This window comes from Eschscholzia californica, unplaced genomic scaffold (assembly GCF_041429995.1).
Source record: "Eschscholzia californica isolate CP2 unplaced genomic scaffold, dmEscCali1.0.p SCAF_1, whole genome shotgun sequence".
Lineage (NCBI taxonomy): Eukaryota > Viridiplantae > Streptophyta > Magnoliopsida > Ranunculales > Papaveraceae > Eschscholzia > Eschscholzia californica.
Window position 1 is genome coordinate 49,346,047 of NW_028238198.1, and position 105,364 is coordinate 49,451,410.

Sequence of the window (105,364 nt, forward strand, 5' to 3'; positions counted from 1 at the left end):
GTATTTAATTTGAAGGGTATTTATTTGCTGAATTAACAATCTTTTTTGTTATCCACCTATATTTCATGTGAAGAATGTTAAAGTTTTCATGTATCACTTCTTATTTTTTATTTTTCAAACCGCTATTCATATCCGAATTTCAATGCGAAGGAAGCACAACTTATATACCTATAATGCATACACGTAAAAATAGGCACGGGTTATGCCTAGTATTATATATAATGTGTATATATTATTTATCATATGTGCATCCATATGAAAAAGTGAAGTTTAAAGAAAGAGTTAGTTCTTGTTTGACTCCTTACTTTGTGATCAGCTTCCTTTATGACCCCTATCTTTTGTAAATTCAAATATAGCCCCCATTTTTTATGTAAATGTCTTAACTACCCTTCTTATAAATATTTTTTCAAAAAAATTAAAAAGAAAACATAAATTCCACCTCACTTCTCTCTCCACCACACATCTCTCCATGTCACCTCTCTTTCTCCAACTCGCCCCTCTCTCTCTCTCCCCAACTCACCTCTCTCTTCTCCGACGAAGGTCGCCGGCCGGAAAATTTTCCGGCCGGCGACCTTCAAACATTAGAAAAAAATATCTCATCTCTCTCTTGAATTTAACAAGACTCCCTTCTACATATATACACATCCATACAAGAAATCTCCCTCTAATTTATCATATAACTTAAACTTTTCTGCCACCACGTTCCCACCTTCCAATTATATCACTTCTTTTAGACAAACAGTATATATACATACTAGGGTATAGCCCGTGCCCTACGTGCACGGATTTTCTAATAATTATATTATAGAAGAGTAATAAATATATAGTAAAAATGATAAAGATGTTTAAAATGGAAATATGATATAGAGAGAGATAGGTTTAAATATATATACATATACAATAGGTAGTTATGGGAGATTGTTCTGGTCGTGGGTAGTAGTTTTGGATGAGGTAGTTTCAACCGAATTTGATAGAGAGTGATTTTAGGGAGAAAGTTAAGGGATTGTTGATTGTGGGTGATCGAATTGGTAGAGAGATTGGGCAGTTAGAATCGAATTGGTAGAGACATTTTAGGGAGAAGAAGATGTGGGCAGTTTTTTTTGTTAGTATTTAAGACATAAATAGCCTTTAGCATATATTTAATTACGAAATTTGTTATAAAAATATGACGGACACGAATATCTCATAAATAAATCGTACGGTCCATCTCAAAAAGAGCCATTGCGCTATATATAATATCCTTCTCCCACGTTCCTCTTTAAACTCCTCTCTCTAAAACAAACGGATTCAAAACTTCCTCTAACGTTACCTGCCAAATTCATCAATATTTGAACCAAACTTCTTTAGACTGATTTTTCTTCTCCTTCTTCTCCACTTGGGTTTCCTAATTATTTAATTGTTAAGATCTACAGTTGCTTATGAGGTTAAAGTAACAAGTTCAATCTTTCTTTCTAATGTTTTTCATCATTGTGGACGGTAGAAAATCACACAATTAATAGAAGGTCGATTGGTGGGCCACCGACAACTTGGGCTGTAGACCTCGAGACGGATGAAGTTCTGCTTGGACCTGTAGACAGAAAAAAACAAGCAGAGACCTTGAAGTCTTGGGGACATCGGGATGGTGTCTTGCCAAGGGCGCTTCGACGGTCAAGTCATCAAACTATAAATAAGATAAATATAAACTGGTGGAATGCTGAGGGTGTCACCGTTGCTGATGTCGAAAATTGGCTCCCGGTTAAATCAGCATGGAAAAGGGAGTTGATGAATGACAGCCTTCGTTATGATGGTATATTCTGTTATGAGAGGAGAGATTCCCCTGTCCAGCTCTGCTTTTCTGCTTTACTCCTGTGTTCCAGCTCCTCGCTCCTTGCTCTTTGCTCCTGTTCGTCTGTTCCCAAGGGGGGAAAACCTGCAAAGGGTTCGGAAACCCCTCTAATGCTCAAGACAGTCAGGGTGCTCTTTGCAGTAAAAGAATGAATGTTGATTGATCCTTTTGGGGGCGAGCTTTGATAACTCTGTTTTTGGGGATGATCCTTCTGGTATGAAGAGATCGTATTTTGGGGGGAGAGAGTGTGTCTGTTCCGCAGAGACCGTGTCCTCTAAAGGACGATGTGGGGGCCTTTTATAGACGAAGTTAGGCCTACTGTGATTAGTGGCGGTGGTGAGGCGGTGGCCGTCAAACCGTAATAAAAGTTACCTCTTTTGCGTATCTAGGGTTTCTTTTCGAGTCTATCCCGGATCTTTGATAAGTGAAAGTTCCTAAGTTCAAGGATACTTTGTGATTCAAGAATTTCTTCATTCCTCAGGAATCAAAACTATTTTGATTGCCTCTGTGAATCAAAGATTCTGACTCTTGCTTGCTATAATCCGTCGGTGGATTCCTGAAGCATGCGTATGGACATAACTGGATTGGAGGAATCTAATTCCTCTTGTCTAGTTTCGGGAATGTTTCCATCCTTCTCAGTTTTCTATTATAGAAAACTAATTTAGGTATTTCGTTGACTTAATTTATCAAGCTACATGTCTTGATGAGATATGGATTCCATGATGATTTTGGCTTTTAGCCAAAACCTAGAGTCAGTTTTCCGTCTCTGCGCAGGTTTTCAGAGATAACCTTTATCTTCTGAATCTTTGAGATTTTTCTCCTGACCTTTAGGGCTTTTGAACAACAATTTGGAGTATTCGCATTCGCTTGAGAGTTCTCCTGTGAAGGTCATTCGCTTTTGTGCGGTAGATTTTTAAGATCACATCTTTACCTTTTTCGAGGAACCGCGGTTTAGTGTCTTTCAACAGTTTTGTTGCTCTTGGTCGAACTTAATCGGCCTGTACAATTTTCATGATTGTTCTTCATGACTCTTCATGATTTTTCTCATGATCGAATTAATTCGACTTGTACTTTTCTCCCACTTATTCTTGTAATAATTAGTACTTTCTCCTAGAAGACTAGGTATGCTAATTACTATAAGAATACTATCATGAGCAACAAACAACTTGTTCTTTTGATTGTTTGTGGAAAAAGCTCAAATTTCTTCTAAAGAAATTGCGTCAGTCTTTTAGCTAATTTCTGTGTCCTTGTAAAAGACTTCTTCATAGGCTTAGCTTTTTGACGGATTTTGGTAAATGTGTGGGAAGCTATGTCTAGATTTAGTGGATTTTGGAGGATATAGTTTGACTCGTGTTCTTCATCTTTATCCTTTTGGACACTCCAAATGTGGATAGGTTAGAAGTACACTGACGATCAATCTCTGTTTCTGACTCAAGACTTTCTTTCTTGTCAGTTGATTCATGTTTAGAATCTTTTGGTATGGTTTGTTTAATTTAGCACTTAATAACATCTCAATATAGAAATAAACTTCTCTACGATTCTCTATAATACTTAGTACACAGTTGATGTTAAAAAACTAGAAAAATACTTAATCTAGATTAGTGCCTAAAGTAGACTTCGATCCCTTTCAGCATCCTTAGCAGTCTAGGCTTCTACTCCCTCTTGGATCTTGTCTTCTTTAGCCAAATACTCAGTTCCCAGCTGTTCTTGTACATTCACAATGATAGGGCATTTTAGGTATCACATACCAAAGGGTCGGAATTATATGGTATTTGATAAATTAACTGTTTATACCTGAAGTGGAAACCACTGTTCCATTCTTCTTGTCCTCTAACAACTTAGGGTAGTTTCTTTTCCAGTGGCCCTTGCCATCACAGTAGAAACATTTTAATGTATAAGGGATACCTTTGTTTTGAGGTTTACTTTTTCCTTTCAACACAGGTATCTTCTTCTGCCTCTTGTTCTTTTGAGCTATAAGAATCTTATTCTTTGGCCCCAAGTCCATTATAAATCCCTCTGCTGCCTGAAGCATTGCATCAAGCTCCTCCAAGGGTTTGTTCTATCCATTCATACCGTAGTTCATCCGAAATAGGTTGAACCCTTTATGAAGTGAATGAAGGATTATATCGTTAGCCGCTTTTTGGATAATCAGAGAACCCATCTCTTCTAGTTTAGCAAAGAGTCCAATCGTTTGTTGAACATGAGGGGCTACTGGTTTTCCTTCCTCGAGGCGCAGTTCCAATAATTTCTTGGTGGTATTCAAACCTCTCCAATCTCAACTTTCTTTGGAGTGACCCCTTAGTTTGTTGACTCATGGTGGGGACTTCCATGTTAAGAGGTTTCTTATCAAGAGTAGCCTCCATAGTTGATAACATCTAAGATGTTATTGGTTCCGGTTTTGCCCTCTTTCGATTATCTTCTTGATGCTCTACTTCTTCAGTAGTCAAAAAATCCAATTCTGAAATTGGATGGTCTGAGACATCTAGCTCGTTTTCAAACTCTCCATCCAATATTTGAAGTATCTCTTGATTCCTTCCTTCATGGATGTTTTCGTTCAACACCTCCCTTAGGTGTGTTTTAAGGTTGAACCCGTTTCCTTATGTCATCTTTAATACTACATAAAAAAATAGCAGAATTTAAAACTCGTTATCGTTTTGAAAAACATTAGTTTTCCCACATTATTCAATAAAAAATGTCCTTGATTGAATAAGTGATTCCAAGACCCTAGTTCTTCGGAGTAAAGCGGACTAGGGCCCTACCCTTTAACTCCGTCGTTCCGGGTGAGCGAACTACTTCATTGATCATACCTTATGACTCTTGGTTGATAGATTTCATTGATGAATGATGAATCTATCCTTTTGCCTCGAGGATCCAAAACTCTTTTGCTGATCTCGTTGAGTAGAACCATTTAGACAAGTAGGCCTCTTCTATAGGCCTACCCGCATTGTCCCGAGGTAGAGGAGGTACTCCGAAGGCCGACCCACCTTCCTCGAACAAGGGCGCAACGAGTGTCTTAATTTGGATAGACACTTTACTCAAAAGTCCTTAAAAGTAATTTTGAGTAAAAGTTCACACCCTTTGCGCCCTTGTTCGAGGAAGGTGGGTCGGCCTTCGTAGAGTACCTCCTCTACCTTGGGACAATGCGGGTAGGTCTAAAGAAGAGGCCTACATGTCTAAAGAAGAGGCCTACATGTCTAAATGGTTCTACTCAACGAGATCAACAAGAGAGTCTTGGTTACTCGAGGCAAAAGGATGGATTTAACATTAAAACATGTAATCCATCAACCGAGAATCATATGGTATGATCAGTGAAAGAGTTCACTCTCCTGGAACGACGGAGTTAAAGGGCAGGGCCCTAGTCCGCTTTACTCCAAAGAACTGGGGTTTTGGAATCATTTATTCAATCGGGGACGATTTTATATTGAATAATGTGGGAAAACTAGTGTTTTTCAAAAACGATAACGAGTTTTAAAACTTTGTCATTTCTTTATGTAGAATTAAGATGACACAAGAAAATGGTTTCAACATTGAATCACACCTAAAGGAGGTGTTGATCAGCTTCCTAGAATGGAAGAATGAATCCGAGGATGGTTCTCAGATTTAAAAAGGAAAGCGTACTAGAATACTCAATCCCAATGTCGACTCATACCAGATGAGGTCAAAAGCAATTTGCAAGCAATCGTATAACATTCTCTTTGGAAGAGTAATGGATGCTAGCACGACCATTGAGACAAACTGAGGAAATAGTTCCTACAGAAGTCATAAATGGAGAGGCACGAAACCTCCATGGCAATCTGAAAGTCATCCTAATGGAAGACAACAGAATTCATCTATCACCCAGTTCAATATCGATTGAACAAAGATAGATAAAACCTTAGATGAGTCACTCAGATTGTTATGAACAACTGAGCAAAACACACGGGAACATCGAATCTAAGAAACAGTTCTTAAGATTCAATGGAATGAATCTAAGAAAGAGTTCTTGGGATTCAAAAGGGGAAAGGATCAGTCAAGTGAGACAAATATTTGATCAAAGAAAAGCAGTTGTCGAGTACATGATCAAGAGTATTCCTCATTACTGTAAATGTTTCCAAATAATGGTTAGAGCATTTAAAAGGAAACTACCTTTAGCACCTGGAGGACAAAAGGAATGGAATTATGAATTTCGTATCCTTGTTAACAAAGTTAAAAACAAGTATCGTAAAATTCCTTCATCAGGTATTTTAAACCGGATGTGCAGCTCGGTAAAGCTCAAGGAAATCACATACTTGACTAAAAGAAGTAAAGATCCAAGAGGGAGCAGAAGCAGTAATGCTAGGGATGCTGAAAGGGATCAAAGTCTTCTTTTAGACACTGATCTAGCTTAGAACTTTATAATAATTATTTTGTTCTTCTAGAAACATCTGATGTTTTAAACCAGTGGTAAATTAACTAAAGGTTACCATTGATAATGACTCAATCAAGAGATTCGAGCTCATTAACTTCAGCATTGTCACTTGACAGAGTCACCCTTTTAAAAGGCATAGAGACTAGTAATATATTAGGATTCATACTTGGTTATGCAGACCTATAAGCTTACTTGCAAGAAGCTAACGAGGGCTACTTCAATACGTACTCTGACAAACTTCATGAAGTATGGAAACGTACAAGTCATAAAGTATAAGTCGGAATGTTTGAAAGGTTCAAACGAAGTACACACCGAAGTAAAAATCATTTTGACAAGAGAGTTTAAGTCATCCGATTAGATTGGAGTGGTAAAAACTTGAGTCAAACACTTGATAACCATCAAAGGAGTTGAGAAACCGTTTCCCAACTCGCTCCATAGAACACATCTGAGGAATGGTGGATTCAGTGGGAGTAATCGAACACTCTATGCATGATTCGATCAATGATGGGTTAAAGCCAGTCTTCGAATACTTTGGGATACTATCGGGTTGTGCCTAGTATATATATATAACACATAGTTATACATTACTGCATATAGGTATGATGGTGGACCGTGTATGTGATGGTTGTATAGTGATGGTGACCAAGGTGAGAAAATATGGTAGTAACCCGTCGGTGAAATGGTGTATAAAATAAATTAGTGAGATTTTATAGGCAATACCCAAAGTTGTTAAAGGCAATATCGCTAAAGGCAATCCTTAACTTGGTTAAAGGCAATGTGTGATCAAGAGGCAATGCCTGATCAAAGTTTGACCTGACGACGTCAAATCGCCGGCCAGCAACCTCTGGTCGACGATCTAACATGAAAAAAAATCTCTCTCTTCTTCATTCTTCTCTTCACTATCTCCTCTGGCTTCAAACTAGATTTGAATCTGAACAACAAATCTCAATTTAGATCAGTCGGGTTTGGTGCTTCTCTTATTAGTGGTGTTTTTTGTCATGTAACTAAACAAGAGTCCATTAATATAGTTCGTGAAGCTCTTTGTCTTGGTATCAATTTCTTCGATACTTCTTCGTACGTTCTTCACACTTTAATTCTGCAATTTACTTCTTCTTTGTTTTTTTAGGGGTTGAATCTCGGGTTTCTGTGAATTGATTTGGGCTTAGGTTTTATGGTAGTACTAAATCTTAAATGATGCTTGGGAAATGTCTGAAAGCAGTTGGAGTTCCTAGAAAAGCGTTCATCATTTCAGCGAAGTGTGGTCGTTATGGAGATGGTTTTGGTTGCAACTTGAAAATGTTGATATGTTGCAGTGCCCATGATGTTGATTGTGGAGATCTTGATATGGCGATACTAACTGTTCAATTAGGGTTGTTTTTTCCCTCTTTCACTTTGATGTTTTGCTTTAGTCTGAAAGTTTAACCAATCAAAAAGCACATTTCATGATAATGCTTCTAACTTCATTATTGCGAATAAACTAACCCTTTGATTAGTTCTTTGTTCTGGTCTATGATGAAGATTTTAAATTGTTCTACAATTGTAACATATAGTAAATGAAACAATTTCCCAGCTCCAGAAGTTGAAGAAAGAAGGGAAGACCTGATTCATTACTTCCTTTGGAGGTATTTAGTTATGTTCTAGATCAGGTCCCTGCTGGAAACGTGGGCATGATTCTTTCATACTGTCATTATTTCATCAAAGAACAAGAAGAGAGAAGAAGGAAGAGGAAGAAGAGAGAGAAGGAGTATTTTTTTTTATTTTAGGTCGCCTGCTCAACTATCTTTGAGTTTTCCGACCGGCAATTTATGACGGAGAATAAAGAAGATGGCATTGTCTTTAACTAAACTTGGTCAACTTGTTTTGACCAAGTCTTGAAGGCAAAACACATTGCTTTTAACAAAAAAACACATTGCCTATAAAATTTCCCAATAAATTAAATGTACTTTGATAGTTTTTAAATATTTTAAGTATATAATATATAAATATACATAAGGTTGGGAAAACAGTCTGAAAATCTGAAACACGACCCTAACCGACCGATCTGAGACGACCCGACGCCCAAGAAGCACCTGGCTCGGGCGTGCCTGAGCCGAAATTTCGGGTGCAAGCGGGCGGGACACGGGTAAGGCCTCTTACCCGAATCTCGGCCCATTGCACACGCCCGTTACACGACGGATACCCGCCCACCCGGTCCTACACGCTACCCGTCCGCCCAATCCTACACGTTACCCGTCCGACCGTGAGCCTTACCGTCCGCCCGTCTAATACCCGAACCTTTTAAATGATCCAAATGTTGATACTTCCCCGGTCGTTGGATCAAAACATTTCAGGAACCCTATCTATAAATGCCCCTCAAAACCCTAACTACAGCAAACCCATCCCTACCGCCCCCTTCTCACTTCTCAGAATATCTCTCTCTCTCTCTCTCTCTCTCTCTCTCTCTCTCTCTCTCTCTCTTAGATCTTGATTATGCAACAACCAAAATCGAACCTTGTACTAATCTCTCTCTTTCTCTCCTTATTTTGTAACCAAACCTGCGCTTCTGTGAATCTCTCTCTTTGCTTTAAAGATAGACAATGGTTAGTAACATGGCTTTTTATGTTCTTCAAAACGAGTGAACTTAAGCTTTTGTTGCCTTGAAATCTTTATTGTAATATTGTGTTTGATGTTCTTCAAAAATAACCCTAATAGTAACATATTTGATCTTTTGATGTAATTTGTCTTTCATTGTTGGATGTGATATTTACTCAGTATTGATGGATGCAGTTTTTTCTTTAATCCAAACTTTTGATGTCTATTGTTCTTTGTTGTATTTTTGTCTCAGTAATATTAATGGATGATTTTGAGTTTTTTATTAAAAAAAATTCATCTTAATTTTTATTCAAAAAGCTCGCGACCCGTCAGCCCGAGTCCGTTAGAGCCCGAGTGGGCTCTCGAACAGAACCGGGCCGCGGGCACAAAGATACTCATATATGTCCGACCCGATAGTCCGAACGGACATTTCGCTCGAGCCTGATTTGCCTGTGCCCGCGAAGCAAGAGTCCGAGCCCGACCGAACCCGCCCGATTCCCACCTCTATATATACATATCTTGTTGTCCGAGGTGCCCTTTGACAAGGCATTATTAAGAGAAACTTAACTAAATTTCGGTACCATGGAAATAGAAATTGTTTGGTCTCCTCGACGGAGATATTTTGAATTTTTTGTGAAAACCCGATACCCGACCGCCTGATACCCGAGAAACCCGAAAGGTTTGACGGATTTTGGACTCTAGGATTTTTAAAATAGCCCGCCAGATTAAGCCCGAACCCCCAAATGGACAAAGAGATTCAAAGCCCGACCGACCCGACCCGGACTGATTCCTACCCCTACTTAAAGGTGAGTGGCTTATTAAAATTGAAATTTTTTATTTTATTTTTTATTTTATCATTAAGATCACAAGTTTGCAGCCATAAGGATAAATTTTATAATCTTGCCTAAAGGTGTCTAGATTTTTATGTAAATTGGGTGGAGTAGAATTGTGTTATACTTTGATATAATACTAAAAACCATCTGCCCAAAGATGATGAAGTGTTTGTATTGAGTCAAATTGTATAAATCTAATTATGCGTGTGACTTTCATTACAATTGAGGAGAGAATTGCAATAAAATTGTACTGCTTAAAGGTGTGCTCTAAAGATGCATTTGTTGTCTTTGCAGAGTGATAAATTATAACATAGTTATTTGGGACACTCTTATAAATTCGGCTTAACCCTAAGACCGAATTAAATTGTAAATGATTAAAAATTAAATTTAAGTATATGATAACTAATTTTTTGTTTTTACACTGATACTTTTATTTAATATTTTGTAAAATAGTTATGGACGGAACAATCATTCAGCGTCATTTGACTGGAATTGAGCTACTTAACGGTTCGAACTTTACCAAAATAGGAATCCTAGCTCGATACTATTTTGGGTGTGATGGAGGATGACATTGCTTTCACTCAGGAGATGCCTGATGTTCCCACAGATGGGTCTTCAGACTCTAATAAGTTGAGGTATTCAAAGTGGGAACAAAGCTAATAGGATGTCAATCATGATTCTACGCTCGAAAAGTCGGAAATCGGGACTAGTTGGGCGACCCGAGCCTAGCTACCAGGCGGGATGACAACGGGACCAGTCGGATTTCATCAGTTAAACTTAAAATATAAATTAATATATATAGTTACATATATTATTTTATTATATATACATATAAAGAGCCTTCTACATGTGTAGTACTGTAATGTAAATTGTTACATTTGTAAAATACAGAAAATAAAGAGAATGTTTGTTTACCTTTACTGTAGTTTGAAATTCTCCCAAATTCTCGACCAGTAGAAATGTTTGTTCCTGAAAAGCTCAAACATACACAAACTTTGATGATGTCAAAAAATAGTCTTCTGTTATATCAGCATGAAAAAGGGAGTTGATGCATGACAGCCTCCGCTATGATCGAAAATTCCGTCTAGATAATCGATATTCCTTCGATTCCCGCTCCTTGCTATTAGAAAATTGAGGGGAAAACCTACAAAAAGAAAGAAAACGACTCTGGCGCTCAAGACAGTCAGATTGTTCTTTGCAGTAAAAGAATGAATATTGACTGATCCTTTTGGGGGGTTGAGTGTGTTAGATTTACTCAGCTTCCCTTTAAAAAGATGATGTAATGCCCTTTTATAGGCCGAATTAGGGTTTCCCTTTGTAGTTGTCTCGAATCTAGGATAAATAGAAGTTTCAATTTAACTAGGACTGCTCCTTGGGGCCCCTGGTCGTCGCCTTAGCTACCAGGGTTGTCCGTTTTGCCGAAACAAAGTAAGTTTAACTAGGACCCCTCCTTAGGGCCCCTGGTCGTTGCCTTAGCTACTAAGGTTATCCGTTTTGCCGAAGCAAAGTGAGTTTAACTACGACCCCTCCTTAGGGCCCCTGGTCGTTGCCTTAGCTACCAGGGTTATCCGTTTGCCGAAGCAAAGTGAGTTTAACTAGGACTCCTCCTTAGGCCTGCGTAAGCAAGGCTATAGTTTGGGCGCCTGAGTGGTTAAGAACCATCAGGGCTTTTGCATTGGGGGCCTATTTTCGCAGGACTTACATCGTTAAAACTTCATGGGGAGCCTTCAAAGCAGTGTTCATACTGAGAGTTGTGTCTGACTAGCAGGACTTAGTCGGTGACCTTGTCGAAGCAAAGTCGGATATGTTCCTGACCGGGCAGGACGTAATCTGTGACCTTGTCAAAGCAAAGTCGGATTTGTTCCTGGCAGGACATAATCTGTGACCTTGTCAAAGCAAGGTTGGGTTGGATCCTAAAGAAGTAGGATTTGATCTGTGACTTTGTCAAAGCAAGGTCGGGTTTTCGCCTAACAGAGTAGGCCTTAATATGCAATGAGAATATGTTATTAAATTCACAAAGTGAGTTTGATAGGTATGTGTACCTTAGCGGACCTCTTTGGGTCCTTTCGCTGAGAATTTCTTCAACTATTCAACATTCTTTGATTGAGGTAAGATGTGTCCTCCAACTGAGACTTTCAGTTTCTTCTTCGAGTTCGCCGGGTTGAACTATTTCATCCTTTAAATCTGCCATAGACAGGTTCAAAGCAGTCATCTAGACTTTCAAGAGTTATCAATTCATTATTAGCTAACAACAGGAAGATCATTGTATAGCTTTGAATCATGACAACACAAAATCATGTGTTAGGTGTGTTAAGCTATTTGTGTCATTGACGTATTTACTTGTTTCATATCATGCAAAGTTAGCACGACAAGTATTCGTATGTACTTTTCGGTTCGTGTAGTACATCATGGTTTATATGATATATAGATAGTCGACCATTTTAGAGTAAATCTAATATATTCCAAGTCTATTTAAAACTTGGAGCGTGTATGTTCATGCGGTGTCAACAAATTTTTGTATAACCAGTTTTGAGTACGAGTACTCTTTTGAGCTTTCTAGCAGGCATTGTACTAGTAATGTAGCATGTTTAGTTTGTAGTAGCAGTCAGTTGTCTACCCACTTCATCGATGTGTTCATATGCATAGGTTCGTTCCTACTTGTCAATGTTTTCAATGCAACAACATATATATGCTATATGCCATGTATACCCCCCTTAGTTTGATTTTTAATGAAAGTAATGAACTAATTATCAAAATAGAGACGTATAAGCAATATGAGTTAGAGTTACTCCCTATCTTCCATGCCCTTCCTTCGTTGCTTTGGCATAAGACCTTTATCTGAATAGTTTTGCAATGACTGAAGAGTTCAGACTTGCCTTTCCTCGAAGTTGTGCATCTTTTTCTGTTAGAGTGTCCTGCATAACACCATTCTAAAAGGAAATATTTAAGGTTTAAAGAAATTTATATTCTATCTTAAAGGAATCTTGATCCTGAGCTCTTTCCGTTGAGGGCAATCAAAGAGGTTCACTTGTTTATATTCGATACCATTATTCGGTAACGAACATTATTTCTCTAACTCAAGCTCATGACTTTTTAATCGAGCAAGGCATTGAGTCAGCTTCCGCCCATTGACGACATTGTGGTATATTTTATACTTGATTTGAACGAGAGAGGTGTTTATCAAGATTTTGACAACAACCGTGGGTTTTCTAGGGTTATATCTTCTTCTTGTAACCTCAATGTTTCTGAGATTTTCTTGTTCAAGTGTTTAGTTGCAGCTGGTCAAGAACAGGTGTTGTTTAGTTCTGAATTGGGTTTAGTTCATGAGGAATTAAATCATTCTTCGCCCTCAGGCTCAGCAAGGAAAACTTCATTGAGGAGTGTTTTTTATGCTTTAGCTGAGATGGTTGAGAATTTGGATTTTAATGGTCGTGAAGGGGTTGAGAGGAAGAGAGATAAACTCAAGATGGATGGAAATAGGGCACCTAGAAACAGCTTGGAATTTATCTAATCGATGAAAGCTAAAATTTTTAGGGTTCAGACTTTAGAGCGAGAGAGATGAGAGAAAGGAAGAGAGATAACAGAAGAGAAAGAAAGAGAGAGAACATGAAAGAGAAAAAAAATTAATGTTTGAAGGTCGTTGGTCGGTGATCTTCGCTGGTGAAGACGAGGACGTGGCAAGAGGATGAGGTGGCAGAGAGAGGTGATGAGACGGAGGAGAGATAGGTGATGGCTAGTTAATGGAGTTATGACGGTAACTAAAAAAGGGCCCATATGGGTATTTTTGATAAAGTAGGGGGCTAGGCAGGAAGTTGGTCGCAAAGTTGGGGGCTATTTGGGAAATAACCCTTAATTTAATGGGTAAACACAAGATTAGTAATTTAAGTGTAACTTACATGATCAAATGCATTCCAATTGCGCTCACATGGTGAAGCATTACATGTCTGACTTAAAATTCTTTTTGCAAATGCTTGAAGAAAGGTAGTCCCTTCCCATATTTTGTCCACTATTTATCTATATTTGGTCACAAAATAAAACATCCATAAGATCGCCACAAATCTAACATTTAGAAAAAACTTACGCGGTAAATATTTGTGGATTCCTTCGTCACAAAATAAAACATCCATAAGATCGCCACAAATGTAACATTTAGAAAAAAACTTACGAGGTAAATATTTGTGGATTCCTTTCTTTGCAAACTCATGTCCTAAGGATCCAGTTGCACTCCTATAGTGAAATATCTCACTACTCATTTCATCCAAAGCATATTTATCAGACACCAATTTACTCACAGCGAGAAAAACTTGATTCGTAACCGCATCTGTCTCAACCACTTCCCATCTATAAAACAAAACAGAAAGGTTGTGACTAGGACAATCTGACTAGGACAAACTTAATATTCCCATATGCTGACTAGAGTAAATCTCGCCCTCCGATTTGCCATGTGTGTTGATATCTAACGGATCTCTGCTAACCGTCAGGTTGACCCTTGGTTACCCTCTCTCAATCTTTCCTTCAAACGGACGTCCCTCAATCTGACCCTTCTCATCTTTCTCTTTCTCTCTATCCGACTTTCTCTGTTTCTCTTATTGTCGTTTCTTCTTCTCCATTTGCCACCATGATTCTTCAACGAAGATAGTTCAAGTACTTTGTCTCTCTCTATCTGATTCATCAACTATTGAATCTTTCATCTTCTTCATTTCATTCGGTTGGCATCACTGATTGTTGATGGTTAACGAAGTTCATCCATCGTCATAACCCCTTTCAACAACACACAAAAGCGTCTGAACCCTCCATTTTCATTCGCCTCTCACAACTTTGTTCTTCCCTCTCTCTACACTCAACGTAAACGCGTCTCCTCATCTTCAATCGTTCTCTCTCCCTTCTCTCATGTCTTTGCCTACATAGAAGGTAAAATTGTTTTTTAATTTATAGATTGTTTGATATGATTTTGGATTTATATAATGGTTGGGCCCATTTGAGTGATTCCATGGTTGGGTCCATTACCATCTAATAATTAATTGAGAGTGAGCCTCACCCACTCAATACTAGTCAATACTATTTGTCTTCTAGTTAGCGCATGGGTGAGGTCCACCTCTAGAAGGAAGATGGCATTGAAAGCTTTCTTTCTCTAGACAATTAATGTCCCACATCTCTCAACTAGTGAAACTAAAGGTGTCTTATAATAAGTTGCTTGACAACTCATTGTAAAGCACATGGTGGTGTAGAGAAGGCTCCCACACGCGCGCGCACACAAGTGAGGCATTTGGGCTTTTAACCAATTTGGACTCTTTGGCTATTTGGGCTGTTTGGGCCATTTGGGCTAATTGGGCTTATGGGCCTTTGGGTCGTGGCCCGTGAGCCCGTGAGCCCGTGTGCCCGTGTGCTCGGGTGCTTGGGAGCTTGTAATGAAAAGACTCTTTTGCCTTGAAGAGTAGTTTTACTTAAACTCGGATTTTGACTAAGTCGGTGGGAATAACCTAATCAGTATTTGAGTATGTCTCTAACTGATCTCGTAGGGGTAATCAAATTAGTTTCCAAGTTTATCTCCCACTCCCTTAACTTCTCTACCACGTTTCCTTGGCGGTTAGGGTTTTCTCAGAGGCTATATATACTGGCCGAAATCAAGAGAGAAAAGAACACAACTCAATTTCGGATATCTTCCTCTTTCTGACTGTTTAAGTTTTCGAGTTCTGTTATCTCCATTACTATCTCTGTTAGTGCAGACAGAGGAAGTAAGCTCTGGTCAATCCTTGGGGAGTGATCGGAATTAAGTAATTAGCACCCCGGTTACTCCGAAATCACTTTCAAGGCAGTGGCCTCCATACCACGACACAGTGAATAAGTTCATTTCTACCCGACAGTTCCATTGATCTACCCCATATTTCCAATAATTTGAAAGTGATTTTCTGATCAATGGTTGCTGTTAATCTCAAAACCCTACCTGATATGTCAAAGATGATGCCTCTTGATGGAACTAACTACAAGAGGTGGTCACAGAAGCTGCTTATCTTCTTCGAACAACTCGACGTTGATTATATTTTGTTCGAAGATTTATCCACTAGTTCTTCAATCGACATCGATATTACCCCTGTTAAGGATAGGTCATCTACTTCGAATGGTGATGTTGTCAAACAACAGAAAGACAACAAAATTGTTCGAGGACATCTGTTGAATCATATGGACAACAAGTTATTCGACTTGTTTGTCAACTACAAATCTGCTAAGGATATCTGGGATACCCTTCAAAAGAAATATAGAGCTGACGATGCTGGAAGGAAGAAGTACATCATGGGAAAGTGGTTACAGTTCCAAATCAACGATGACTCTTCAATCATGGAGCAGGTTCATGTGTATGAGAACCTGGTTGCTGAAATACTTGCTGAAGGCATGAAGATGTGTGAAATCCTTCAAGCCAATGTTCTGCTGGAAAAGTTTCCTCAATCCTGGAGTGACTACAGAAACCATCTGAAGCACAAGAAGAAGGACAAGTCCCTTCAGGAGCTGATCAGTCACATGAGGACTGAAGAGGTAAATCGCCTCAAGGATAAGTTTGCTAACCTCTCTTTGAATTCCTCTACTGCTAACTTGGTTGAATCTGTTCCTCTGGAAACAAAGACAGGTCAAAAACTAATAAGAAGAAGAAGAAGTCTGGAAAGAGTACGACTGGAGGAGTCAAGTCCAACTCGAAGATCCATAAATCGAAAGGTCTCTGCTATGTCTGTGGAAAATCAGGACATAAGGCATACTAGTGCAACCAGAGGAAGGACCAACGCTCAAACGTTGTTGTACTGAATATTTTTGAACCTGAAGAGATCATTGCTGCAGTAGCCGAGACTTGTTTGGTGGAAAGCAAACATGAATGGGTGCTAGACACAGGAGCTTCCAGGCATATGTGTGCAAACAGAGAGATGTTTCAGACCTTCCAGGAGATGAACGATGGATCCATCGTCTACATGGGCAACTCTACAAAAGCTGGAATCATGGGCAAAGGAAAGGTTCTTCTGAAACTCACCTCTGGAAAGAATCTGTCTCTGAACGATTTTATCTACGTGCCCACCCTAAGGAGGAATCTGATCTCGGGATCTCTTCTCAACAAAGCTGGTTTAAAATTAGTTTTTGAGTCTGATAAAATTGTAATTTCTAAGAATGGGGTCTTTGTTGGGAAGGGATATCTGAGTGGGAGGCTTTTTGTAGTGAACGTCAATTCAGAAATTAATAATAATTCTAGTTCTGCTTATATCGTTGAGTCTTCTGATTTATGGCATGGTAGATTAGGACACGTTATTTACGCTTCTATTAAGAAACTTAAAGAGAATGGAATCATCAGTGCAATCGATCTTGATCATCACACTAGATGTCCCATATGTGTAGAAGCTAAACACGCGAAACTGTCCTTTGAGAATGTCACAATTAGAACGACAGAACTTTTAGAACTAGTACACTCAGACTTAGCTGACTTCAGAAACCTAGCTAGCAGAGGAGGTATGAGATACTACATTACCTTCATAGATGACTACTCTAGGTACACGAAAGTTTACCTCCTAAGGTCTAAAGATGAAGCTGAAGAAGCTTTTCTGAATTATAAGGCTGAAGTAAAAAACCAACTAGACAGAAAAATAAAGAGGTTTAGGTCTGACAGGGGAGGAGAGTATAACTCTAACACCCTTAAATCATTTTATGAAAAACATGGAATCATCCATGAATTCAGTGCTCCTTATACGCCACAACAGAATGGTGTTGCTGAGAGGAAAAATAGGACACTCAAAAACATGATGAACGCCATGCTTTTAAGCTCAGGCTTACCCGATGAACTGTGGGGGGAGGCGATCTTATCTGCCTGCCACATACTCAACAGAGTACCTCATAAAGGGCTAGACAAAACACCTTACAAATTATGGAAAGGTTATGCTAATAATTTGAAATTTCTAAGAGTGTGGGGGTGTCTGGCCAAAGTGGGTATACCTGACTTTAGGAAAGTCAGTGTCGGACCAAAGACAGTTGATTCTGTATTTATTGGTTATGCTCAAAATAGTCCAGCATATAGATTCATGTTATTGGAAGATGAAACAATAACAGAATCTAGAGATGCTGAATTCTTTGAACATGAGTTTCCTTTGAAACTACCTGTTGAAAATATCACCATGAATGATTCGTCACTTACTAACTTACCCATACATGGAGAAGTGCGTAACAGTATGCTCCCATCTAGTTCTACCACTGATAGTGTGGAAGATGGAACAGAACTTAAGAAAAGTAAGAGACGTAGGATAGAGAAAACTTTTGGTCCCGATTTCATTACAGCTTTTCTATCTGAAGGTGTAGACTTGCTTAACAATCAGTTCGTATCTAGTTTCTTAATTGAGACTGATCCAAAGACTTATCATGAAGCCATAACTTCACTAGATGCAAGCTTATGGAAATAGGCCATAAAAAGTGAGCTAGACTCTATCCTAGTCAATCATACGTGGGAGTTGGCTGACTTACCTAAAGGGTGTAAACCTATTAGCAGTAAGTGGATCTTTAAGAAAAAGATGAGGCCATATGGGACAATAGATAAGTATAAAGCCAGACTGGTGATCAGATGCTTTACACAGAGAGAGGGACTTGACTACTTTGACACCTACTCCCCAGTGAGTAAAATCACCACAATTAGGTCTCTTATCGCGTTGGCTGCCATGCATGACCTGGTAATACATCAAATGGATGTTAAAACTGCCTTCCTGAATGGAGATCTAGATGAGGAGATTTATATGTCTCAACCAGAGGGATTTGTAATCTCTGGTCAAGAGAGCAAGGTATGTAAACTGAAGAAGTCCCTATATGGTCTAAAACAGGCACTCGAGAAATGGTATGAGAAATTCGATGATACCATGTTGGGCAATGACTTCACTGTGAATAACTCAGACTCATGCGTATATTATAAACAGTGTAAGTCTGGATATTTCATCATATGTTTGTATGTTGATGACATGCTCATCTTTGGTGCCAATGAAGATGATGTGAATGAGGTAAAAACCTTTCTGTCATCTAAGTTTGAGATGAAGGACTTAGGAGAGGCAGATGTCATACTAGGGGTCAAAATCAAGAGAACCCGAGATGGCATCTTCTAAGTCAACCTCATTAAGTTGAACAAATACTGAGAAAGTTCAACTCCTATGATGTGAATCCTGTGAGAACCTGATGTGACACGAAAATGTCACATTTGGAGAGCCTAACTTAGACTAATTAGTCTTTTTTGAGTGTTATCAATAATATTTTATGTGTTTTTCATGTTAGGTACTTATTTTGGAGTTAAGCGAGTGATTCAGAATAAAAGTAGCAAATTATCACTATCATTTCATGTGCCGAAAATGAGAGAAAAATACTTCAAGCAAATCAAATGACAAGTATAGTCAATGACGAGTCCGACGGTGAAAACGGTATTCAATTCGGAGTTCGGACGGGGAAGATATGGAAGAAAGAAGTCCGAGGGTATTCTAGTCCTTTGTGAGAATTGAAGATGTAGAGACAAGGATGTAGGCACTCTCTTGGTTTCTAAATCAAAGCCCAAAACCAAGTCCAAGCCCAAGAAATATTAAGAGAAGAAGAATTGTGTAGAGATTTTATGGGCACCCATTTGTGGTCTAAAGACTTAGTCAAGTTTGACTAAGTCTAGGGTTGGAACCAAGTTAGGTTACTATTCATCTTCTTCTTCATTGATCATTCAAGAACCAAGAAGGAAAGAGAGAAAAGAGGCAAGAGGTTCTTAAGTTAGGGTTCTTCATCAAGAGGGTTTGAAAGAGAAACACAAGAGAGAAGAATAAGGAGGATCCGGCCAAAGCATAGGCCAGCCAGCACACTAGGCCGGCCTAGCTTTGGCCGGCCGAGCAGCAGCTCGGGCTGCTCGGGAAGGTTGCTCGGGAGAGCTGCAACAGCAGCAACAGCACGGCAGCACCAGCAACAACACGGCAGCAGCAGCAGAGCAGCTCGGCACAACAGCAGGTCTGCTCGGGTAGCTGCTGCTCCAGCTCGGGATGGAAGCTTCACGGGACGGCCGGACAGCAGCACGGGAGGGCGAGTAACCTGCTCGGATGCTTCCAAGATGGCACGGGACGCCTAGGGTTTACTCATATGCGGCTCGGGAAGAGAGATGTGGCCGGATCTAGGGTTTTGGCCGGATTCCCTCACCTTCTTTGGCCGGAATTTTCTAGGGTTTCCGGCCACTTTCTTGGCCGGAAACCTTAGGGCTTATACTCCCCATCACTTTGTCTAGCTTCCCATGTTGTTTGATTTTGGTTTGGGTTGAAATTTCTAAAGAGAGAAAGCTAGGGTAGCTTTAATGGAGGTTGTGTTCTAAATGGAGAAGATGATGGTGGTCGCTATGGGGAATCCAGAAAATTGCCAAAGGGAGGTCGGCTGCAACTAAAAACTCATATTTTCCGACGATCTTAGCCTCGAACCACATCGAAAAAGGGGGATTCTCTCATCATTTTCTTTCCATTTCTTATTCAATCACCATATTTAGCTAACTTTAGTGTGTCGATTATATGAGATGAAATGTGATGAATTCGTGATTATGTTTAATATGATTTGATGTTTTGATTACAAATTGATGTTCATTTATTTCGATTATCGTTTTGATCGTATTTTCATGTGTCTTGTCATGCACTTCGCATAGTTAATAGACGAAACGAAGTATTCGATATCGATCGTAGTCTAAGTCATAATTTCATGTGTCTTGTCATGCACTTCACATAGTTAGGCGACTAGACGACACTTTCGATGACTCGGGATTAGCCGATTTAGACGTTTATTTGACTAAGTATGATCTCCGGATATACATAGTACTTAGAGACATCTACTTTAGGAGTCGAATATCGATTGTACCTCGACACATCAAATCGGACTACACATAGTCGTAGGTTTATCATTATGGATTCCCGGACTTCGACACCTCTCTGACTTATTTGTTGCCCGAATCGAGTCTTACCGTCTCCCGACTCTTGTTCCTTCGACTCTTCTCTCGAATCTCTCTCGCCCGTTTACTTTTATTGTTTAGTTTAGTTTATTTTACTTGTTTGCTTTATTCTCTTATCACCTTATTCGATCAAACCCCCATTTATCTTTGTTTCCTTTCCTTTTTAGTCTAAGTTAGCTTGAAATATCTAGACCGAGGGACAAGACCCTTCGATATTCAAACTACCTTTTATCCTTGGATCGATCCCGGCTTTGCTGGATTACTACTTGATACCTCCGCTTGGGTGTGCAACCTTTTCGGGTGCATCAGAACCCCCTATGACCCTAGCACAACTCTGGTGAAGAATGAAGGTCCAGGTGTCTCACAATCTGAGTATGCTAAGATCATAAGAAGTGTGATGTTTTTGATGAATCACACCAGACCTGACATTGCATTCGCGGTAAATAGACTCAGTAGATACACACATAACCCTAGTGAGGAACACTAGAGAGCACTTCATCACCTGCTTAAGTATTTAAGAGGCACAATTAAAAGAGCTCATTTGATCTCGTGTGCTCAACTTCCTTAGCCACTAAGAGTGACATTAGGATAGCGAATTAACCTTGCCCTTGTAGTCCATGAAACCCAATAAGAGTGTCAACTAGAGGAAAGCGGATACTCCATCATCATCCATCATCTTATATCCCGAGAATGAAGACATGAGAAGAAAGAATGAAGAATGTCAAAGCAAGTATGAAATGGAAAAAGTTGATTGTAAGAATAGAGTTGTGTGTGTTGTATTTTGTTTTGGTTGATTGTATTTATGTTATGAAAAAGAAAAAAAAAAGTGAAAAAGCGAAAAACAAAAGTGATGGAAAAAAAAAGAGAAATGAAATAAAGTGGTTTATGTGTATGTTTGAGCATGTTAGCTCTTTTGTGTGAGTGATGTGATTGTATATATGTGTGTTTGTGTGTATGTTCATGAACAAGTATTCGAAGCAAGAAGCGAATGTGGAAGTGCTTAAGAGGTTCTATTATGAAGAGTTCGACATTCTCGAGAATCCTCCATCGTCATCCATCTCTAGTATCCGTTAACCTTTGGAAGGCATTCTTAGAGGGTAGAATGGGTGAGAAGGGTGAGTGAGCTTCCCCACTCCATTTAGTGGCTAATTCCTTTTCGAAGATCATTCGTTCCAAAATGTTGTCCTCACCCCTTTTTATGTGTTGAGTCCATGTTAGTGATCACACTCACACATACGAGCGAACCATTCTTGAGTGATTTCATATTTGGAGTGTATGCCCATGAGGCCGAAGTCGAGGCGAAATGTACTAAACTAGGAATCAAGGCGTTGTGGTTTCGGAACATAGATGTTGCTCATTATGGTGTGACACTTGCATTTTAGGGTAAGATCATTAGTGAAGAGGACTTTAGCTTTTACAAGAACTTATTTACTTGATTCATTATGTGTTGACATGCTTAAACCCTTTGCTATATGAATCATGTTTATCAATGATTTGGATTTTGGACCCTTGTGTATTTGAAACCACGATGTTTGTGGGTGTCATCTATAGAAACCCTCACGAGACGACACTCGTCCTTTAGGGGTAACCTAGAGGTTTAAAGGCTTGTTGCATACGCTAAATGCAACCGGGATGCCTCCGAAAGTGAGTTAGGCTTTTATTTTGTTTTATTTGCTTGAGGACTAGCAATGTTTAAGTTTGGGGATCTTGATGTGACACGAAAATGTCACATTTGGAGAGCCTAACTTAGACTAATTAGTTTTTTTTTAGTGTTATCAATAATATTTTATGTGTTTTTCATGTTAGGTACTTATTTTGGAGTTAAGCGAGTGATTCAGAATAAAAGTAGCGAATTATCACTATCATTTCATGTGCCGAAAATGAGAGAAAAAGACTTCAAGCAAATCAAATGACAAGTATAGTCAATGACGAGTCCGACGGTGAAAACGGTATTCAATTCGGAGTTCGGACGGGGAAGATGTGGAAGAAAGAAGTCTGAGGGTATTCTAGTCCTTTGTGAGAATTGAAGATGTAGAGACAAGGATGTAGGCACTCTCTTGGTTTCTAAATCAAAGCCCAAAACCAAGACCAAGCCCAAGAAATATTAAGTGAAGAAGAATTGTGTAGAGATTTTATGGGCACCCATTTGTGGTCTAAAGACTTAGTCAAGTTTGACTAAGTCTAGGGTTGGAACCCAGTTAGGTTACTATTCATCTTCTTCTTCATTGATCATTCAAGAACCAAGAAGGAAAGAGAGAAAAAAGGCAAGAGGGTTCTTAAGTTAGGGTTCTTCATCAAGAGGGTTTGAAAGAGAAAGACAAGATAGAAGAAGAAGGAGGATCCGGCCAAAGCATAGGCCAGCCAGCACACTAGGCCGGCCTAGCTTTGGCCGGCCGAGCAGCAGCTCGGGCTGCTCGGGAAGGTTGCTCGGGAGAGCTGCAACAGCAGCAACAGCACGGCAGCACCAGCAACAACACGGCAGCAGCAGGAGAGCTGCTCGGCACAACAGCAGGTCTGCTCGGGTAGCTGCTGCTCCAGCTCGGGATGGAAGCTTCACGGGACGGCCGGACAGCAGCACGGGAGGGCGAGTAACCTGCTCGGATGCTTCCAAGATGGCACGGGACGCCTAGGGTTTACTCATATGCGGCTCGGGAAGAGAGATGAGGCCGGATCTAGGGTTTTGGCCGGATTCCCTCACCTTCTTTGGCCGGAATTTTCTAGGGTTTCCGGCCACTTTCTTGGCCGGAAACCTTAAGGCTTTTACTCCCCATCACTTTGTCTAGCTTCCCATGTTGTTTGATTTTGGTTTGGGTTGAAATTTCTAAAGAGAGAAAGCTAGGGTAGCTTTAATGGAGGTTGTGTTCTAAATGGAGAAGATGATGGTGGTCGCTATGGGGAACCCAGAAAATTGCTAAGGGGAGGTCGGCTGCAACTAAAAACTCATATTTTCCGACGATCTTAGCCTCGAACCACATCGAAAAAGGGGGATTCTCTCATCATTTTCTTTTCATTTCTTATTCAATCACCATATTTAGCTAACTTTAGTGTGTCGATTATATGAGATGAAATGTGATGAATTCGTGATTATGTTTAATATGATTTGATGTTTTGATTACAAATTGATGTTCATTTATTTCGATTATCGTTTTGATCGTATTTTCATGTGTCTTGTCATGCACTTCGCATAGTTAATAGACGAAACGAAGTATTCGATATCGATCGTAGTCTAAGTCATAATTTCATGTGTCTTGTCATGCACTTCACATAGTTAGGCGACTAGACGACACTTTCGATGTCTCGGGATTAGCCGATTTAGACGTTTGTTTGACTAAGTATGATCTCCGGATATACATAGTACTTAGAGACATCTACTTTAGGAGTCGAATATCGATTGTACCTCGACACATCAAATCGGACTACACATAGTCGTAGGTTTATCATTATGGATTCCCGGACTTCGACACCTCTCTGACTTATTTGTTGCCCGAATCGAGTCTTACCGTCTCCCGACTCTTGTTCCTTCGACTCTTCTCTCGAATCTCTCTCGCCCGTTTACTTTTATTGTTTAGTTTAGTTTATTTTACTTGTTTGCTTTATTCTCTTATCACCTTATTCGATCAAACCCCCATTTATCTTTGTTTCCTTTCCTTTTTAGTCTAAGTTAGCTTGAAATATCTAGACCGAGGGACAAGACCCTTCGATATCCAAACTACCTTTTATCCTTGGATCGATCCCGGCTTTGCTGGATTACTACTTGATACCTCCGCTTGGGTGTGCAACCTTTTCGGGTGCATCAGAACCCCCTATGACCCTAGCACAACTCTGGTGAAGAATGAAGGTCCAGGTGTCTCACAATCTGAGTATGCTAAGATCATAGGAGGTGTGATGTTTTTGATGAATCACACCAGACCTGACATTGCATTCGCGGTAAATAGACTCAGTAGATACACACATAACCCTAGTGAGGAACACTAGAGAGCACTTCATCACCTGCTTAAGTATTTAAGAGGCACAATTGATCTAGGCCTGCATTGTGGAAAGTTCCCAGCAGTGCTGGAAGGCTACTGTGATGCTAACTGGGTCACTAACAATGATGAAGTCAGTTCAACTAGTGGTTATGTTTTTGTGTTGGGTGGAAGTGTTGTATCATGGAAGTCTTCCAAATAGACATGCATAGCACGTTCCACTATGGAGTCTGAATTTATCGCTCTTGAACTGGCAAGTCAGGAAGCAGAGTGGTTGAGGAGTCTCTTGGGGGACATACCACAATAGGGAAGGGAAACTACACCAATTTCCCTTCATTGTGACTCACAGGCTGCAATTGCAGTTGCAAAGAATAATGTATTCAATGGCAAGAAGAGACACACCAGGATAAGGCATGCTGCAGTAAAGCATATGCAGAAAAATGGTGTAATAACCTTGGATTATGTGAGGTCAGAACAGAATCTGGCAGACCCACTTACTAAAGGCCTAACGAGGAGACTAGTTCTCGAAACGTCTAAGGGAATGGGGTTGAAGCCTCTGTGCTAATTTTCCATTCCTGTGACGTGGAGCGGAGTCAGCTAGAGTAAAACTAGCAGAGCTCCATTGAGGGGTCAGAGTTTGACCTAAGGATGAGCCTAAGGCTCTTAATGTATTCATAGCCCTTTGTGGTGGTTCTAATGAGGCGGACTTGATGAATACACCGATAGCTAATATATCCATTACCGTAATGGTGGTCCTATTGAGACGGATTATATGGTGTTTAGCTGCTGATGATGGTGAGGATGAACTTCCCAAAGTTCTTAATGATTTCGGACCCGAGTAAGGGGTCAGAGCCTACGATGAGGTAGACTCAAAGAGATCACCTACGTGAGCCCGAGGGTGGAAGGCCGCCCTTTATAGAAGACAGACAACAGTCTTCTAAAAACCTCACCAGTCCCAAGGTATGTTCAGGGCCTACTTAATGAACATGAACGAATCGCGGAGAACGCAGAACTCACCGGGTATCGTATGTGTTGTGGGGGTCTCAGCCAGAAATCTCCAAGTTCAAGAGTAATTTCACTTGGTTGTTTTATTTTTTGTTGTTGCCTCACTCCACTATGTGTCAATTCAAATCGAAAGATATTGAACACTTAAGTACATGTCCCACTTCCAGCTTAGCAGTCAAAAGTCTTTGATAGCCATCTTGTGGGGGATTGTTAGGTTTATATAATGGTCGGACCCATTTGGGTGATTCCATGGTTGGGCCCATTACCATCTAATAATTAATTGAGAGTGAGCCTCACCCACTCACTACTAGTCAAGACTCTTTGCCTTCTAGTTAGCACATGGGTTGGGTCCACCTCTAGAAGGAAGATGGCATTCAAAGCTTTCTTTCTCTAGACAATTAATGTCCCACATCTCTCAACTAGTGACACTAAAGGTGTCTTATAATAAGTTGTTTGACAACTCATTATAAAGCACATGGTGGTGTAGAGAAGGCTCCCACACGTGCGCGCACACATGTGAGGCATTTGGGCTTTTAACCAATTTAGACTCTTTGGCTATTTGGGCTTATGGGCCTTTGGGTCGTGGCCCGTGAGCCCGTGTGTTCGGGTGCTCGTGACCCCGTAAGCCCGTGAGCCCGTGTGCTCGGGTGCTCGAGTGCTCGGGTGCTCGAGTGCTCGGGTGCTCGGGAGCTTAGGAGCTTATAGTGAAAAGACTCTTTTGCCACGAAGAGTAGTTTTACTTAAATTCGGATTTTGACTAAGTCGGTGGGATTAATCTAATCAGTATTTGAGTATATCTCTAACTGATCTCGTAGGGTTAATCAAATTAGTTTCCGAGTTTATCTCCCACTCCCTTAACTTCTCTACCACGTTTCCTAGGCGGTTAGGGTTTTCTCAAAGGCTATATATACTGGCCCAAATCAAGAGAGAAAAGAACACAACTCAATTTCGACTATCTTCCTCTTTCTGATTGTTTAAGTTTTCGAGTTCTGTTATCTCCATTACTATCTCTGTTAGTGCAGACAGATGAAGTAAGTTGTGGTCAATCCTTATGGAGTGATCGAAATCAAGTAATTAGCACCCCGGTTACTCCGAAATCACTTTCAAGGCAGTGGCCTCCATACCACGACACAGTGAATAAGTTCTTTTCTACCCGACAGTTCCATTGATCTACCCCATATTTCCGACATATGAAATTGTTGTTTCGGATTTAGGTTTTTTTTACCATTATCTATTGGATAGAATATCCAAATGAAAAAAAAAAAATTAGTGAGCTATGGTTTTGAAGATGAAATTCTTCAATGGAGATCACAGGTATGTTTTCTTCATTTAATCGATGGGATTTTCTTTCTGTTTTTAATGGATTTTTAGGTCAAGACTTAGATACTGAGCTATGGAAAGCTTGTGCTGGGGTCCTTCAGTAGATATTTTTTTTAGAGCAGGTGAAACTTTAACTTCCAAATTACAACAACCAGGTCATTTTTTCTCTTTTGTTTTCATTTTCGAATTTAGTGTTTTGGTGTGTGATTTGCAGTTAGAAGCTTCAACGAACTAGGAACTTAATTAGAGGATTCCTTTGTTTAATCTTCCGTCAAAGATCCTTCGTCGGAGTTATTAATACTCAGTTATTGGTAGAGATTCTTCTTCCTTGTTAGTGATGATCTTCTTAATTTTTAAACACTCAAATTGTTGATTTGGTTTTAAATTTCTAGGCTGAGCAAGAAACTGATGAAGTTTATGCACAAATTACCTTAATCCCTTTAGATGATGTAAGGATTTCTCAAACTCTTCCAAAATAGATTAAGATTATAATTCAAGCTATGATTATGTTATACCCTTAGCCACTTTTGTAAGTCTTCTTTCTCCTTTTGTTTCTGTAGCAAAATGAACAAATCAGTTCTGATGATTCTTTACCTGAAACTCCAAAACCCACTGTTCACTCATTCTGCAAAATTTTAACTACATCTGATACAAGCACTAATGGTGGACTCTCTATTTTCCAGAAACACTCAACTAAATGCCTCCCTGTTTTGGTAATTTGGGGTTCCGGATTCATATTCTTTTTTCTTATTCCTTCATGTCGATTTTGGTTTTCCCACTGGTTTCTTATGCCTTTGCGGTTTGCTATTTTTAGGACATGAATCAAGCGACACTAACTCAAGAGTTGGTTGCGAAAGATCTTCATGGATACGAGTGGCGATTGAAGCATCCTTTCAGAGGTGACTTTTAATCTAAACTCAACATTTTTCACTCTAGAAATGACCGGAATTGATACTGCTTTGACTAGCCATATTCGACAATTGACTTGTGTTATCTGTGACTTGATGTTCCCATGGATCCAGAAGGGGAATTGACCTAGAAGACTAATTTTCTTTTCCTTTAGTATCTATTAGGTTCATCACTTTTTGCATTTACGGTTGGGATTTGGAGAATTGGTTCTGAAGTACCTGAATTCGAAAGTATTTTCCTTGGTTCTTTTTCACCTGGCTTGTCTCTGTTCTTACCTTATATACTATTTTATTTAGATTGTTAAGTTTGGCTATGAATTGGTTTTTTAATAATTTTGTTGCAGCGGAAGAAGTTGCTGGAACTGGTTTCGCTGCCACTATTACCGGTAATAACTCAGACATTTGACACACACTTAGTGTTCGATAAAATTCTTAGCCGAACTCATTACATTACCCTTTTTTGTTATAGTTGGAGAGATAAGGAACTACATATGACCAGAATTTGTAAAGCATTTGCACTAGAACTTGGATATATATATATATATTCAGTCATTCAAGTTTGAAAATGATGAGGAAGAAAGAATAGGTGTTTTTGTTATGGACATAGCTTTTCCGCTATTTATTAGCTATGATTTTATTAGTGGATTCTTAATATAGCTGAGGTTTTATCCCATAAGATGAAAAAGTTGGATATATATATATGAGCTTCAGACGAAAATGAAAAGCTTAGATGAACTAAAGAAGACTAAAAGTCAAAACATGACACAGTTTTTGGATGAAACAAAGTGCTCTTTTATGGTTTCAGATTCGAAAAACCAGACATCATATGTATCAAAAGTGATCGAAAAGGAGATTCCAAATGCCCGAATATCTGTTTCGGCAACATTACTCGGTAAGAATCATTTTTCACAACTTTTCACATTGACGGCTTCATTGTAATTTCGAAGTATATCACTCGTGTTGTTGAATCAACCGTGAATGATATCTATTCGATACAAAGAGAGTTGTGGTGATTTGTATTTAGACTTCTATGCTTCTTAATATGAATTGAATTGGTTTACCTCAAATTCCATGCTTTTACAAATATGATGCTAAAATTGGTTCAATTGAAGTCATTTATATTCATGTTATGAGTTTGTGACTTTTCAAGAAGACCTACATATTGGTAGTGGTGGGTTGTTTTTGGGCTGCCATGACACGTTCTGAAACACTAGATAAATCTGTGGAAGATAGATATGCTTAAAAATATAAATAGAAATTAGGATAAAGTCATTCGAAATCATGAAAATCTTTATGAAGTTGTCTTTTTCAAATATTAATATTTGTAGTAATCTATTGATCACTGTATACACTTGATCTACTTCTGTAAAGCTTATACTTAATGCTTTCATGCAACTGTAGACACAAGGGAGAACTTGGTAATGTTTGGGAAGAAAGTTCACTAACTAGAAGCCCAAGTTCAAGGAGAGCAGCAGACCTCTAACATTCCTATTTTGCATCTAATAGCATGTGTCGATTAATTACATCATGACAACTGTTTGTTTTACAATTTCGCATGGTGGAGCAGAAGATGGAAGCCGTGGAGTGCGAAATGAAAAGATTGAGGAAGGAACTTGAGAATGAAAAGGTACGTAGTTCGGCAAAAATTACTTATCGTAATAATGGTATGACTGTACAATGCCACCAGTAGGTTAGTCTTCAATTTTGTTCCTTTTTCATAAACTCCATTCTTCTTATGAGTGACAACAAGTTTGCTGCTTCGAAATTTTAGTAAGCAATATATTTGTCGTGGTTCATATGTATTATGCACCTCAATGGTAACATATCTGGTCAATTCAAAACATTATGACCTTTTTTTGGTTCAAAATTCAAAACATTATGACCTACATAGTGATTTTCCATGATAGATATTGAACACAGTATATGCAACATACATTTTCTACTCGATATATTCCTCCATTTCTCATTTAGTATTGTTCGAATTTTCAAATAGGACCGCTGGGGCACTTCGCAATTCACCATCTTTCAACTTGAGATCTTTTTATGATGTGTTAGCAGGTCGCTCAAGAAGAAGCCTGTGCTAAGGTTTTTGCGCTTGAGCTTGAATAGTTGCCGCATTTTGCGACAGGGTTTCGTCAAATTATTAGGAATAAACCTGTTATAAATTATAGTCTAAACTTTCATATTCTCGTTCAATATCAATGCTCGTACCGGAGGCACGGGTCATACCTAGTCCCTTTACGTAATAAATCAATGGATTCAAATAATAACCAACTACATTTAAAGGATGATGAAAATGATCTGTCCATCGGATATCAATAATTTCCCCAACTTTGGCTCGTGTCATGTGGTCACTACCAAGGTTCTTCTTAATTTGCTCCTTTGATATAACCATTGCTTCATATATATATCATAATTGGTTTCACTTCTGTATCCACCAACCTTAACACATCAATTAGTGGTGCCAACACTTGACATGCGAACTGCACATTGTCCCAAAAGCTATTTTTAACTACTATCCTTGCACATCTCATACCATCAACCTTTTTAGCAATATCGGATTGTGTCCATTAATCTGACACAAAAAAATTTTCTAAATGACCCATGTTCCTATGAATACTCTTGATTGTGTAAAAAGCAGTAGCAAATCTAGTCACACAAGATCGGTGCAACTCTTTCCCACCAGTAAACTTCCTCATCAAGTTTAAACCTCTATCATGGTTATACATGTACTTTGTAACGCTTTAGACTCACTCAAAGCACTCTTGATCTTCGGCAATTTATCACCAATATCTTGCAACATTAAGTCGACACAATGTGCCGCACAAGGAGTCCAAAACATATTAGGATGTTGTTCCATTAAGATCTTGCCTTCAGTCTTAAAATTGGAACCATTGTCGGTAATAAACTACATAACAAAAAAAATAGTTTAGTGATAGAAAATTGAAAATTGATTGCTATTTGCTAAACTATTTAGTGATATAAAATGTAAGAAACAGAGAGAGTAAATTAAGTCTTTAAACTCTTATTCAACTTCCTTCTTCATAACTACTAAAAGCTTCATGAGAAGGGGTATAAATACCCAAATGAGAATCCCAAAGAGTTAACACGTACGAGAGTGAGTGGGGATGAGGTGTAACACTATTATCTTCATCTCCTGCTTAAGGGCACCTCATGTTCTAATCTCTTGGGAAACAATTGACAATTATCAATTCAAAGAGTACACCTCATCCTTCTTTTAGATGATCCAATAGTGGGCAGCCACCAAAGTATTCACAACACTCCCCCTTGAATGACCACTATTCGAAATAATTGTCTCATTACAAACCTTGTCAGAGAAACTTTGTTGGACAAAATCTAATGAACAAAAGAGAGTCAATAGTTGATATCTTGGGTGTCGCTGGATACGCAAAATGTTGTCTTGTTAAAACCTTGCCAGAAAAACCCTTTGGGACAAAAATGGACGAAGGAAAAAGAGTACAGAGCGTAGATATCTAGTACTAGTGATGATAACATTCCCCCTGATGAATATCCTATCGTGGACCGATGTAGTTTTACATTAAATCATTCACAGGTCGCATTCCAATGCCTTGTACGAGTTTTCTGAACGTTGTAGTAGGTAAGGACTTGGTAAATAAGTCAGCATAATTCTCACATGATTGTATCTTCTGAATATCTATTTCACCATTCTTCTGTAGATGATGCGAGAAAAATAACTTAGGCGAAATATGTTTCGTTCTATCACCTTTAATATATCCTTCCTTAATTTGAGTAATGCAAGCCGCATTGTCTTCATAAATAATGGTAGGTGACTTTGTAATTCTTAGAAGATCACATGAAATTCTAATGTGACTGATAATAGACCTGAGCCATACACATTCTCTAGTAGTTTCATGAAGAGCAATAATCTCTGAGCGGTTAGAGGATGTAGCGGGCATACTTTGCTTACTTGATCGCCATGAGCAAGTTGTACCACCACTAGTAAAAACATAACCTATTTGTGAACTCCTTTATGTGGGTTAGATAGATATCATGCGTCAGTGTATCTAATTACTTGTGAACCATCAGATGAATTCTTTGAATAAAATAACCCCATGTTAGTAGTTCCTCGAAGGTATCGAAGAATATGCTTTACTCCCATCCAATGTCACTTTGTAGGTGCCGAACTGAACCTGGCTAATAAATTTACTGCAAAAGAAATATCAGGTCTAGTACATTGAGCCAAATATAATAAAGCACCAATTGCACTTAAATATGGTACTTCAAGACCAAGTAGTGCTTCATTATTTTCCTTAGGACGATAAGGATCTTTTTCAGTATCTAAAGATCTGACAACAATTGGAGTACTAAGAGGGTATGCAGTATCCATGCGAAATTTTTTCAAATTTTTTTTCTGTATATAAATTTTGATGGACAAGTATGTCACTTTCACTTCTCTCAATTTGTAAGCCAATGCAAAATTTTCTTTTTCCAAGGTCTTTCATCTCAAATCCTTTCTTCAAATATTCCGCAGCTTTTGAGACATCTTCAACTGTTCCAATTAGATTTATATCATCAACGTATATTGCAATGATAGCGAATCCAGTATATGATTTCTTAATTAACACACATGGACGAATAGGATCATTTATATATCCTTCCTTGCTCAAGTATTCACTGAGTTGATTGTACCACATTCGCCCTGATTGCTTTAAACCATATAAAGCTCTATTAAGTTTTAGTGAATACATGATACGTGGTTTTCCCTCTGGTAGTTTGAATCCTTCAGGAACTTTCATATAAATATTTGTATCTAGATTGTCATATAGATACACAGTAACGACATCTAATAGATACGCAGTAACGACATCTAAATGTAATTGTATCCATAACAGGGGAGTATGTTCTTCATAATCTATACCAGGTTTTTGTTGAAAACCTTGTGCCACAAGTCGTGCTTTGTAGCGAACTATTTCATTATTTTCATTGTGTTTTCTTATAAAAACTCATTTGAACCCAACTGAATTTACATCCTTAGGTGTGAGAACCACTGGTCCAAAAACACCACGTTTATTGAGTGAATCTAGTTCTGTCTGAATTGCGTCTTTCCATTTTGACTAGTCGGGTCTTTGTCTACATTCTTTAATAGAGCGTGGCTCATAATCATCATTTTCTTTTAGAATTGAGGTTGCCACCGCAAAAGAGAATGCCTCATCAGCAACTGTTTCATTTCGATTTCACACTTATCTCGAACATTCATAATTTATAGAGATTTCATCATTATTAGGTATACTGCCTCATCAAGGGTTTCACCCTCTTCAAGGGGTATTTGTTCGGAAAGTGTTGGTGTTTCATTAATAGTCTCTTCTAGAGAACTATTATTTTGTGATTTGTTCTTCCTCTTTCTAGAGATAGTATCTTTAGAACCAATTGGCCGTCCACGTTTCTGACGTGTCTTAGACGACTCATTTGCTACAGTAGTTTCTCCTAGTCCTTTAGGAATATTAATTCGTGCACGAGCATTAGCAGCTGGGATATATGATTTTGTCACCCTTGCAGCATCATTAAATGCATCTGGTAGTTTATTTGCAACACATTGTAAATGTATTATCCTTTCTACTTCTAGCTCAGATTGTTTGGATAAGAATCAAGATGAGATAAACTTTGTGTACTCCAACACAATTCAATTTGTTTGTTATTCACTGCAGACGAATTTTCTTCCCCTAATGGCGGGAAAATTGTTTCGTCAAAATGGCAATCTGCAAATCTTGCAGTGAAAGTATTACCTGTCGTAGGTTCTAGATACCTGATAATAGATGGTGAATCAAAACCAACATATATCTCCAGATGCCGGTGAGGTCCGAATTTTGTCCGTTTAGGAGGTGTAATTGGCACGTGCACCGCACATCCAAAAATACGCAAATGCGCTATGTTTGGTTGATGGCCCAAAACAAGTTGCAAAGGGGAATGTTGACCATTCGCAGTGGGTCATAGGCGGATCAAAGCAGCAGCATGTAATACTGCAGATCCCCATGCAGAAATCGTCAACTTGGTTTTCATCAACATTGGACGTGCAATCAGTTGTATATGTTTTATGAATGATTCCGCTAGACCATTCTGTGTATGAACATAAGCTACAGGATGTTCAACATCAATACCAACTGAAATACAGTATGCATCAAAAGCCTTTGATGTAAATTCGCCTGCTCCATCAAGGCGTATGGACTTAATTGGACAATCAGGAAAATGAGCTCGTAATCTAATAATTTGTGCAAGCAACCTTGCAAACGCATTATTACGAGTAGACGGAAGATTTACATGAGACCATCTAGCAGAGGCGTCTATCAATATCATAAAATATCGAAACAACCCACATGGTGGGTGAATAGGACCACATATATCTCCTTGGATCCTTTCTATAAATTTAGGAGATTCGATATGAACTTTTGTATGAGATGGTCTTATAATTAATTTCCCCAATGAGCAAGGTATACAAGTAAAATCCTTGCCTATTAGAATCTTTTGATTTTGTAGTGGGCGTCCCTCTAAATTTTGAATTATTCTACTCATCATGGTAGATCCTGGGTGTCCCAAACGGTCATGCCAAAGTGTCGTCACACTTTTTAGCGCCCCAAATCCCAAATCTCAAGCTAACCGCTTTGAAATCGAAGATTTGAGACCTTCAAACTGGATCCACGAGCAACACCTACCATGAGTGCACAATCACTACCTGAAAAACAAAATAGCTGGGTTAAAACCCAACTGCAGTAGATTTCCTCAAACCTAAATCTCGGGTAGGCAAGCTCAATCCCCAATCAAGGAAGCATTGCATTCATATTCATTATTGGCATTATCTGAATTTTAACGGTGAATACTAACATAATATATCAGATTTATCCAATCCCTCTCGAAACTAATAATTTATGTCATTTGATTAATTATTAGGTTTTCTAGTTCTCGTATTTTAATCTAATTCTAACCCTGATAATACAACGATCTTTCCTTTTTTTTTCAGCAGATAAAAAATATCATGCCTTTAACTAAGGTAAACCTTTATAGCCACAAACTTGACATGTACGTCGACAAACACATTACGTCGAAAGACACAATCATCAAACTCTCCTTCAGGTATCTCAGACCAATACACAACAAACATTGACTCTTATCAAGAATTACAAACAAGCTCACCAAACAATTCAAGTCAACAACACATAACAAGTCAGAAGGGATGATGCTCATAGTAGATCCTCACGTGGATCACAATCTCAAACAAGCAAATAAAAATAATAATTAACAAACATGGACTCACCACTAGAAGGTATTTACCTAGGAGATACATTGCCTAAAGAACGCAAACCATGTGAATTATCTCAATAAATTCGTCCATTGGAGACTGTTCTGACACCTTGTACGAAAACAATCATAACTTCTCACTCGAAAATCAGATTAATGAACCGTTTGAACTACTAAAAAGTAGACGAACAGACCTTCCCAATCATATAAAAACACACTTAGATTCATTATATATCCACACCAGATTCAATTTTAATATAAACCGACGTGCAGTAAACACTGTTCTGACACCTTGTACGAAAACTATCGTAACTCTTCACTCGGAATTCGTATTAACAAACCGTTTAAACTACAAGAAAGTAGACAAAGAGACCTTTTCAACCATATAAGAATCACACTTTGATTCGTTATATATCTACACCAGATTCAATTTTAATATAAACCGACGTGCAGTAGACACTGTTCTGACATCTTGTACGAAAACTATCGTAACTCTTCACTCGGAACTCGGATTGACGAACCGTTTGAACTACTAGAAAGTAGACAAACAGACATTTCCGAACATATAAGAATCACACTGAGATTATTCATATATCAATACCAGATGTAAGTTGAATTTAGACCGAAATACTATCCTCTCTATATGTTTTATGAAATTCTAGATAAAACTAGTCTCTAAGCCATTTAATCGTTCTTTCATGTGATTAACAATACTATACCTATCATGGAATAAATTGAAAGAGCCTACAAAAAAATTAGGAGATAGGAAATCTACCTCTTTTCGCCTTAGATGACTTTAAGACCACAACCATGACTTGTTCTCTCACTAGAGAACTCTATTTCCATCACTTTTCTTCTTTATTCCTCCTCCCTTCACTAAGGAGCGGCTGCACCCTCTTTCTTTTCTATAGGGTTTCCTCAAAAGTGAAGAGAACTAGGGTTTTTAAACCCACCAGTATTTCATCTAAACAAAACTGACCTAGATTTTTATTATTTCCACCCAATTTGGTATATCAAGAAAATAGGGGTGTTACACACTTGGATCATAAAACTTCTGGTTTATGACAACATACGATTCAACATTTTTTATCCTTGTAATATACAATCCTGAGGAGAGAGTTGCCAATCTCTCAGTGGCGAGGCCAGAAAATTTTATGAGTGGGGGCACGTTTTTTATAGTTAGTGAAAGAATTCTATAGTACACGATCACGGTAGAACCGAAAAACAAATTTTTAACACAATTTTATTTATAGTTTAGATATTCCATGGTAATTTCGATGTACAACAAGTAATATCTAATTTTCTCATAAATATGGTTTGGAGATCTTCCTTCCAACTGGATTCGCAAAAAATATTAAAATAGAAAACATAAGAATGGATGAAGAGATAGTGGTGAAGATTAAGAAAACAATGGTGGAGAAGATGATGTGATCGTAATGGAAGAAAAAGTAAAGATAAAATTTTCTTTCTAATAACATGTTTACTATAACAAAAGTGTAAAAAAACAAGCTTGAAATCCAAACATTCTAGGTGCAAATTGTAGAAAAAAAATGTGTTGCGTGTGTGGGTCGATCCTAAGACCTCCACGATGTAATCCAAGCATTTCACCAGTTGAGCTAGAGAAGGATACTGGTTAAAATGTGGAAATATAGATACATAAGATAGTGGCAAGAGTAATTTAACACATACGAGTCACATTAGGGCCGTGGGGGCATGCGCCCCCACGGGCCCCTATGTGGGCTCGCCCCTGCAATCTCTCGAGATCATGCTTCTAACCTGAAGCAGTTGAAGTAATATATAAATATTCTTCATTATTTTTATCTCTAGTCTCAAGGTGATAACCATTTCGACGTATGTCTTTAAAACTTAACAGAATCTTCAAAGATCTGTTTAAATACAATGCATCGTCAATGGTTAACTTCGTACCACTTGGTAATATTATAATTGCTCTGCCAGAGCCGTCAATGAGACTAGATGAACCAGCGATAGTAATCGCATTAGCCTTAAACAATTTCCGAGTCAAGAAATACTTTTTATTTCGAAAGATGGAATTCGTAGTTCCACTGTCTGCCAGACAAATATCTTCATCATCTCTCAAAAATGTACTTCTACAATTCATACCTTAACGAACATAAAAATAAACATAAGATACTGATAGAAAATAGGTAAATTTTATATATTACATTACTATAAAATAGTCAAAAGTAAAATACTAATATAATACAAAATTTACAATAACTGAAAATATTGTAAAAACACTACTGAGGAGAGTTATGAATTCGATCAATCATTTCGTCAAACTCATCATAGAGTAATTGATCGAACTCATTACAAGTAAGATTTTCATATTCACTACCATAGATATCATTTTCTTCGATGGGGGACTGCATCACTGATGCGGCTCTATTCAGATTAATGCCATAATCTGTTATTTTTTACTCGGTCCTGACTTCAGTAAGATGTATTTCTACATCGTCAATTAAATAGTCAGATACATCCAGTCTTGTGTTACATGAAGAATCATTGATTTCCATATGATTTGTTTCTACATCGGCAGTACGTTTCTTTAAGAATGTTTGATAAAGATCTACTAGATGTTTAGCAGTCCTACATGTTCTTTGTAAATGCCCTGCCATACCACATTTAAAACAGGGTTGATTCTTCATTTCAGAAGGTTCATTTACCACCTTCTTCCCTTTATTTTTCCGATTATACGGCTTGTATCTATTATCCGAGTTATTTGTCCATCGAGCTCGGCCGTAGCCACGACCGCGACCTCCAGAACGGTAACCACCGCTTCTGTTATTTTTATTTTGATCGTCACCACGATCATGTTCCTCCGAACTTTTACTGTGGTAGTTGCCACGACCAGGACTTTTTTGGTTACGTTCTCGTCTTTCAGTAGAGAAGGATGTGGAATATGTTTCGGAAAAGTTAGTGTATCCAGTTGCCCGGACTTCTATATTTTTCATAATCACTTCCCTATTTTGTTCCGCAACCAGAAGACATGAAATTAAATCCAAATGACATTTAAAATTCATGTTTCTATATTGTTCTTGCAAATTCCAATTTGAAGCATGAAAAGTTGAAAATATTTTTTCTAACATTTGTTCTTCACTAATAGGAAAACCACAATGTGCCAATTTTATCGTTATTTTAAACAGAATAGAACTATACTCAGAAACAGGTTTATAATCCTGTAGTCTTAGGTGAAGCCAGTCATTTAGGGCCTTAGGAAGGATAATTCTTTTTAAATGATCAAAACGCTTCTTTAAACCAATTCATAGTAATAGAGGGTCTCTCGTATTTAAATATTCTGACTTTAGGTTTTCACATAGATGGCGTCGGATAAAATTCAGTGCAACCGCACGATTCTGAGAAGTTTCATTATTACCCTCTGCTATGGTTTTCTTTAAAATTCTTTCCTCTAAATAAGATTCAACATCAAGAGCCCAATTGATATAGTTCTTTCCCGTTAGGTCAAGAACTGCAAAGTTTATATTGGTTAGATTTGACATTTGAAATGTAATAACACTACTTACTTTGATCTTCAGATGGTCTTCAAGACAATTCCTTGTTTATAACTGAAAACTCTTTACCCGCTTGTAGAAACGATCGTGCTGATAACGTGATAGAAAATTGAAAATTGATTGCTATTTGCTAAACTATTTAGTGATATAAAATGAAAGAAACAGAGAGAGTAAATTAAGTCTTTAAACTCTTATTCAACTTCCTTCTTCATCACTACTAAAAGCTTACATGAGAAGGGGTATAAATACCCAAATGAGAATCCCAAAGAGTCAACACGTATGAGAGTGAGTGAGGATGAGGTGTAACACTAATATCTTCATCTACTGCTTAAGGGCACCTCATGTTCTAATCTCTTGGGCAACAATTGATAATTATCAATTCAAAAAGTACACCTCGTCCTTCTTTTAGATGATCCAATAGTGGGCAGCCACCAAAGTATTCACAATAGTTAGTAATTAATGTAAGGTGAATGTAAAAATAAATTAAAATTATAACTTAAAAGATATACCTGAACAAGATTATCCTCGCCTGCATCTTCTATATAACTTCGTTAATCATGCCTACAATGAGATTTGCATCCTTACTGTACTCAGATGGATCGATAGACTTTAGAAAAATTGTTCCTTCAGGACAATCAACTAAGAAGTTAATCAAACATCTTCCTTTTCTATCAGTCCAAAAATTAGACATTACAGAACATCCATAAGCCTTCCAATGTGGTAAAAAGGATTCAACGAAGTCATCTGTTTCCTTCAAAATTTCTTTAACCAAGGTTGTTCTCACATGGTAGAGACATGATGCTAGCAACCCTCTTTTATACTCTTCAACAGAATATTACTTTTGTAAAATACAACTATGTGTTTGTATTGACCAAGTGGGAGAATGTAAATTATTTTGTTTAAATGTTTGATAAAATTTGTCTTATTCTTATACCATTAAATAAAACTATTATGGTCAAATACAACACTATTTTTTATTGAGATTTTTGATTGATGCCAAAGTGGAAAGAGATAAGTCATTTGATTGACTCTAATATTGTTTTGTGTTTTAATAAAACTGCTACGGTGTGTTACAATTTCCCGTTGGTTGGTGTACCCCTTATTCCTCCACTTCCTTTAATGGGTGGGATAGTTGGAAGATTTTTTTCCACTTTATAAAAGAAGGGGGATCCCACCTCAACCGTACAAGCAATTCTCAGAAACCTATTTTCTTTTGCTAAAACGAGTGAGAGGTGAAGACTCTTTTACTACTTACTTTTTGTTTTGACTAGAAGGGAAAAGGCATTTGGATTATTCTATTAGACTATCCTCCAAAACAAATGTATGTAATTATTTACATTTCTAATATGATTTGATTTGTTGTTTCATTGTATGGTGATGATTAATTTAGGGCAAGATCAAATATTTATGTCTTTAGGTTAGTTTTAAAGTTCTACAGAAATTCTAACATGATGTACTATCTAAATGCATCTCCTCTTCTCACAAAGAGGGGAGGACTGGAATAAAAATTGAAAGGAGGGTCCTCTTGGACAGAACCTGTCGGTTGTTTTTCTTCTTCTCTGGGTATTAAAGAAATATTAGAGAGAGAAGGAGAAGAACATAGAGAGCACTTTTTAATCATTATTGTTTCTTCTTCTTCAAAGCTTTAACAGAGTGCATATTACAAAAGAATAGAGAGAGAGATGTGTACGGAGCAAGTTTTTGAAAGAGGGAGAAGAAGAACAATTACAGTAGCTTTAGAGAGAAAGATAGAGATAAAAGCTTTTATTAGAGATTACCATCTTCTTCTTCCATGTTCATCATCTTCTTCATCTTGAATCTCTCATTTGGTGAAAATCTTTCTTGTACTTCTTTTGATCTTAGACTTTGTAATAAAATACTTTATGATATTTTTGATGAACATGAGTATCTAAATCTCCTATCTAGGATTTAGATGAAACCTTGATCATCTTTAATGTATAAATCCTTTTTCATCATTATATCGTTGTTTAAACTCTTATTATAATTTTAGTTATTTTCTTTCATTGTTTGACCTTCTAAGTTTGATCTGTTATGATTAGATTAGATTTTTTATGATTGATGTTTGTTAGTCAATAGGTAGATCAGTTCGATCTTGTTGATGGTATAGTTTTCATTGGTTATGTCTCCCATTTGATCCACCACTTACTAGATTAAATTCTTTTATGGTTGATACTTATTAGTTGTAAGTCAATAATTAACTTATCATCATTTGAGAAATCCAGCTGTGATATCATTGATAGTTAGGTTTATTATTTGACCACCATTAGGCGGATTCGAAACCCAGGGCTTTTTCCCCCATTGATTTCCTTGTATCGTAATTTGTTTGCATATTTTGTTATTTTATCCTCACCAACTTGAAGAATTGTGCTAATTCTAGGATTAAGAACGTATTTGACTAGTATCTGTGGATCGACCCAGTGTTACCTGGTTTATTACTTGTCGTCCGTATACTTGCGGGTGGTAGCCCTTTTGGGTCCATCAGGTATATAAAGAAATGTAGTCGATCCTATTTTTGTACCAAATCTATGTTATGCGTGAGTCATGCATAAAAATCATGACAATTTAGACATGTTTGGACTAGACAATCCAACATTTCTAACCGAATTTCGTTACATTTTTTGAAATGTCTACTCTGGACAAATATGTGCCTTATATTTAGCCTTTGTTAATGATCGAGCAACTATGGGTTGCTTCTTAGTACACCAGGAAATTAAAGAATTCCCGAGCTCTACACAGAAACTAGTTGTTGATCTTCTGCTGTCTGGACAGTCTAGTCTTAGTCAATACCCATTGAGTTCTTGTAAATCACTGATCGTAATAGAATATCCAACATCAATTGTTATTTGACATATCCGAGAATCTTCTTCAGAAGTTGAAGATGAGTAGTTTTGCAAATTGCATAAACTGAACAATGTAATTCACGGATAATGCGATTATTTGGTCGTGTCATTTTGAGATATTTCAAGCCACCAACCAAGCTTCTATAGTCAGACAGACCAGATAACAAATCACCATCCAACTGTTGGATATTTTTGAAATTGAAAAAATGGAGGGAAGTAAATGAATAGAAAATGAAGGGATGCACCACTTCCTTTTTTGAATCCACCGTCACAGAGTGAGGAGTGATGAATGGGCATGATAACCCATTATGGATGGACACATCCAATGCATGTGAATCCCTTTGTTTACCATAAATCAAGTGGCATAAGCTCTCCTGAATAAAATACGAATTTTTCACTCTCTCTCTCTTGTTCTCATCTTTTATATAATATCAAGTCAGAAGGTCTCTTGGGTATTTTGTGTACAAACTATTTGGCGTATTCGGAGTCGATTTCTTCTTTGGCATTATATGTTTATTAATACAGAGTGTTCTTGGTCTTGGCCAAAGCGTACATACTTTGAACCAAGCAGTTGTTGAAGGGCTTCATCGTATCCTGAAGGCATAATTCCTGACCCATTGTGTACTCGTGGTTTCATACCAGAAGGGGGCGAATTACTGTCTAAAAGAATCGAGATTCTCGAGCTTTGAAGTCTAGTGATCAACGTGATTTTATTCATCGATTATTTTTTCACCTTTCATTTCAACTTAAACGCCAATTTTTTCCAACAATTTTTAGACAGTAAATCTGTAGTTGAAATGGAAGTCATTTCAATAAACATCTCGTCATATGATCACGCGAACTAAGTGAATAAAATAAGCGGAACACCTGTAAGTATTTCAGTTAAATTTGATGCATGGTTTTATGTAATAAAATGACGTAAACTTTGATATCTTTTATTAATCATGCTATGTTAAAATATCTTATAGCCATAATACATTGTTAAGGTTGATTTTGTGGTTACTATGAGACCTTTAACATTAATGTTGGTCCATTTTATCGTTCGTGAAAATTATTTGGTTTTTGGAATCCAAGTGGTTACCAACTTGAAGAGGTATTTACGAGCCTTAGAGAAAAGTGATTTTGGTGTGTTAGGTGAAAGTGCGCTTGAGTCATTTACGAGACAGTGAAATTTAATCCTTTGGTACAAGAGGTGCATCATGTGTGAGTTATATACGTTGAATTTAGAGAGACAAAAGTATTTTATTTCATGTTATTAGTACATCATTTTGTTATCTATGAACATGTGAAACCTTCTAATTGAGATTTTATAAGACGATATGTGTTTGAGGAATTGAAGCCTACCGAATAACGTAGCATTATTTTGTAGCATCAAATATTTAACAAGTGGTTAATAATGCTCATCAAAATATAAATTCATTATTTGGGAAGAAATGAATGGTAACTTCTAACTTTGAGATGATGAAAAAGTTAGTGGTGATCTTAGAATTAAAGATATAAGAAATGAATAATCATATTCTTGAGTGAAGAATATAATGAATGGAAATTGTATTGAGTAAGGGTACAGTTATAGTTCATTTTGAACTATTTATTTTCAAGTGACATGATATTTTTTTATTTTAAAGAATATCACGCTGTATTAAGATAATACAATTACAAAAGTTGGTGGATTCATCTTGGATCCATACATAGATCCTCATGTTGTGAGATGTTGTTATCTTGGGCATTCAAGAAACAAGTGGTGATTTAATTTCACTAAAATTGACTTATTTAATTTCTCTAGTCATGTGGACTAGAAAGAAGCTGAGTGAAGAATTAATTTGCGTAAGCTACATGAGACAAGTAGTAGACGGTTGAGAAACTATTGCTCATAAAATGTTTTGGCCAAAATCGGTGCCATCAATTGTCGTTCATGTAAAGTTATGGTTGATTGTATTAAATCAATTTTGTTTGTAGAGAAATATTTTCTAAAGTTTTTGTCATCTAGACAAATATTCTCAAAGATTTCAGAGTTATCTAGAGAACTTATCTCTAAAGGAAAAGAAATGGGCTAAGGTCTGTGAATGAAGGTTGATTGCCTTTAACGGGAACCCAACTTATGTCTTGAAATAGATAGACAAAGTTCAACGGGTACTAACAAGTTAAAGCTTTCGCGATTATGGAATACTAGCGTTCTATATTCTCCCATTTCTAAGCTAGTATTGGTATTTCTGCAAGACAAAGGATGAATGAAAATTCTTAATAAGTCCGAACTTTTAAGTGGTGCCTCGCAGAAACACCTCAAGTGGACTTACCTAAGTGAGTGTAGAAGTCAGGCCGTTTCCTAAGAAAATAAGACCGTTTTCTGAAGAAGACTCATGAAAGGGATATTGCGCATGGCCATTAACGTGCGGAGTATGAACACTCTATCCTCTGAAACGAGTATGCGCGATGACTCTGGTTTTATCATTTAAGGATTCTTGGTTCAAGATACGTTCACCATAGCATTCTGATAAAATTTGAGTGGTTTGCACTAAGTGAAGGTTTAAATCCATAAGATACCTATCATTTATGTACAAGTTTCTACGATAATGCCAAAATCGTCTTTTATTCCAAAATTGTTTGTTTTGTTTTGTTTTGTTTTGTTTTGTTTTGTTTTGTTTTGTTTTGTTTTTGCCTCGATTTCGCTATGTTGTTTTATACCTTTCCTTTATTTCAATTTTAAAATGGTGGGGGAATGTTGGATATTTTTAAATTGAAAAAATGGAGGGAAGTAAATGAATATAAAATGAAGGGATGAACCACTTCCTTTTTTGAATCCACCGTCACAGAGTGAGGCGTGATGAATGAGCATGATAACCCATTATGGATGGACACATCCAATGCATGTGAATCCCTTTGTTTACTATAAATCAAGTGGCATAAGCCCCCCACCCACCCACCCCCCCCCCCCCCCCCCAGAATACACAACGAATTTTTCACTCTCTCTGTCTTGTTCTCATCTTTTATTTAATATCAAGTCATAAGGTTTCTTGGGTATTTTGTGTACAAAGTATTTGGCGTATTCGGAGTCGATTTCTTCTTTGCCATTATATGTTTATTAATACAGAGTCTTCTTGGTTTTGGTCAAAGCGTACATACTTTGAACCAAACAGTTGTTGAAGGGCTTCATCGTATCCTGAACGCATAATTCCTGACCCGTTGTGTACTCGTGGTTTCATACCAAAAGGGGGCGAATTACTGTCTAAAAGAATCGAGATTCTCGAGCTTTAAAGTCTAGTGATCAACGTGGTTTTATTCATCGATTATTTTTTCCACCTTCCATTTTAACTTAAACGCCAATTTTTTCCAACACCAGCTTAGTCACACAGTGGCCAAAAGAGACAGAAGCGATACTAGGCTTCGAGTCAGGAAGATCTGTCTTTTAAAGTAATTCAAAAGCATACTTTTACTAATGATGGGCCTAGAAGGTTGCCCTAAAAGGTCTCCACCCGCAAGTATACGGGCGTCAAGTAATAGTTCCGGTAAGACCGGTTCGTTCCTCAGAGACTAAGTCAAACTAAATTCTAACCTTAAAACTATTAAGATTTAAAAATGGTTTAATGGAGGTAAAATAAAAATAAAATATAAAACTCAAAAATAAATAAAGAAATAAGTCGGTATTCAGAAAAAGGGAACCTAGGATTTTCGAATCTGTCTTCCTAACAATTCTAACGACAATTTAATTTTGATCTAATTAGATAGTTCTTTATATAACTCAGGTTTTAGTCCATGAACGGTCTAAAAACCCGGAAGATATTATCGTTAAAATAGTAAAAACTTTAATAAATTTATCGAGAAAATAATTATTATGACTTCATCTAAAACCCTAGATAGAAAAGATTTAGCTACTCATGCTGGAAACGATAAATATTTGAATTAGTATAAGAAAAAGAAGAAAGAAACTTAACTTTTATGCGATTTTCCCACCAAACAGAGCCTAAGGAAGTGATTTCCTTCTGATTTTCAGAGAATTCTGCCAAACGCACCCCTAGGGAAAACGATTTTCTCGTCTTCCCGGAAATATTTTCCTCTCTGAGAAAATTATTTTCTCATCTTCTTCAACTTTCTTTTTCTCTCTAACCTTTCTGTTTCTTTCTCACTCTTTCTGTAATCTCTCTCTCTCTTTCTCTGTAATCTCCCTCTCTCTCACTAAGAAGTAGAAAACAACAAGAGAAATCAAAAATCACGAAAAATCAAATTATTTTCTTAAAACCGAGTTTCTGTTTCTCTATCTCTCTACAATAACTCTCTTATTAATCTCTCTGTCTCTCTCTAATTCTCTCCCTTCCTCTGTAATCTCTCTCTCTCTCTCTCACTAAGAAGCAGAGGAAACAAAAGAAAAATCAAAAATTTAAGAAAAACTAAAACTGATAAGCTCTCGGTTTCTGTCTCTCTCTCTCTCTCCTGTTCTCTTTTTAAAACTCTTTTTCTTCCTTAAAACCCTACAACTCGTCCTCCTTCTTTCCAAAAAGTCTCTTCTGTTTTATAGACCACAAACCAATCGAAATCTCTCCTCTTATGTTTTGATTCTTGCCGAGAATATCTCCTTCTCTCTCTCGGTCTTATCTCTCTTTCTGTTTGATAGTAAGATAAGAAAGAGAATCGAATGTGAGCACCCGTGAGATATGGACGTATTCTCGCAAATCAGCCACGGAAATCTCTTGAAAATCTTCAACTGAATCGAATGTTTCTTCCATCTCTATCTCTCGGTTCTCTCTCTCTCTGTAAACTGTTTTTGAATAGTTCCTAAAGAAGCCGGGAGAGAGGGAAAATTTGAATTCAGTTGGTGGTACATGGACCGTCCGATCTAGTCTTCCTTTCTCTCTGTCCGTTGGATGTCCCGGTCCTATTGTAATAAGATGAAACCCATGCACTGGATCCTCACAACGTGAAACCCCTGAGCGCCTTCCTTCCGTACCCGAATGTAGCCCGCATCTCTTCTGGTTCGTGCGATCGTTTCCTGGATGCATGCCATGTGTCCGTCTTGTCATTTAGTCCACCAAGTTTGACCCGAACTTTGACCTTCTCTATTTTATTGATCCGGACTCCGATTTGACTTCCGTTTTCGCCTACGGGCTCGTCTTGGACTCTACTTTCCATCTGAACACTAATCTTGACCAAGAAGTCAGAATCAACAAATGACCAAAATGCCCCTGGTCTGTATTCTTTCCGACTTTATCCGTTTTGCACGCGTAACTCTGTAAAAAGGTACCTGAACATAAAAGAGAGTAATTCGTGAGAGTAACTGCTCTGGAGAGACTAACTCGTCTAAATTAAGAGACTCAGATGGGACATTTCCATGTCTCATCAACTAAGTAAGAAGGAAACCTCCAGAATGATTGTTATTTACTTCAATGTTTAGAAACATATGGAGTGAGCCAACATCTTTAATTGCAAATTCAGAATCCAAAGTATGTATGAGTGTTTGAACACTGCCAGATTGATTTCCAGTCAATATTATATTATCAACATATAAGAGCAGGACCAAGATAGACTTATCCTGGACTTCAACAAACATTGATGATCATTGACGCTTATATCTTTCCACACTGCCATCTGACTGTTTTAGCTTGCACCAGATATATTCATGGAGGACCGGCAACGAACAAGAACCAAAGTTTTATTCCTTAGCCTGTTGAAATAGCTTGACACCACCTTAGATCTTTAGATGCCTGTCTGTATGCAGTACCGACCCTGACTTTTTAAGAAGTTGGCATTTTTTAAAAAAGTTTATAGTTAATAAAATTACATATAAAACAAATCTATTATATTAAAACAGCTCAGTTAGTTACTCAGGAGATAAGTCTGGCCGTTCATTCTTTGTGTGGTTTTTGCATCTGACGGACGAAGATATCCCAAAATATATACGGTTTAAATGTTTGAGTAATTAAGAACCCTATTAGAGGTTAATTTAGTCATTTACCGAACTCCTATTTTATCTCCCATCATCTCTCATTTCTTCCACGATTTACAATTGTTATTGTTATGTAATTCCTCGATTGTTATGTGAGGAAATTGTGGGATAGTTGTATTCCTTGATTGTTAGTTAAAAACTACCCACTAAAATCTCTCTATCTCTCCTCCCACTGGCATCCCCCATTACACCCACGTACTTCCTCATAAATTAGTCTTCTCAACTCCTCTTTCACTCTCAAGTAAAACAATAGTATCCAAAAGTCTCCACCAACTCAAGATTCTCTCTGAGTTATGTAATTTTTTTTATTGTTTGAAATTTGTGTTGTGGCAAACTTAATGTGATTCCTAATTTTCTATTGTTTGAAATTTGTGTTATTGCAAAGGGTGCTTCTAAAGGCACCTGGCCGAAAGGCTGTTAGCATCCGGAAATTTTAGTGACTCGGGTCAATGGTCATTGACCCGTGTTCTCTATTAGCACCGATTTTTAATGTAGGTAACGTTCACCTTGGTTTGCTTCTTCCATCTTCAAGGAGAAGATCAAACTTTCTAAGATCATTAGTAGAACAAAACCTAACTATAAATTTCAAGTCTTTAATGGGTTTCTATCTATATACATAAATATTGAACTAATTGAATCAACAATGAGTGAGAGAAATGTAGAGAAAGAGAACCTCAAGGGCTTGTGAGTATCTCTTACACATCCGAAGGTCACCAATAATACGTTGAAGCTCGATTAATTGAACTGGTCTTCCCTTCTCCGTCCATTTCTCAAGTTCAGAAATCACACTAGTACCAGGTTTTCCAAGTGGACTAATCTTCGAATAAAGATTGATCTTAGAAAATCTACTTGTATAAATTGATCGAGTTTCACATAACTGGTGGATAGATTTAGGGTTTAACCTTAACCGATTCAACTTCGAAAATAAACTCGAATTCATTTAGAGAAAAAATTTAGGGTTCTGAAAGATAGATGAAGAACCCTACTGCTACTAGTTTACAAAATCCAATTTGAGTATCCATAAACATCTGCATCCTCTGAAACTCAAGATCTTTAGTTAACTCCATTTTCTGCCTTTCCAATTCCATCATTTGTTGTTGTTTTGAACTCTCAATTCTCTCATAAACCTCACAAACTTCATAATTGCCCTAGCTAATTCCCTAAACGCAGTCTGATCACTTGAAAGGTTAGAGAGAAAAAGTTATAAATTCCCAATTTGATTCAGATTTTGTGAGAGATGGATGGAGGGGTTAAGGTTAAGTTGGCTTTGGCCGGTGCCTACATAGTTGTACGGTGCTAACAGAGAAATGAGCAGTTGGACCTGGTGCTAATAGAGATGGATGCTAACAGCCTTTTGGCCCGGTGTATGTCAACTTCTTTACTTTTTCTGTTTCTAATTTCTGATTTCAAGTTCTATTTTTCTATTGATAAGTTTAAGTTTTTTACTTTTTTTACCCCAAAAGTCTCATCTGACATGAGAAGTTTAAGTTTTTCCCTTCAAAATTTGATTATCTTTGAAGAATTAACTATAATTTTTTTTTCTTTTATTTGTTTGGAGGTTTTCATCAACCGTATGAATGTAAGTACATTTTCATTTGATTAGTGTGTCCATGTTGATTTGTATTATCCCTGTTGTTTTTTTATTTTCTTATCTTACTTATCTTTGTAGATTTGATTAGTGTCTACCCGAAATTTAAATTGATTCCTTTAAACAAATTCCAGATTGAAGAATTTTAATTTGATTTTCTAAAAAAAAAAATTGGACAGGAGAAACACTGAAATCGGTAGTGAGAAAGATAAGAAGGAACGGGGGAGAAAAGATAGATGTCTTTGATTGTAAAAGAAAATTTGTGGTTGTAAATCTTGAGGTTGTAAAAGCACGTTTAGGTTTACTAATATATAAAATGATTTTTGTTTTTCTTTTCAACTTCATTATTTTTTAATGTATTTTTACGATAAAATACGTTACTAAATGTGTTTGGAGAAAATATTGAGAAGATGTTGATGAGTTTAATGTATTTGTTTTTTTATGGAAAAAAAAAATTGTTTGTGTTATATGTTGAAGAGTTTAATCATATGAAGTCCGATGGTTTATATTTTTTTTCATTCTCTCTTTAGTAGTTACTAATTCTTTTCTGTATACATGTTGATGAGTTTAATGTATTTGTTTGTGTTATACGTTGAAGAGTTTAATCATATGAAGTCCGATGGTTTATTGTACTTTTTCTTTCTGTTTAGTAGTTACTAATTCTTTTCTGCATAAATGTTTGACAATTTTATTTAGGGGGAAAGCAAAATAGCTTCTCCACCTCAGCTCCCTCTCTCTCTCCACCTCACCTCTCTTTCTCCACCTCATCTTCTCTCTTCCCACCACTCTCTCTCTCTTCTCCGGCAAGGTCGCCGGCCTGAAAATTTTCCGGCCGGAGACCATTAAAAAAAAAATTCACTCTCTTTCCCTCCTCTCTCTCTCTCTAAAATGTTTTTTTAGAGAGAGAGAGAAGATCTGTTGAAGGTCCCGAGGGAAAGAGAGTGAAATTTTGTTTTTTTTTTTTTAATGGTCGCCGGCCGGAAAATTTTCCGGCCGGCGACCTTGTCGGAGAAGAGAGAGAGGTGAGGTGGTGAGAGAGAGGTGAGGTGGAGAGAGAGAGGTGAGGTGGAGTGTTTTTTTTTATTTCCCCTTAAATTTTATTTCCCCAGAAAATTTCTAAAATTTTACATATTCCCTTTAAAATTTCACACCCCGGAAACTATTTAGCTTTCCCCAAAGCGCTGGCCTATATAAAATGGGGTCCCTAAATTTGGGGCCCCTAAATTTGGGGCTCTAGGCGACGACCGCCTGGGTCGCCTAGGCCCAGGGTCGGCTCTGTCTGTATGTGGTTGGCTTAATAGGCTCATCCAAAAGTGTATGAGAAGAATATGCAAGAAGATGACAAACGGAGAAGTGAAATAGATTGCAATATACTTGCCCTTTTGTATAAAAAAGTTTAGTCTAGTTCTCATGAGATGTAAAGTTGTGGGTAAGGGGTTAAGAATAGCTTGACTTGAGGAAGAAGATGGAGTTATGTTCTCTCCAGAAATATGTGATGAAAAAATATTTGGCAGGGATATGCTCTTAATAGTGTTGTATGATGATAAATGAGTAGGAATTGGGACAACATTCAGGATAGGAAAGCTACTTGTAGAGGAAGAACTTGGTGCCATAGCAAAAGGAAAATAATAAAAGTTCATAAAAGATCACAATTCTGGAAAGATAAATTCTATGAGAGGAAGTGTCAAAACATTTGTATTCCTTGTGACAAAAATTAAATCCAAGAACATACACTTGAATGATTTGGGGTTCAGGTTATCATTTTTATAAGTTGTCAGATGAGGATAACAAGTACAACCAAATGTTCTGAGCAAATTATAAACAGGTGGCTTATTGTACTATATGTTCATATTTTAAATAATTCAAAACAATTCTTCGCATCTATTACAAGGAGACAGGCTCGGATTTATAGACGAGAGCTCGTCTATATAGAGGAGAAAAGTTAGTTACAATAGTTCAGAGAGCAAGTCAAAAGAAAAATAGTTCAGAGAGAGAAAGTCTTAACAGACTTTTGTAATTGAATTTCTAAAGTTTCGAACATAAATTATATCGGCACCTCTTATCTAAAGGCACTCGTTCTTTTCTTTTTTCTTCAATCATTTTTACTCATTACACTAGTTTTTAGAGTGATCTTTGAGTCTGTTGCTATTATCAAATATAGACCAAGTTACTTTTAGATCAAGATTGTCTCATCTTGGATAAGACGAAGAGACCCATGGTTTTTATTCAAATCAGAAAACCAGATTGTTGAAAATGATTTTAACATTTTCTTAAAGGGATTACGGGCGGCTAACAATTTATAGTCATGGAGAAGATCGGAAGAGTCTGAGTCCACATATTATTAAATTGTTTCTTGATAAAAGTAAAATACAATTGATTAAAATTGAACATGTAGCATAACACACTACCATAGTGAAGAAGCTCCAATTTCATCCAAAAAAAAAGCTCTAGAAGTTATAAATAAAAGTTAATGCTTGATCATTGCAGTGGTTGTATATCTATTCAAACATGATGAAGTCATGAGATCGATAACCCTAGTAATTGATAGGTTACATAGGAAAAGTTTCAACTCACCTGGTTATGCAACCCAATCAAAATATAGAAGGTCTATATGGAGTAGTATTTTTTTTGTTAAAGAGGTCCATATAGTATTTATGTGAGATGTAATTTAGTTCGACATTTCGTGCAATTTTATATGGGCAAATAAAAGTTAAGAATGTAGTTTATATGGAATCAAAGATCAATTATCATGATCACTCTTAAGACTTAGTGGCGAGCTATTTGATCTTGAGAATCACTTATGAATGTTCATGGAACTCTCTATACATTTTATTTGCTTTTTTAATCATATTGAATTTTCAGATAAGTCTATAAAATATCATTTTCATGTGATGAGGAAGTGTTCTCCACCACATTAAACACACAAAAATGCTACAACAAATCAAATCCATGTGAATCTTTTGTTTTTTTATGTTTATATATGTAAATAGAACAACCAATGTCGGGAAAACGAATTGGCAAAGACTACTAAACAGTCTATATAAATTGAGAATACAATTTATTAATGAATTTCTTATTATGAGAAAGATGAAATAAATAAAAAATGAAAAACAAAGCAAACAAGTGAACTACATTTATCTTTTCGTTTTTGTTTTTGGTTGAAAAAATACATTCATCTTCTTTTTTTTGAAATTGTCAGTGTGTCTCGGACCCTTGACCTACAGAGTGGAAGATTAAACGTCTTACCACTCCAACCAAGAGTTGTTGGCAACTACATTCATCTTACTCCATAATTTATTTATTTTGGTAAAAGTCTTGCTCTATAGTTAAATGGTTGTTCCCACTATTCTTTTTTTTGTTAAAATGTTCCCACTGAGAACTCATTAGAGAAAAATAAAACCAAAGGAATAAGAAAGCAAACAAGATCATTTCCTCTCACTCAAGATGAGAAATATATTTGTTCAGCAAAAAAAAAAAAGATGAGAAATATATTTAATTAATCAAGGTGGGGTCACTTAGCCCACCTTGTCTTCTAAATAAAAACATCATCCTTATGCTTGGGTTCTCCAAGCCAATCCCATCTTATGCCTCCAATCTTTCAAACATCAATTCACTAAACTCACTTTAATCAATTATATCTAGTTAACAATTAAATAAATTATCAACTTTAAACTTTGTTTTGTTTTTAATTAAGGTGATTTAACTTAATGCCAACTATGTCGTCTTCCACGTAACCATCCAACATTACACCTACCGATATGGACCACCATCACGCGATAAGGTTATTTAATAACTCTATCTTGAATACCACGTGTCAACTTTCCATTGCTTCAGATCAACATGTGTTGACATTTGTGTGGGTCGAGAGCAGGAATCTAGAAAAAGAAATCAAAACAATCTATCGAACTGTTTTGTATTTCCATTTCAAACCTGTAGCGACAACATTTACAGACAAAAGAAAATAATTTTTTATTTTTTTTAAAATTGATCACGACCTACATTAATAATTATCAAATATTGATAAATCATTTTATAATCAAGATGTAACAAGTACGATAACATAAATGTAGTAATTATAAATACAAACCGAAGTGTGGACTGCAACAGAAAACAATTAACCAGAGTTAATTTAGAGAAAGAAAGTGGGAGGATAGAAGTAGAAGGGTGTGGCGTCAGGATGGGGCGTCAGGATGGGGCGTCAGGATGGGATGGCCTATATAGTGTTGTTTGGAGTTATGGGCAGAACAGTCAAGACCCTCTCTGATGCGTCCAACCGGTGATCGCCGGTTGCTTAAGCGACAGAGGTAGGTCCCACGAGGTGGTCATTTTTGACGGGTTCCTCTGAGTTGTGAGCTAAAAGGACTGGACTTGCTTCCCTCGTTAATACAAGCGTGATAGGGTGGAATTTACCTTTTTGCCATCTTTGGTTGAATGATAAATAGAAGAGATGCCACAGTAACACCCGACTATCTTAATTTTATAGGGGACTATTTTGGAATTCTGGTGGAACCACATTTAAGATGATAGTTTTTTTTTTTTTTTTTAAACTCATTTAAGATGATAGTTAATACTTAATAGAGACATTGATATACATTAATGGACCGAATGTGGAGATATTTGTAAGCCATATTAGGACTTTTTTTTTTTTTTTGTTGAAATGCCATATTAAGACTTGATGTCTCCTAAAAATTTCTAAATACGGAATTCTAAAAAAATAAGGTTTTTGGTATAGGAAGAACACTATTTAGTAAAGGCAGTGAGTTTGAAAGGTCAATTTATGTATTTGCTCTTCCTTTACCAAACTAGTTTAAGGAGGGCGTTATAAGGATCATTTAATAAATAGTGTCAAAATAGAAGGATTTAAATAAAAATTAATAATAAATCTAATATTTTATTAACTTATAGTTTCTCTCACATAAACAACCAAAACTCTAAATATCGTCACTACTATCAACATCACCATTAGTATTAAAAAACTAGTTTACCTTCACTATAGTCTTAGTTTCGAGCTTTTAATGATGCCTCAAGATCTCATGGATGAGGAACCACCGTTAATGACGGAGGCAACCTACATCAAGAAAGAACATTCCTTTGACTTAAACGTAGACATCGACTTAAACGAAACTATCGACTTAACACAAGGACATCAACTTAAACGAAGTTATCGACTTAAACAAAGACATTTATAATAAAGATAATATGTATCAGGTAAAGAAATATCGTTTTCTTGTCTTCCTCTATGGTTGAACAAACGTTTTAGGGTTTTAGGTCGTTGTTTTTCGTAAAAAAAATTCGGTTGGATCGACTGAAAAAAGCAACAAATTTCGGTAGGGTCGGGTGAAAAAGACAACAAATTTCGGTCGTAACGACTAAAAAAGATGACAAATTTCGGTTGGGTCGATTGAAAAAGATAACAAATTTCGGCCGGTCCCGCTGAAAATAGTAACAAATTTCGGCTGAGATGGCTGAAATTAGTCTATTTTTTCAACAGCTCTGGCCGAATTTTTTTAAAATTTGCAGTTGCTATTCATGAAGGTTTTTTTAAAATCGGTCGGTCGTAACGAAGGTTTTTAGTCGAACAGGAGGATAGTCTCTTCTCTCTCTTTTGGTCCAAAATAGTTTGATGGGAGGGACAAAAGTATAAATTTGGGTATTTAAAAAAAATGTTTATCCCTCCCTCTTTTAAAAAGAGTACTCTCCCTATCTAATGCACTGCCTTTGCTAAAAAATGCTCTTCCTATACCAAAACCCAAAAATAAATATTTTAATTATGTAACTATTCTTTAAGACATTTTAAGATACTGACCCCATAAGCGAAATATATAGTGAATATTCATGGTGACATATTCATGTTGTTGTTGTTGTTGTTGTTGTTGTTGTTGTTGTTGTTGTTGTTGTTGTTGTTGTTGTTGTTGTTGTTGTTGTTGTTGTTGTTGTTGTTGTTGTTGTTGTTGTTGTTGTTGTTGTTGTTGTTGTTGTTGTTGTTGTTGTTGTTGTTGTTGTTGTTGTTGTTGTTGTTGTTGTTGTTGTTGTTGTTGTTGTTGTTGTTGTTGTTGTTGTTGTTGTTGTTGTTGTTGTTGTTGTTGTTGTTGTTGTTGTTGTTGTTGTTGTTGTTGTTGTTGTTGTTGTTGTTGTTGTTGTTGTTGTTGTTGTTGTTGTTGTTGTTGTTGTTGTTGTTGTTGTTGTTGTTGTTGTTGTTGTTGTTGTTGTTGTTGTTGTTGTTGTTGTTGTTGTTGTTGTTGTTGTTGTTGTTGTTGTTGTTGTTGTTGTTGTTGTTGTTGTTGTTGTTATAGGAAACGACATATGTTTGTAACATTTCAAAAATATTTTGTAAATCTTTTGACAATTTTGGTAGATAATTTGTAGATATTTATTATTTACTATTAATATTATCTTATATAAAATTACTTACTTTTATTAATATTTTTAAAACATATCTGATTGGGCGTTCATGGGGCAATGATTAATAAAGTCGATTTATTACTGTAACAACATTGTTATCTTATCATTATTGTAAATGTTCAGTTTATAGTGGATGACAATTTATAACTCCCGCAACCTTAAAATTTTCATGGTTATTTTATATTCAAGATAGAGAAACTATCTTTAAACATAAAATAAAAATCTCGTTTCATGTTATGTAATGTTAGATTCTTCGTAGTCTAATTTCAATCTTCTTCTTACTTTTATTTTTCACAGTAATCATATGAAATAGAATATTTTTACTACTAGTTAAAATATATTTTCAAACTTTTGTAGACATATGTGGACATTGATGAATAACTGAAAGATATTTACTTTTATAATGTTAGGGATTATTATCTTATTTTATGAACTTTTTTACTTAAAAATTATTTCTCTGAATTTTTGTAAGATACGTGAACATTGGCAGAAAATTGTTGGATATTTATTATTACTGTTATTATTGGTTGTTTACATCAAAACGTCTATGAAAATCTTCCAAATTTTTATGACATTTTTCTTTCCAATATAAAAGTTTTTTAGAAAAATATTAAAATGATCATTAAGTGTACGAGTTAAAATAAGATAAAACACTTGCGATCTTGTGTCAGCAAATTAATAATACAAAATTTGATGTATATTTGAAATAATGAAATGTCCAAAACCAATAACAGAACCAATAATAAACATTACAATGGTCCAAGTTAGTTGGAACTTTACACTCTAAAGTTTATAGTGTTTTTATTAAATCTTTACAATGAAGAGGATGTTTAAAGTTAATATCTCCCTAAATCATATCCACATCCAAATAGTACACAGCTAGATGGTCAATACTTTCTTGCAATAAAGTAATAAAATAACGATCTTATCTTGTTTATAAACTCACGAAGTTCTTCAACAAAAAAAAAATAAAACTGATGAAGTTGTCATGGCCCATCTCTTCAGCCCATACAAGGTCCCATGAAAACGACTTCCCATTTTTTCTTGTTTCAAATTTAATGCATTGTATCTCATCATAAAAAGGTTTTAATGTCTGAGCCCGCTGTATTATGGACGATACACTTTTTGTTTTGGTATTGGTAGGATTGTCATGACCGGAATGGAGAAATACTTCCTTCAACTCAGTAGAAACGATCCGTGGATAGAAGCAAGGAATTGTATTCCAAATATGGATGATGTCATGAGAAAATAAAAGAATTTTACGGACTAAATAAGTTCTCGATAGAAAGCATAATTTTTCTCCAAACTCTTTCAACCACTTATTCGTCCCCAAGAGTTGTTGTCCGTTTACCACAACCGACGACCTAAAAATTATAATATTCTTCATTGTCTTTGTTCCACCACTACAAATCCACAATCATTTTTTCTATCTTTTCCATTTGCCGAAATTGTTATTTGGGAGGGGGCGCGTGAATCTCCCAACCCTGTGAGAGTGAGAGAGAGATAGAGAGAGAGAACTTGAGGAGAAAGATAAGAGAAAATTGAGCAGAAAGAAAAGAGGAGAGAGAGAAAGAAAGAAAGAAAAAAAAAGAGAGAATGTGAGTCTTTAGTGGTGATCGGAGGTATCGACTGTGTAGAGGGATGAAGAAAATGATTCAATTTTCTGTTAGGAGTCGCAAGCAATGGAAATTTGGCAACGACCTTTGTTGTCGTGAAAATAGTGAGGGGTGAGTGGGGTAGAAAACAAAAAAAAAATTACCCAAACTTTTGTACCCAATTTTTTCCCAAAACCCTTCACAGAATTGTTAAGAATTACGATTCTTGTCACGACTTTAAGTTTATGACCGCACTTCTATAAAATTAAAATTACAAAAAAACAACAGGAACTAACTTATTTCTCTATAGACCGCGATTTTGGGGAATAATTTCTTTTTTCCTGAGAACAAAGATTTTTGTCAATATATATTGACTCAGGGGCATATTTTTTTTACTTAAAAAATTGACTTGATCAAACATTTCTCCTTAATCTTCATCTTTTCTCTCTCATATTGTTCTCGATTCCCCATTGTCTATCTCTTACTACCTCTCTTTATTGCTCTCACTATCTCTGTCTCTCGATTTCTCGTTGTTTCTCTCTCAATATCTCACTGTTTCTCAATCGATTTCTCATTGTTTCTCTCCCTCTCTCACACAGACATCGCTCCGGCAAAGGGAAGTGTTCCCTTCGTCGGAACCTGACATCGAGGAGGGTTTCTGGTGAAATCCTCATCGCGAAAAATTTCATGCCTAAAAACACATTTTGTGGGCAGTGAGAACACGCGATAGAGAGAGAATGAAAGCAACAAGAAAGAGAGGGTAACCGTGAATTAGAGAGGATAAGACATGGAAGAGAAGAGGTTGCAATGGTGGTCGGTTGTGGCGAAGGTGATAAATAGGATGAAGATTACGGGGCAATGTTTGATCAAATGAGTTTTTGGACTAAAATAAAATATGCCCGAAAATATACAAAAAAATATGGATTCCCTGAAGAATTTATTCTCTGGAGATCATTCTTTATTCCCTAAAGCCGTGTCCTTCTCTATAATGTGTGGATTTCTACGTAAATGGATGCTATTAAGCACAATTAGTGAAAGTATTAGGGTGCTTCTAAAGGCACCGGACCTATAGGCTATTAGAGGGCGACCATTTCGTTGACTCAGGCCAATGACCCGAGTTTTCTATAAGCACCGGTTTTTAACGTGGGTGATGTTCACCTTCGTTTGCTTCTTCCATCTTCTTCCAAAACAAAAGGAAGCTCTATTCCTTTTCAAAATAAAAAATATCAAAAATCGACGACCCGAAGGACCAGGCGGATCACCTAATCCGTCCGGTCCTCTCTTAGGTCACGAATCCAGTGATCTGAGGCCCTATAGAAGGGCCAACATATCACATGATCTGTGGCTTTCCAACAGAACACTGTTAGAAAGTCACAGATCTCTAGATCCGTGTTTGGTGACACACACAGATCCAGTGATCCGTGACCAGGAAGATCGGGACGGACTGGACCAGTCTGTCCGAGTCGTAACAGAGGCAGCATGTAAACTAGGGTCAATGATTGGGGGCTAAAATCTTGACATAAAACCCACCAAATATGTTCGAAATTATTGTAAACAACATTCGAAACATGTTATACCATTCTATTGATGTCCACAAACATTAAAAAACCAAATTAATTCAAGAAAATCATAAAAGTTTAGTGTTTTTGAACCAATCTTAAAGGAGGAAATCGAGTTTGATTTCTACTTCGTTTTCACCAAATGTTCGTTGACTCTTTATCTCAGAGAGTAAAAGAACTTATGTAGATAAAGATTTTACAAAAACGAATGAGATTGTGAGAGATTAAGCGAGGAGATTGATGGAAGTTTTTCCCCAAATTTGTGTTTTAAATTCTGAAATGTGGATGGAGGTTAGGGTTAGGTTAGATGAGGCCGGGTGCTTACTGATTAGGCCAGCGCTAACAGAGAAAATAACTGTTGGGCCTGGTGCTAATAGAGCCCGTCCACTAACAACTTAGTGGTCTGGTGCCTTTAGAAGGCCCAAAGTATTAATGTATGACTGTAGTTATTTAATTTTCAGTTTAACTCTTAGTGTATGTAGAATTTGTGATTAGTCATTTGGAGTTGCATATAAAACAAAGGAAATTTGATCAAAACTCCCAAAAAAATTTGGATTAAAAAGGACTAGTCAATTTTTTTTTAGTCTTCAACTCCCCCAGTACTTTTTTTTATTTCAAACACCTTGCGACAACTTTATAATAACTTTGCAACGTCTTGCGACAACTTTGCAACACCTTTGTGAAAAATAGTGGGCTTTTAACTAAACGAAATAAAAATATTTAGGTTTTTAACATATATTAAATTTTAACGAAAACAAACTAGATTTGTATGAATAACATTTAGACAAATCAAAAGCAGACAATTTAAATTCATAAAATAAAAACACAAACACCTGATAACTAACTATACTTTGCTTCCCATTGTTGTTTTTGTTTTACAAAAATAAATTGTTATATTTGTATGTCAATTCCCTAGTCTTAAAAAAAAGTTATGTTGACATAACATTCTGAAATTAGAGTGGACAAAGTAGACGGTAACTGAAAGCATATTAACATTTGAAATGAAAAATATCTTTAATACATTAATACTCAGAACATATTGTGTTATATATACCTCCGATAATCCATACAAATAAAATGAAGATGGTGTGTATCTTAATTATCTGAAAATGACTCTTCTCCATATAATTTAAACTAAATCTAAATTGTGAGTCCGACTCATTCAATTAGAGGTATCGTATTCATTTGTGACTCATATTTTACGTGATAAATTTGTGACTCATATTTATTCTTTGTTTGACTCAAACGAACCACCATTCAGATTAATGATTTAAGTAAAGCAGTTGCGTACATCTAAACAATAATAAATATCCGATCATTTAAATAGTTTACGCCATTGAAATGAGTAAAAATCTGAATGGAGAAAACAAACACCATTCAATTATCTAACATCTGGACGATGAAAATGTCCGACTTTTTTAGCCAAAATTCCTTAGTTGGATTAGTAAGAAGTTAAGTCTTCCAACCTAGATGCCAAAGATTTGAGACACACTGACAATTTAAAAGAAAAAGGGAGATTTTGACATATACCCCCACTCTTATATCAATATTAGGACTACACCCCCGTTTTTCTGAAATTTTTGATTTATACCCCCACTTGGACGGAAAATGGTAAGTCACCGTTAAATTTGAAGTGGGTGACTTCTACATGTCACTCATGACAAAAATGCCCTCAACTGAATCTAATGTTGCTCTGTTTAATATCTCAACTCTTTCTCTCTCTAAACCACATAAATAGCAACAAACGCCATACTTCCCCAAAACTATCGACCCATCTTCAAATCAAACTCTTCTTTTGCTTCTCAATTTCATTCCAGATTCACAAATACTCGTCAACTCAAAACCAAACTTCAATCTTTTGTTCTGGGTTCTTCAATTTTTCTCTTTATACAACTCCAACCAAAATTTACAACGCCATTGAGGAAAATATGTAGATGAAATTCGTCTTCCTGGTAATCGGATTGGTCTCTGGTTCGGTACATTCGAAACAATAGAAGACACAGGTTTGGCTTAAGATCGAGAAGCCTCGAAATTACTAGGCGAAAATGATCGACTGAATTTTCCTCATCTCTTTTTTGGTATAAATATAAAGAGAAGGTCGCCATTAATGATCCACCAAGTTCATCATCTTCTTCACAATATAATAACAATAATGATGATGATTCTCAAATCACTATGAATTTGCCCCCCCAAGATTTAGAAATTAATCCAATACTTCAAGAAAGTAAGACCAAATGCAGAGGAAGAAAGTTCAAATTAAGGATTTGGGCAAAATTGAAGTAAACTAGCTACTAAAACCAGGAAATGAACAATGGGTATATATGTGTGAAGAAGGATTTACAGTAAGTTCTGAATTTGTTTGGGGGTGATGTGGGTGAAGCTTTGTTTAATTCAATACAAGTTGGTCGTTCCGCTCAGATGTTTGGCATGTCCCTTTGGCGAGTTCCTGATCGTCGTCTTCCACTTTCATTAGAAAGAGATTAATTTGTTTAGTGAGAGATAAGTTTGCTTTAGAGAGAGAAAGAGAGGGTTTTGGTGTTTTACTTTTTGTTGTAAATAACTACAACTCCAGACGGGGCTTGTTCTTGAACTTTGAATGAAGAAAAGTGTTGATTTGAGTTTTCTTTCTAGGTTGTTGTTCTTGACCATTTCCTCTTCTGCGTCGTAATAGGTGGCTTTCTCGAACCCATCTACCAGTTTCTTTAGACATTAATGGTTAAGAGAGAAGAAGATGATGGTTAAGAGGGAAGAAGATGGGTTTGGCTGTTTGGGTAGAAAATGAATTTTATATGGGCATTTTTGTCCTTCTTTACATGTGCAATTCGCACACATGAAATTTAATTCCGGCCATTCATGTGGGAGTATAAATCAAAAGTTTTAAAAAAACGGGGGTGCACTCCTAATATTGATATATGAGTGGGGGTCAATGTCAAAATCTCCCAAAGAAAAATAACCCAATTCTGAATGTCTTCAAATCTCTACACGTTTTAAAATCCTTGAGTGTCCAACGTCCACGTAAAATAATCTAAAGTCTAGGATATTTCTTGTTAGGCAGCTTGCCCGTTACTCCCACGACAACCAATTCCCAAAAAAACAGAACAACTTTCCGTCTTCTCGGTTACTAAAAGGAAACGGCCGTTGTTTACCCTTTCATCAATTCAATCGCATTCATTTTTGTCTGGTTTCGGCTGAACCGGTAGTCAGTTATGAAATATGTCAGATATTTTTGTTAGAAGAGTAACCGGTAATTCAGGTAGCCTGTATCACTACGGTTCAAACTTAACTAGGGTTGAAATGATTGCTCTGACTCCAGGTTAAGGTCTTAGCAGGTCATCCAGACGACTGACTGTATGGAGCTCATTGCGAGGTGGACCTCTTCGTTCAGATAGTTGCAGAATAGAGAGAGAGAGAGTTATAGAGATAGAAAGTTAGAGAGAGAACGAGGATGAATAATAGATCGAAGGAATTCATACCTCGTGATAAATCTTTAGCAGAAAACAAGAAATGGTTGAGTTATCTAGTTATTAGGGTTTCAGAAGAAGCGTTGTGGTTGAAGAATTTTAGTCAAGCTAGGGTTTCTAAGCAGTTTGTGTTTGCTGTTTAGTTTTTCTTCAAGTTATTAGGGTTTTGGATTTTAGACAAGTGGAAGAGTTGGATAAGATAGATCTGTTCTGAAATTACATTATTAATGGCTTCTGAAGGTTCTAATAAAGTTAATTGTAGTAACAGCCGTGGAGAGAGTTTGAGTTCTGGTTGTAGTGAACGTAACGACGGCGGAATGGCAAAAAATGGAGTTCCAGAAACACCGAGAAGTCGTTTGAATTTTCCGGTCACCGGAGAAGGTTAGAAAAGTTCTTATTTTTCTAATTAGGCTTAGATTTAGTCGTATTTGAAAGATCTGGTGTTGATTTCTAGGGTTTTTGTGACATTGATGTGCAGGTTTAGAAGATACTCTTTATACGGAGCTTTGGCATGCTTGTGCTGGTCCTTTGGTGACGGTGCCGCGGAAAGGAGAGAGAGTTTTCTATTTTCCTCAAGGACATATTGAGCAGGTACCTTTATATGAATTTCAGAGTTCATAATCAGAATGTTTAGTTTTCTTCCATTTTTGTTGTATTTTGAGAGAAATATTAGGTTTCCTTGAGTCTAATTTTGGTATTTCTGTTACTGATATCTTTTAATATGATGAAATTTGCTGTTAATTGAGCTAAATCCATGTATTGATCACGATCTAGGTTGAAGCATCAACAAATCAGGCTGCTGGTGAGCAATTGCCTGTATGTGATCTTCCATGGAAGATTCTCTGCCGTGTAATCAATGTTGAACTGAAGGTATAAATTTTTTCCCCTTTTAGAACTAATAGAAGGTCTCTCGGTGAAATCAATCAACTACTTAAGTTCTTGAAGTTATTGGTTGAATTATCTTTGTAGGCTGAACCAGATACCGATGAGGTTTTCGCACAATTAACTCTGCTTCCGGAAACAAATGTATGACCCATGTCTCTTCCTTTCCCCCTTAAGAGTTTTACAACTTGTAATTTGATTTTAGTGAAAAACAAAATGCAGGAATTAAATCATTGACATGCGTAATTTTTTTTCTAACAGCAAGATGAAAACTCGGTGGAGAAGGAACCTGGTCCAGCCCCGGTTCATCGCCCTCATGTACATTCATTTTGCAAGACTTTGACAGCATCGGATACAAGCACCCATGGCGGCTTCTCAGTTTTGCGACGACATGCAGATGAATGCTTACCGCCACTGGTTGGTTCCTTTCTCACTTTTTCTTTTCTTTGTCTTAAAATTTGTACCTCATTGTGTTTTCTTGTTTTTGTAGGAGATGTGGAGGCAACCTCCAACCCAGGAATTGATCGCCAAGGATTTGCATGGGACTGAGTGGAGGTTTCGCCATATCTTTCGAGGTGAGAGAAGTTCATGTTCTGGAATTAATGTCTTCGTTTGATACCGAAGTGGCTGATAACTGTAGTCAATAGCTATGATATTTCATCTTTGAGCAACAAGTAAAACACCAAACTTGAACTATACCCATTTTCATGGCCCTTGGATTGACAAAACACCTAACTTATGTTAACAATGTAATTCAAATACTGTCCATTGCTTAAAATGCAGGTCAACCAAGAAGGCATCTTCTTCAGAGTGGATGGAGTGTCTTTGTGAGCTCCAAAAGGCTAGTCGCAGGGGATGCGTTCATTTTTCTTAGGTTTGTCATCTTATTCATTTTTCTTATGTGAGAAATTCTCGTTTACAAGTGTTTGGGCTAATTTTTGGTTTATAAAGAGGTGAAAACGGGGAACTTCGTGTTGGAGTAAGACGGGCTATGAGGCAGCAAAGTAATGTTCCATCTTCAGTTATTTCGAGTCACAGCATGCACCTCGGTGTCCTTGCATCTGCATGGCATGCTGTTACAACTGGCACCATGTTCAATGTCTACTACAAACCTCGGTATGCAGCTCTTATTCTTAGTGAAGAAAGCAAAAGAAATTCTGCAAATCTACTTATGTTGTTGGAATGCTAATCATATCTGATAATTATTGAATTATCATTTTACAGTACCAGCCCTGCTGAGTTTATTGTTCCTTTTGATCAATACATGGAGTCACTTAAAATTAACCATTCTATTGGGGTTCGATTCAAAATGAGGTTTGAAGGTGAAGAAGCTCCAGAGCAGAGGTATAACTTCTGCACCCTTGGTTTTGGAGTCATTACTGCAACTCTTAATTCTCAGGGTATATGCACACACACACACACACACACCTAATTTTCTCTCATTTCTGAAATATTTCTGTCTTCGTGACAGGTTTACAGGTACTATAGTTGGCATTGGCGATCTAGATCCCAACAGGTGGCCTTCGTCGAAGTGGAGATGTCTCCAGGTACTTTCACTTGGTAACTGCGTCATATCATTCTTCTACATATGAGATGTTTTTTTTCTAATGCTTTTGTGGCTTGCTTAGGTGCGGTGGGATGAAAACTCATCCATTCCTCGCCCAGAAAGAGTTTCTCCTTGGAAAATAGAACCTGCTTTGGCTCCTGGACTGAGTACGACTCCAACCTCAAGGCCAAAAAGACCACGTTCAAATATGGTGCCTTCGTCTCCTAATTCCTCTGTTCTTACCAAGGAAGGTACGAAAGCAAGATATTCTTTTTGTACATCATCGAGTTCTCAGTTCGGCCTACTCTGTTTTATCGTAATTAATTTTAGTGTGTTCGCTCTTAAATACTCTAAAAATTTCTATTTATGTGCTTAGGTTCATCTAAAGTCACTGCAGAGCCTCCATCCGTAAGAGGCTTTTCAAGGGTCTTGCAAGGTCAAGAAACACCGACCTTGAGAGGCACCTTTGCTGAAAATTACGAGCCTGATAATGCCCAAAAGCCTGGTATATGGCCTCGATCTACCGATGGAGAAAAGGCAGACATGGTTTCTAAAGAGAAAATGTCTGGATCTAGTAATTGGGCACTGCTAGTTAGAAATGAGCGCACGTATCCTGATCTGCTATCTGGCCTTCGTTCCTCAAATGGTTCCTGTCATGGGGTCCCCTTGCCCTTAGTTGATAACATAAGTCCATCAAGGAAGCAGAAAGACAATGAAGAGAGATTCAACTTGCTTGCAGGTTCATGGTCCCAGGTTCCTTCAAGCCCTTTCGCGAACATGATTGATTCTAGCATGAGGGTTCCTTCCCAACCTGGCGAAATATCTTATCAACAACCAGGGACAGACAGATATGTGGGGTACCCTGTGATGCAGTCTCTCAGGGCTGACCAGCATCCTGGGAACTGGTTGATGCCTCTTGTTGAACCATCTCGATCAGGGACTTTGCACTATCCTAGAGGAGTAAGGCCACAATTATCTCTGTTGAATCAGCAAGAAACCGAAAAATCCAAAGGCGAAGGGAACTGCAAGATCTTTGGGATACCGCTTAACAGCAATCCTATGGTCTCGGAACCAGTTGTGTCACAAATGAACTTGCCACAGAGGTCTGAAGCTACTGTCCACCCAGTTCTCCACAACCCTCAAAATTTGGAGTCAGATCAACAATCTGAGCAATCAAAGGGTTCTAGGTCAGCTGATGGTGGTGCTATAGGAGGTAATAATGAACAGGAGAAATCCATTCCAGATTGTCAACAGTGTTTGGGGGATGTTCAGAGCAGACCTCAGGGTGGTTCAACTCGGAGTTGCACAAAGGTGTTACCTTTATTCATTATCGTATCCCTTGTTTACATTAATTTGTATTACTAGCTCTCTTTTCAGACCATCCGGACAAGTTCTTATTAGTTGTTTGTTTCAGGTTCACAAGCAGGGAATTGCTCTTGGGAGGTCAGTCGATCTCACCAGGTTCAAGACTTATGATGAACTGATAGCGGAGTTGGATAAGATGTTCGAGTTCAGTGGTGAATTATTGGCTCCAAACAGAAGTTGGATGGTGGTATATACTGATGATGAGGGTGACATGATGCTTGTTGGGGATGACCCGTGGAAGTAAGTCTCTTTCTCTCTCTAGTCTTTACCCCATGCTCGGGTATATTTTAAAGTTATCTCCTTCACTGGCAATTTTAGTTTTTTGTTCTCTTTAAAATATGAAGGGAGGAATCTCACATCGTCCTTGACTAAAAACATTTAGCCTTTTTATCTTGTTTTGGAAGCAGTGAGTTCTGTAGTATTGTTAGAAAGATCTTCATTTACACTAGAGAGGAGGTCCAGAGGATGAACAAGGATAGTACTCTAAACTCGAAGGTGGAGGAGAGCTCGGCCATTGGAGAAGAAAGAGATAGTTCTAAAGATCCAAAGTTTGTTGCTAGTTCTGAGAACAGCTAATGTGTTTTCTTTCTCGACAATGGTATGTTTCTTATGCCTATTTTCACTTAATTTTTGTATTATTGAATAACTTTTTCTAACAAGTCTCACTGTGATCCAAATAATTGTGTGCATGATTTTTCTAACAAGTCTCACGGTAATCCGGACGGCAACGTTGGGCTACCCTTCACGTAAGCAACCAACGTTGTGAGGTCTGTACATATAGACTTGTGGCGCAATAGGGTTAGAAAAACCTCTCTGGGTTTACAAATATTTATTCAATCCTAATGGAGAACTTACAAATTTATTTTAAACATGACAGGTTACGAGGAAGGGTCTTCTTGCAGAGATGGTCGTGTCTTGTCATTTTGGGCATGTAGTAAGTAAAATGTTGTGTATTATGAGTAAAAGGAAACACGTTTTGGATATGGTTGTGCTTCTTCCTCGTCACAATATTTTCTTCCTGTTTAATATTATATATATATAGTAATTTTACATGTAGAATAGGTGGTTGTAGGTAAGAGTGGACTCGGTCAACTCGTATGTACAGAGAGCTTTCTTTTTTTGTTTCGCTTGTAAACCCTCCTCGGGTGTTAAATTCAGTCGATACATATATATAGTATTTATATTTGATGGTTTTACCTCCCACCTTGGAAAGTTTGTGGTTTGAATACTGAACTGAGAACAACAAATTCGTCGGATAGTTCATACTTTGGTAGTTGACCCAACCTTTAGTAGCCAGTCTTGTTGGAGGGCTCAGCATCCAACTTGTCCAAGTCTGTCATTAATCCTTGACAAGTAGAAAGAACACTCCGTTCAATTTCTTGAGCTATAGTTGGAGTGATCTTCCACTTCTTTCCACTTTGTAGGGTTTCGCACTGGAGCTAGTCTGACAGACAACAAGAAGAGAGACTCAAATCCTTGGATCGTCTACTCCGGGAAAACAGACTAGAATCCTTTGGTCGTAGTCTGGAAGATTTAGCAGTAGTTGTGTTCTTGGACCGGAGGAGGTATGAGAGAGATGAATAACTCTTGTACCATTTGCAGGCCCCTTCAGAAGTTGTACTCCATATTGACAGGTAAAACAATGAAGATAATCCATTGACAGATGAATAACACATTCAAAAATGCAGTATACATTTTTGGTAGGGCTCGATACTTATTGTTACCACAGAACAACTCTCTCGCGAACCAACATGCAAACTCTAATCGTGTTAAACCAGACTGAAATAAATAGGTTGATGTTTGGAAGAAATAAGAAAAAATTTCAGGGAAGGAAGTTTTGGGTGGAAACAGAAGTTTTTAGTTTCCTCTAGACACTCCTCTAAACACTACTCGGTTTTAAAGTTTTTGTTTTCTTCTTCCTGTATCTTCCTTTCCACCAACTCTGGCGACCTCTCCATATTTTGTCAACCTCCACTGCTAACACCGGTGAACTCCACTACCAAACTAGCCATTTCTCTGTCTCTTAATCCGGTGAAGAGGAGAGTCCCTTTGCTGGAACCAGAGAGATGCAGGGAGAGAGAGAGAGAAGAGAGAGACAAAAAGAGAATAGCGAGGTAGAAAGAGAAGAGAGAGAGAGAGGAAAAAGTAGCCGGTTGTCGCCGACTAACTCCGGCAGGCGACATTCTTCTGGCGATTTCAAGGGTGTGGTCGGGGAACACCTTTTGAGTTCCCCACCTTTTTTCGGGGAATTTTCTTCGTTTCCTCAAAACACTCGCTCACGCAATTTTTTTTTTTTTTTTTTGAGATTCTCAAGTTTTTTTGTGTGTATCCAATGGATTGTCTTTCTTTACTTTGCAGTACAGTTATTTTTGTGAAGGAAAATTAGTTATTCTGAAAATACATGAAGGCTTGTAGGGGGGATTTTGGTCCGGAAATTCGCAACCCGCTTACGACCGTCCGAGTCCGAAGGGTCCGTGACTGTCTGATGCCTGAATCGGTTCGTACCTGCTCGACCGAAAGAGCTTAAGTAGACGAAAGCGAGCATAGGTCCTTACCCGGTGATCCGGTCGAGCCCACCAGACCAAACCCGTCCATACCCGTTCGTTTATCCTACCCGTTATACCCGTCTGCCTATGTGATTGATCTTAAGCCTTTAGATTTGTAGGGTTAGCTACCGTTAGATTTCAAGAGTAAAAATATATAATCCTAGAAATCACTTTTCTTAATCTTGTATTCGCCTCTCTAGTCTCTCTCTCCAAAATCTCAATATCTCATCAGTAACCCAAGAATCCACAATACACCGATTGTAATCCATGAGAAGAAAAATAGAACAATCATAATCCATGAGAAATCTCAATGATTATCTTTTAATTTTATATCCATTTACTTTTTGAGATTGTAAAGTGGGAGTTTAGGAAGTTGTATTAAGCTATTAAACAGTTTTAATTTCGATTTTTTTTTAATTTGTTGATTACTGACCGGTGCCCGACCGATCGATACCTGATTTGCCCGATCATCAAAACGGTCACGGACGGGCACTTTGTTGGAGAAAAATCCGAAATGTCCTCTCATTTTGTCCGGACGTCCGAGTAGACACTTAGGACTTATGCCCGTTCCGCCAGACAGGTCGAGTTAGTGTCCGTTTCTCGCCAATCCGTACCGATTCCCACCCCTTGTTTCTGTCGGTTCAAACTTAAATATTAATGAGTTAGACAATTACAGATATTCAAAAAGACACTATTTCTAGGGTGACTTCTTGTGATATCTCTACTTCACTACTTCTATATCATATTAGAGAATTAAATTGGGTTTTGCATCGGAACGAGAATTTTTTTCTTATGCGACACTTAAAGTTTCTAAGATTGAGTGTTGCATTAAAGATGTTCTAACCAATTCTTAGCGTTTAGAGGGTGGAATAAAAGTGGGTGAACAAAACTAAGTGTGGCAATAGATTTGATTGGCCAAAAGAGATTGATGGATGTAATTTTCCTAATTTGGGCCAAATAACATTTAGGTTGTGTTTGATATCATGGAAATAATTCCATGAAAATAAAAGAGTTCCATGGAAAGTCTTCCACGAAATTTATTCTATGGAAATAAGAGTTCTTTCGTTTGATAGTCATTTATTATTTCGTGGAATTACGAACTCTGTTATTTGGTTGACAACTAACTTCTCCGAATATAATATTCAATGAAGAGTTTTTATTTATTCCTTATGTAGTCAAAATGATTTTTTTTCTTTTAAGTTACCAAAATTACATTTTTGTCCTTATGTTGTCTAAATTACATTTTTACCCTTATGTCACTTTGATTTATGAGGGTAAAAATGTCATTTTGACAACATAAGGGTAAGATGTCAATTTGATATTCTAAAAGGGTAAAAATGTAAGTTTAGCTATATAAAACCAAAATGTCATTAACAACTTTGTAAACATGTCATTTGGTAAGAAGGGCAAAAATGTCATTTGCTCAATGTATAAGTAAAAGTTTATTTTGCTAAATTTTATTGGTAAAATGTCATTTAGAACATATATGAAGATAAATATTAGGTTTCAAATATTCGAATATATTAAAATATTTTTATTTAGATTTTTGACTTTCCACGGAAACTAATTCCTAGGGTGGAGCAAGGAATTAAAAGTGAGCTATTTCATGGAAATAGATTCCTTAAGGAATTAAAGCCATGGAATTATACTTCGTATCAAACAGTGGAAATACCTAATTCCATGGAAATTCTTTTATTTCTATGGAAATAGGAGATATCAAACACACCCTTAAAGAAACCACAACAGGGAAGCCTTTGACCTCTTAGGCCATGATTACCGCGCGCGCAAGAATATAATCTAATTACCAGGAAACATATTCTCGTAATGTGATTAATGAAATATGATTATTTTAATTTAATGGTATTTAGTTTGGTTAGGAATAAGAATGTGCTTCCCCACAGACTTCCGGTGTCTCGTTAATAGAAGAATTAGATGTAATTTTTGATGTATTTTTTTATCATATATTTGTTTAAACTACGATACATTGCAGACGGTAGTAAATCAAACAATTAACAGAAGGTCGATTGGTGGGCCACCAATAACTTGGGCTTTAGACCTCGCAATGGACGAAGTTCTTGGACTTGTAGACAAACAAAAACAAGTTAAACCGTGAAGTCTTGGGGACACCGGGATGGTGCCGGCCAAGAGAATTCCGACGGTCAAGTCAGCAAACTGTAAATAAAGTAAATATTAAATGGTGGAATGTTGAGGGTGTCACCGTGTTATATCATCGGAGGATGGCTCGACTCATAGAGTGGCCGGAGTTTCGTCTTTACGAGATTGTTTTTCAGGTTCATCCCCTAGAGCAGGTCGAGAGGTTGTCCCGATTAGAGATTCTGACAAATGGAGAAGTGGAATGGATTGGAGATTTTAGAAGAACTTCAACAGTACTGGAGTTCGAAGGTAGGTTATCGTCGTCTAGAGTACTGATCATATGATGATAAGTGGGAGAGAGAGAGAAGATTGTTCAGTGGGGTTTTAGCCAATATTCGATGCCCTTTGGAGTCTGTGTCTCCTTCTATTTATAGGCGACTGATGGACTCGTGGAGTCTATCAGATCCGAAATACTTGGGGTCGAGGGTGACTCTGAACTCTAAGGGAGACTTGTTCTAGCCGCTGATCAGTCGCCTAGAGTAACTTGGTTGTACGATTACGCCGCCTCGACTTTAGACTCTTCGTAGTCTAAGATCGCTAAAGCAATTTAAGGCGACGTGGGGTTTTCGAGCGACCTTGTCAATGGATACGTGGCGAGATCTCCGGAGTTGAGGTTGACTCGGTAACTGGCAAACTCGGTTGAGGGTGATCAAGGGGTGCTTGGAGTATTATTACTTTTAATGTGTTATTGTTCGTCTAGATGGACGTTCCCAAGGTCTTACAGTCGTTTAAACTTTTAATGGGTCGAATTCCACGTTGAAGAGTCAACTAGTAGGCGAGTGGGCTGGACCCAAGTGATATTTATTCGAAATAGGCTAGGCCCAGGCGACGTTTAGGCGAAGTGGGCCTAGTGCGATTTTTGGGCACTACACACCAACTTTATGATTTCAATACTTTTATGACTGCGATGCATCAAATCTAGTATATATTCTACTGCGACACGCCAATTTGAATAGTATTAAAAAATAAATATGAAAAAAAATAAATATAGTATGACCTGTAAAAATAACTTATAGTATGTAAAATAGGGTAAGTAATGTGTTATGTATACTCTATAAATGATTAATATAAATAAAAAATGTATGAGAATGAAGACCGTTTGAAAGAGTGTAGCTATACAAACACAAATTTGTGAGAAATAGAGAAATAAAGGAGAAAAAGATAAAAGAGAGATAGAAATGGAGAAAAGATGGGAAAGAAGATAGAGATAAAAGAGAGAGGGGGAAGAGATAGAGATAGACATATTTCAAGATATTTTAAGACATTTATAGACAAAATATCTCGTAGATATTTCAAGATATTTATCCATAGATAAAATGTCTTTATAGACATTAGAAGACATTGAGTTGGTAAAAGACATTTTCAACATTTGGCTCATGGATAAAATGTCTTATACACATTTCAAGTCATTTCGTCCATAGATAAAATGTCAATGGGACATTTCAAGATATTGAATCTGTAGACAAAATGTGTAGTTAATAGTATTATTATTATTGAATAACAATAGGTGGACATTTATTATTCTAATATTATCATTATTGTCTAATCATATGAAATAATATATTTGTACTAACATTTCAAAATTATATTTTTCGACTTTCGTAGGCATCCCTATATATCTGATGGACATTGATGGACTTTGATGGACATTTGATAAATATTTATTATTTTAATATTATTATTATTATTATTATTATTATTATTATTATTATTATTATTATTGTCTAATCATATGAAATAACTAATTTCTATTAATATTTCAAAATTATATTTTTTTTCTTACTTTTGTAGACATCTATGAAAATTGATAGACAAATGGTGGATATTTATCATTTAATATAATGTAATATTATAATAAATATAGTAATATAATACTAATATAATATTATAATAATACAATAATATTACATTATAATAATATAATAATAGTATAATATAGTAATATAATAATAATAATACAATTTGAGAAAGATGAAGAAGAGGGAAACAATTTGGGATAGATGTAAAAGAGAGAAAAAGAATTTGGGAAAGATGAAGAAGAGAGAGAAACAACTTGACTGATGTTAAGTAATTAAAATAAGGTTATTTCTGGGATATCCAAAAAGTGATTAACAATCTAATGGACGGTAACGGTCAAAGGAAGTCAACTGGGTAGTTTCGATAAATTAGGAGCCTACACAGGAAGCTGGTCATAAATCAGAAGCCTACGCGGGAAGCTGGTCATAAATTAGTGGGCTGGAATAACCCAAATTCAAATAAGTTTCCTTCTATTTCATCTCATATATCCATCTAACAAATCTTTAGATTATTTCATGATTTTATTTTTCATATAAGCACTGAAAAATTCCAACAACTGTGTGAGATATGTACATGTTTGCTAGAGTTTGAAGAGGGATGCCCAGCATAGGAAAACATTTCCTTTTAACAAAACAAAAGAAAATAGGGTTTTGTTATCACTTGCAATTAACAAGCTCCAGCTAAACATTGATTTCTCTCTAGGCTTTCTCAAATACTAACTTTTACTGCAACTAATTATAGAGCTTCCCATCATTTACTTGTCTGTAAAATCTTGGATATAAAACTTGACCAAATCACATGCTTTAAATGCATTATATATAAAGTTAGGATGTCCGAGTGACAGTATAAGGGAATACATAATCAGTTAATACCAACAATGTGATTCTCTACAGAATCAAGTTCTGATAGACGACCATTTTCAAAGAAGGTAGAATGAAGAGACTTCACGCATTGTTCTGCTTCACTGTCGTTTACTATCAGCGAGATGTTTACCTGCTTTATCACGATTACAAACCTCCAGTTTAGAGAGAGATAGAGAAAAAGAGAAAGATTACTCGATACACTGACAAATAAGAAGCAAATAGAATAAAAGATATGAACCTTTGACGCCCCTTGAGAGATCATCTGGACATTGACTCCATTGGTCCGAAATACGCTAAATACCTGTGTATAATCAGTTAATGAAATGCAACTGATGGACAACGACGACACAAGTCTCGTTCATATAACTAGTGAGATTGGAAACTTTGATTATTTCTTTAAGTTGAGAGTGGGTATTGGTTTTACTCAATAGTTATGTTACGAAGGCTTTTTGTGTGTTACTAAGATCTAGACTAACAAAGATTACAAAATACAAAGTCTATTCTGAGAAAACTATAGATGCAAAAGCAGATGACATAGAATCACCTTTTCGAGTATCAAAGAAGATCGTTGAACATTTCCAATTAGAGAGATGATGGATCTGTGTTGAAGAAGATTCACAACTGCAACTTTTTCAAGCTCCTCTACCACATGATCCAGTTCCTGCTCAAACATAAGTCCCATTCAGCTCAATGGAAAAAAATGATACCGTGGAATACGGGATTACGGGTTGAGAACTATGAAACTTTGCTCGTCAACATATAAAAATAATCAGAGATGCATGACATACAAGTTTCTGGAGAAGTATATATATGTTCAGGAAAATATTAGCACCTTCAAAATTTTCTAATTAGATTTTGAGGTATCGAGATTGTACACTTGCCTGCTGAATTAGCTCTCTGCTCCACAGTTTTGATGGATCTAAAGTTAATGAGATACTAACTTCACTAGTAGCGACAACATCAACAGAGATTCCCAAATCTTCGAAGATTGAAAAAACCTGGATAGAAAACAACATACAGATCATAGTCCTGTAGAAAAAGTGAGTTGAAATTCGCCAGCTTCATTGTTAATCTCTTACCTTTGCAAGGAAACCAAATTGACCAAGCATTCTGGTGCTCACAATATCCAACATGGTAACATTGCGCTTCAAAACTATGCTGGTCAACACAGCCTGTAATTGATTGAATTGATGAAATGGTCTTTCAGCCCTAATTTACTCCAAATCAACGATTCGAAGTCCTACCAGTCAAGTCTATGATTACTCACCTTACTCATATCTCTTGACTTGGTTATTAGAGTACCTGGTGCTTTAGGGTTGTAAGAATTCTTCACCCTAACTGGAATATCACCCTCTCTAGCTGGTCGCATGGATAGTGGATGCAAGACCTACACAAGCATAAACAGATGCTTGGCAAAACGTTACTAAAATAGGTTTTTCAACTAGTTGATGGACATTCATCTTATAAGAATCCACTAGTTCGGCTTTTCTAACATCTCCAAAATGGGAGAAGCTATATGAGCAAAAAATCAAATATACCTGAGCCCCAAAATAAGCAAGTTCAGCTGCTTCATCAAAAGTCAGATACGGTACAGGCTCTGCACGGGAATAGATATTTGGATCACATGTTAAAACACCATCAACATCCTTCCAAACCTGTTATAAGTTGGGGAGTAATGAGTAATATATTGCCATTAACTGAACAATCATATAAACAAGCGGGTGAGCAACTACGTCTAAGATCGTGTATGAAAAAATACTATCACCCTACATTTACTTGGAATTTGGAACTTACCTGAATTTCTCGCAAACCCAAGGCTTTGCCAATTGTTGTGGCTGTCAAATCACTTCCACCCCTTCCTAAGGTAGTTACTGCACAAGATTTCCATCCCTGTAATCAGATGATTCAGATATAAGCTCTGCTAATGAACTTCATATTGAGTTGAATGAACGAGAATAGTATCTTAACAGAAAAATACATGTAGGAGTTAGCCAATTTAAAAACCTTTCCAAGGAAGCCAGTAACTATAGGTATTGCAGGATCACTGATCCAATCACCATTCAACCTCTTCGCTACAGCAGGATAGGTTGCTTCTAAGATATCGGCATTCGTGAAGTCATCTGTGGTTATAAAACCAATTTCAAATGCGTCATACTGCAAAATAGTAAAAGGTTATGAGGTGGAAACACGAGCAATTTTATGATGTTGTACAACTCTATATGTCATGTTTGGCGCACAGAAAAAGAATTCATTTACTACGAATAACAACCTGTAATGTGATTCCGAGTAATTGCGATACGTTACTTTACTGTTTGGTTTGGTTTGGTCAGGAATAGGATTGGTGGAGATTGACTTTGTCCTTAGATTATTTGATTGACGATTCCAAGGGAAATGGAATCGCAAACCGACCCACCCCTCTCAGGAGTAATCCTATTCCGCTGGGAATGTGATTACTAATGCATTCCCGCGTACCAAACACCATCTTGGAATGAGATCCTGCTGATCGCATTCCATTCCCACACGCCAAACATGACCTTAAGGCACGAGATGAGAAAAGCTACATGGTAATTCGAAGAAAAAAAACAAAGGAAGATAATGTCTTTTTGGTTATATTATATCTAGTCATACAAATGGTAAATAACATACTTGGCGAGCTTTGGCACCAATTTTGTTCATATAAGCTGCAAAAATTCTTGTGGACATGCACTCTCCAAATGAAACTATGTAGTCTTTTGTACGAAGAGTAAGCTCCTTCATCATGGCAATACCCTTAAGAAGTTGCTCTAGATCTTCTAAGTGAGCTACAGATTAAGTACGAGAAAAAAACCCAAGAAGAATTCAATTAAGAAATGATAATAAAAAACAGGTAATATTAGCTACAAAAAGGAAACTGCAGTCTTAAGTGCGAGGCCTCACCAGAAATAACAGATCTCTCGATTCCGAGCTCATCACAGGTCCTAAATTACGTAAAAACATACAAGCTAAGAATCTTGTAAAACCCAAGTGAAAAGTCTACAGATCAAAAAGTTCAGAGAGGGGGTTCTTACTTAAAATGCAGGTCTTTTATGAATCTCAATTCATCAATTTCTGATGCACGAGAAACACCACACATAACAGCCTTTTCTCCAGCCTAATATACACACACACAAAAACTCATTATAATCTTTCAGCACTAAACTGATACAAAATCGAAAATATACTCCATCTACCTGAAGGAGATTATTAGTTGTCTTCCCCATTGCGGAAAGAACAATTACAGGTCTTTCTTCAGGAAATTTGAGAATTAGGTCAGCAACATCTCTCATTCTTTCGGCAGAAGCCACCGAAGAGCCTCCGAACTTCATTACACATGAAAGCTGTTCAAAGTTTTGGTCGACACTTCCGTTTGAGGTCTGATACGTTTCAGTCACGGATACTGATCTTATTTGACAACTCGTTTTCAAACCTCTCCTGCTAACAACACCTTTGATCTTCGTTGTTGCAAATCCAGAATTCCAAGAAATCGAAGATGAAAAATCAAGCCGAAATGATTTGATTGACAAGTAATTCCTACTGAATCGTTTAGAACATGGAGTTGTGACAACGCCATTGAAATGCAATGAAGTCGCCATCAAACGGTTGCGCTAAAGAAGCAATTTCACAGATCTAGTGATGTAGAATGTAATTTCAACAAATAGCTAGGGTTGATTAAAGGCAAAAAATAGACCAATAAAATCTCCAAGAGAGTTAAAAATTCTGCAAACAAGGGAAAAATGAGACAAAAGATCATCGTTAATAGCTCGATGAATACACAAAATGCAGAAAAATAACAGATTGAAATAGCAATAGATATTACATTTCTAAGTTCATCAAACAAAACTAAGAATTTTGATGAGAGTAAAACCTGATGAATGAGATTTTGTAACATGCAAGGGAACAAAAATTATGAGGAAAATGGAAAACAACATGATTTCTAGAGAGAGAAAGTTACCGGGAAAATTGTAGTTAGAGAGAGAGAGAGGGTCGTTAGAAGCAATCGTTTTCCTTCTCAGAACCTCGGTGGTTCTCTATCGCTGATCGGAAGGAAAACGAATGCGAGTATGTAGTTTGACGACGGAAATGTATAAATGGTTGAATTGAGACACTTAGGCCATGTTTGACGACGGAAATGTATAAATGTATAAAATTTGTTCATAAACCTAAATAGTACTTATTAATACCAAATCCAACGAAAAAATTAGATTGAATAATTTTTTATATCTAGGGCCTATTTTTTCTCAATAGCCTCAGAACCCAATATAGACGACATTTAGGTGGCAGTGCAAAGAAAAGAGCTGCTTTCGAAGAGTCACTATTGAGGATATCTGCTGCTTCTAACATTTGATCGTAATCCAATCCTTCGTGTAACTTGGATAACTCGGCTACCACTTTAGTTGCAGTTTCATTTTCTTGGTTATGAGTAAGAGCTACAACCATCTTATCCATATATTCCTTCGTTCCTTCAGCAATTTTTTTCAATCGAACTAGCAATGTTTCCCAAACTCGTTACGAATTCATTTGATTTTCGGAAACGTTTCCTCTTATTAGAGTTTGAGGTTTTTGTTGTTGGAGCTGGACTGGGGTTAGGGTTTTCTTCCCCGTTAGCAAATGATGCTTCAGAATCACATTCCCTATTGATTTCACCATCAAACCCATCAACACCATCAACGAAGGAATCATTTTCATTTGCATCAATTTGTTCCTCCTCGTCAGCTGGTGCTCCTGCATCCTTCCCGTTTGCCCTCTCTTTCAAAAATATATCTGCCAAAGCATCATAATGTGGGAATGGCTTACTTCTAAGTCCTTTGGCCGATGGATGAGTCTGAAAAAATAAATATTTAAGTGATAAATAAAGAACTCAACATACACAATAAATTCAATAAGAATACTAATAAGTCAGAAAGTAAATGGACTTACCTTAACCCATTCGTCAAAAATACTCTTTTCATATCTAATCATTTTGTCTTCATCACTCCATGTAAACCCGCTTGCGTTTGAAATAATATCTGAGATAGCTACTGTCTGTTTTTTTAATATTTTAATTCGTGATTCAATGTGAGGCACCCCTTTAATATTGCATCCTGGTAACTTTTCTTCCATCAATTTTTCTAGATGAGAAAGATATCCTGATCGGAAACCATTTTCCGCCTTCCAATGTCCACCAATAGCAATTTCTATCAGACACTCGACCAGTTTGTCATCTTCTTTAGGTAGCCATAAATGTTTTGTTGGTCTGGAGCGAGATTGTAGATCAATAGGAGGTGTCATCTGGATATATAAGAAACAAGTATATCACATATAATTAAATAAATAACCAACATCAATGAACAAACTTGCAATAAAAATAAGATTATTATAACTATATATTAATATTCGATGTAATTCGGAAAAGAAATAAACCAGTTTTTTATCTAATATGAAAATTAAGCATTTCTAGATGTTTGCCACTCATTGAACATTTTAGATGCTAATTCATCCCTCCATGTAGACCACTGTCCTGAAGAATCGATATGCGATATTGGATCACCATGTGGTTGTGTATAATTTAACATATGTCGGTCTAATGCTTCTTCTAATGGATCTACTGACATTTCTTGGCGAATGAGATTGTGCAAGAGACAACAAGCCATTATTATCCGCTTATGCGTCTTAACGGGATAAAATGAAGGACTTCTCAAGATAGCCCATCTAAGCTTTAGTAACCCAAAACATCTTTCTATCACATTCCGAGCACTTGACTGTTTCATGTTAAAAAACTCTGCAGCAGTGGTAGGTGTGTGTCCTTCTCGCCAATCATTTAAATGATAACGTTGACCTCTATATGGGGCAAGAAATCCTTCACTATTTGGATACCCAGCATCAACGAGATAGTAACAACCTAATAAAAGAAACTAGAAGTTATAATTTTTATTTAAGGTGAGACAAAATACACAAGAAAATAATCACTGAAATCACATGTTTATACCATGAGGAACTTTCAATCCGTTTCTCCTAAGTAAGGCGTCCCTTAGAACTCGGGAATCCGCTGCCGATCCCTCCCAACCAGCCAAAATGTAAATGAATTGCATATCTTGAGTACACACTCCTAATACATTGGTAGCAATATCACTCTTTCTTGTCCGATATCGAGGTTTGTCATTTTCTGGCACATTAATTCTTATGTATGTTCCGTCTAGAGCTCCCAAACAATTCTACATCAAAATTAATTTCTTATTCAATTAAGATGTATTTCTTACTTAATCTAACCTAAAAACCTTATTACTCAAAACATAGATAAGATGTATACCTCGAACCATTTCCATTTTGAATCAGTTGAATTCTCAGAGACAGCTTGAGGTTTTTTCAGCAAAACTGATTGCAATCGAATTACCCCATTTAACACGTTATTGAAACATCTACTAATTGTTTCTCCTGAACAAAAAAACCTTATTTTTATAGTTCTATTCTTCACATGGTGGGCAAGTATATGCAAAAATATCGCGACCATCTCCTCCACCGAAACCTCATTTGTGTCATTCACTTTACCAACAGTGCGCAACATTTTACACAAAATGGTAAAAGTTTTCCTATCCATCCGAAATTGTTCTCTGCATACTAAATCACTATCCCAAACCATTCTCTGCATGTTCTCTGTACGCAATTTATTTGTAAAAGTCGATGATGACTTTAATATGTAAGACCTATAATAGTGTTCGACTTGTGTGACGACCATTACGGACAATAACGTCAACATATTTAACAATAGCCTCAAATTATCTAAAATAATCAAGATTTTTCGTTTTCTTGAGGTGATTACACGAGCCATAACTGCATATGAATCACATGTCAATTAGTTAGATCTCTAACGCCCACTTCTTTTTTCAGAAAATCACTCCTTCTTTACTACCAAATTCCTAATTAATGTTTAGAAATATCATACTGTTTTGTCAACAAAAAAGAAAAGAAAAAGTATCATACTGTTTACAACTATCCTATTAATATTAGGTGAATCAATTTTTTTTTTTTTACTATCATGGTTAATGTTTACAACTACCCTACTACTATTAGGTGAAAATATACTATTTAGTGAAAAAATTGATAGTAGTATGTGAAATACTAAAGTGTCAACTAGCAGGCAAGTTACTCTCAACAAAAAAAGAAACTAGCAGGCAACTTGGTGGGTTTCAATAAGGGATGCCTAGGGAATCTAAATTTCTAGTTTATAATTTATAAATTCCCTCACCCTAGAGTTGTCAGGGAAAGAGGATGGGAACCTAGGTGTTATGTAGGTCTACCTTTTTTTTTGTTAAAAGTTATGTAGGTCTACCTAGTTTAATGATTGATCCTACATGTTGATATAAAAGAAAGTAGAGAGAGATTGAAGAGGCAACTGACCTTGATTGAGAGGGGGAGATGGATTACTCGTGAGATTGAAGAAGCAGCTAACCTTAACCGAGAGAGAGAGATGGATTACTCGTGAGATGTGTTATGTATTAAACCCTAGTTTAGTTGAGGTTTTATACCTTGCAATAATTATAAATTAGTAATTTTAATATTTTTTTTAAGGACATATATGTCCATAAATATTACCACAAGTGATTCCGGGGGAATGGGAATCACAAACCCACCCCCCCTCCGGGTTTGCTATTCCCCCTTTTAATGGGAATCATATTCCCTCGGGAATAGAATTCCTACGTCATTCCCGCACGCCAAACATGATATGGATTGTGATTCCCAGGAATCACATTCCAATCCCACACAAATCCCGCGCGCCAAACATGGCCTTAGGGGTGGGAATCGGTCTGGGTCGGGCCGGTCGGGTTCATGTTATTCATCGGGTCGGGCCGGTCGGGATTTGAAACTCTATGTCCAGTCGGGCTTTCGGGTTTAATCGGGCGGGTTATTTAAAAATTCCTAGTGTTCAAACCCCGTCCAAGTCCATCAAACTTTTTGGATTTCTCGGGTATCGGGCGGTCGAGTATCGAGTTTTCACCAGTTTCAAAATATCTCGGCCGAAATAACCAAAATATTTCTATTCCGATGGTACCGAAATTTCTATCGAAACTAAAATTTAATTAAGTTTCTCTTAACAATGTTGTGTCAAGGGCATTCCTCACTTGGACAACAACATATGTATATATATATATATATATATATATATATATATATATATATTATACACTTCAAATACTTTAAAAATATATCTATATATATATGTTATACATGCATACATAAATACATACAAGCAAGCATACATATAATGTGCATAGGTATTATCATATAAATGGATGACATTATTAAGCGGGTTATGTCAAGTAAAGATTATCGGGTGGGCTCGGGCGGGATGCCGGGTAGTGTGGACGGTAGAAAATCATACAATTAATAGATCGTCGATTTGTGGGCCACCGACAACTTGGACTTTAGACCTCGAGACGGACGAAGTTCCGGTTGGACCTGTAGACAGACAAAAATGAGCAGAAACCGTCAAGCCTTGGGGACACCGGGATGGTGTCTTGCCAAGGGCACTCCGACGGTCAAGTCAGCAAACTATAAGTGAAATAAATATAAGTCGATTGAATGCTGAGGGTGTCACCTTGTTGTATCGTTGGAGGATGGCTCGACTAGTAGAGTGGCCGGAGTTTCGAATCTACGGGATAGTTGGTCGGATTGGTCTCCTGGAGCAGGTCGGGAGGTCGTCCCGATCGGAGATTCTATGTATTGGAGAAGTGAGATGTAGCAGAGACTTTAGAAGGACTTCCAGAATGATGGAGCTTGAAAGGTATAATATTGTCGTCTAGAGTGATCCTCTAGAAGATTATCCTTCAGGTCTACAGGATAGTTGGTCGGATTAGTCTCCTGGAGCAGGTCGATAGGTCGTCTCGATCGGAGATTCTGTGTAATAGAAAAGTGAGATGTAGCAGAGACTTTAGAAGGACTTCCAAAGTGATGGAGCTTGAATGTATAATATTGTCATCTAGAGTGATCCTCTAGAAGATTATCTTTCAGGTCTACTGGAATTCGAGAGTCGATTATCGTCGTCTAGGGCACTGATCAAAGGATACTAAATGTTAGAGAGAAGAGTATTCAGTAATTTTCTAGTCGGTATTCCCTGCCTTTGGAGTCTGAGTCCCCTTCTATTCATAGGCGACTGATGAACTCGTGGAGTCTATCAGATCCGAAATAATTGGGGTCGAGGGTGACCCCAAACCCTAAGGGAGACTCGTTCTTTGCCGTCGATCTGTCGCCTTGAGTAACTCGATCGTACGATTATGCCGCCTCGACTTTAAACCCTTCGTAGTCTGAGATCGCCTAATGTTACTTAAGGCGTCCTGGGGTTTTAGAGCGACTTCGTCAAATGAGTACGTGGCGAGGTCTCCGGAGTTGAGATTGACTCGATAACCGGCAGGCTCGGTTGAGGGCGACCAAGGGGTACTTGGAGTATTGTTACTTTCGATGGGTCGTTCTTCTTATAGATGGACGTTCATAAGGGCTTAGAACTATTTGGTCCTCTAGCGGGTCGAATTCCACGTTGGAGTGTGTCCAACTAGTAGGCGAGTCGGTTGGACCCAAGTGATATTTATTCGAAGTAAGCTCAGTCCAGGCGACATTTAGACGAAGTGGGCTTAACACGATTTTTGACCATTACCACCCCAACAATATGTATCAGACCCACTGCAGATAAAGAATGAGGGGTAGGTCTAGCTGGGGGTGGAATTTTCGAAACACCCTTCTTCTTTTCGAAATTTAAAAAATGGTCATCGAAAATTCTCGGAAAAATCGAAAAATTTCTGAAAAATAATCTGACACGCCTCCCATCAGATTGTGTATTTTCCATAAATTTACAGAATTGCCACCGAAAAATTCCCGGAAAATGCGAAATTTTTAAAAAATAGTCTGACGTATTACAAATGGTTTAGTTGACTTAGTATTTGAATTTATGTTATGAATAATCCCTGAATATCAGGGTACTGACTTAGTCTTGGCTATAACCCACGTTGAAGCGACAGTAAACTTCTAGAAAGTTTTAGTTTTTCGTCGAAGTCTTATGTTCTTCGTCTGAAGTTTGAGGTTATAGCTCTAGTGTCCCTCTGGCTATTAGGGAGTTCAAGCTTGCATTTTAGGCATCATTTATCCCCCCAGCCTAAGTGTGGAAACATAGTTTTCTGGGCTTAGGCTGAATATCAGTCGGTTAGCTTTTGTGGATGGGTGAAGGTTGTGCTTCTCCTTCTTGTCCATGAGCTAATGCAGGCCTGCACACATAAAAATGATGGTCGATGGCAGCGCCATCAACCCTCCGACGCCGAAGTCAGTAATGTCCTACCAATAAACGAAAGGATAGAAGTAAGGGGTGAATACATTCAATACTTCCTGTTGCGCGTATGGAAGTTGAGACGAAGTTGCTTAACCTTGTATGGAGTCTAGGATTGTGCAAGACTCGAGAATGGTTTGGTTTGTTTCGTGCTTCCAGGGGGTCATTGGCAGTTCTTGTGCCACTGACTGGAGGTGGAGAATGTTTCACGCCTTTCGGTCTAGAAGTTGAATCAACTTTTCCAGACTGTTATCTTTCGAGTCGACTAAAGTTGGTGGATGATGGGGGTGTTTTTCCAGCCATGCTTGTCCCCCGGTCGTGTGTAGTCGCTCTGCGATTGGGTAAGAGGGGAGGTTGATGGTGGAATCATCGACCCTCCAGTACAAAAGTTACTAAGTAGAGTTTTTAAGACAGTGTAAACTTTTGAGGTAGAACTTTAGAAGGTTAGAGATACACCTCTGGCGAGACGTCTGTTTGTCTGGGTAAGATGCTCTAACCTACAAAAAATCGAGCTAGAGGATTCTCTCCGATGCTTAAGTCAGTAAGTTTATTCAAGATGAAATGTAATAAAAAAAATTTAGAATTTAAAAACAGTACAACTTTAGGTATTCACATTCCAACTCTTATTAATGTTGAGTCCATCTTCGACTCGTAGTTTGCCCACCTTGCCCTACTACTCAGCTGGCTCGATGCTCAAGTTGTACTCAGAAACTCTGGTGTGACAGGTTCATTCGGCAGTTCGCCTTGGTGGACCAAGTGGTTTCATGTCATCTCGGGTTTGAGGTCGCCTTGAGGTAGTGTACGGCTCTAAGTGTCTACCCTCTGATCTGCGATCTGTTCGCCTCAAATGACGCTCTCGAGATCGCTCATCCCTATGGTAGTGTCTGTTTTGACGGTACTTGTCTTCTTCCCAACGGATCGCTACCCAAGCTCGAGCGAGGACATCATCCACAGTGTTGCAGTTGAACTTGGTGAGTTCTTTGTAGAGTTCGTTGTCTGGAAGTAGCTCTTTTCTAAATGCATCCACTGCCGTCTCTTGGTTGCAATAGAGGATCGAGACTTTCTCTCTGTTGAACCTCCCTACATAATCTTTAAGTGGTTCACCTCGCCTCTGGCTAAGTCGGTAAAGGTCTCCAGAGAGCTTCTCTAAGTTCTTACTACTCGCGAACTGTTCAACGAACGTGTCTGTCAGCTGGGCAAATGAGGCGATGGAGTTGTTCGGCAGGTTGGTGTACCACTGGAGAGCTGGACCAATGAGGCTCGACCCGAAGCTTTTGCACATGCAAGCCTCTCTAAGGTCCCTTGGTATGGCTGTAGTGAATCCTTTGCTTGTAGGATGCAATATGGTCGTCTGGATCTGAGGTGCCATCATACATTCTCATACTTGGGAATGAAAATTTCCTCGGCATCTCCACTAAGGCGATGGCGTCGACGAAAGGGGAGTCTGCATAACTCTGTGGTAGACTCTTTCTAAGGGGGTTGGGACTCCTGGAATGCGAGTGATCAGAGCCTCCATCTCCGCCAATTTTTTAGCCATCGCCTGCTCCAAGGGGGTTCCTGCAAAGCCAGAGTTCAGACCATCAGTTAACAGACTAAAGGGTACACTAGTAGGTAGTAAAGTAGGAGCAATAAATGAGGATGAGAAAAGAGGGGCAGTTATCGACTGCGATTGTTGATTGGTTTGAGCTAAGCTTTGGAAAGATGATAATTACGTCGCTGCCGGAGTCGTGATATTAGCCACTGGATTCGAAATCGAGACGCCAATGGTGCCAGATTGGACGGTTGGTTGGTTGGAGGAGTTTCCTGCTTCAGGAGTCACCAAGGATTGCATCGGCTTGACTGGAGTTCGAAACCTAGGTCCTGTTGGATACACCATGGCGAGTTCAGTAACTTTTTCTTGAAGTAGTTGGTTTTCTGCTCGAACCAGAGCATTCTCCTCCTTCAAGGCTTTAAACTTTTGGGAGTTTTCTCGCATCTAAGCTGTTAGTTCGGCGATCTGGGTCGAGACATCGTTTGGTGAGGCTACCATTCCTTCTTCCATTGATGAGGTCGTTTGAGATGTTAGTTGAAGGGGCCCCATGGTGGGCGCCAAACAGTGGACGGTAGAAAATCATACAATTAATAGATCGTCGATTGGTGAGCCACCGACAACTTGGACTTTAGACCTTGAGACGGACGAAGTTCTTGTTGGACCTGTAGACAGACAAAAATGAGCAGAAACCGTGAAGTCTTGGGGACACCGGAATGGTGTCTTGCCAAGGGCACTCCGTGTAGGGAATTATACCCTTATACTAGTGTTTATAGCGGATAACGACATCTAATGTCTAACACTAGTATCCCCAAGATCATCATGCAAAACTAGTAATTAAACTAATGGAGATAGTAGATTACCTTAATCGCTTTTCCCTCGAACTAGTTGAATTGATTAAAGAAGACCAAGAGCTTCAAACGTAGCTCCTCTACTTGGGACACCGAATAGTGTATTTAATCTCCCTCCTTGAAAGCTCGCTAGCACTCCAATGGTGGTTTGATAATAAGAAGACCTTCTTCTTGCTTGACTAGAAGATAGCTTGGGGATTAACTCACTTTCTCCTCTCTACTTGATGTAGTAGAGTAAGAAAGCTTAGAGAGAAATTCCACACCTTATTATCTGCCCTTAGAGTGTTTATATAGAACCCTAATAAGAATCCACCTCCTTTTATGTTTCCTAAAACACCCTTTAGAATAAGATTTAGGGAAATAGTCGAAAATAGCAACTAGTTGATATTTTCTCAATTCCCTAAGGAGATGACGTCCAAACCTAGCCAAAATTGGAAGATTTAATTTTCATAACATAAGGAAACGTCCCTCCAAAAATCAGCCCAATCCGAGCCCTAAAAGTGCCCGAATCGGCCTAGGCCCAAAACCCTTATTTCGGGCCTTTTTGCTATCTTTTGCCCAAATTCTATTTAGGCCTGTGAGATATGTTTATGGGACATTCCCAATGTTATATCACACTCCCACTAGTCATATAATCCGATTAAATACTCATTCTTATGTGTAACCCGATGTAGGATCCGATCGAAGTTAGCCGCGAATTACTTCGTAATTCGACGATCGTAGTTGGTTTCTAGCTAAACGCTACGACCCCTAAATCAATCGGACTTGATGATCTTCTTCATCAATTGTCCTAGCCGACATATTGCTCGCATTGCCATCTTGGTCGATGGACATCTCCTTCAACTCCTTCAGACTCCCACTTGGACTTTAAACAAGTGCAATGCCTCGATTCCCGTGTCAATTTAGTATCCCATCTGATACATCACGTCATTCAGACTTTCTTGATATCCGAGTACATTTGTAAAATCCAAACGATTAACTCCTAATCCGTTTGAGCGTGACCACACATTTTCAGTTGCTACTCATCAAGTGGCCTTGAGACACTTTGTACCTAATGTGATTTAGGTTGACACAATCCATTCTTGCGCTCCCACTTAACTTCATGTCTATCCTGTCCTTCCCAGTATCCGTCTTTATAACCTCCTTTTACCGTGCGGCGTTTGGCGGAACCAAAGTCGGACATTCCTTTCATAAGATGAGTGGAGCACTCATGTTTTGAGGAATCTCTCCAATTGTCTTTATGAGAAGTATTGACGTTCATCACGAGTGATGTACTTCTCATTTGAGGGTTATCCAGTGTATAAACCGTTTACACACCCACGTAGTCGAATAGAATATATTATTCCTATAGCCCATGAAACTGCGCTATCCCATCGACTCCCGTGCTAGTCTTCGTGAGTCATTGTTGTCCATGCAATGACCTGGACCAGGGATTCGATAATAAATATTCCAAGTTCACTTAATAGGGTTTCATTCATCAGATCACGTATCTAACAAACCTATTCGGAATGTTTTAGCATCAATGGACTGTCGTTTAAACACTAAACCAAATTTAGACGACTTGTGAAACAACTCTATTATTTCTGATAACGAGAGTTGTAAATCTGAGCCTCTTCCGTAAAACTCTTTTTACCCACTCAGTTTTACTTGTCGAGGTTTAAAATTATACCTCATGCCTTAGACTCGTGTATGACTCTCATACTTTGTCTTAGGTGACAGTTTAGTTTGACTACGGATGTAATCCGTTTAAACTTTGCTAATTATCAATTAATTTGAAGACCGTTATCTTCAACCTTGATAATTTCTAGTAACTTTTACTAGAGTTAAGGCTTTTAATTCTTTATGTAGTATTTGCAACAGTTCCCGGCTTAAAACACTTTTAGCCTACTTTCCTTCCATGTCTGGAAGTTTGCTACGATGACATGTTCATTTTTTGTTTTGTACTACTTCATCCTTTAGCCTTCTAGGATGTTTCTAAGTAGTTTTTCGGTTTTCAAATCCGAATTTGGATATTTAAATGCTAATCATATCGAATATGATTGACTTTATGTATTCGAACATAAATCTCTCTCATGCTTGTTTGCTACATCGGTGTCTTTTCAAACTTCGATTTAGCAACGCTCTTAGTCATGAGTTTTGGGTCGAAATTCTTTTAGACTTTCCGAGTCTTAGATTTTCTGTTTCGGATCTCAAGCATCTCAGCGTAATGAGTCTCTCTAATCCTATCATCCTTTTGATCTATGCTTATAGATCTTCAGATGCCCAAAATGGCATTTCATCCTTGTGTGTGGTCCTTTTATTGAGTCAGTGTGTTCACTGTTACACAACATCTTATGTCGTACTCAATCTTTTGTATGTACTCAGCATACGGACCCGGAAGGTTTGTTTCTCCCACTTACCTTCTTGAAACTCGTGATTCAAGATTATCTTCATTTCTCAGGAATCAAACTTCTTTGATTGCCTTTTTGAATCGAAGATTCTAACTCTTGCGTGCTTTTAATCCGTCGATAGATTTCTGAAGCATGCCTATGGACATAACTTGATTGGAAGAATCTTATTCTTCTTGTCTAGTTTCGGGAAACATGAATGTTTCCATCCTTCTCAGTTTTCTACTTTGGAAAACCAGTTTAGGTCTTCTGTTGACTTAAATTATCAAGCTTCATGTCTTGACGAGATATGGATTCCACGATGATTTTTGCTTCTAGCCAAAATCTAGAGTCAGTTTCCGTTTCTGCGCAGGTCTTTTATCTCTTCAGAAATAACCTTTATTTTCTGAGTCTTTAAGATTTTATTTTGACCTTTCAGGGCTTTTGAACAACAATTTGGAATTTTCTCAACTACTTTGAGATATTCCTTTAGAGACACTTTCACTCGCTTTGAGAGTTCTCCTGCGAATGACATTCGATTTTATGCGGTGGGTTTACAAGATCATATCTTTAACCTTTCCTTTTCCGAGGAGCCGCAGTTTGTTGCTCTTGGTCGAATTTAATCGTCTTGTACAAGTTTCATGATTGTTCTTCATGACCCCCCATGATTTTTCTCATGATCGAATTAAATCGACTTGTACTTTTCTCCCACTTATTCTTGTAATAATTAGTACTTTTCTCCCAGACTACTAGGTGTGCTAATTACTAGAAGAATACTATCATGAGCAACAAATACTTTGTTCTCTTGATTTGTTGTGGAAAAAGCCCAAATTTCTTCTAAAGAAATTGCGTCAGACTTTAGCTAATTTTTGTAATGCTTTTACAAGCTTAGCTATTAGACGGACTTTGGTAAGTGTGAAAACAATCGTTTCTAGAATATATCCCAAAATATTCGGAAGACTGGCTTAAACCCATCATTGATCGAATCATGCGTAGCAGTGTTCAATTACTCCCACTGATTCCACCATCCCTCAGATGTGTTCCATGGAGTGAATTGGGAAACGGTTTCTCAACTCCTTTGATGGTTATCAGGTGTTTGACTCAAGTTTTCACCACTCCAATCTAATCGGACGGCTTAATCTCTCTTGTCAAAGTGATTCTTTACTTCGGTTTGTACTTTGTTTGAACCTTTCAAACATTCCGACTTACACTTTATGATTTGTACGTTTCCATACTTCATGAAGTTGTCAGAGTACGTATTGAAGTTTTTCTCGTTTGCTTCTGCAAGTAAACTTATAGGCCTGCATAACACTGTATGAGTCCTAATAGATTACTAGTCTATATGCCTTTTGAAAAAGGGCGACTTTGTCAATTAGTCCTTAAGACCAAATCGACAATGCTGAAGTTGATGAGTTTGAATCTCTTGATTTTAGCCATTATCGATGACCCATCATGGAGTCTATCAGATCCGAAATAATTGGGGTCGAGGGTGACCCCAAACCCTAAGGGAGACTCGTTCTTTGCCGTCGATCTGTCGCCTAGAGTAACTCGATCGTACGATTACGCCGCCTCGACTTTAAACCCTTCGTAGTCTGAGATCGCCTAACGGTACTTAAGGCGACGTGGGGTTTTAGACCGACTTCGTCAAATGAGTACGTAGCGAGGTCTCCGGAGTTGAGATTGACTCGGTAACCGACAGGCTCGGTTGAGGGCGACCAAGGGGTGCTTGGAGTATTGTTACTTTCGATGGGTCGTTCTTTTTATAGATGGACGTTCATAAGGGCTTAGAGCTATTTGATCCTCTAGCGGGTCGAATTCCACGTTGGAGAGTGTCCAACTAGTAGGCGAGTCGGTTGGACCCAAGTGATATTTATTCGAAGTAGGCTCGGTCCAGGCGACATTTAGACGAAGTGGGCTTAACACGATTTTTGACCATTACCACCCCAACAATATGTATCAGACCCACTGCAGATAAAGAATGAGGGGTAGGTCTAGCTGGGGGTGGAATTTCCGAAACACCCTTCTTCTTTTCGAAATTTAAAAAACGGTCATCGAAAATTCTCGGAAAAATCGAAAAATTTCTGAAAAATAATCTGACACGCCTCCCATCAGATTGTGTATTTTCCATAAATTTACAGAATTGCCACCGAAAAATACCCGGAAAATGCAAAATTTTTAAAAAATAGTCTGACGTATTACAAATGGTTTAGTTGACTTAGTATTTGAATTTCTGTTATGAATAATCCCTGAATATCAGGGTACTGACTTAGTCTTGGCTATAACCCACGTTGAAGCGACAATAAACTTCTAGAAAGTTTTAGTTTTTCGTCGAAGTCTTATGTTCTTCGTCTGAAGTTTGAGGTTATAGCTCTAGTGTCCCTCTGGCTATTAGGGAGTTCAAGCTTGCATTTTAGGCATCATTTATCCCCCCAGCCTAAGTGTGGAAACATAGTTTTCTGGGCTTAGGCTGAATATCAGTCGGTTAGCTTTAGTGGATGGGTGAAGGTTGTGCTTCTCCTTCTTGTCCATGAGCTAATGCAGGCCTGCACACATAAAAATGATGGTCAATGGCAGCGCCATCAACCCTCCGACGCCGAAGTCAGTAATGTCCTACCAATAAACGAAAGGATAGAAGTAAGGGGTGAATACATTCAATACTTCCTGTTGCGCGTATGGAAGTTGAGACGAAGTTGCTTAACCTTGTATGGAGTCTAGGATTGTGCAAGACTCGAGAATGGTTTGGTTTGTTTCGTGCTTCCAGGGGGTCATTGGCAGTTCTTGTGCCACTGACTGGAGGTGGAGAATGTTTCACGCCTTTCGGTCTAGAAGTTGAATCAACTTTTCCAGACTGTTATCTTTCGAGTCGACTAAAGTTGGTGGATGATGGGGGTGTTTTTCCAGCCATGCTTGTCCCCCGGTCGTGTGTAGTCGCTCTGCGATTGGGTAAGAGGGGAGGTTGATGGTGGAATCATCGACCCTCCAGTACAAAAGTTACTAAGTAGAGTTTTTAAGACAGTGTAAACTTTTGAGGTAGAATTTTAGAAGGTTAGAGATACACCTCTGGCGAGACGTCTGTTTGTCTGGGTAAGATGCTCTAACCTGCAAAAAATCGAGCTAGAGGATTCTCTCCGATGCTTAAGTCAGTAAGTTTATTCAAGATGAAATGTAATAAAAAAAATTAGAATTTAAAAACAGTACAACTTTAGGTATGCACATTCCAACTCTTATTAATGTTGAGTCCATCTTCAACTCGTAGTTTGCCCACCTTGCCCTACTACTCAGCTGGCTCGATGCTCAAGTTGTACTCAGAAACTCTGGTGTGACAGGTTCATTCAGCAGTTCGCCTTGGTGGACCAAGTGGTTTCATGTCGTCTCGGGTTTGAGGTCGCCTTGAGGTAGTGTAGGGCTCTAAGTGTCTACCCTCTGATCTGCGATCTGTTCGCCTCAAATGACGCTCTCCAGATAGCTCATCCCTATGGTAGTGTCCGTTTTGATGGTACTTGTCTTCTTCCCAACGGATCGCTACCCAAGCTCGAGCGAGGACATCATCCACAGTGTTGCAGTTGAACTTGGTTAGTTCTTTGTAGAGTTCGTTGTCTGGAAGTAGCCCTTTTCTAAATGCATCCACTGCCGTCTCTTGGTTGCAATAGGGGATCGAGACTTTCTCTCTGTTGAACCTCCCTACATAATCTTTAAGTGGTTCACCTCGCCTCTGGCTAAGTCGGTAAAGGTCTCCAGAGAGCTTCTCTAAGTTCTTACTACTCGCGAACTGTTCAACGAACGTGTCTGTCAGCTGGGCAAATGAGGCGATGGAGTTGTTCGGCAGGTTGGCGTACCACTGGAGAGCTGGACCAATGAGGCTCGACCCGAAGCTTTTGCACATGCAAGCCTCTCTAAGGTCCCTTGGTATGGCTGCAGTGAATCCTTTGCTTGTAGGATGCAATATGGTCGTCTGGATCTGAGGTGCCATCATACATTCTCATACTTGGGAATGAAAATTTCCTCGACATCTCCACTAAGGCGATGGCGTCGACGAAAGGGGAGTCTGCATAACTCTGTGGTAGACTCTTTCTAAGGGGGGTTGGGACTCCTGGAATGCGAGTGATCAGAGCCTCCATCTCCGCCAATTTTTTAGCCATCGCCTGCTCCAAGGGGGTTCCTGCAAAGCCAGAGTGCAGACCATCAGTTAACAGACTAAAGGGTACACTAGTAGGTAGTAAAGTAGGAGCAATAAATGAGGATGAGAAAAGAGGGGCAGTTATCGACTGCGATTGTTGATTGGTTTGAGCTAAGCTTTGGAAAGATGATAATTACGTCGCTGCCGGAGTCGTAGTATTAGTCACTGGATTAGAAATCGAGACGCCAATGGTGCCAGATTGGACGGTTGGTTGGCTGGAGGAGTTTCCTGCTTCAGGAGTCACCAAGGATTGCATCGGCTTGGCTGGAGTTCGAAACCTAGGTCCTGTTGGATACACCATGGCGAGTTCAGTAACTTTTTCTTGAAGTAGTTGGTTTTCTGCTCGAACCAGAGCATTCTCCTCCTCCAAGGCTTTAAACTTTTGGGAGTTTTCTCGCATCTAAGCTGTTAGTTCGGCGATCTGGGTCGAGACATCGTTTGGTGAGGCTACCATTCCTTCTTCCATTGATCGTTTGAGATGTTAGTTGAAGGGGCCCCACGGTGGGTGCCAAACAGTGGACGGTAGAAAATCACACAATTAATATATCGTCGATTGGTGGGCCACCGACAACTTGGACTTTAGACCTCGAGACGGACGAAGTTCTTGTTGGACCTGTAGACAGACAAAAATGAGCAGAAACCGTGAAGTCTTGGGGACACTGGGATGGTGTCTTGCCAAGGGCACTCCGATGGTCAAGTCAGCAAATTATAAGTGAAATAAATATAAGTCGATTGATTGTTGAGGGTGTCACCTTGTTGTATCGTCGGAGGATGGCTCGACTCGTAGAGTGGCCGGAGCTTCGACTCTACGGGATAGTTGGTCGGATTGGTCTCCTGGAGCAAGTCGAGAGGTCGTCCCAATCGGAGATTCTGTGTAATGGAGAAGTGAGATGTAGCAGAGACTTTAGAAGGACTTCCAGAGTGATGAAGCTTGAAGGTATAATATTGTCGTCTAGAGTGATCCTCTAGAAGATTATCCTTCAGGTCTACTGGATAGTTGATCGGATTGGTCTCCTGGAGCAGGTCGAGAGGTCGTCTCGATCGGAGATTCTGTGTAATGGAGAAGTGAGATGTAGCAGAGACTTTAGAAGGACTTCCAGAGTGATGGAGCTTGAATGTATAATATTGTCGTCTAGAGTGATTCTCTAGAAGATTATCTTTCAGGTCTACTGGAATTCGAAAGTCGATTATCGTCTAGAGCACTGATCAGAGATACTAAATGTGTGAGAGAGAGAAGAGTATTCAGTAATTTTCTAGTCGGTATTCCCTGCCTTTGGATTCTGAGTCTCCTTCTATTTATAGGTGACTGATGGACTCGTGGAGTCTATCTGATCCGAAATAATTGGGGTCGAGCGTGACCCCAAACCCAAAGGGAGACTCGTTTTTTGCCGTCGATCTGTCGCCTAGAGTAACTCGATCGTACAATTACGCCGCCTCGACTTTAAACCCTTCGTAGTCTGAGATCGCCTAACGGTACTTAAGGCGACATGGGGTTTTAGAGCGACTTCGTCAAATGAGTACGTGGCGAGGTCTCCGGAGTTGAGATTGACTCGGTAACCGACATGCTCGGTTGAGGGCGACCAAGGGGTGCTTGGAGTATTGTTACTTTCGATGGGTCGTTCTTCTTATAGATGGACGTTCATAAGGGCTTAGAGCTATTTGGTCCTCTAGCGGGTCGAATTCCACGTTGGAGAGTGTCCAACTAGTAGGCGAGTGGGTTAGACCCAAGTGATATTTATTCGAAGTAGGCTCGGTCCAGGCGACATTTAGACGAAGTGGGCCTAACACGATTTTTGACCATTACCACCCCCAACAATATGTATCAGACCCACTGCATGTAAAGAATGAGGGGTAGGTCCAACTAGGGGTGGAATTTCCGAAACACCCTTCTGCTTTTCGAAATTTACAAAACGGTCATCGAAATTCTCGGAAAAATCGAAAATTTCTGAAAAATAATCTGACACGCCTCCTATCAGACTGTGTACTTTTCATAAATTTACAGAATTGCCACCAAAAAATTCTCGGAAAATGCGAAATTTTTTGAAAAATAGTCTGACGTGTTACAAATGGTTTAGTTGACCTAGTATTTGAATTTCTGTTTATGAATAATCCCTGAATATCAGGGTACTGACTTAGTCTTGGCTATAACCCACGTTGTTATGGAATATCAGCTTATTTCGCTTTCATTTTCTCTTGTTAACGGCTATATATATAGCCATTTTGGTTATTGAATAAACACAGTGTTCTCCTACTCAACAATTGGTACCAGAGCTAAGTTGGACCTACACCAGATTTTTTTCTTTTCTTATTCAGATCTTGTAGCCGCAGCTAAAGATGACGACAGAAAATAACTTCGTTCAACCAGCAATACCTCGAATTAATGGGCACTACGATCACTAGAGCATGTTAATGGAGAATTTTCTTCGCTCCAAAGAATATTGCCATGTCGTTGAGAATCAAATCTCTGCTACAGCTGAGGATGCAAGTCTCTCGGATGAACAAAAGAAGGAAATCGCTGACCGGAGGTTGAAGGACTTACGAGCAAAGAACTGTATCTTTCAGGCCATCGACCGTTCGATCCTTGAGACTATTTTGGATAAGGAAACTTCAAAGGGAATCTGGGATTCCATGAAGAAAAAGTTTCAAGGGAATGCAAGGGTTAAACGAGCACAACTGCAAGCCCTTCGCAAAGATTTTGAAATCCTTCATATGAAGGAAAGTGAGATGATTTCTGATTATTTTATTCGAACTCTCACTATTGCTAACAAAATGCAATTCCATGGTGAAATGTTGAATGATGTTACTGTTATTGAAAAGATCCTACGCTCTATGACCACAAAATTTGATTATGTGGCGTGTTCTATTAAAGAATCTAAAGATTTGGACAGTATGTCTATTGACGAACTACAAAGTAGTCTATTAGTTCATTAACAACGTATGCAAGCACATATTATAGAGGAACAAGCATTAAAGGTCAGCTATGACTACAATGTTGGTAAGCCAGGTCGTGGTGAAGGTACTTACCGAGGACGAGGACGATGGCGTGGGAGACAAGGTTTTGATAAATCATTTGTTGAATGTTTTTATTGTCACGAACTAGGTCACTTCCAATCTGAATGCCCAAAGAAGGGTAAAGAAAATGAGTCACGAGCCCATTATGCAGAAACCTCTGAACCATTGTTGTTGATGGCATATGTAAATGTTGAAGAGATGATGCAGAAATCAGAACCAATGATGGTCCAGAAATCAGAACATAGGAGTCCAGAAATTGATAGCAGTATGAAAGAATTACTTCTTCTCATGGCTCATATTGAGAAAGAACCAAACGAAACAGCATGGTTCTCAGACTCGGGTTGTAGTAATTACATGTGCAGGAGCAAGGAATTCTTTTCCGAACTTGATGAGAACTTTCGGAAATTAGTGAAGCTTGGTGACAACTCCAGCATCAGTGTAATGGAAAAAGGCAGCATACATCTCCAAGTTAATCATGTGTCACAAATTATTACAGAGGTATTTTATATTCCTGAATTAAAAAATAATCTCTTAAGTATTGGTCAATTACAGGAGAAAGATTTAACTATTGTGTTCAAACGTAACAAGTGCAAGGTTTATCACCCTAAAGAGGTCTTATTATCGAAACGACAATGTCTCTTAATAGGATGTTTATCCTTCTTGCTACAATTGAACCTCAAGATCAGCATTGTTTTCTTACTCCAACACAAAATATGGATCATCTTTGGCATTGTCGGTATGGTCACTTAAGCTTTGGAGGCCTTAAAACTCTAAAGGAAAAACAAATGGTTCATGGACTCCCACAACTGGAGTGCTCGAATGTTTTATGTGAAGAAATTAATCTGAATGTTTAACCAAAGAAAAATTTCTAGTGGGCGAAAATAACAAGTTATCTACAAGGAAAATCGGACCACTAGAGATATTTTAAAAAAATTAATCCAAATGCTTATCGTCTAAAATTGCTAAGTGATGTGCACTCCTCAGATGGTTTTAATGTCAAAGATTTATTACCATATTCTAGAGATGATTCGGACAAGGACGATTTAAATTTGAGGTCGAATTCTGTCCAACCCGGGGAGGATGATGCAACTGACAAAATAACATTAAAATTTTATGTTAAGTGTGGTCGTGACAAGTCAAGGATTGGATGACCTAGGGGGAGATTTTCTACTTTTAGGAGTTTATTAGTTATATATTTTCATAGTTTTAGTAGTTTCATAATATTAGTTGCTTTAGAGAAGATTTCATAGTTTTAACAGTTTCCTAGTTTTGGTTATTTTCTTAGTTTTTAGTAGTTCCTCAATTTTGGTTGTTTTCCTAATTTTAAGTAGTTTTTAGATTCTCGAAATTTTAGAGTTTTAGTAATTTTAGACTTCTATTATTTTAGGGTTTGAAGCTTATAAATAGGCCTTTTATGTTCATTGTTAAGGGAGCTTAGTTTATTGAATAAAATTTTGTTTGATTTAATCAATCATAGAGGAGCGATCTCTATACTTTTTATCTCTTGCCCACTACGCGCTGCATCACCTCCCCGCTACCGGAGCCCCTCAAATGTCACACCATCTTGATAAGCGCCCCCTACCAAAACGGCACCTCCTACTAACAGTTTGACCTAAGGGAACTTGTAACCCCGTTAGGCCCTTTTGTCGTCTAAAACACAAACTGAAGGCAGAACCCCCTTCTTTTTCCCTCTTTCATTTACTTCAAAATTATTTCCAATTTCTCTGTCTCTCTAAAACTTACACCCTAATCCTAAAGATCTAACAAGGTTTAGTTATGTAATTGAAGCCGATATCAATCCTAAGATTCGAGAAGAAAAATCGTCTGTGAATCAGAAGAAAGAAAGACTTTGGTTGCTCTGAACCATAGATTTTCAGGTAAAGCCAAAATTCGATTTTTTTTTTTTTTTTTAATGGACTTGAATTTTGTGTTGTTGTTCTAAATTTCTATTTAGAATCTTTTGTTGCCCTTCATTATATTAGGTTTTATCAGAAAGTTTTGGATGATTTTGGTTTTTTTTTTGTTAAAATTTGTGTTCGGTGCTACCAGACCGGAAAAGTGTGATTTCTGCTCGATTCAATTAAATCAATTTTTTTAAGTTACTGTTAATGAACGAGTTGATACTTTATTAGTAGGGTTCACAATTCAACTCTTATAAAGAGAGTACTAGCGATATAGTTAATTATTCTGAAGTGTTGTTATTGTCTTATATGATTTTACTACTATGTTTTTCATGAATTGAGGCCATGTGTAACTGTTTTTCTGCTCGATCTCACCGATATTGTGTTATTTAACCAGCCTGACCTCACCATTTTCTGTTGTCTCTAGTTTATTCTTTATTTCTACCATGAATTTTTAATAAGTTGTATTTCTTGTTCCTCCTACTGAGAGTGAAAGACGTCAGAGGGAGGAAGTAAGAAAGAGAATGAGGGTTTGATTCCTCATGACAGCCAAAGCTGGGAAGTCGTCGAATTTTGACAGAGTTCGGTACTAGACCAGGCCGAATTGGGCTTCGTGTTTGAAAAAAATTTCATCATAAAACAATCAACTATTCACCTTCATATATTTAATAATTTGTTAGGTGTTGTTTACATAGCTCTTTAGAAATTGAATCATCAACATAAATCGGTTGGACGGGCTCCTTTGATGTTTCCCCAAATTGTTTGAGATTTTCTTCATCCATGCTTGTTTTTTTTGTTGAGGTACGTCTATTACTTAGAAAAGGAACACGTGAACACAATAAATTATGTGAAAATTTCAGTAGTACTAGCCCGTTTCAAAGCTGGTTGGTGTCGGAGTGTGGAGGTGATTCCGGTGCAAGATTGAAGTGCGTGGAGATGCGAGTTTTTGGAAGATTTAGGGTTTGGATGAAGAGAGAATAACGTGGGTGAGATTAACCTCCTCTTGAAGTTTTTTATAAGGGAGACGCCTATAACCATTAGTGGTCCACTCCAATTAAACGAGTCAATTTAGTCTTGGGAGGTCCCAATAACAATTTGAGGAGGCGCAAACTTCCCTACCTACAATTATCTCGTGAGTAGTATTCCTATCTCTAAACCCTACAAATATCAAGATGAATTTCTCCTTCTTTCATCAACAAAAGAAAGATCACTATTTCAACAAAAAAAAAAAACAAAAGAAAGATCATTTCTCCTCTTAGGTCACTTTTTTTTTTTTTGCCAGCGCTTTGGGGAAAGCTAAATAGTTTCCGGGGTGTGAAATTTTAAAGGGAATATGCAAAAATTTTGAAAAGTTTTCGGGGAAACATATTTTATGGGGAATATGGTTCAAAATAAAAAAACTCTCCCCCTCACCTCCCTCCACCTCATCTTCTCTCTCCACCTCATCTTCTCTCTCTTTCCGGCGGGCGACCATGAAAAAAAAAAAATTTCACTCACTCTCTCTCTTTAGAAACTCCGGCGAAGGGGTTTCCCTTCGCCGGAGTTCCGGTCTGTTCTTCAACAGATCCGGTTGAAGAACAGACCAGTTGAAGAACAGACCGGAACTCCGGCGAAGGGAAACCCCTTCGCCGGAGTTTCTAGAGAGAGAGAGTGAGTGAATTTTTTTTTTTTTCATTTTCCGGCCGGCGACCTAATCGGAGAAGAGAGAGAGCTGAGGTGGAGAAGCTATTTTGCTTTCCCTCTAAATAAAATTGTCAAACAAAATTGACCAATTTTTGACCAAGTCTTCATACCCCGGAAACTATTTAGCTTTCCCCAAAGCGCTGGCCTTTTTTTTTTTTTTTTTTTTTGTTAAGATATGCATCATAATCCCACTTGAGAATTGAGAGATCCAAACCTGAAGTTGGGAAAGAAATCTCAGCCCTCAGTTTCAAAAGATCCCGACCTAGAAGTTTTTGATCATTGGAAAAAGTGAAAATTTCCGGAAGACCCAAAACCTATATTCCTATTGTTCCCGCTCAATTTTATTTACTTGGATAGTGATTCTTCCCGCTCTCTCGCCTCTGCGAACCAAGGTACGCTATTCTCTCTGTCTCTCTTCTTCCATAGATATCAGTAGTACTTATTCCCAGTAAACCCTAGAAGATATGCGTCCAAATAAAGATTTATCTGCATTTCTTGCATATTGTTGGTTACTTTTCTAGTTAAATCTACTCCTTATTAGGTTTCCTTTTTTACATGTGAAATTTCGTTAGTTCTGAAATTAGGATTTTGATTCCATGACCTGATCTAGAGGTTATGTAAATTGAGACCCAATTGCTATTGACATAAAATTATTCATCTTGATGTACAATAATCAACAAAAAGGACACAACTTTGTAAAAATACCCATTTCAATTCAGACAACCTAATCTGCGTTTCCGGAACTACGTGTGAAAACAAAATCCCAATTCTTAATTGAGATTTCAGACTAATTTCTACATTTTTCTTAAAGAAATTGGGTTTTGTATTTCATTTTCTGTCGCAATAATGCAGCTGGTTGTTGTTTTAAACGAGTTAGGGTGAATACGGGAATGCAATTGTTGCTTTAGCATAAATTGTTTTGAAGTTAGCTATTTTTATTATGTTACAACTTCATATCAATTTTCAATAGTCTGATATCATGGTTGTTGTATATCCAGTGCTCAAAACTGAGAAGAGAAATATTTTTACCACTGAGATTTCTACCGACGGCCTTTACTTTGGAAACTTAGCAAATTTGTGATATTTGTGTGGTCATAATATTACCATCTTAGCGATCTGGATTGTGTTATCACTGATACTACGTCTCGATACCACTTCCAGCATTATGTACAATGTGTAACCATTTTGATGAAAGTGCAACACTAAGATGCCGTGAGTATGGAACAAAGAAAATGTACCATGCCGTTCACTGAAAGAGTTCGATTAAGTAACATCAAAGGGTTATAGGTTTGAACGCTACTCTTTTTTACCAAGGAATGCATAATATTTGTTTGCTCAATAAGAACTTAGAAAAATCCTTTTGTTTAGAAAATTGAATGTGAGACAAGGACCAGTAAGTCTTCTGTTTGCCAGACACGTGCAGTTTATGATTATCATAGGAAAGTAACAAACTTTGTGTTGTTTGTTTCTCTGTACCAAGGATTTCTTTTCCGAGTTGCTTATACCTTTTATCGCCTTATCTTCAGAGCACAATATAAAAACTAGATATCAAAGATAAATTTAAGAAAATTTAGATTTGTCGTAACTCCCTGACAAGGGACTTATTTTTCTTGTTGCACTTTTAGGATTCTAGCCAGAGTTTTGAAGGGATATGACACATGCGTGCACATCTTCAATTGCGAAGTTTTTGTAAGTCGTTACATCCCTAGGTAATTTGTTTGCTCTTGTATATCAATAGGAGGCATTAAGAGTCAACACGCTAACAGAAAAGCTTTGTTTGAGGAAGTGACACTTTTGATACAATTAGTTAAATTGCGAACAAAGGCCATTTTCTGTTTGATGCAATTGTCTGAATAACCTTTTTTCTTTTCTAGAAATTGCAGAGCACTAGCAAGCCCTCGTTCATTGAGGTCATTGAAGTCCCATTTGCACTTTTCTAGCAAGAGTTTTATTAGGAAAGTCCAAATGAGTTCCAATATTGAGACAAGAGGCGCCTTGGTTGTTCTAGAAGGTCTAGACCGGAGCGGGAAGACATCACAAGCTAGTGGATTACTCTCATACTTAGAAGGGCAAGGGTTATCTGTTGAGTTATGGCGATTCCCAGACAGAAATACATGTGTTGGACAAATGATATCTTCCTATCTAACCAACAAATCTCAATTGGATGACCAAACAATCCATCTACTGTTTAGTGCAAATCGTTGGGAGAAAAGGTATGTTATAATTGTATATGCAGAACAAGTTACTTTTATAAAATTCCATCTCCAAGGTTCTGAGTTTAGATCCTTTTAGTAAAATTAGTATATGCCAAAAAGATCAGATAGAGAGAAGGCACGACTAATGCACGACCACCACCACCACCACTATAAGTCTATAACCATGAACCAACCAGATTATTGGAGAGGAATGTTAAATACAAAAAGTAGATAGATAAAGACGCTCTTTTAAATCTTCATATATTTCGAACTTTATTTCTGATGTAGATAGTCTTAAGATTTTTTTTGAAAATTTGAATTAATATTAAAACGAAAAAGAGCTATACAAAGGGTAGTACAAATGAATCCCTCACGAGATCCATGCCTCCCAATTTCGAACTACATCATTAAACGAGACATGACGATACTTCGGCAAACATTTCGCCCAAATCAAAATACATGCTTTGACATCTTCCACATCTAGGCTAGAGTTGATATTTGCGTCTTTAAAAATCTTATTGTTACGGTCCTTCCAAATGCACCAAATTATCGCCACTGGAACGAGGTTCCAAATCTCCCTCTTGACCTTGGGTTTCGGTGCTTCTTCCCATTGCCTGAGGCATAAACTTGGGGAGCTCGGCATACACCACTGGACCTTCACCGACTCCAGAAAATAGGACCACAAACCCTGAGCTACTTTGCAGTGCAAAAATAATGAGCGCTTGATTCCTCCTGTTCCTTGCACATAATGCAGCGGCTTGGGATCTGAAACCCCCTCCGACGAAGAGAGTCTATCGTCGGGATTTTGTCGATAAAAGTTACCCAAAGCATAAATCCAACCCTTGGAGGGATTAACCTTCTCCTCAGCACTTTGGCTAGAGTTGGAGTTATGATTTGAGTATCCGAGTCTAACCGATCATAGCAGTGCTTAACCGACATCTCGTCCTTAGAGTCGTTAATCCAGACCCTTCGATCTGGATCCTGATCCAACTTTACCGCTTGAAGCAGCTCCAACAACTCCACATACGACGTCACTTCCCAATCGTTGAGAGGTCTCCTGACATTGATCTCCCAACTCTGGCGCTCCTGATTATACATCTTGTGAACGTTCGCCTTCTTATCGGTCGCCACCTGAAAAACCGAAGGGAAGCGATCCTTTAGAGGCAAAGATCCCACCCACACATCTGACCAGAAACTAACCGAGTTACCATTGCTAATTTCCCATCTAGACATGTTACGAAATTTACTCAGGAGACCATGAAGACCTTTCCAAACCCCACAACCGAAAGAAGAGTGTTTGACAATAGCCGCCCAATTATCCGGGTTCGTACCATACTTGTCCCCCACTACCTCTCTCCATAAGTTGCTAATTTCATGATCGAACCTCCAAATCCATTTTATTAGCAAAGCCTGGTTCATGATCCTTAGCTTCTTTATACCCAACCCTCCTTTCCTCTTATTAGTACAAATTCTGTAGATAAAATTCAACATCATCACCCAATTTACTGAATGAGGGCGCTCTTCTCACACGTATGATCTGACTTCTCAACCATGTTCAAACTCAGATGCTTGTCTAAGTTAGATATGGATATGTCATGATTTGAATCTGGGCAAACAACTTCATGGCTAAATGATTTGCAACTTTTCATATTAATTGCTGTAGGGCATATTGGGCCTGTTTTATCTTTCTCTGTATCTCCATTCAAAAACCTGCTACATCGATTCATATTGTTTTAATTATAATTTATATTCACTGGTACGAATTATGATTTAAATCAACTTTAATATTTCAGATGTCTCTTTTATCTTCGAAATGATCTGATAAACATGCCTTAACTAATCATAGGGCTTGAGTGACTTTTGAATGGCATAAAAAGGTTCATTTTGCTGACCCAGTAACAGAATAAGGCGTAGGTTAGAACATGGATTTATTTGGCTCGCAAGGGTCGGTCTGTGAAAGTTATGTAAGGCACACAAGCACCTAAATCAGTTAGCGAATGTATATTTAATCAAGTACCACGTGGTTGCAGGTCGTTGATGGAGAGCAAGCTGAAGAGTGGAACAACCCTTATTGTAGACCGTTATTCATATTCTGGAGTGGCTTTCTCATCTGCCAAGGGACTTGATATTGAATGGTGTAAGGTGATGCTAGCTTAGTAGTTAATACAAGCTCGAAGCCAGAAGAGTTGAACCTTTCTTTCATATTAGTTACCATACAACCATTTTCTATTGCAGGGTCCTGAAAGAGGATTGCTGGCTCCAGATCTAGTAGTGTACCTTGACATACCACCGGAGGTAATTCTTCGTAAAATTATTTTTTCTTTTACTTACCATTTTATAAGCTACGTAAAGAAAGTATAGAGCAGGGTCCTTGCTGCTCGTCTGCTCCTACCCTCCCAGTGGGCATCTTTATCCATTATCAAAATTTGATTGCCTATAACAAACCTAGACTTATAAGTTCTTAATTTGTTACTTCTTACAAAACGTTACTTAGTTCTTGACGATGGTCATTTGTTCTTTTAAATTTCAAATTATTTCAGAAAGCGGCAGAAAGAGGAGGTTATGGAGGTGAAAGATACGAGCAACTTGAATTCCAGAAGAAAGTTGCGCAACGGTATGAGATCCTTCAGGACTCCACGTGGAAGGTAAAGTCTTAAATTAAGCTATCAGTAGTCATTCAAGCGATCTAAAAAACGTAATTACTAATGAAATAATTGAAATGCACCACCTTCTGCTTGATTCATATCTGAGTTTGAGTTACCTAAAAAACGTATATGGCAAATGAGAAAGAAAAAGGATTGTTATGAAATGAATATTTCTGTCAGAGCAATTCAAATCTAGGGCTGGAATTCGGATCCCCTTAATCTTACTCCAACCACTTAAAAAGATTTGTTTTAGTGGGTTCTGTTAGGACAAGGTTTTTCTGAGGACTTAAATTTTCAACCCTAACTTCAGTTTTTCTACTAAAGTTTTACCTGTATCAAATGTAGATTGTTGATGCATGCCTTCCCATGGAGGAGGTAGCAAAACAACTTAGGGAACTTATACATGAATCCGTAACCAAATGCGAAAAAGGGGAACCACTCTTGGAACTATGGCCCAGGTAAGTCCTCAATTTCTTCTATATTTCTTACCTATTTTATCGTATTTTGTCCTTCTACAAGACTCACGGAACATGAGTACAATCTATATGCATTATAAATCTTAACAAGGAATGTACCGAAGCAACTCATCTACCTACCGTTTTCCTGATGAAATTAGTAAAGAACAAAACACTAGAAGCCGCGAGGTCATAATGATAACGGAACCGGTGAATCGGTGATTAAACCATAACGGAAATAGTTCTCCTTCACTGCTACTATTGAACTACTTATTGATATTGCCATATACTATATATCATGGATCGGTATCACTCACCCACTCATTTATGTATAAATATCCTTTATAATTTATATCACGCCATGATCGATATGCATCTGATATAAACGGCCAAGCTACATACGAAGTATATCGTTACATCCATGATCGGTGGTATATATCAGACTTTTGAATGCACAACTAGTTCACCTAGAGCTAGTCTACCATTTGTGAAAGATAATTTACAATTCTCCTTTTTTTTCCGGGTTTCAACTCCCACGAATGAGATGGATACATACAGTTTCTTTTGTCTGAGTAATTGACTTGCAATTCCTCACAAACACGTTATAGTTGTTTACCATCAATACCACTGTTTTTTGTTCTTGCAGGTAAGTGTAGCTGGTAGAAATGCTGTCAAATTTCAGTCCAATTGGAGTGTTTCTTTAATGCTTAATGGTTATTTACATATCTGAGCTCACACTTTTAGAACATAAAGTGACGATAAATGTTAATGGCAGAGGAAATAGATAACTTGTTTATTTATACAATGTGTTTAGTTAGAATCACACTCCTTACGTATTTCCTTTATATCAAACCCATTATCCGACTAATCATTTGTGTAGATTAAGTGGATCTAAGGGCACAATCTATTCGATACAAATTCGAACCATTTTTCCTACATATGAGAAAAACCAGTTGAGAACCAAAAACAAAATCATTTATCAGCTTTTATGTAGGAGACATGGTTTTCGCTGGTTTATCAACTGTTTTTATGAAATCCAAATATCCCCCACTCCCCTCTCAAGAAGATTGGGGAAATGTAAAAAGAAAATTAGAATCGCGAGTTTTCCTAGTTTT

The 105,364-nt window shown here is 37.7% G+C and overlaps 6 protein-coding genes across 17 annotated transcripts; 3 read left to right on the forward strand and 3 right to left on the reverse strand.

Annotated features, from left to right (window-relative positions):
- The first annotated feature begins 14,194 nt into the window (after positions 1-14,194).
- On the forward strand, positions 14,195-30,000 carry LOC147567347 (uncharacterized). 3 transcript variants are annotated; one of them, XM_086669324.1, is made up of 12 exons: positions 14,195-14,527; positions 26,789-26,860; positions 26,918-26,988; positions 27,081-27,177; positions 27,259-27,315; positions 27,427-27,579; positions 27,681-27,765; positions 27,940-28,005; positions 28,119-28,160; positions 28,580-28,666; positions 29,176-29,401; positions 29,833-30,000. In XM_086669324.1, the coding sequence occupies exons 7-11, from the start codon at positions 27,684-27,686 to the stop codon at positions 29,217-29,219; spliced, it is 321 nt and encodes a 106-aa protein (XP_086525450.1). In that variant the 5' UTR covers positions 14,195-14,527; positions 26,789-26,860; positions 26,918-26,988; positions 27,081-27,177; positions 27,259-27,315; positions 27,427-27,579; positions 27,681-27,683; the 3' UTR covers positions 29,220-29,401; positions 29,833-30,000. The 3 variants fall into 3 exon arrangements, 1 of the variants encoding a protein (XP_086525450.1); XR_015237653.1 differs by lacking the exons at positions 14,195-14,527; positions 29,176-29,401; positions 29,833-30,000 and having other exon boundaries at positions 26,773-26,988; positions 27,930-28,005; positions 28,580-28,667; XR_015237654.1 differs by lacking the exons at positions 14,195-14,527; positions 27,940-28,005; positions 29,176-29,401; positions 29,833-30,000 and having other exon boundaries at positions 26,773-26,988; positions 28,580-28,667.
- A 31,518-nt stretch (positions 30,001-61,518) lies between these two features.
- LOC147567348 (auxin response factor 2B-like) lies at positions 61,519-68,733 on the forward strand. 6 transcript variants are annotated; one of them, XR_015230741.1, is made up of 17 exons: positions 61,693-62,358; positions 62,456-62,568; positions 62,752-62,847; positions 62,947-63,003; positions 63,121-63,276; positions 63,350-63,434; positions 63,643-63,733; positions 63,811-63,975; positions 64,084-64,203; positions 64,331-64,406; positions 64,488-64,656; positions 64,782-65,716; positions 65,820-66,010; positions 66,178-66,368; positions 66,648-66,704; positions 67,195-67,404; positions 68,129-68,733. XR_015230741.1 is itself a non-coding variant. In XM_086653972.1 (15 exons), the coding sequence occupies exons 1-14, from the start codon at positions 62,205-62,207 to the stop codon at positions 66,344-66,346; spliced, it is 2,577 nt and encodes an 858-aa protein (XP_086510098.1). In that variant the 5' UTR covers positions 61,519-62,204; the 3' UTR covers positions 66,347-66,368; positions 66,648-66,973. The 6 variants fall into 6 exon arrangements, 1 of the variants encoding a protein (XP_086510098.1); XR_015230742.1 differs by having other exon boundaries at positions 68,134-68,733; XR_015230744.1 differs by lacking the exon at positions 68,129-68,733 and adding an exon at positions 66,476-66,537 and having other exon boundaries at positions 67,195-67,600.
- A 4,287-nt stretch (positions 68,734-73,020) lies between these two features.
- LOC147567349 (aspartokinase 2, chloroplastic-like) lies at positions 73,021-77,253 on the reverse strand. 2 transcript variants are annotated; one of them, XM_086653970.1, is made up of 14 exons: positions 77,101-77,253; positions 76,340-76,865; positions 76,178-76,260; positions 76,047-76,087; positions 75,777-75,931; positions 75,135-75,284; positions 74,925-75,020; positions 74,669-74,785; positions 74,398-74,517; positions 74,210-74,302; positions 74,012-74,128; positions 73,675-73,791; positions 73,369-73,431; positions 73,021-73,260 (listed from the first exon to the last, which is right to left on the reverse strand). In XM_086653970.1, the coding sequence occupies exons 2-14, from the start codon at positions 76,739-76,741 to the stop codon at positions 73,129-73,131; spliced, it is 1,686 nt and encodes a 561-aa protein (XP_086510096.1). In that variant the 5' UTR covers positions 76,742-76,865; positions 77,101-77,253; the 3' UTR covers positions 73,021-73,128. The 2 variants fall into 2 exon arrangements, with proteins under 2 accessions (XP_086510096.1, XP_086510095.1); XM_086653969.1 differs by having other exon boundaries at positions 73,021-73,263.
- Positions 77,254-77,369: 116 nt separating this feature from the next.
- On the reverse strand, positions 77,370-78,416 carry LOC147567350 (uncharacterized). The gene is made up of 3 exons (XM_086657405.1): positions 78,066-78,416; positions 77,727-77,970; positions 77,370-77,608 (listed from the first exon to the last, which is right to left on the reverse strand). The coding sequence occupies exons 1-3, from the start codon at positions 78,414-78,416 to the stop codon at positions 77,370-77,372; spliced, it is 834 nt and encodes a 277-aa protein (XP_086513531.1).
- A 13,093-nt stretch (positions 78,417-91,509) lies between these two features.
- Positions 91,510-92,151, reverse strand: LOC147567351 (uncharacterized). Its single transcript, XM_086657406.1, has one exon. The coding sequence runs from the start codon at positions 92,149-92,151 to the stop codon at positions 91,510-91,512; it is 642 nt and encodes a 213-aa protein (XP_086513532.1).
- Positions 92,152-99,112: 6,961 nt separating this feature from the next.
- On the forward strand, positions 99,113-105,072 carry ZEU1 (P-loop containing nucleoside triphosphate hydrolases superfamily protein). 4 transcript variants are annotated; one of them, XM_086653973.1, is made up of 8 exons: positions 99,113-99,346; positions 100,580-100,643; positions 100,829-101,167; positions 103,180-103,291; positions 103,385-103,444; positions 103,690-103,794; positions 104,140-104,252; positions 104,896-105,072. In XM_086653973.1, exons 2-8 carry the CDS (start codon positions 100,606-100,608, stop codon positions 104,897-104,899), a joined length of 771 nt encoding a protein of 256 aa, XP_086510099.1. In that variant the 5' UTR covers positions 99,113-99,346; positions 100,580-100,605; the 3' UTR covers positions 104,900-105,072. The 4 variants fall into 4 exon arrangements, with proteins under 4 accessions (XP_086510099.1, XP_086510100.1, XP_086510101.1 ...); XM_086653975.1 differs by having other exon boundaries at positions 99,214-99,346; positions 100,580-100,663; XM_086653974.1 differs by lacking the exon at positions 104,896-105,072 and having other exon boundaries at positions 99,192-99,346; positions 104,140-104,256.
- Positions 105,073-105,364: the final 292 nt, after the last annotated feature.

Coding starts and splice junctions, on each gene's coding strand:
- LOC147567350 (XM_086657405.1), bottom strand. CDS start 78,416: ATGACACCTCCTATTGATCTACAATCTCGCTCCAGACCAACAAAACAT. Junction 77,971..78,065: donor TTTTTGACGAATGGGTTAAG/GTAAGTCCATTT, acceptor TTATTTTTTCAG/ACTCATCCATCGGCCAAAGG. Junction 77,609..77,726: donor GGAAGAAAACCCTAACCCCA/GTCCAGCTCCAA, acceptor AAATTGCTGAAG/GAACGAAGGAATATATGGAT.
- LOC147567348 (XM_086653972.1), top strand. CDS start 62,205: ATGGCTTCTGAAGGTTCTAATAAAGTTAATTGTAGTAACAGCCGTGGA. Junction 62,359..62,455: donor TTTTCCGGTCACCGGAGAAG/GTTAGAAAAGTT, acceptor ATTGATGTGCAG/GTTTAGAAGATACTCTTTAT. Junction 62,569..62,751: donor CTCAAGGACATATTGAGCAG/GTACCTTTATAT, acceptor ATCACGATCTAG/GTTGAAGCATCAACAAATCA.
- LOC147567347 (XM_086669324.1), top strand. CDS start 27,684: ATGAATCAAGCGACACTAACTCAAGAGTTGGTTGCGAAAGATCTTCAT. Junction 27,766..27,939: donor ATTGAAGCATCCTTTCAGAG/GTGACTTTTAAT, acceptor AGTATCTATTAG/GTTCATCACTTTTTGCATTT. Junction 28,006..28,118: donor TGAAGTACCTGAATTCGAAA/GTATTTTCCTTG, acceptor ATTTTGTTGCAG/CGGAAGAAGTTGCTGGAACT.
- ZEU1 (XM_086653973.1), top strand. CDS start 100,606: ATGACACATGCGTGCACATCTTCAATTGCGAAGTTTTT. Junction 101,168..103,179: donor GCAAATCGTTGGGAGAAAAG/GTATGTTATAAT, acceptor ACGTGGTTGCAG/GTCGTTGATGGAGAGCAAGC. Junction 103,795..104,139: donor TTCAGGACTCCACGTGGAAG/GTAAAGTCTTAA, acceptor TATCAAATGTAG/ATTGTTGATGCATGCCTTCC.
- LOC147567349 (XM_086653969.1), bottom strand. CDS start 76,741: ATGGCGACTTCATTGCATTTCAATGGCGTTGTCACAACTCCATGTTCT. Junction 73,792..74,011: donor GCAGAGAGCTAATTCAGCAG/GCAAGTGTACAA, acceptor ATGTTTGAGCAG/GAACTGGATCATGTGGTAGA. Junction 73,264..73,368: donor TCTCTCAAGGGGCGTCAAAG/GTTCATATCTTT, acceptor ATCGTGATAAAG/CAGGTAAACATCTCGCTGAT.
- LOC147567351 (XM_086657406.1), bottom strand. CDS start 92,151: ATGGCACCTCAGATCCAGACGACCATATTGCATCCTACAAGCAAAGGA.